This window comes from Pygocentrus nattereri, chromosome 13 (assembly GCF_015220715.1).
Source record: "Pygocentrus nattereri isolate fPygNat1 chromosome 13, fPygNat1.pri, whole genome shotgun sequence".
In the NCBI taxonomy this organism is placed as follows: domain Eukaryota; kingdom Metazoa; phylum Chordata; class Actinopteri; order Characiformes; family Serrasalmidae; genus Pygocentrus; species Pygocentrus nattereri.
This window is the reverse complement of record NC_051223.1, coordinates 34457254-34601432: the sequence shown is the minus strand read 5'-3', so window position 1 is coordinate 34601432 and position 144179 is coordinate 34457254. Positions and strand designations below refer to the sequence as shown.

Here is a 144179-nt window from a genome sequence, read left to right as displayed (position 1 = left end):
CGCTTAAATATGGCATTTTTCCTGTAAATTGAGTGCACAATTTGCATTTATTTTTTGAGAGAGAATCAATGTTTTCCATTAAATTCAGCACACAAACAGTAATTTCCACTCAAAAGATCAACAAACTTGATTAAAGATTGAACTTGCATGCTTAAAACTTTAAAATGCATAATTAATGCTATTTTTAATGATGAATGATCAGTTTATTTAATAGTAATTGCAGTAATACTGTATGCATATAGATTATTGTTTCTTTTTCCATACACAATTTGGCCACAGCATTACACATCTTACCAGCCATAGCTACTACTGTTGAAAAGCACATCCAGTTAAGATTAAGAATTTTAATTCTGAATTCTACAATATCACATTTTTATGAACACTGTGTAATCTGCACTATGCAACTTTCAGATTATTAACCACTTTTTTTCCCTTCCAATTTGACACATTTACATCGTTAAAGTGCTTTTGTTTCAATAAGCAGACACCGCCGAGCTTTGTGAAGCAGTTGGAACTGGGATTTTCTCTCCACAAGCAGAAGACCACAGTTTGATAGCTCAGTGATAAAAGCAGCTGCCACTGGGCTTCCAGCGAGTAACTGAGGCAGCTAACTGGCCCAGGACACGTCCATGCACAGCGCCCAGCTTCAACTGCAATGCAGTCAGGATTTAGAAACACACTCCTCTCGCAATAACTCTTCACAAAGATCGCAGAGGCTCAAGGTTACGGAGGTTTGAGAAGCTTGAAATGTCACTTTAATGAAGTGGTAGACTGCACAAGGTTTAGTAACGGATGTTAAATACATCCACCACATGCCAAACATAGTCTTTCAGAAAGCTAAGGAACATCAGAGACTGACGGAGGCAGCACAGAAGAGAGGAGGAAAATAGGACACGGGGTCACTGGACGCAGCACTCAATGTCTGAGTGGCAAAAAGAAGAACACATCTTTGAAAGGAGGAGCTCTTCTTCCCTGTTCTTTTTCCAGCATCTTCAAAAACTTCCCTCCAAAGAAAGCCTCTTTAAAAAAATCACAAACTCTTTTTTTTTTTGCTGATAAAAAACTAAACCAGAAAAAAAGGAAAGAAAAAAAAAAAAACACATCACATGTTTATTCATGCATATTATGAAATCCTAGATTATTTCTTGCTTGGTTAATCCATATCCTGTGGCCTCGCGCACAAAGCCGGACTAATGTCATCATTAGTTCTGCCTCTGTGGTGGCCAGGAGCCGGCCCAATCCCGTGGAGCCGTGAGTGAATGGTGCTCAGAGATAAAACACATCAAATAAGCAGAGAAAAGAGGCTAGTCTGTCCGCCCAACACGCTAGAGAAGGTCGCTTAATTAGAAATATGAAAATGAAACAAGAATCTGGAGCATCATTTGTGGCCCCTTTTTACGCACCTTTGTAAACTCCTAACGTTTCATTTTCTCTCCTGCACAGGTCTCTGATCAGTCTGATTAATGCTGGGGGATTTAAAGTGAACATGAAAATGTTCAACACAAAAGAAAAACGGAAGTTTGGCTTTAGCAATTAGACTGCACCATTAAAGTAGCAGCTCAAAGTATTCAGCATCAGGCAGTTTGCTCCCAGGTTTATTGTTGCTACTGTAGGAAAACCAACAAGAATGAATTTACCCCTTAAACTCCCAGGTCTATTACATATAAAGGCGTATTATTCAGTAACTACAGGGACTGCAGTGCAAATTGGTGCTATTCTTAGGTCATATAGATAAGTGTGTAATAAAACTTTGGGCCCACCAGCAGGCGTGGGCTATTTAACATCTTAAACTGCCAGAAGCTGCAACTATTTAGAGAAACAAAAAGTTTAGTTGGGCATCTATTGAGAGAAGCCCAGTTTGGACTGTCCAGTAAATGAAATAATTAAGCGGAAAATGACTATTTAGGAAAACTACTACATCAGATAAATGACTATTTACTGGCACATTTTTTATTTACTCAGCTTTCTAAATAAAAAATAAATAAATAATAACAATAATTAGATAAGACACTCAAAGGTTTCAAAAACCTGTTTCTACTAATTGTGAAGGGTCTTTTAGACCAACACCGTAACAGTTTCCAAAGCTTTCATCCTTGAGAGACAGGAGAACATCAAGCTCCACTCTTGCTTCAGATCTGAAAAATACCCACAGGTGTTTCTGTCCATCCTTCCGCTGCGAGAAGACGACTGAACACTATGAGAGCCTCTTAAAGAGGATGTGTAGCCGTCAAGAAGCTGCTGAGAAAAGGAAACAAATGTGCAAATGAAGGATGATGCTGCACGGTGCAGGTACGGTCATCAAGGTACAGTTTTAAACGCATCCTCTTTATGGCTTTAAGGTCCAACTGTGCACCCTAAAAACATTTTACTCCACGGTATAGGAAAGGTATATATTTGTAGCTCTTAATAGCCTAAAGTTTTAAAACAGAACAATAAAATCAAAAGCCTGGAGACGAGGCGGGGTGTGTGATGACATTACAACTTAAAAAAAAACAATTATAATGAAATATGGTGCAGTTATGTTCCCTAACTAAACGCACTGAAGACATACCCAGTGACAAGAAGGGCACCGCCCCAGGGCTTGCTTAGTAGCGCCCCTTCCCCCCCACCCAAGTGCATTTCTCAGAACAATGGGATGTCCACCCCAGAGTCCAGGCGTCAAAACCACTGAAATGGTTTGGGATTATTTCGATCATAAAAATCAGAAAATACAACCGACTTCTGAGACTGAACTTTGACGGTGTGGAAAAATATTTCCTGCCTATTTCTTTAAAAAGCTGAAGGCAAGTGTCCTGAAAAGAATGGAATCTGTAATAAAAGTGAGGAGTGAACGTGCTTAACACTGAAAAATATACTTACATTTGATATTATATTTAGTTATTAAGATTTTCAATGTAATTTTCTGTTTCCTACTTTCTCCTGATGCTGAGAAAAAAAAACATTTTAAATCATACTCTGACCAAAAATTAAAGAAATGAAGCACAATTTCTCACTTTTGCACAGCATTGCAGTTACGAAGCAACAGGCCATAAAATGTAGACATCTGTGCAGTTTAAGAGAGTTTAGGTTTTTCTTATCAAAGTTACAGCAGACAGAGGAAAAGTCCTCAGGACTTCATTCTTAAAGTTATAGTATTTTTTTCTCAGCTGAAATTGACAAAATTCCACTCCAGCAGCAGACTTCAAAAATTCTTCAGTGAACAAAAGGACTTAAATATGCGCAACAACAATCAGCCATGCAAAGTCAAAGCTGCAATAAAAAGAACTAACTTCAATAATCAAGTACGTCCCTTACAACTGCAGGTCAAATCCGATCGCAGTGTTTACTACAGCAATAATTCATGGCAAAATGACTCCAGTCGATTTCATAGAGACTAGACTGGAGGAGGCCGGCACTGTAATAGAGTCATCCGTGAGAGATCAGATTGAATTGCAGCTCTTGTTTTGGGCGTTTATTTACAGACCGAGATGCGACGTTATTTATGGCTGGCCCGAAGTGGAGCTGACGCAGGGCCTCTCTGGTTGAGACTGGACACTAATGTGTTGTGTAGATGAAAAATCGTGGGCAGATTCAAGCTGACAGAAGATAAATAGCATATGAGCTGGACTCAGGAGAGAGTGAGTGGCCCTTCAGCTCTGCGGAGCGCCGCCCCTGGCTGAAGGCCTACCAGCAGATCAGAGTGCTGATGCAGGATGTGATTTCCTCATGTCAGTGCTGATTTTAGCCAGTCATTAAAAGGTATTGCAGTGAAGCGGTAGCTAGAGGCTCAGTACATTGTCAGAAGGATATTGGTTCAGTTCCACAGATGGGGCATCCACAAGTGCTCATGTATGTCGATTCTTGCAATAACACACCACAAGTGTGTCAAAAGGTTCAAATTATGCTTCCTTGACTCTGATCATCTGTATATTACATTTCAATAATTCAAAATCTCAATACACGGATGTTGGCAAACACCCAGAACTGTCATCCGTGCAAAGCACTTTATTAATCATTACAGCCATGCAGTAGTAAAGGCAAAATGCCTGTAGTTTTATTTACTGTAACTTCTAAAATGCAGCTTTACTGTGAATAATGTTTTACGTTAATTTGAAGACATTTGAAAAGGTACGCTCCTCATAAGTCTCATAACAATTTGAACTCATAATTTGAAATAGAACACCATACATTTAAATATAAGTCACATATAGCATGGCATGAATGATATACCTAGTGCTGGTTTGGGCCAATGGCAGTAGAAATTGCTGTGTTAGATATCAGGTCTTGCCTGAAGTATCACAGAATTGCTGGTAGTGCAGCATGAAAAACAAAGTATGTCACATATTTAAAGAGAAGCTTTATGTAGCCAACATTAAAATACTATAATACAGTTCTTTTATTTTAAAACTACACTATGTAAGTTCTAGGAAATTGCAGACATATGTAACAGCACACAACCTCACAGAAGAGTACTCGGGCAAACTGGACCAACCGATACTTAAGATTGAAATCCAATCAAAAGTAAATCAGCCAATTTTTTATTTTTCATTTTGGCAGATTGGTGCAGCAATTTTATGACATAAATAACAAGAGGAGGGCAAGTGCACGTGAGCTGTATTTGAATGTCGCCACTACGCCTGTACCACAAGGCAGTAGCACAACTATGCACCATTCATTGTGCTTAACTGAGAGACAACTGGCCATTTTTTTTATTTATATTTAAATATGTGTGTTTGTTATGTTTAACCAGGCTGTTTAAATGTCCTTTAAAATTTAATAGGCCAGTTTTCCCTATTAAAAAGTTAACAGGATTATTTATACTGCAACTATGGCTGAAAAATGTGCTAGTGTGGCCACAAGCTTGAGGCTCATGTTTAAACAAACAAACAAACAAACAAACAAATAACTAAAACCCACCACCAATAAATTAGGCTGAGAAAGAAATCTGAATCAGCCACAAAAAGGCATGAATTTTGCAGCTTTAGTATCAGAAAATGGAGAGTGGCATCGTGCTATCTCTAAATTACAGCCTCTAAATCATGTAACAGGTTAAAGAAAACAGTAAACACTTCTGTAGGCTGGTATCTATGTACACACAGATATTCCAATGACTCAAATGCCTCTTTAAAATGATCAAAAATTCTATATAAATAAATAACTAGATAGATACTAGTTACTTATGAATATGTGGTGATATACCAGCTTTCCTTTTAGTGGAAATAAGGAGAGTCACAGACAGCTCTCAACACCAAGCTTCCTAAACAAACCCTCTCAGCCAAGAGCCGAGAGCTACAGCAGATGTTTTGTTTCCCCCGGCGGGACTTGCTTTGCTGCTTTTCTCTCCAGCCGTCGCACACATGAGCGACAGCGGAAAGCCCAAAGAAAATTAAACATCCAGATATGAAACCATTAAATATGATGTAGCTTTTACCCATCAGAGGTTTAATTCTGCATTTTTTTCCCAAGGAGAACAGAAATATATATTTCAGAAAAAGAGAAAGACGAAAAAAACTGCACTGTCAGTGACGGCGGCAGAGAAGCAACTTCATAATGGCACAGCGTAAAAGGATCAGCAGGTATTGATCCATAATTTGGGCAAGTGCCACGTTATTGACAGGAAGACAGAATAGGGCAGAGCGAGTGTGTCTAAAGAGATGTAGCTGTGTACTCAATCACTGGAGCAAGAACGGCTGCTGGGGACGGAACAATAAAAGCGTGTTATTCTTACTGTCCATGTAGATCAATGGTAATGCAGAAGGTTCTGGCGATGATGGATGGCTTTGGCTGTGTGCATTTAACCCCAGTGAGCGTCAAACCAATGCAGAGCAGCTTAAATTGCCGTGTGTATCTCCATGGACCATCTTCTGGTCAGAGATGAATAAAACTGGTCTTAGACTAAACTATTAAATCAGTAGTGATTGTCCATTGACAACCTCTAGTCTACTACTACTACTACTTAATCCAAGTCAATATGTAAACAGAGACCAACACTGTAAGACTTTTTATAAACTACTTCTATATATTACAGGACAGACATATAACCCACATTACAGACAGAGACTGCATGCAACATGTGGATATGAGATACTGAGCTTGCTTTAGAGTATCAAAGAAAAAAATGTAAATATCAGGAAGATTTCCTGTTTATCAGTAAACAATAAATGAACTGTAAGCTGAGTAAAAATGAGTACAGTTTCTAATTAGGCTACACGAGAAGGACGCAAACAAACTATAGAAAAATACTTTTAGATTTCGACCAAATGAGGAAAAAAGGGAGAGATTTTTGACCAGAAAAAAATACTACATGACAAAATCAAGCAGGAGTAATTATTTCAGCTACTACAAGGGACAATAGTCAAAAGATGCATAATCTCTGCTCACGCCACGTATTAAGAGGGAATGCAACACCCAAGAAATGATCCACTACAGGTTTGATACCACTCGAAAACGACACCACGCTCGATATGCTGCATAATACAAAACACAAGCAAAACAGGGAAAGCCCCACACGCATGCCAACACCATCCAGATCAAGCAAGCAAAGTTTATTTATATAGCGCCTTTTACAACAGGTCTTGTCACAAAGCAGCTTTACAGAAAAATCAATATTTCAGAAAGAAAATCCGGATCCAAGCCCCCATGAGCGTCGCCAGTGGCGTCAGTGACAAGGAAAAATTTCCAAAGGGCAGGAGGAAGAAATCTCGAAAGGAACCAAGACTCAGAAGGAGAACCCATCCTCCTCTGGCCGACACTGGATAGCAAACCTTCTTAACATGAAGTATTATAGCACAAAGTGGGAAAAACAGGTGGGGCAGCAGTTAATTTGATTAGCTTATGATTATACAGTGGCAGCAGCATCATCTGAGGGTGAGGACTGCACAGCGTTGTACAGCAAGAAGCTCGATGGTGGTCAAGCCGGTTCAGAAGGCTGGCGAGCAGTGGCGCCTGTTTAAGGCAGAAGAGGCAGCAGCATCAGACGCACAGGATGGGCAGCTGTTCAACTCGGCAAAGAAAGAAAAACACACAGAGTCAGTTCTGTACAGAGTGACTGATCACAGATTACAGAGCAGCAGAGACTCCAGCAGGTCTAGATCTGACAGGGAAGACTAATCACCAAAGGCTGGACTATACAAGTAAGTTTTTAGCCTAGACTTAAAGACTGAGGCTGAGTCTGAGTCCCAAACATTAACAGGAAGATTATTCCAGAGCTGGGGGGCTTTGTATGAGAAAGCTCCCCCCTGATGTAGCTTTATTAGGTATGAGTAGTAAGCCAGCACCTTGTGATCTAAGTAGGCGTGATGGTTCACAGTAGGAGAGAAGTTCACTCAGGTACTGAGGGGCGAGTCCGTTTAGAGTTTTATAGGTCAGTAATAGAATTTTATAAGGGTTGTCAAACTCCACTTAAAAGGGCCTTATTAAAAAAATCTCAACAAAGCCAATGGCCAGATAATGTGGATGATTTATTTCATTTTTAACTAACATTTTGCTATAAACCAAACTGAACATTGTTTATTCAAAATATGCAAAGACATCAGTATAAGCGCTTACAGTAGACCCTGAAATATTACATGAATATGTGTACTATTCTCCATTTAAATGTCCCCAGGAATGGGTTTATTAAATGCTGAACTCAACACCTGCCATTTTTTCTTTGCTGTGAGCTCAAATTATTGGGTTCAATTTCTGAGCTGCTGAGCTAATGTTAAGTGTTTATATTGGCTGAAGTGCAGTTAGTAGTTTAGTGATGTGACTAGTGTGGAATTGTGTAGAATTGAGGTGTAACCACTGTCCCATAGATTGCTGTTGCAACTTTTTCCAAATATCTGCATACATAAATCCTTAAGATGTAAAAAAAAACAAAAAACAAAGTCATTCAAACTTTTTTAAACAAAAGTTACTGGTTACTTAAACTAAGTTACTAGTCATTCAAACTTACTAAGTTACTAACTTACTAAGAACTGTTCATACTGGTGGTGATTAAAAAAATAAAAGATAATTTTTTTTAATGCATTCATGTTGAAAAGATGTTTTAACCACTGTGAAGAAATCAGAGTCTGTAAGTTTCTCTGCTATTTGCTGTTTTACATCAAACAATTCTGAATAACCTTTGAATTCTGAATAACCTATTACTGCTTAAGGTTATAATAAGCTTATAAATAAATAAGTACTGGCTTAAAACATGAGTTACATCTAATAGAGAAAGTCCAAAAAGTTCAGTGTACCCTGACTGTCTGATTGCAATTATTAGTAATGTGCTTCTAGGGAGGTAAATAGAGCTAAAGTTGGGAAAACAAAGACTAGATCTGGTCCAGGCCTTACAAACCTAATCAGCACAACAGAAGCGTCACCATCAAATTAGGAGGAACACTCCTATCTCAGGAAAATCTCAGGACTCTTCCTTCCTACTTTCCAGGTCTAAAATTAGGTTACATAGGGGCTAAGGTGCTGTTTCGATATGGACACTTGTAGGCTCTGATCTCCAGTCCGTTTGTACATTTCTGCAAAACCTCTTGAAAAATTTAAATTATTTTTTTTTTTTAAAAAGTAAATTTAGTAGATGGCATCATTTCATCCTTGAGTAAAATTTAACTGCATTTTAAAGTTCGCACCCAAAAGATAATGTCAAAGAATTTGACTGTCACTGAAAAGTGAAAAAAAAAAAAAAAAAAGGTTCAGACTGACCCCAGAGCAGTCCAGTCAGAGAGCATAAAAAAAAAGAATATTCACATTAGTCAGTCCTTCCAGCAGCAGCCAACAAGACATAAATCACATTTCACACTACCCCACGATACATTAGTCATCTCCACGGCTGTGTCAGCAATGGGTACAACTCTGTCTCTTTCTTGACCACTACTACTACTACCAGCACCACTAATCCCAATATTCCCAATAACTGCCAACAGCTTTCTAATGCTCATTGAACTCCAAACCTTTTTCTGAGCTCACAGAGTCAAATACTGTCAGTTATTGTCAATGAGGAGCATAATGCACAATAAACAAGTCAAGTCAAGAGGATTTTATTGTCATTCTGTCTATGTACAAACACACAGTGGAGTGAAATTACGTTCCTCCAGGAACAACGCGGCGCAACAAGGAATAAAAAGTACTAAGTGCAAATGTGCGGACATCGTGTGCAAACAAAAAAATTAAGCTAGAAACGATAAATATGATACATTAAGCAGACATTAGACACAGCAAACAGACAGGACAGTGCAGCCCTGACACGGCACACATTTCTGGACATGAGGTCGTGGAATAAGGTGCAGAGATATTTAACATGCTGTGATCTGTGAGCCGCACAGTCAGATGACGGACATAAACACAGCAGTTACTGGGGTAGTAAAACTCGAGTAAACAGTGTAAACACAGTGTTAGCAGCAATTATCCCGATAGTGCAAGTAGAGCACCAAAAGAGGTGTGTGTGTGTGTGTGTGTGTGTGTGTGTGTGTGTGTGTAGAGCATGGAGGGGGGGTTAGACATATGACATTAGACTATCCTATATTAACACAGCTTAGCCCAAATTTCTGACCATGAGCAAAGCAGCCTGTCTGTGAAAGTACAGGTGGGCAATATGGCGAGATTTTATTGTTATGATGATAAATAATGTCTCAACCCACTTTTCTGAGCATATCAAGGATGTCATCAGCATTTGAACACTGACAAACCAACCGTTTCATTACAAAGTGGAAATGATTAGGTTTGTTTAACTGTGCAGTGTAGTTTGTATAACATTCAATAGAAAAATCACTGTATTTGTAGGTTTATTATTATTATTACTATCATCATCACCTATGTAGAAAGTCAACAAGGTGCATTTTCAGACTCGCTTTCAGTTGTAATGTAATGCATAAGCTGGACTCCACTGTGGCTTCATGCAAACCCATTTCTCGACTTCAGTTAACTTAAAAATGTGAAATGAAACATAGCGTGAAATGTTATAGGTAACAAGAAAATAATGAAAATGTAAGTCCACATTTCCCTGCAACTGCTTTAAAGACGCCGTCACAAATGGAACAAGACCCTGTTCTCACTGCATGGAGGGAGACCATCTAGTGCTGAAAAGTGCTGCACGATTTGGGGAAAATATCCGTTTTTCTAACCACCTTTGTGATTTAATTGTGATTATATTCTTTACATAAAAAAGTAGAATTCCACAGATTTTTCTACATTTCTGCAAAATGAAACCATTTAGACAAAAAGTCTTCTAGTCAGAATGCACTGATGAGAAAAGTTCCAGTCCAGACAAACTTACCAAGTCAGAATTGAATGGTGGTGATAGGAACCAGACGTCCAAAGCGTTTACTGCTTCTAAAAGCTCCCTCACAGAAAGTTATTACATGACATTGTTAAAAACACACTGCCCGATGTCTGATACATTGTCTCATGGGAGGTTTATGAAATTCTTTTGCCCATTTTTAATGCATTCATGGTGGAGAGGTACATGCAGAGAGTCGGAAGGTAAAATAGCTTTACCTCGTTTTTATCATAATTACATGTAAAAACTCAGAAGACGTGTAGGTTCACTGTTGGTTTTGGATATTAAATAAAATGGCTATATTTGTGTTGGAGACATTGTGAGTCCTGGTTCCTATCAGCACCACTGTAAAGAAATCTGAGTTGGTACGTTTTTTTTTTTTACAATGAACAATTTCACATCAAAGGACTCTAAATGACTTCCTTTACAACTAAACATGAGACTTAAGCAGACATTTCTAAAAAGTGGCAGAATTCCCTTTGAAGTTCCAGGTGTTCTTTTCCATTTAAGAAGTCCAGCGCTCCTGTTTACTTCAATCAATCAATCAATCAATCAACCTTTATTTTGACTCGGATGTACATTGAGGGCAACCCTCATTTTCAATGTAGCCGAGCATTTACAAAAACAGGGATTGACATGACAAAGAAAATAATAACTACATTTAATCATTTTAAATTAAAAGAAAATTTAAAATAACAGTGAATAAAAGATAAAAGTAGATAAAAATAGAACTTGAGATTGAAATGGTAAATGGTACTTGGCCTTGGGGCTTAAATGCTAAATGTAGTGTGGCAGTTTATGATAACTGTGTAATTAGGTTAGATTTCTTCCTCTAAAACTCATTAAGACAATGCTGAATAACACACTCTATAAACTCTTACACAAAGTCTTTAAACTCTTGTACTTATTTACTAAAATTAGACAAACGGTCTAATTTTACACTTAAACTTAACAATTTCTCAGTTGCATGAACCTCATCTGTAAAAAAAAAAAATCTTGGTGTCGTGATGGACGCTGATCTGTCCTTCAACACATATATAACTAATACTACTAGAACAGCCTTCCTGCATCTCCACATCTCCACAATATCGCTAAATTAAGAAATGCATGATCTCTACAGGATGCAGAAAAGCTAGTTCATGCATTTATTACTTCAAGGCTGGATCACTGTAATGCCCTGCTGTCTGGATGTCCCAGCAAAAGCCTCAACAAGCTTCAGTTGGTCCAGAACGCTGCAGCCAGACTACTTACTAGAACCAGAAAGTTTGACCATATCAACCCAGTTTTATCAGCCCTGCACTGGTTACCAGTTAAATTTCGCATTGATTATAAAATTCTATTACTGACTTATAAAGCTCTAAACGGACTCGCCCCTCAGTACCTGAGTGAACTTCTCTCCTACTATGAACCATCACGCCTACTTAGATCACAAGGTGCTGCTCACTACTGGTACCTAGAATTAATAAAGTTACATCAGGGGGGAGCTTTCTCATACAAAGCCCCCCAGCTCTGGAATAATCTTCCTGTTAATGTTCGGGACTCAGACTCAGCCTCAGTCTTTAAGTCTAGGTTAAAAACTTACTTGTATAGTCCAGCCTTTGGTGATTAGTCTTCCCTGTCAGATCTAGACCTGCTGGAGTCTCTGCTGCTCTGTAATCTGTGATCAGTCACTCTGTACAGAACTGACTCTGTGTGTTTTTCTTTCTTTGCCAAGTTGAACAGCTGCCCATCCTGTGCGTCTGATGCTGCTGCCTCTTCTGCCTTAAACAGGCGCCACTGCTCGCCAGCCTTCTGAACCGGCTTGACCACCATCGAGCTTCTTGCTGTACAACGCTGTGCAGTCCTCACCCTCAGATGATGCTGCTGCCACTGTATAATCATAAGCTAATCAAATTAACTGCTGCCCCACCTGTTTTTCCCACTTTGTGCTATAATACTTCATGTTAAGAAGGTTTGCTATCCAGTGTCGACCAGAGGAGGATGGGTTCTCCTTCTGAGTCTTGGTTCCTCTCAAGGTTTCTTCCTCTTTAGGGAGTTTTCCTTGCCACTGTCACCACTGGTGACGCTCATGGGGCCTCACGCCTGGATTTTCTTTCTTTAATGCTGATTGTTCTGTAAAGCTGCTTTGTGACCACACCTGCTGTAAAAAGCACTATATAAATAAACGTTGCTTGCTCTTTCAAAGTGTGATTGTGAGATTAAATTCTGAATAATTCCGTCCTTGAAATGTAAACAGAGTCCTTTATATAGGATTTCTTTATAGTGGTGGTGATAGGAACCAGAGGTCAAAATGGCAAATATATATATTTTTTTATTTATTTTATTTATTATCCATAAAGTAAGCCTACATGAGTCCTCTGAGTTTTATCTGTAATGATGGTTCCTATCACCACCACTGTGAACAATGCTGACTCTCTTTGGTCTCGCACCAAACTGCTCTGAGGAACTGTTCCTCATCCTAACCGGTTAATTATGCAGATGTTTTTGAAAACTTTGAGAGTTCAATATTTAATAGTACAGACAAACCCTTGAGATTTTGTCTCTTTTAATCGTACAGTTTCCTAAATTAGGAGCAGGCCATGCAGTTACCCCTAAACTCCCAAAGGTGTCCTTCTGCACTGCCTGGACGCTGAAACTTACCTCAAAGCTTTCCACAGCACATCCGTCCAGAACCATCACTCACATAAACGCAGACCCGCTGCGCCTCAATCATCACATGAAATCACGAGGCCCCCTCGGAGATCAAGGAGACGAACCATGGCGAGGTTCGCCATTCATAAGGTAATAGTGCCACCTAGCGGCCAGCTAACGGCCACACAGTCTACTCCACCCACACCGCACACGGGACATGCTCGCTAAAAACGCCCGCTCACCTGCTTCTCCAGAGCAGCTCATTCCAGCCACCCTCGAAGCCCAGCAGGCAGTCGTTGAAGCTCGGATGTAGTGTTTGCTGGTTTGGTGAAAAAACTCCTCCATTCAACCCGAATCTACTCATAACTTCACTCTCAAACCCGAGCCCCTCAAAACGTGACATCACATCCTCAATATGCTGCGTCAAATTGCAGCGTGATTTTGATTGGTCTGTTAAATTTTTTGCTTTAATTGCTGTTAATGTGTATCTTTTATACCACCGTGTGTATATATATATATATATATATATAAATATATATATAGTTAGTTATTTAGTTAGTTGATTATTTAATTAATTAATTAATTTTTTATGATGTGGCATTTTGGTGGGTTGCGCTGTTGCCTCACAGCAAGTAGGGCCTGGGTTCACTTCCCCGGCCAGGCGACCACAGTACCCTCTGTGTGGAGTATACATGTTCTCCCCATGTCTGTGTGGGTTTCCTCCGGGGGCTCTGGTTTCCCCCCCACAGTCCAAAGACATGCAGTTAGGCCAACTGGAAATGGTAAATTGCCCCTGGGTGTGAGTGATTGTGTCTGTCTGTCTGTCTGCCCTGCAATGGACTGGCGACCTGTGCAGGGTGTATCCTGCCTTCCACCTGATGACCACCTGATAGGCTCCTGCACCCCCTGCAACCTAGAAGGAGTGTGTGTGTGTGTGTGTGTGTGTGTGTGAGACCTATTTTAAGAAGAGACATTTAAAAGGTGCGATAAAAACTAATATTGCAAATACCGTGTAAATATTGATGTGTGAATGGAAATAAATGTCTAGAGGAGATTTATTCATAGCAAACTTAAAAATGGCATTTTTTCTCTACTATTTATTTACGGAGCTTAACATTTTGGAAAACACAAAATATAAATGCCATATGAACTGTGCCATTACTCTGCACACATTTGTTAAATTTAGCCAATCAACAGTGATAGCAGTAATTGGGGGTTTGCAGACGTGCACTCATTTTCACTTAAGTAATACAAAGTATTTGACCAGGGGTGCCCAAACATTTGCAAATGACTGTTTGGACAAGTGTCACAAATCATAGAAAAGCAACATTTTTGCAGAAATTTAATTCCAGGAGAGTTTAAGAAAGTGAATCTCGAGCACACACACATTCATCCTATAGAATAAAAGCAAATACATCTCTGACACACCCAGTAGGTTAAAAAGCACCTTTACTGCGCTCTCCATTCGTCATGTATAAAACACCATCACACTTCCATGGAGGAGCAGTAAGTGTGCATGCTGTGAGAGTTTGGACTCAGTGTCTGGAGCTGGGTGGAGTTGGCATCTCTGAGTGAACACACTGAAGCTCAGAGTTCCTGTCCTGCCCCATCAGACCCCACTCAGCTGCTGGAGGGCCTTTACTGAGGGATCATCACACTGCTCGTACCACCAGTCCATACACACACACAGAGCTGAAGAGAGGTCGAGGAGTTGGGCTATTAAGGTCTGTCCCAAATCATACCCTGTGCCCTTTCCTTCTGGAGGCCAAGTAAACCAATGTAAACTCAACTAAAGTGTAGAATTGTTTTAGCTATTTGTCTATAGCTTGAATTGGCTTAAGGGTGAATTCTACATACTTTCTAAATATCTGCATAAATAATCCATAAAGATTTTACATACAGAAAGTTATTCAAAGAGGTTTGATATGAAATGTTCTGCTCTAGATAAACTCATAATGAGCTTATCAAAAATATGTACTGGCCCAAAACATACAGACTTAAATCTAATACACACTTTAAAATAATCATTCTTCAAGGACACCATGGCTCTATAAAGAAAAATGAACACTCAAAGAACCCTTTGCATGATTAAAGGGTTCTTTGCATCATGGAAAGGTTCTTCAGATTGATGGAGAACGTGCTAGAGAGGGTTATATATAGAACCTTCTTGAAAAGGCTTCTATATGGCACCCAAAACAGTTATTTTATTGTTACAATTTCAGGCTTTTACAATAGAAAAACCCTTTTTGGTGCTGTATGGGACCCTTTTCAAAAATATGCTGTATAGAACCCTCTATAGCACATTGTCCATCAATCTGAAGAATGTAAAGAGCCCTTTAATTAAGCAAAGGGCTCTTTTTGTGTTCATGGATCTATATAGAATTGTTGTCTTTAGTAAAGAACCCTTGAAGAACCATCATCAAGTGTGTAGAGTAAGTCAAAAAAGTTCAGTGATCTCTGACTTTATCGTTGTATTCATTAGGAATGTGCTCCTAGGGAGGTAGATTGAGCTAAAGTTGGAAAAACAGAGCTTAGATCTGGGCCAGGCTGCCATCAAGGCCTTTAAAACTGAATCAGCACTATAGAAGAGTCACTATCAAATCAGCAGGAATACACAGGAAATTGCAGATTACTTATCTCAGACTTTTCCAGTCTAAAATAGAGTCTAACACAAGGGCTAAGGTGCGGTCAGTTCATACATTGTGCTTATGATAATGAATCCTCTAGAGACTTGCTTGTAAAGCTGATGCGCTAAAAGAGACTGAGGATTCCTCTACAGGAGTGCTGCTACATCTCTCTCCACGTCTTCAAACGGACAATGAGGGTCGAACCTGACAAAACAAAATAAAAAGGCAGTCTGAAAAACTGAAAACTGGAGTGAAAATAGCAATACAGCAAGGAATTAGACTTCAACCATAAGCATAACTTCTTGGTAGGATGTTAGTCTTGTTGGCATTAAACTGTTTGGTTGGTATCTCAATACAGTGAAGCTCTCTCTTAGCCTAATTCATTTATTTAATTAATAAATAAAAAGTCAATTTATGTCAAATAAGCACATTTTATGGGAATCTGAATCATAATACCAGAAATTTATGTCACTTTTCTTCACATCTGAGAAGAAGCCATCATGTAAAATATATGTTGGAGTAGGTTTTAGATTAAGCAAAACCATTTAGACCTGCAAATGTTCAGTAGAGCAAATGAGATTAAAGCAAAGCTCCTCTAAATTCTTTCTTTCAGCTAGACATGGATTCTATAATGTTGTGGCCTAATAAACTACTCTGGCTGAAATTAAGTCCCAAGTACCTTAACAGCCCACAGAATGGTGGAACCCATTTCAAGCTGAAAGTGTCTGCAGTTGTTACACACGTTACATACCGTTTGTATGGCACACCATCCGCAGTGATGAGGAACTTCTCAAAGTTCCACCTGATGTCATTTACTTTAATTGGAGACCAGTAAAATTTCTTAATATCTCCAATAATAGGGTTTGTGGAAGGAAGAGACTCCTGCAACAAATCCAGAAGAGAAGAGAGATCCTATTACCAATTGATTTATGGGTTCTTGTGTGGAATTAAAACAATATCACTGCACAGTTTATTGTTTTCTTGGTTCAATTCGTCAACTAATAATCAAGATATTCATGTTGTGTGTTACAGCAGGAAAACTGAAACTGATCATCCTGTTGTGAGCTGACCTCACTTTATGAAGATCATGGCCAAGCCTATTCAGTTTTCTAAGTTAATTGAAATATTTTTAACGAAAAGGAAAGGTAACTGGTCAATCTCACTAAACATTTCTGAATTACTGACCTCAGAAAGTTGATGACCCAAATATCAGTTGTTGACTATTCCTGTTACTTTTCCTTTCTGGAAAGGGTCCCGCCTACAGACTCCATAGTCTTACTGGGGAACTTCAATGCTCATGTTGGCAATGACTGGAAGACCTGGAGAGGCGTGATTGGGAAGAACGGCCTGCCCAATCTAAACCCGAATGGTGAATTGTTACTGGACCTCTGTGCCAGGCATGGATTGCCCATAACAAACACCAAGTTCGAACACAAGGATGTTCATAAGTGTACATGGTACCAGAGCTCCTTGGGTCAGAGGTCAATGATCAACTTTGTTGTCGTTTCATCTGACTTGGGGCCGTATGTTCTGGACACTCGGGTAAAGAGAGGTGCTGAGCTGTCAACTGATCACCATCTGGTGGTGAGTTGGATCAGTTGGCAAGGAAAACTGATGGACAGACCCGGTAGGCCCAAGCAAATAGTGAGGGTGTGCTGGGAATGACTGTCGGAGGCCCCTGTACGGAATGATTTCAACTCCCACCTCCAGGAGAGCGAGGTAGGGGACATGGAGTCTGAATGAATCCTGTTCAAAACCTCCATTGTGGAAGCTGCTAGGCATAGCTGTGGCCGAAAGCTTGTGGGTGCCTGTCAGGGCGGAATATGTAAATCAAGAAGTTTAACCCTGCTAATGTAATCTTTCTGCACAGATTCTAATCAAGTCAACTAACGTTGTGAGCTTGAGTAGGGCCAGGGAAGCTGTAAGGATTCGAAGAAGACTCTACAGGAGAGCAAACCATCCAGAAGAAGGCTTGTATGGAATCTGCCCCCATAGATTCCATACAGTTTCTATTCAAAAACTCACGCACACCTGTTCTTTCCAGAAAATTACTAACTTACCTTCAGATAAGCGTACAAAGGCTCCTCATTCATCCCATTAACCTCGATTTTACTAAACATGGGGAATTTTGGGATGAACCCACCACCGGGTCTCACACATCGCAGTGCATCCAGGGTCTCGTGGTTCTCCTCTGAGAAACGTGAAGAACAATTACTGTAACAAAGTTTTTATTACGTGATATACTGGCATTTATTGTCTTCACATTGGTGCATCAAGCACAGTCAACACAGCTGGACAATTTCTCTGTTGAAATAAGTGGAATCATTCTGATTAGTCATGCACATCATATAGAAGAAGGCAGTTAATCCACACTTGTCACGGTTGGTCAAATAACTGGCCTAAAGCTATTGTTGCCATTGCTATATTCAGTATACTAAACTTATTTTCAGTGTTCAGTGCTCATTTGTTCTAACCCTTACAAACAAGTATACTTAAAGTTCATTTTATTACGTAAACTTAAGTAAAGTTCAAGTATATTTCCCAAGTGTACTTTATGTAGTAAGTATAGGTACACCATTGTACTAGTAGTATACTTCTAAGTGTACTATTTCAGTACTTCTTGGGACTAAATTGTCCCACTTTTTGGTTTATAAAAGTATACTTTGAAGTATACCACAAGTAAAATTATATTTGTGAGGGCTTAATATGTTTCTTAAGTACATCTTAAGTATGGGTTGAATATACTTAAACTTTTCTGAATACTTGTAAGTATAAGCCAAGTATTTTGTTTAGTATATATCTGTTAAATACATGAAAACATGCTGAAAGGCTACTCACTTATTTTTAGTTTAAAAGTAGAAAGTATACTAATAGCACACTTAAATAAACATCTGTTTTTGTAAGGGAAGTGCTTGTACAATAAATATAATGCAGCACTATTATTATATTATGTGGAGGACTATACTAGCCCAAATACCCTGCTACCAAACACTGTAAAACCTCAGCACTGCTAAATGTTTTATCCTGCATCAGTATACATAATGAAAAATATGATACTAATCTGATGATCTGAAGTGGGCTACAGGTAGGAAAATCCAATGACCGCAGTGCTGCAGACCACTATAATTACATTTGTAATAGCTAGAAATGAGTCAGAGCTTAATAAAGAGTGCTGGGACAATGCACTACACCATTAGTGCGTTTTATGTCTATGAGGTATTGTTCCTTACCAGGCGCCTGTAGTCCAAACTGATTGCATGGGAATCCAAGAATGATGAACTTCAGACCACCGTATGTGTCCATGAGTGCATTCAGCCTCTGATACTACAGCCAAATACACACATCACCTACTATGATTTTACCATTATAGAAACAAATACTGCTCTTCAATGAGGTTTACTACAATACATGCCTTCCCACAAATCCCACTGCATACATTTAGGTCTGAATTGATCACGTGTTGGCCATTCATCACACTCAGAGTTATACTTTCTAATAATTATTACTCTTTTCTGGGCTCTTCTTTGGTAGACATGCATACATTATGAGTCAGAAAATCTCTCTTAGTACACATAATCTTCCAGATGTTATCCAATCACATATTACTTTCTGGATTGATAAGGGCCAGGATTCTATGTGTTTCACAAATTTTGTCAAAGTCTGATCTACAAAACTGGGGCTTCACAAACCAGCTGCAATAATCATTCACAGTTTTACCTCCTCAATAGTGGAGCCTCAAAAGGTGGCCACATTGACAATGAGAAGTACTTTCCTCCTGTAGACTCCGAGAGACACCGGCTTCCCGTCCAGGGAGTCCATAGTGAAGTCATAAACTGAATTTCCTGCCATGGCCCTGCCAAAGATTCACGTTTCAACCTGATATTTCAACCTGGTATTTCAACCTTATGCAAGGCTACCAGCCCAGTTTCATTCAGAGTCCTACAACTCCATGGCTCAGCAATTGTGCTGCATGGCTGCCTCCATTGTAACCCTGCCCTGTGGGTGAATTGACAAGCTAGATTTTTTTTGTGCTACATTTGCAAAGGTGTGCAGATTCTCATTCTGAATGAACAGGTAATAGGAAGCAAAGAGTCTACATGGTCAACATGGGCCATTATCCATCCAGCTGCTTGTGTGACGATATGTTTGTGTTTTGATTTAGCATTCAGTATTAAAGTTGCAGCTTTTCTTCATACAATTATACATCATCACTGTCAGATGAAAACCTTGCAACTCTTCATTTCTTTACACTTTATACATGGCACAAAAATGGACCAATAGAGATGGTTCAAATTACTTGCTACTTTAGCTTGTGCTAAACTTTAAGAAACTTTTTGTCCTCCTTTAAAATTTGCCATTTTGCAGATGTTAAGTTTTGTTCTGATGATGATGATGATGATGATGATATACAGGACACGTCTTAACATGACGTGAAGCCACATTTTGTAATAGTTCTCATTTCCAAGTCATGGTTTAAGGCAGATGTTTTAGATCAGGCAAATACGAGAGTGGAAAATTCATGTAGATCTCCAGAACTGGCTTCGTCCACAACAGCTGAGGTTTGATTTGGTGAATGACATTGCAGTACAGACAATTGAAGGCAGGGTTTACCAGTAAAATCAAAGTATATTGCAAAGAAAACCAGTGGTGGACAGTAACTCAGTAAATGTAATTAGTTACTGTACTTAAGTAGTTTTTCGTGTATCTGTACTTTACTTAAGTTTTTCCATTTTGAGCAACTTTTTCCTTTCACTTCACTACATTTCAGAGTCTAATATCCGACTTTTTCCTCCACTACATTTTGAGAAATCTGTCGTTCCTTTTGGTTTCTGTGTGTATAAAAACGTAACATGTCAAAACGAAAGAAGCGCAAAGCAAGAACACCAATCAGGGCACAGCGATCACTTTGTTCTGAGCTTGTTTTGACCTGTTGGTCATACCGACCCAGTGCAGCAGGTTCAACATCAGAGACAGCAGCGTAAAAATCTGGGAGCACATTCGTCACCTAAATGATGAACTAACCTAACTTTGTGTAAATAGACCACAATATAGAAATATGTCCACATATGCAGTCGAGACTTCATACAAACACTTTCATTTTATAGTAAATTAGTTTGGGTTAGTTTATGTTTATGAACAGACGCCTACAGATCAACACAGTAAAGGAAAACTTATTTGTGATCCTGAGTTTAAAGCCAGTTTCTATTCAACTTGTAACTAATTTACAAAGTAATCTTAAACTGAATCTTTGCTTGTGTGTAAAAAGTGATTTCAGAGCCACTCGGTTCTCCCTGATGGAAACTGTTTACCTTCAGTGTTTTGTGCTTCTGATCATTTTAATAGACGTCAGCGTCACTAATTAATGACGTTCTATTAAAAGACTGGTTTACCAAGAGAGACGCTGGAGGACTTTCACCTGAAATGAGTTCATGAAGCCAGTCTGGTTATAAAAATGATAACAGGACATCAGAGCCAGAATTACTCTTTTAGTACTTTTACTTTCATACTTAAGTACATTTGAAGGCAAATACTTTAGTACTTTTACTCAAGTGGAGGTCTAGAGTAAGGACTTCTACTTTTACTGGAGGAATATTTTACCTTGGGTGTCTCTACTTTAACTCAAGTACATGATCTGTGTACTTCGTCCACCTTTGAAGAAAACATAATGAATTTTAAAAAATCATAGAATCGTACATTTATAAGGACCAAACGAGAAATAGTGAGTGATATCCACTGAAAGAGACTAGCACAGAAAAAAAATACTGCATCATTTGGTAGCCTAGTTATCTGTTCAAGTTAGATTTGAAGAACGTGTATGTAAAGAAGATGAAGAAAAAGAAGAAGAACACAATCCTGCATTTAAGGTGCTCTCCTTTGTCACTTATTTGTGGTGAAGGTCTAAAGCCCAATGGCCATTCCTCCTGAATGTCTACCTTGCAGTTCAAATCCCACTCTATTAGTCTATAAATCTAAAATTTCTTCAGAAGATCACCTGTTAGATCTGGGACGGAACTGAACTCTGCAAAGCAAGTTAGCAATAAGAAGAACTGTGTGTTTCTGTGGTGTTTACAGAAGAAAAGCTCAGACTTAAATGTAACTTTGCTTTCTCCTGTGTTACCGCCCAGCCAGCATCAGCAGGAGCTCTGGGTATTATTCTTTAAACCAAGGCAGCTCATCAGTTAATAGACCAAACCAACAAGCTCAGCTGGACTTCATTTCCCCAGGCCGAGAGTTAGGATCCCCCAGTTTAAAGCTGTGATTGCCCCTTATTACTCTGCGATCCAGTGTCCTTAACATGGATTAAGCCTAGTCTGCAATGTCAATGGAGATATGTTTAGCCCAGCAGTCACTAACCCTGGTACTGGACATAGTGTTGACACTCATCCAAGATTTTTCTGAATCATTCTGTGTGTTGGTCCTCTGTCCAGGAAAAAGGTCTATTCCTGGACATAGAATGTCCTGAAATGTGGCAGAACAGAAGATGCTCAACAAGCTGTTAGCTATAATGGACAACACCTCACACTCTCTGCATGCTACACTGGATAAACAATGGCTCTACAACGAGCCTCCTTACTGCAGAGAGGGTACTGATCTCCTGCTGTCTGAACTGTGCTGAACCACATCACTGTATCTCCTCTCTGATTAATACACACTGCAATATATCACAACTATTGCTGTACTGACACTTTCACTGTGCACTTTACACTATAATATTGATGCAACTCTGAGTTTGTTTTGTCTATAATATGTGCTTTTAGTTTACCTCATACCACTCAGTGCCTGCTGTCATGTAAATACAACAAATCTGTCTCATTTGCCATGTAATTATGCAAATAGATATACTTTTATTTGTCCCGTACTTTAACTTATGTCTAGATTTATCTCTCTCTCTCTATCTATCTATCTATCTATCTATCTATCTATCTATCTATCTATCTATCTAAATCCATGCATTTTAACAATAGCACCTAAAAGCATTTCTCCTTTTATCCAATTAAACCATTTGTTCACAAACAGTGAGTTTGATTGGTTCTAATTACCTTTAGCATAGGGATAATTCATAAAGGAAGATCCTGTAGCAGAGCAGACATCTATCTACCTTAGACTGCATTGGGAGCACAGCTACCCATCCATTAAAGTTGGTTTAAAAAAAAGTCAGCCGCTGATTGAGTGTCCGGTAATTTTACAGGGCTGTGGCGATCTTACTTTACCTGGACATCTACCTTCCTACAGAGTTAAGTTGCTGCCACACTTGCTTCAGCTAATTCATTTGGATGCTCACTTGGTTGGATCAGATGTATTTGCGCTGGGTAAGGGAGGCAGCGTGTTAGCTTGGAACTAAACGTTGTAGGGAAAAAAGATGTCCAGGAGGAAGGTGGTGACCGCGGGCCTAGGCTGTAATCTAACCTGAGTCTGGTAAACTCTCCTGAAGTGCTGAACTGTGTTCCTTTTCGCCATTCAGCTTTGGAAACTCACTTATTTTGTACCTGCATTTTCTCAAAGGCATTTTGGAAGTAAATTTCCTTAATAGTATTCACAATCCTATACATGTTTATTTCTACAATAGCCCTTTTCCTAAACTATGATACTAATTCAAGTAAAGTAAATGAGGTTGTGAAACTACTGAGCCTACTGGGTAAGTTTCATGTACACAAATCCAGAGTCACGGCATCGGTTGCTGATTATAGGCTGTTCTGCAATGACTTGTTTTTTTTTATGATTACAACAGAAACAATAAAAAAAATGAATAAACAGACATGACTTCTTTTTTTTTTTTTTTAATCCCAACACCACCCCCCCCCCCCCCCCCCCCCTCTTCAGAGGACGATTTTTTCTTTGTTACTGGTATAGCAAATTTCTTTTTGGTATATGCTGCCATCGTGGAGAGGGAGGACAACAAACTGCAAACATACAAGCAAACAAAAATTACAAGGGGGAATAAAGGAGGGGGAAAAATGGTAGAAATTGGGAGGAAAGAGAAAAAGAAAGAGAAAAAAATAATAATAATAAATAAAAGATACAAAACATTTAAAACAAGAAAGGAAAAAAAAAAAACAGACATAACAGACCTGACTAAACAACATTATTAAAACACATTGAGTAACATAGATCACATCTATTTCTGACTTATTTGTGGTCAAAGTTATTGTCATCATTATTTATTTATATTTTAAAAATCTGATTTTATTTCATTCATCTCATTTTAAATGCACTTTTATTATGAGTGGGTGTACGTATTGTCCTTTCATTTTAACAGGTTCAATATAAACATGTATGTCTGCATGTTTCATCTTCCCAGTAGGTATTTGGAGCTGAACATTGATCCCTGTACATGATTAATTTAAATAAAATGTAAAATAAAAGAAGAGATTTGGGGGCAGTCGTGGGCTGGAGGTTAGGGAACCAGCCTCATGACCGGAAGGTTGCTGGTTCGATCACCAGCAGTCCATGTCCATGACTGAGGTGTCCTTGAGCAAGACACCTAACGCCCAACTGCTCCCCGGGCGCCGTGGATAGGGCTGCCCACCTCTCCGGGCAAGTGTGCTCACTGCCCCCTAGTGTGTGTGTATTCACTAGTGTGTATGTGGTGTTTCACTTCATGGATGGGTTAAATGCTGAGGTGGAATTTGCCCGTTTGTGGGATTAAAAAAGTATCACTTAACTTAACTTTGATTTTTAAAAGTGCTAAATTTAACTCGCCCTCTTGCTGCCACCTAGTGTTGGGGATGGGAAGACGCTTTTCCCCCCGGACACTAGATGGCAACAGAGGGACGCCGAACAGCGGTGGGAAAAACAGCCGGACAGCATAAACATGACAAACAATGACTGTCACTGTGTCGCTTACACGGCAATGGACGCCAAGTCGGAGGAGCGACCTGTGGGGTCCAAGTATGGAGGCGTTTTTACACCGGGCGTTTAGTATCTGCAGCAGAACCGTGAAGCCTTTGCAGGGAACGCATGCGAACCTCGCGTGTTCGTGTTTGCTGTCGGGTTAGCCGCCTGCCTGCGGGCTCTCTGTTTAAAGGGCTGCTCTCCATAACGCAGAACCTGTTTAACCCCGTGTCTAACGCAGAGCGTCGCTGTGTTCGTGTTCTAGCGGTAGCTAGAACTCTAATCCGTGTAGAACGACTGAACTGTTACTGCAGAGATATGGAAGCTCCTCTGCCTCCCTGTGTTCATTCGGCGTGTTTTACACTCTTGCAGCTAAAAGGTTCTCTGGGAAAGAGAGTGGTTCTATTTAGAACCATGAGTTCTGCATAGAAACCACCAAAAAGGGTTCTTCTGTTGTTACAAGCTCGCCACCGGAACAACAGCAGAACCCTTTATGGTGCTATACAGAACCATTCTCAAAAGGTTCTACGTAGAACCATAACCATACACAGCATATTCTCTGTCAGTCTGAAGAACCATTTCATTTAAGCATGAGATGGTTCTTCAGATTGATGGAGAGTGTGCGGTTATGGTTCTGTATAGCATCAAAAAGGGTTCTGCTGTTGTTACAGTGTTGAGCTTGTAGCAATAGAAGAACCCTTTCTGGTGGCATTTAGAACCCTGTACCACCCATTCACTACCAATCTGAAGAACCATTTAATTTAAGCATGAGATGGTTCTTCAGATTGATGGAGAGTGTGCGGTGTGTGGTTATGGTTCTGTATAGCATCAAAAAAGGGTTCTGCTGTTGTTACAGTGTTGAGCTTGTAGCAATAGAAGAACCCTTTTTGGTGGCATTTAGAACCCTGTACCACCCATTTTCTACCAATCTGAAGAACCATTTCATCATGTAAATAACCATTTAAGCATATAGAGCCATGCCCTTTACTAAAGAACCCTGAAGAACCATCTTTTTAAGAGTGTATGGCTGATATGTAGTGGACAATAAGGGCTAACTGTGCAGGTTCTATGGATTATAACTATGCACCCAAGAACCATAGAGGAGGAACCGTTATTTTTAAGAGTGCAGGTCTGAATACATGCTGTCCTGTTGCAGGTATCAGTTGCTGGACCTGCCCTGGGAGGATGTCTTGGTGACCCATGTGCTGTGCTACCTACCTTTGCGGCATCTGGCCAGCCTGCAGCGCGTGAGCAAGAGCTTTCGCTCCCTTGTTCAGGCCTATCTGGCCAATTGCCGCACTTTCGACTCTGCACAGGTGAGCTGAACCTGCTCATAGAGCTAGTTTTGTGGATGTGGCTTAAGCCAAGTCTTGGAATGAATTCCAGTGGCAGTGGTATTTCACCCTTAAAAGTCCAAGTAGGTCTCGGTTTAGCCTTAACCTGGATCTGGGAAACATACAGTCTGTGTAGTGAGTGTGGATACTTTTCATTCACATACATACTGTGTTTGATTATTTCATCTGTTCTGTGCTGTCAAACCCTTCTTTTGCGTGAACATCTGTGTGTTGAATAGAATTTCATTTTTAGGCATTCATTTGATTTGTATTACTTTATGCATAATACCCAAATATTTAACAATAGACAGATAAGCAGCGAGTAACTGGGCGGCATGGTGGCACAGTGGGTAGCGCCCCTGGCAAGAGGAGCCCAGGTCTTTTCTGTACACGTTCTTTGCATGTTCTCCCCATGTTTGTGTGGATTTCCTCCAGGTGCTCTGGTTTCCTCTCATAGACTAAAGACACGTGTTCATGTGAAATAGAGATGCAATTTAGCCCCTAGGTGTGTGTGTGTGTGTGTGTGTGTGTGTGTGTGTGTGTGTGTCTGCCCTGCGATGGACTGGTGATCTGTCCAGGGTGGTTCCTGCTTTCCACCCAGTAAGTGCTGGGATGGGGTTCAATCCCCAGTGCTGACAACACATGACTGAGGTGTCCTTGAGCAAGACACCTAACCCCAAATTTCTCCCCAGGCACTGTGGATAGGGCTGCCCACCGCTCTGGGTAAGTGTGCTCACTGCCCCTTAGTGTGTGTGTATTTACTAGTGTGTATGTGGTGTTTCACTTCACGGATGGGTTAAATGCGGAGGTGGAATTTCCCAGTTTGTGGATTAAAAAAGTATCACTTAATGTGTTTAAACTTAAAAAAAAAAAAAAAAACTATATAAACTGCATTTGTATAAACTGCATATTTTTTGCCACATATTGTATACAGTATAGCTCTGACTGAATATAAATCTGAGTATTTCTGCATTAGCTTTTGGCCCCTTTGCAGTTTCCCAAGGTTGTTGTTAGATAAAGCAGCATTCTTGCGCACGCTATGGTTTCAGGCTTTTTATTTAACATATACAAAAGTTGTGACCAATGAGGAACAGGCGAAAGGCAGGATACACCCTGGACAGGTCACCAGTCCATCGCAGGGCAGACAGACAGACACAGACAGTCATTCACACCTAGGGTCAGTTTAGCATGTCCAAACGACCTGACTGCATGTCTTTGGACTGTGGGAGGAAACCCACACAGACACGGGGAGAACATGGAAACTCCACTCAGAGAGGACCCCGGTCCCCCGGCAGGGGAAATCGAACCTATGCCCTCCTTGCTGTGAGGCGACAGCGCTACCCACCACGCCACCGCTCCACTACCCCTAAGTGTCCTACTCTATAGTGTGAACATTATTTTACAGTTGGGTAAATGAGCTTTTATAACAATCTGATTGACATTTCATGAATTATTTCAGAATGTTTCAAGAGAAATTCGCAGACTAATGAGGCCCTGAAATACAATACAATACAATATAATGCGAGCAATATATATGAGGCACTTAGATACATGAATCTAGATAGATATGTGAAAGATACACTTATCTATAAGGCTAATTTGTTCCTTTTTTAGTCAAACATTATCAGGGCTAAAGGTGCAGGATAAGGTTTTACATTTTTTCACATTCCCGAACACAATAATGTGTTCATTTAACAAATCTTCTTCTGCCATAAGCTTTTTGTGTCCTCATCTCTGTCTCCAGACAGGTCCTCGCATTCCAAAGGAAGCGTTCTGCTCCATGCTTCGTGACAACAAGGTCCTCCACAGCCTCTCTGTCCATGGCTGCTCTGACTGGATCACTGATAAAGAGCTGCTGCCTGTCATTGGTCAGAACCAGCTGCTTCTTCGTGTCGACCTGCGCGGCTGTGTCAGGCTGAGTCGCCATGCTCTGGTGGCCGTGTCCCTGAGCTGCCCCCGCCTGCAGCATCTGTGCCTGGCACACTGCGAGTGGGTGGACAGCCTGGCGCTGAGGAGCCTGGCTGACCACTGTGCAGACCTGCGCTCTCTGGACCTCACTGCCTGCAGGCAGCTGAGGGACGAGGCTGTCTGTTATGTGGTGGCGAAGTGGCCCTCATTGCGGTCACTCTCTGTGGCTGTTAATGCTAACATCACGGACGTGGCTGTGGAGGAGGTGGCCAAGCGCTGCAGGGAGCTGGAGCAGCTTGACCTGACGGGGTGTCTGAGGGTACGCAACGAGGCCATCAGGTGAGGCACAGAGAGGGAGGGGTGAGTGTGTTACTGTTGCACTGTATGTTTAAAATAAATAAATAAATAAATTTACATCTAATGACTGTGGTATATCTGGCATATTTTGACACGAGTAAAGATCAGACGCTATTATTTGCCCCAAATTTTTGCATTTTTTGGAGACTTTCACAAAGTCACAAACTCTGAAAAGTCTGAGATTGGTCAAATCTTTGACAGTGTACAGTAAAAGCTTTGGTAAGTGATTCAAAGACTCATTTGCATTTTACAGCCTTGTGTGATATCAGCATTGCGAAAGTCACTAACCTAATCAGTTATAACTATTCACAGACAGTATGAAGGGTTTTGTTTCTAAAAGAAACTGTATAATATTTTAAAGAATTTTCTTTGGTTTTTTATGACAAACATTGTTGGGAGTGGGTTTTACATGTACAAGAAATGTCAGTGCTTCATTATGATTGATACAGAAATAATGTGCTTTCCATTATACATCAGCTGTTATTATTTTCAAATGTATCAAATCTTAGGAATTAAATTCTTCATATATTGTGCAACCTTAGATTGTGTGTTAATGTGATTATATTGCTAAATGAAATGTACTCGGACTGTTTTATAAACAAACTGGTGACTCAGTGATGTAACATGGTTAAAGACTATGCTACATTACATTTGACCAAAATAATTGAATTACATGAATACCTCGATTCATCAAAACACCCAGAGAAACTATTCTGGAACTGTGAGTGATCAACAACCTTGCAGTACGTAATGATAAAACCATTGTTAATGTATTTCTAAATATATTTAACATTTTATAAATAAGCACATATTGATATGCATATCAACGTCTTCTGCAGTGTCAGTGCTGAAGGACAATCTCATTAACTGTCAGTCTGTTTTGTGGCCCTAGTGTTTGTGCGAACTTCACAAGATTTTAGGAGTCCGATATAAAGTGAAGAACACTGGGTTAGTTCTTGTTAGGGATGCACAGTGATAGCAGAACATATTGTTATTGGCAGACATTTGCTTCAAAAGAGTCAGCAATAGACAGATGTTTAGATTTGACTGATGTTTCAAAGTGATATTTGGTGTTTATTGTTCTCTGAAAGAGCAGGACGTTGAGATGCGAGGCTACCGCACTAAAATCATATTTATCGATCTGCATTTGTAACTCTTTACAGGTAAATATCACTTTTCTTGGTTAGGCCAATCCAAGTAGATCTATTCCCAATTTCTACATTTTATAAGTGTTTGTGTGTCAGTTATGCTTACATGAAAAATATCAGGTATTGGCATCGGCCCACAGTTCTAATATTGATGTTTCCATAATTCTTGCACATTTTGCTGCAGCTTTAAAGTTTGTCTTGTACGCTGTCCAAGATGTCCAAAAGTATCCAGACACCCCTTCTAATTAGTGAATTTAGCTACTTTTAAGGTGCACCCGTTACTGACACAGAAGTGCAAATTGTGTGTATGTACACTTGTATAATCTCCATAGAAAAGTACTGAATATAGAAAGGGACACTGGAGCAGCCAAACATGATCTTAAAGTCACCAGGTTTCGGCAAGACTGGTTAAAAGCTCTTAACATTGGGCTGAGGAGCAGTCGAACTCTGTTATCTGGAGTGATAGAGCTCCATTCATTTAATCCAGAACTAATCATTCGACATCACTAAATGACTTCACTAGTGCTCTTCAGGTTGAATGTTATCAGATCTTAACAGCAGTGTTACAACATCTAGTGTAAAGCCTCCTAGAAGAGTAGAAGCTGTTATGGGGACTTTGGAAGAATTGTTGAATGAGCGAGTGTCCACAAACCTCTGGACATGTGGTGTATGACAGACTCGGTTCCAGAGCAAGTAAACGGGCTTTTTAAATTCAGTTTTAAGATTTGAGTACTCCTGCCTCCTTATGAATGCATATATAAGCATGTGTTTGTGTACTATAATTAAGACGTTTAATTTGTTTCTGATTTTTATGATTTTGTGTGTAGGACCGTGGCTGAATATTGCCCTAAACTGCAGTCCCTAAAGGTGAATCACTGTCACAATGTTAGCGAGTCCAGCCTGGGTGTTCTGCGAAGGAGGAATGTCGAAATTGACGTAGAACCTCCCCTCCAAAGGGCGCTAGTGCTGCTTCAGGATGTCGTGGGCTTCGCCCCCTTCATCAATCTTCAGATATAACACCAACCTGGAACCACATGCATCATACATCTCAGAGGGAGAGTGCTGATCTGCAGGCCTCTTCTCTACCTACAGTCATATTCTTTAGGCTGTCTCTCAGCAGCAGTTAAGTCTTTTTCTGAGAATTATGATACATGTGACCTCTGCGGCAGTCTAGAAACAGGTGAGTGCTTTGTCTAGTGTATTTAAGAACTAGTTTCAGTCTATTACTGCAAAATGTTTTGCTTGCAGATCTATTTTAGTGATGAAGAAATTCTGTTGTTCGTTATCTTTCAGGTTATCTCATCTTTGATGTATTTGGAGCAGCTCTCTGTGCTGGCACACTGCAATATCATTGATGAAATATGGAAATGTATAGTAGTGTTTTAGCGTAGCAGTATCTGTCCAAATCCAATCCTGGAGGCTACAGCTCCCCTGTTGATTATTAATATTAGCATCAGGTGCATTCCAACGGGGGAGATTGCAGTAGCTGTCCAGACTGGACATTGGCACACAACTGTTTTAGAAACTTTTAGCTCTTGAACACTTTTCTGAACACTTATGGAATCTGTCATACTTGACGTTTGCATGTATAAATGCAAAGTTCTTTGTATTCTACTATGACAATATTATGCATTCTGAGCACTCCAATAGCTTTAGAAGTCCTTTGAATTATGATGGGACGCTCGTCTGGTTCATCACCGAATTGCAGGAGTTGTAATGTTTAATTTTATTTATTTGGATTATTTTTGCTTTGATTTTTGGTGAAGACAAAGCTGTTTAATTTTGCACTTATGAGAGACTGAAAAAAAAAATCACTTGCACTTTCCAGAGTATCCATTTGTGTCATACCTTACTGAGCAAGCGGATTGTGATGTGTCCCAGGGTCAGTGGACATACATGCACCTTCCCCATTTCTGCACAGTAGAATTGCTACTGTATATGGTAAAAACTAACGCACAGACATTATAGGTCTACCTATTGAGTTAACTGGAGTTAACTCACCACATGCAGATGCATTTAATACAATCTTAAGGTACTGATCATTTCAGTGATGGCATTGTTTAAAAAAAAAATTATTTAAGGTTTGAAGCTTTATGTGAATTGCATTTGGAAAGGAATGGCACCAGGCTTAGATTGGTCTCATTAGGAAGTTAATCAAATAAAAAAAATGACACTTAATAGTGTTGAGCCATTTATTATTTGACTTCAACAGCCCATCACAATCACCTGTTCCATTTAAAGGAGAATTGATTGAAATGAAAACTGTCATGCAGAGTGGTTTGATGCTGGTAATTATAAAGAATGGTAGAATCCAGGGGTTGTAATGTCTAAAACAGAAATATAGCCAAATTATTTACTTTCCAAATAACCAGTGACATTGTCATAAATCTTAATAAAAGGGGTTTCACTGGGTACTGTTTTGCTCCCACCATTCTGCTTGTACCTCTTCAGCATGAATGTATTTTTACAAATACATAGATCAACATCCTATCTCAAAACTAGCGTAGAGCAGTCTCAGGCATCAGGCAGCAAATACATAACCATTTCCCATCTTAACGATAAATAATCCTGCAGTTATGTTTTCAAAAATCAGTGGTATTCCCTTTTTAAGAGTGAATTTCATTACGAATATCTTTTTTCTGAGTCACTTCATGTGTTGACATGGCCACTGTATAACAAACCAGCACACCTGGTTCAGCTCATGCTGTGTGAGTTGAGCTAGGGGTGTTGGAGCTCCTGTGGGCAGGCTGTTCTACTGTATCACACGTTGTATTATCATGTCTTTTTTTTATGATTCTGTATACCTGTGAAATGTTATTGTAAAAGATGTGTAATTGTCTTATGCAAATTGCTGTATGAGGGGAATATATCATCTTCTGCAATATAGTGGTCTGACTTTGATTTATGTACTATTAGTTTGGCTCAGTTAGTGAATGATCAATAACGTTCAGTGAACTTCACACACATGGAATTGTTTGCAGATTTGCCATAACCCAGTTGTTATTCATAATCCTGGGCTAAATTCCCCATCCTGGGTTTCTCTGCACTCAAGTCATCCTTTACAGTCGGCCTTACGTGTAACATGGCGAGGGTCCGAACACTGCATACTTTTTCTTGTTGAGCTTGCATGTACAACAAAATGACCACTAGAGGTCAGTAGAAGCCAGTGGTTGTTGAAATCCTGGTGCAAATACTATTTTGGTCATTTGGATCAGTGCTATATTTGTGGCTGGCTTTATTCCAAGTAATCTCTCTCGCTCACTCCATGCTGATGTAATCCACATTTGCTAATACATGTTCAAGCTATATTAAGAAACTGTAAACCATGCATAGTTTGGCTCTCACTTATGTGACTGTCAAAATGGTATCTGGGGACAGTTGTGCTGTTAAGTCAGGAAGTTGGTAATGGAAATCCTCAGTACAATTCCAAAGGCACAAAAATACCAAGAAACTACATGCACAAAGTCACCATGAGTTCAGCGGAGCTGGATCGTTCCGAACGGGCGACCAGGGCAGAGAAGAGAGGACAGTCGATCATGCTCACTCTCCCACCTCAGCCTTTAGACAGAGCTGTTCATGGGCACTTAAAGATATAACCTCAACAGATGGATCACTGATGGATGGACGTGATGAATCCTGGCGAGTCAGCATCTGTATACGATGTCCCAGCAGCACTTGTGTGCTAAGCCTTTGTGACATCCAAGATGCAATAAAGCATCTTGTCCATGTTTTGCTAGTGGGTGACTTTCCCAAAGAAGAGTTTGGCCCCCTTGCTATCTGTATGACCACAGTTGCAGATGTCTGTCCACTCTGACACTGTCCTATAATGATTAGTGTTCTTGGTCATCTAGATCCATCTTTTCGCCCACCCTCAACCAATGTACCTAGCAGAAAATCTGGGCCACGACCAAAATGTTTTAAAAAGTCACTAAAAGCAGCTCAGAGAGTGACATTAGGATGCATGAAGATGGTTCTTCAAGGGTTGTTTAGTAAAGAAAATGGTTCTATACAGAAGCACTCAAAGAACCTTTGCATGATTAAAGGATGAAATGGTGCTTCACTGATGGATAATGTGTTCTATATAGAACCTTTTTGGAAACAGTTCTGCTGTTGTTACAAGCTTGACATCACAATAGAAGACCCCTTTTTTGTGCCACATAGAACCCTTTTCAAAAAGGTTCTGTATATGCCGTATACAACACATTCGCCATCAGTCTGAAGAACGCTTTCATGGCGCAAAGAACTTTTTAATAATGCAAAGCCTTCTTTGAGTGTTCATGGCTCTATATATGTAGAACCCTTGAGAGCTTTATGAGAATGACGTCAATTTTGCAGGTAAACTGAAGGTGCTGCTAAGATGTTCCCTGCAGCATTGGCAGGTGGAGTGTAGGGTAGGCCGGCAAGGGTGGTGAAATCACAGTGCTGTTTAGGTCATAACAGATTACTGGATAGTACTTAAGCAGTTCTTGGAAGCAGCTAAATACTTTGGGCAATAATTTGCTTTTTAGCCGATCTATTGAGCCGCTGTCACATTGTCTATGTTATGTCACAATTTGTTGTTATTTATATAATAATGTAAATATACTGTACTACCCCTCACTTGTTTGCCGCTGCATAATGTATCCCCTTTTACTCAGTTTATCCTGCACTTGGGCCAAGCTGAGCCTAATTAGCACCTCTGTATTTCCAATACTAATTGCATAACATCCTGAACTGTTGCTGATGGCAGTTTTCAACAACAAACATTAGGCTGCAGTATTACTATTAAATGCATCAAATTGGTTCAGACTCCTGGTGACCATATGGATAGCGGTCCTCCAGAATGTCCAGTCTTCTGTTTGGGACTTCAAGCATCTTAATGGCCTCACTGACTCGTGTCCATCCATCTTGTTGCTGGCCATCCTCTTCAAATTTAACATTGAACTGTTCCAAGCATCATTGTCTTTTCCAGTGAACTGATTCTTCGTAAATAGATGAGCTTGGAGTAAGAAGGGATGCTTGATTTGATCAATGATCCATCTGTTTAGTTTGCCATCCAAGGTACTCTCAAATGTCTCCGCCAACACCAAAGTTCAAAGGCATTTATATTTTTTCGGTCCTGCTTTCACATCCATAAAGAAAACCAGTGGTGGACAGTAACTCAGTAAATGTAATTTGTTACTGTACTTAAGTAGTTTTTCGTGTATCTGTACTTTACTTAAGTTTTTCCATTTTGGGCAACTTTTTCCTTTCACTCCACTACATTTCAGAGTCTAATATCCGACTTTTTCCTCCGCTACATTTTGAGAAATCTGTCGTTCCTTTTGGTTTTTGTGTGTATAAAAACGTAACATGTCGAAATGAAAGAAGCGCAAAGCCAGAGCACCAATCAGGGCCCAGCGGTCACTTTGTTCTGAGCTTGTTTTGACCTGTTGCTCATACCGACCCAGTGCAGCACACGGATCAACATCAGTGCAGCAGCGTAAAAATACATACATCTACCTAACTTATGGAACTAACCTAACTTTGTGTAAATAGACCACAATATAGAAATATGTCCACATATGCAGTCGTGACTGGCCTGTTTCTTTTTTTCTGAATTCATACAAACACTTTCATTTTATAGTAAATTAGTTTGGGTTAGTTTATGTTTATGAACAGAGGCCTACAGATCAACACAGTAAAGGAAAACTTATTTGTGATCCTGAGTTTAAAGCCAGTTTCTGTTCAGCTTGTAACTAATTTACAAAGTAAACTGAATCTTTGCTTGTGTGTAAAAAGTGATTTCAGAGCCACTCGGTTCTCCCTGATGGAAACTGTTTACCTTCAGTGTTTTGTGCTTATGATCATTTTAATAGACGTCAGCGTCACTAATTAATGACGTTCTATTAAAAGACTGGTTTACCAAGAGAGACGCTGGAGGACTTTCACCTGAAATGAGTTCATGAAGCCAGTCTGGTTATAAAAATGATAACAGGACATCAGAGCCAGAATTACTCTTTTAGTACTTTTACTTTCGATACTTAAGTACATTTGAAGGCAAATACTTTAGTACTTTTACTCAAGTGGAGGTCTAGATTAAGGAACTTCTACTTTACTGGAGGAATATTTTACCTTGGGTGTCTCTACTTTAACTCAAGTACATGATCTGTGTACTTCGTCCACCTTTGAAGAAAACTGACTTCTACAAGTCGACTCTCCCCATGCATGTGTCGCTCTTAAAACTCATAGTATTTTATAGACAAGTTGCATTTCCAAATTAAGTTATATGCAGAGCTGGGATGTGACGGAACAGTATCTGTATTCAGTCCACAGTTACATTGTAAAGACGGTGTTCGGAATATGGCCACCTTTAGGGTGATTTGGGGATCTTGTTTAGTGACTTGTTTATTAAACTTGAAAATCGGTGCACAGTGTGCAGAAAACATGCTGCTTGGACGAACACAAAAGAACTTAATTACGGCTTCTTTACAAGCACTGAAGTTCCTGCTAAAGCATACTAAAGCCCATGTGTCAAACAAAAGGTCAAGGGCCAGATCAGGCCCGTAGCACAATCCTACCTGGCCTGCGAAATTATTTTCATTTTCTATTAACATGAGCCTGTTCCACAGCACTCTACACTACAATCCCCAGCATGCAGTGCAGCATGATATGCCTAATGTAATATAGCATATTGTAATGTACGTAATGTTATGTACTTTAGCCTATTTATATATTTATTCATTTTTTTTACATATTTCAAGTATTCATTATGAAAGATTTCAAGGTTCACTTCAATGCCTTTATTTTAATGTTGGTGTTTTGCCATATTTCGAATAAACACTGGCCGGCTCAGGTTATAGCAAAATGTCACTTAACAATCAAATAGAAACGCAGAGTTTTTTTTTTTTAAATATGATCCTTTTAGTGATTGAGTTTGATGCACCAGTGCTAAAGCCTGAGTGGACTGATAAATCAGTGATACGTTGGTTATTAATCTCTGCGTCACCGCCTGCTTTTGAGGGATGATCAAACTAATGACCTCCTCAGTAGTGGACATGCTTGCAGAAGGTAAGCATCGGTGTTGTTCTGGACTCCTGCTGCCCTCTTAGTGTGTATTCTGAATACATCACTGTATCATGTCATGTACTGGAATATGTTACTCAGTACATTAAGGACAGCGTTCAGTGTTCAGCCACCTTCTTCACCACTGCTCTTCAAAGTGCTCTGGTTACATGTAATCACATCTGATGTTCTGCATCAGCCAGGGACCTTCAGTCATTCATCTTCATGCATTGCCCTGGAGTTAAAGCCTGGCGCCACAGGCTATGGCTTCTGTAATTGCTTCATAAATATGTATGGATTTGTCAGGAAGTGGCGCGCACGTAATGTCTAAATGATTAGCTCAGTTTGAAATGTTACTGCTGTCATATTATCCCCACTGCACAGGGCAAACAACAACACGTGCCTCCCAGAAGCCCTCATGCGCTGACTGCAAGTCGTCACACCTGCAAAATGATAGCGATTGCACGAGAGCGCGCACTGAGCATGCTCCTGCCGGCAGGGAGGGTGAGGGAGAGTGCGTGCGTGCGTGTGTGTGTGTGTGTGTGCGCGCGTGCTGGAGTGTGTGCAGTGCCTCCGGCGCCACGAGCCGGGCACGGAGCTCGAGCTCGAGACTAAAGCAAAGACGTCCGGACGGCTGGTCAGTCTGTCCTGTTGGACAAGCAGCGGAGCTTCAGGAGGAGCTGAGCTCCACTCTGTGCTGTCCTGCGGTGGAGCCGGAGACTGGAGCCGGAGACTGGAGCCCGGCGCTGGGTGCCGCGCTTCATGCGGACTGCAGCAGCAGCAGACGGAGGACGGAAGGACGGACGGACGCAGTCTCCTCACAGCCTTCCCGCCATCCTCAGGTAACTAACTCCATTCCCCCTCCTCCCACCCCAACATTCACCTCCTGTGTCTCTTTGATCTTGCTGATAGCAGAAGGGGACGTTTTCAGGAGACACGCCGCTCAGCTGATGATGAAGACATAAGGCTCATCACAGGAGGACAAAATGCCCACTTCAGGATTAGTTCCCATCCAGTTTGGGTGGCTCATGGCTGCTAATCTGTCTTGAAGACAGAGAAAAGGGACAGTAAACAGGCGCGTGTTGATAGACGGATGGGGATGTTCTCCTGGCAGCAGCTCTGTCGTTCAGCCCTGTGAGAGCCAAATACTTCACGGGCAAGTTTCTGAGAGCCGCCTGTGAGGACCAGTTGAATGAGACGTGGAGGTCATATGCTCGGTTGTCGGATGACAGGTGGGGCTATAGCGATACTCGCTTTCAGACGCGGTACGAGTTTCGATACTGAGGTTAAAATGCGATGTGGTCTTCGGTATTTGGATTTGCTGGAGATCACAGAGAAGGTGATCGAACAGAGCTGTTATTTCATGCCAGACAGTTTTGGTGTGGCTCATTGTTTTAAAGACAAGGATCTTGAAAACATGCCTTAGCGCTGTTTTCTGAGCAAAAATCGAGTATCTCCGTTTTTGGTGGTTTTCAGTTTTGGACATCATTTGAAAATGCGTGTTGTCCATTCCATTGTGGGTAAGTTTCATGATGAGTGGACCAGAGGAAATGGCCCAGAACCACTGAGAAAATCTGGTTCCATTGACTTGCATTAAAAGTAGAGTTTTTTCCTTCTCCTGCAAAGTTATGTTGTGTGTGTGTGTGTGTGTGTGTGTGTGTGTGTGTGTGTGTGTGTGTGTGTGTGTGTGTGTGTGTGTGGCATGTCTGCAAGTCTGTTTTTAACCCCTTAAAGTGAAATCATGACAGTGTTATTCATTTTACAAGTCTGGCATTAAGCATTGACTTTAATTAAGTTAGTCTTAAGTTTGTTTTGTTTGTTTGTTTTGGTTTTTAAGGCGATATGGCAAAAGTACAGTATGATTATAATCTGGGAAATATTCTCATTACACTGTCAAAATATTTATTTATTTATCTATCAATCAATCAGATATGTTAGAAACATACATAACAACCAGTAGTGCCGCATTAAAGAAAAATACCATCAAACTATTAAGTACAGAGACTTATATTCAGTATTTTCACATACTACAATGCACTGAATAACATTTAACACGACAAATGATGAACTGTTTGTAATCAAGCATGGAGTTGTTCCCATAGATTCCCACTCACAGATGAGACGTACTACTTTGTCTGGTTTACGGAGCGTTGGTGAGACTGAGGTGTGGCTAGAATAGATGTCACTGTCGAAATAAAGACAGACGCTGTGTGTCTAAAAATTCTTATTAAGCTGCGCATATCCTGCATTTTTCTTCTTATCTTAGCTATTTTTTTGTCCTTTTAAGTCCTCGTGTCATTTGATGTGACAGTTCTCATCTTCATGTGACTGTTTTCTTCCTTTGTACCATTGCCAGGCTGTTTGTGTTGCTCTGGATTTGAGCCTGATGCATGTAAGTGATCTCTGTTGTAAGTGGCTTCCGTGCCATGTAGCCTCATTCAAAAAGCAGTCTGGACTGAAACGCTCATGTCTTTAGGGGGAATGAGCAGGCCTGTGTTGTTTTCTGTCCTGTAGATGGACATATGTAAATGCATTGGTTTTCATGACATCACAAAAGAGCTTTGTTTCTACATGAGGACTTGAGGACTGTAGAGTGAATGTTTTTGAAACTTCCACGGTGTTTAGTTACTGTGTCAAACTAACTTTATTTAAAAAAAAAGTAGGGAAAATGAGGTTTTTTAGTGATATGGGCCCTTTAATACAGACTGCTCTTCATGCATCTCTGCTACACAAATGTCAAGCGCTAGTGATTCACTCAGGTGTTGCAGGTGTAGTGAAACATCTGTGAGGACCTGGATGTTTTGGATGTTTTCAGCATTACAGTGATGACCGTTTATCCATGTGGCGGTTCCACATTGTTAGACAGTGTGGCAGGTTCAGTATTGTTGCAAGGCGACATTGCAAAGTGGCTTAGCTAAAGTAAACACACTTATTGAACAACCTGTGATCGTTCTTCAGTCACAGAGGGGTGTATAACATGTGCACTGGTAGATGGTGATGCTGGTGAGATGAGCTTGGGTCCCTTGATGTATGTGCTGCATTTTAAAGGAACGGTTCACAGAAAAATCAAATTCACACACATGTAGCTGACCGGCCAGTTGCCCAAAGTGTCCAAAGGAGAGGTCATCAAAGTGTCATGCTGATATAAAAACATGTTAAAAACTGAATTCAGTCGATTTTTTTTATTTTTTTATTGTAGTGTTAGTCAGTGGTGATTGCCTCCAGTGCCTTTGCCTACAGATGAGTAAAAGGCCTTTTGGCACAGTGGGACGTTTCCAGGGCAGTGCTGGGGAAGATATGTGCTGCTGAATACCCCTGAGAGACTGACCCTTAAGGTCAGCTGAAGTTAAAAGCTTTGGTCCTGTTTTTTATCTCATTCACAGGAAGGCCACAGACACTCTTTCTCATAATTGTGCTGTTGTGAGCCTTGTTTCTGTGTGGAGGCTGAGGAGACAGAGACTTTACAGCAAAAAAGACAAAGTTATTTGCTATACGGGTGATGAATTACAGCAGCTGGTAGAATGGACAGAGTACAAGGCCATTTGGACTGCAGGACGCTGTGTGTTTCAGTATGAACTAGAGCAGAGAGAGAGAGATTGAAAGGGGAGAGAGACAAGTAGTGGGTGAATAAGGTGAAAAGAGAGACGGAAGATGAGCGAGGGGAGGAGGAGGGAGAGAAAAGTGTCCATGTCTCATGTCTGCAGGATAGAGAGAGTGTTTTGTCTTCATTACTTCTGCTGTCCTGAGGATTTCAGCCAGGCTGCTCGCTACAGCTACCAGCCAGCTGCTCACTGATGGACCCTGAGGTTAGAGACGTTAACATTCGTCCTTCTGCGCTCTCTCTCTCTCTCTCTCTCTCTCTCTCTCTCTCTCTCTCTCTCTCTCTCTCTCTCTCTCTCTCTCTCTCTCTCTCTCTCTCTCTCTCTCTCTCTCTCTGTGTGTGTGTTTCCCTGACTTTCTGTTTCTCCTCCATGTTTTCTCTCCCTTCCTCTTTCACCCTCTCTCCCTCACTTTCCTTCCCTCTTTCTCTCCTTCTCTCTTTATTTCTCCCCCACCCTCCACTCATTCTGCTTGCCTCTGCACTTTCTGCCTGTGTAAATGGCTCCTACAGCCCCCACTGCAGTTATCTGGGCTCTGGTCATATTTATCCATCACATTAGTCTGTTTTGTGGTCAGATATCACTGTCTGATTAGGACTGATTGCAACCTTACCCATCTGTACCTGTTGGTGCAGCTGTGGGGGCATTAATTCCGGGGCTGTTTTAGGCTCTATTTATAGTAGTAAATCTGCACACGCTGTGGCCGGAGGCTGTTTTGACTGAGCTCCAGCAGTTTGGGTTGTGGTTATTTGTTTGTAGCTTGTCTCTGCAGACAGCACTTGTACTGAAATTAGATTCAGCAGTGTTGATTTCTAGACAGGCTACGGCATCATTGAGCTGTGCTAAGCAGGTCTTCCTCTCCCTCCCTCCCTCCCTCCCTCCCTCCCTCCCTCTGTATTGGCCTTTTATTTCTTTCTTTCTTTCTTTCTTTCTTTCTTTCTTTCTTTCTTTCTTTCTTTCTCTCTCTCTCTCTCTCTCTCTCTCTCTCTCTCTCTCTCTCTCTCTCTCTCTCTCTCTCTCTCTCTCCCTCTCTCCCTCTCTCTCAGCCATTTATTTTACTGTCTCTCTTTTGCTTGCTCTCTCTGTTCTTTCTTTTTCTTTCTTTTTCTTTTTCTTTCTTCTAATCTCTCTTTCCCTCTCCTTCCTTTTTAGAATTGTGTCTTTGTCTCTGTCAGCCTTTTATTTCACACTCCTTTTTTCTCTCTCTCTTGCTCGCTCTTGCTCTCTGTCTTCTTTTCCTGTCCAAGATTCTTTCTTTCTTTCTTATTCTCCTATTCTTTCTTTCTCTCAACGTGTTCTAACATCTTTCTTTTTTTTCTTTCCCTTTTTCTCCCATTCCCCTCTCACTCCTCTTTCTCACTGTCATTTTTCTCCGTCTCTCTCTCTCCCACTCTCACTCACACACTCTCTCTCTCTCTGTCTCTCTCTCTCACTCTCTCACTCCCCCTCTCTGTCTCTCTGTCTGTCTCTCCCCACCCTTCCTCCCTCTTTGTGTGTGTAGTTGGCTGTCCTTCTCTAGCGTGTCCTCTTCTTATCAGTCACAAAAACAAGTGATCAGAGTGATCAAGTCTTTCATCTTTCGCACGTCTCCCACGTTCTTTCCTCTGCTTCCCACAGCGCTCTTTCTCTCCTACCCCCACACTAACCTTTCACACCTTCTTTTTTTACCTTTCTGCTTTCACTTGTTCCAATCTCAATCTTCCTCTCCTTTTTTGCATAAATGCACTGAATTCTGGGAGACACACAAGAATATATCCCTAATAAGAGCCTACATGCATTTGGATACATATGCAAGTTGCTGTCGGTTTGTTGTCTTCCTCTTCCCTGCACTCTAGTTGACATACTAAAGTACTGAGCACAATTATGAGGAGGTTCTGCCCTTCCCTTGTTGACCTACCTTTTTACAGTTTAGTGCAGGCCTCACTTGAGTATTCAGGTGCTCCTGGAGTTGATCATCTGGATCAGGTGAGGTAGAGGAGAGATCATATGTAATTTAAAACCCTGCAGAGTAGATGCAGTGAAGAAAATAAGAGAGGCTGGAGTGTGAGGGGTGTCGGCGGTGATTTTTGAAGCCCTTATATGAATTGGAATTTGTTAAAAGGGGAAAACGGTCATTTTAATGTAGAATACACTGGAAGGCAGAACTCAACACCAGCAGATGTTGATTGTGTTACAGTTAATAAGACTGAGGTTACAGTATGCAAGTCAGGGGAACTACAGCAAAGATAAAATCAGGGTAAAATGTGTCATATTCCTTGTTCCCTGTTTAAGGAAAAGGAAAGATGTTCTTTAATTAAAGAAGAGTAGTGTCCACAAAATAGCCCCAAAGCTGAACTCTTCAATACTGTGTTAAGCTGTCTGTTGCTGACTTTAACCTCTTCAACCCCTTGAGACCACCGGTGGTTCCCAAACGCACTTCGTCATATCCTTCATAACTTTCATATTTCATAAGCTACATTCAAAAAGTGGGTGTCATATGAGGCTGTCACTGTCTCCTTTCCAGTCAAATAGTTGGTGATGTAATTTTACAACTATAAGAAAAGAAACTGAACTCACATTTTTGTTTCTACTGGAAGTCGACCCAGTGATATACCGTCTCTTCAGTGATATACTCTGTAAAAGCATCTAAGATTTTTGGCTTTCAGCCGTAAATTTTAAGCATCTAGCATTATGTGTAGATCATAAACACATTTTCTGTTAATTTCAGGGGAACTTTTACCAAAAAAAAAATAATAATAATCTAAATAAACGTACCTTTATCTCATGCAGTTAGAGTAATTTCCCTTATGATTTGGTCACGTAAAGTCAGATGGACAAACCAGGATACACCCTGGAGAATAAGAGGTTAAGTGAGTCACAAGTGGGAAGCTTGTCTGCGTAATCAGATCACTGTAAATGGTGACATTGATCTAAATTGTTGTTTGTCTGTTAATCAGTAGTGCACTGTCCATGAACAGCATGACTGCGTGATTGAATTGCTACAATGTCATTTGGTTAAAATAGAAGCTGGCGGAATTGCGTCTGGAGGGACTGGATCTCCTGCTGTGTGCAGGTCAGAGGGATGTCATGAGTTGTAGCAATTATCTGTATGTGCTCTGCTGGTTTGAAGATCCTAAAATGACATTTGCTTGTGTAGTACTACATTTAATTCTCAAATGTATTAGAAAATGTTTCATACGTTTATACCACATGGTAATGTGGACATATACCTGTCAGATGATCCTGCTTTGGAGGTGAGTGATGGAATGCTTAATGTGAGGTAGTTGTATTGGCCAGGAACGCTGACCGGTGTAATCCAGGTACACATATGAGTCTGGTTACTGTGATGATGCTGCATGCTGCTGTGTGAGAGGAACTTTATTTTAAGAATGTGAAAACTCTTGAGGTTTACGCTCACAGCCGCGAGACTGCAACAGAGGCAAAAACGTGGATAAACCTTAGGACTTGACAGCAATGGATCAGTGTGCATCAGGCAAGCTCAGTCTGAGATCAGCAGAGAGAGTGAGAGGGAAAGCATGAACAGAGAGAGAGAGAGAGAGCGGAAGAGAAGGGTGCATGAGGGACGAGACAGATTCATGAGTCGTGGGAGAAGTGTGTCGTGTTGCTGGGCAATAGAGGTGTGAGTGTATGTGAAAGAAAGTGAGAACACATGAGGACGTGTCTTGGGTAGAAGTAAAATCTCTTACCTTGCTGTCCATCAGTGTCTGGTGTATCTTAAAAAAGATAAAGGGATTGCATAACAGATATGGTCTTTGGTCAGTGGTCTGCTGGACACAGGTTAGTAGAACATGTCTTTTCTGACCCCAACTACTACTAATCCTATTAATGTTACTACTTCTATTACTATGTCTACAACTATTACGATTATTTCTGCTGCTCCCACTACTATTACTATAACAACTACTGCTTCCACTAATACTTTTACTGCTACTACTACTATTGATACTAGTTTTAATTACTAGAACACTAAAAAGTTTTAATACTATTTCTACTACTTCTCCCACTACTACTACTACTACTGCTTGTAGTATTACTACTACTACAACTACTACTACAAGTACTACTACTACTTCTCCCACTACTACTACTGTCTGTATTACTACTACTACTACTACTACTACTACTACAACAAGTACTACTACTACTACTACTACTTCTTCCACTACTACTACTGCTTGTAGTATTACTACTACTACTACTACTACTACAGGTACTACTACTACTGCTTGTATTATTATTATTATTACTATTACTACTACTACAACAAGTACTACTACTACTACTACTACTACTACTACTACTACTACTACTTCTTCCACTACTACTACTGCTTGTAGTATTACTACTACTACTACTACAGGTACTACTACTACTGCTTGTATTATTATTACTACTACTACTACTACTACTACTACTACTACTACAATCTGTATAAAAACTGCTTAAGTAGGTTTTAAGAATAAATTTCTTCTTAAGAACGGTTGGTGAATGAGGCCCATTGTTCTTGTACAATTACTTATTTTCTCCTATTCCCTGAACCTTACACAGTGTAGGTTTAAGATTTATGACTGGAATTAAAGTGACAATCATAAACCGCCCCAACTGGTAGGCCAGTTTTAAATAATTCTCCTTAATACTGTTACCGCACCCACTGACACATATAGGAATTATGGGTGTGGCAATATAGAGGCAGTAGGCATGTTTAACAGTTACATGAGAGTTAGCATAGTCCTAGTTCTGAGATGGGTCAGGCTAAATGACACTGCATACCTTGTGGCATCTGCAGTGAATATAGTGTAGTATACATTAGTACATTGCTGTTGCTGTGCCACTCTTTTCAGCAGCTTGCATGTAGTAGAGTTCAGAGTTTTAATCCCTGTATGAATGCCATACATTGTTTTCAATGGCTTTGCAGCTGTATTGGGTTTTACTCACACAGTGTATTTCTCACTCCCTGACCTTGGAATGTCTGAGCAATTTTGAACTTGAAAACACAACCACATATATTTTTGAAGAATTACAAGCAAGTCATGGCTTCTGTATTTACAGGCGCATAAGGAAGTCCCACTCTAACCCTCTATTATAATGTATACATGCTGGTGTACTCCTGCCCCGCGTGCTTTACTGCTTTTCCTGCCCCAAAGTTAAGCAGTAAGCCCTATTAATCAGCTGGTAGGGTGGATCAGGTGTGGTAGAGCATTGAAAGCTGTGCAGTTGGCTGGGACTGGCAAACACTGTCTTACTCACACATGCATGCATGCCACACACACTGGGAGATAGAAATACAAACACAACATATACAGTGAATACAGTGTAAAAATATGCACTAAATCTGTAGTGTTTCTGTTATATATGTTTTGCAGTCTAAACGTGCACAACTGGTGCTAATAAGTCAAAGTGAAAATAAGAAAAATATCAGATGGTTCTAGGATAAGTATGTAGGTCGTAATGTATCTCTGCTAAGCTATTGTTTTTGACAGTCTTGCACTATGAAGAAAAAAAACTGTAAAAAGTCGAGCAGCAGGGGGCCCAGTGTCACATATCCATCGGGCTATGAACAACATATGGACTCCATCTCCCAGAATCCTTTGGGTGATCACAACTCCCGATCGCCCGTCACGCTCCTATCAGTGCTCTCACTCGCTGGAGTACTGATTCTATGCACCTGTGTGATATGTCCTATGACCTTATTAGTTAGGGTTATAAGCCTGGGCTTTACCAGTGGCTCGTTGTGAGGTATTGTTTCAACTGTGAACTACTAAGTGTTAATTCTGTTGGTTACATCCTGTTTTTTGAGTGTTGCTTTGTTATTAAACGCCCTTCGGACTGTTTGCTGGACTTTTCTGATTCATGTTTTTAACCCTTTTTGCTTTTGTTAGCATCGTGTTACGCTTACCCTTGTCATTCTGCTGTGCTTTTTGGATCTGACCCACACCTGTTTTTGACACCGATTCTGATCGTAAAACCTTTGTTGTGTTTTCAAACCATGAGCGTTTGACTTTTGTTGGCATGTTCCACCCAAACAAAACCAGTTAATTAACAGTTAAAGTGTGCTTTCTCAAAATTCTGTAAAATTACAGTAATTTAATTTCTTAATGTTGAATTTTACTTTAGAAATAATCTATTTCATTACTCTGACATACATTGTTGTGCCATAATAACACCCATTCAAATATTGCACTTGTCTGTTAAATAAAGGTGATGATTTAATCTAAATGTAAATTCTTTCTCTAAATTGACAACAGTACAGTACTTAGAAAGTGAAAATACTTTTTTTACTTCAGGGTAGATCCTGTGTACTACTTTCCTATATAGGAGATTGTTCAATTATTATCTCACAGTAAGGTCAATGGCGCTGATCTAAGATCAGCCTCATCGGTTCATGCAATTCTATTCCTTGCGCTAAAGAAGTTGTAAGTTGACGACAGATCAGCATTAATGTGGGCCCTGGTTCTGCACAGTTTAATGCTCTTCATTAAACGACAGTCCACACCCCCCATTGATTACAAAGCCAAACCACGCTAGTGAGGATATCAGTGGTTCCATTGATTTACATTAAAAGTGGAGCACGTTTTTTCCTTCTCCTGTGAAGTTGGCATTTTGGAGATAGGAGGTTTTGTTCCGACAACAGTGATGTGTTGTTGTTGTTTCCTTTATTATCATTAGTAAGCAACATCCTATTAACGAGAGTGAGCTTGTACAATGTAAGACTTTTACAAACACATTTTTGGAGGATGCAAAATACCATCAACTTATCATTATCAGCAAAATCTAAATGAACGAGAAATAAAATAAAACGATGTATCATTTTCTGCATTGGTCTGGATGAAGGCAGCTAAACTACAGGTGTAAATACACCCTAAAGTATAAAGCGCAAAGGCACTGTGGGACCAAGATTGAGAAACGCTGAATTAGAAGAAAGTTTATCGTTGTGTACAGTTCCCTATTCTGCAGTATGTCTCTATGGACACCTTGACTAAACCACTGAAGTGACGTCTGCAGAGATGATGTAACTGCACGACTGCTTGTAGAACATGTGAGAAGAGTCACGGTGAAGGACGAGCTTACAGGTCAGGATCTGTGCTCGCCCCCTTCAAGAACAGTTGTTCCTGTCAGGTGATCTGTCCAACTGTCTCTTAAAGAAACAAACACATTCTCACACTTTCAAAACAGCATGTTTGCTGTCAGACAGATGCTTGCCTCAATTACTGTAAGTCTCTTGTGGTTTTGTGGAAGTGTTTGATAAGGGTGGGTGTGTGTGTGTGTGTGTGTGTGTGTGTGTGTGTGTGTGTGTGTGTGTGGTGGGAAGGCCCATTTTTTAGCCCATGCTTGCTGCATTCAGAGCACAGCGCTGTCACATAAGGCCTGTCTCTATGACAACAATTCTTAGCGCTCTGTCATCGTCCTCCAAGGAATGGCAGGCTCATAATACACACGATCAGTATTTTAGAGACGCCGTCCAACTCTTTACCCACTGATCACTCTGCAGAACCTGGCGTCCCTGGATCTCTGTGAGCATGAAACTATCTTGGATGTGATATTCTAGACCAGTCCTTTATACTCTTTTTAAAAATAGTGGTCCCCAAAGGGATTATTCGGAGTGATGCCATAGAAGAACCACTTTTGGTCCCTTAAAGAACTTTTCATTCTTCTAAAACTCAACAGAAATGTACTTTAGGGAGGCAAAAGTGATTTGTGTGTGGCATCATTCCAAGAAAACCTCATGAGCCCCTTTATTTTTAAGTGCATATACATATCAAGAATACACTTGTGCATCATAAATTGCATTCTAACTTGTGACGATCCATTATGCAGCCTAATGTTTGATTTATTATGTATTATTATTATGGACAGGATGAGGTTGTCTAGTTGTAACTGCCTGCACAGGAAATAATGTATGAAAGGTTCTTTGATGTACAGTGTTGTACAAAAGTCACCCTTCATTTAGTTGATTTTCAAAATGGCCATTAATCATAATTGGGGGAAAAAATGCAGAAAACATATATTTTACAGAAAAATTCCACAGAATGTTGTGAATGTATGTCTGTCTATATGCCCTGTGATGGTCTGGCGACCTGTCCAGGGTGTTTCCTGCTTCCGCCCATTGACCTCTGGGACAGGCTCCAGCTCCTTCCATGACCCAGAAGGATAATCGGCTTAGAAAGTGTGTGTGTGTGTGTGTGTGTGTGTGTGTGTGTGTGTGTGTGTGTGTCCACTCATTGACCTATTAACTTTATCACAGCTTCTATTCTGTTGAGCTGCTTTCACTTCATTTTCAAAGAAATCTGCAGGGATGTTTTTTCACTTCTCCAAAGTTCAGTCTTAGAAGTTGGTTGCATTTTCTGCTTCTCGCGATCCAACTAATACCAAAGACTTTCAATGATTTGAAAGAGGTTTGAACTTTGGGGTGGTCAGTCCAGTCCAGAACACCAGCACCCTCTTTGTTTGATTTGCATATATATATATATATATATATATATATATATATATATATATATATATATATATATATATATATATATATATATTTGCTCATAACAGCTTCTTCACAGCTAGACATCCTTTCATTTTTAAATGTGTAGACTCCCAAGAGTGGAGCTTGGATTGTACAAGATCTCAAAGAACTTTTTTGGCACCTTAATTTTTCAGCAAGGATCATGTAACATGAAATCCCTTGTTCCAGGCTTAGAACTATTTAAAGAGCTCCAACTTGCAGCAACTTCTTTGTGGTTGTTAGAAGCATCTATTGTTTCTCAATCTTTTAATGGTTAAATGTTAAATGAAATTTAGCCTTTCCCTTTTCTCATGCAGATAGATTCTTATATTAATAGAAACATCGCCTCAACATCAACATAATTGCCATTTTGACTGAAACTTAAAACAGATTTTTGCAGTTCTCTAAGTTGTCTCATGATGGATATTTCTGTGACTGATCTTTCTGTCTCCAGTGTGGCCATATTGCTTTGCTGCTGGGGGTTGGGGTGGGGGGGGGGGTTGTCGGGAAGAGAGACCGAGAGAAATGGACTAGGGATTCAGGCTGGAGACCAAACTTATTTACATGACTTGAAAGAATATCACTTCCAAGAATCATTTTAACATAGTCAACACACATGACAGCCTCTTGCTATGCTGCTGAAATCAGATCCACTGTAGCCAGCTAGTATACAGTAAAGCAGCAGGCTTAGAGTTCTCTTCAGGCTCCATTCAGCAGCCACAGAGCTAATATTAGCAACGAGCTGTGTGACGTTAGTTTCATTAGACACAGGGAACATAGGCAGCTGGGAGTCACTGATATGAAATGTGACAGAAGCACTGACTGGATGTATCAATCAGCTCGCTCTGTGACCTTTAAACCAGGTGTGTGTGTGTGTGTGTGTGTGTGTGTGTGTGTGTGTGTGTGTGTGTGTGTGTGTGTGTGTGTGTGTGTGTGTGTGTGTGTGTGTGTGTGTGTGTGTGTGTGTGTGTGTGTGGCAGTCCATCCTCCCTGTGACCTGAAAGTGAAGCTTTTTTGAGGGACCACACTTTGTACTTTTAAATAATATGCTGTAAATAGTTTCTATTACTGAAGCCTGGCAGTTTCCACATGCTGACTGAATACTAATACACTGTTTTAAAGCAGAAATACAGTGTCAGTCACCTGCTGCAGTAATCAGTGTTTGATTTGTCTATGATGGCTTCATGCTGCAGTTATTTCAGATTCATGAGAAATCATGCTGAGAAAGTTTACCAGTGTTACAGAACACTTCTCATGTCACCTGTAAGAGACTGTCCACTGCCTCTTAAACTGTTTCGGTCTATGATTCACTTTACACTCTACAACTAGGGCAGCCACTGACAGGTGGCCCTGGAGCTGTGTGTGGGGATGTGCAGGTGTGCATGCATCTCATTTGGCTCCCTCTGATCAGGATATGCAAGAGTAGCCTCAGAGGGGAGGAGGAGGGGGGGGGGGTGTACTGCGTTAGCCTAATTTGGGGAAGAAAGCACAAATAGCGTGTACAGACAGTCTCATCATAAAGCCATTAAGTCATACTAATGAGAACGTTTCCCATAATTATGATGTAGCAAGTCATAGTTATAATGCTCTTTAATAATAATTAGATGCAATATATCCCTAATTATGATGCTATCTCATAATAATGAGATCGTCTGTCAACTTGGTACGTCACATTTATGACTTACTGCATTATCGTGACTTGCTCTAGAAATTATGACTTAATATATAATAATTGTGAATTGGTATCTCATAATTATGATTATCTCATAAGGTTAACTTACACAAAATTATGACAATTTTAGTATTCCCATTTTTATAAGAGAGTAGGTTTTTATAATGAGGTCTTAAGTCATAATGATGAGAAACGTTCTCATTATTATGAGATACCAATCTTCTCATCTTAGATATGAGAAATTTTCTCATTATTATAACATACTGCATAGCTTTCTTTCCAAGTGGCAGAAACAGGCATCCATACACACAGAGGCCTGCTGGGCCTCCGAATGGAGCTGTCATCTACTGGACCTACTGCCTGGGGATGCCACATCCATGGCTGGGAGACCAAGAGAGCCTAATTGGTCTGTGTTGGTAAGATGGTCCTTCCACTCCCCCATCACACAGTGCTGCAGCAACACTGGCAGTCAGTTGCTCTCCAAGCATGTTAAGTTTGAAAAGATGTTCTTCTTTTTACCCCTACCCCTCATTTTTGAGTGTCCCCCTAACCTCTTGGAATGGAGTTACAATGGGTAGTGGTTGAAATCTTGCTCTGGGAAATGGGACAACCCTCAAATAAAATAAATAAATAAATAAATAGAAACCAAACATTGCTTCATTAACAGGCTATTAGCGCTGCTCTGTAGGCAACCCTGCCTGTCTTCAGTGATCGCAGAGGGGGGAAAAGTTCAGTGACCTCGCTGCTGGGCTTTACATTTAGGGCAAATGCTTTCAATGAGGGGGTTTAAGACAATTATTTATTATCGCCCACTCCTAATTTTCTAGTGATACGAAGCTGAAGCTATTCGCCAGCTTCTTGTTTGAATTTTCCCATTCCACCTTAAATGGTGCAGCGGTTACATTCTGGTGCTTCAGGCGTCAGTACAGTCAGACTATTTAAGGTAGAATGGGAAAGTTAGCTAGCTAGCTACTGAGACTTTAGCATGCTATTAGCGATGTTTTTGTGTTTGTTGTGAAGAAAACAACAATAATACATTGAAACGGCGTTAAACTAACATAATACAGTGGTTACTGTAATTTTTTATCTGAGAAAATGCTTACATGTGTGGGTTTCTTGGGTCTTTCCGGTTATATAATACTCCTTTTAATACTCCAGGTCATAACACTCCTTTTGGAGTGTGCCTCTGAAAAACTTCCGTTTGGAGGGCCATGTAGCCTATCCCTCTATCTCAACAATAATTGGGACCCCCTACCCCTAGACATGAACATACAAAACGGAGGGCTAGGTGGTAGGGGCAAGGGGTGAAATGGGATTGGGCATTGGAGGATGCACATGCTAGCCTATACCTTTCCAGCTTGGTAGCGAAGTGTGATGGGGTGGAGACTGAGCCAGCGGGTGGCTGGCTGTAACTAAAACAGGAGAAAAAATCGAAGGGAAAAACAGAGCTGAGGCCTGGTTGTGTGGAGTTGTTTGTTTTATATGTACCTATAAATCGTGAAGACAAAATGAACAAATCAGATTGGGTGGTATAGCTTGTCTAGATGTTGCATGTACAGATTTTAAGAATATATGTGCTACAGGCTTAAAATACATGCTTATATCTGAACCAGAAGGTTTCTCATTTGAGGAAGCATGAGTGCATTAATGATGTGTCTTTGTTTGCAGTGTATAAGTGATGTATTGTTACAGTGGTGTTAGAGGCAAGTTCCAAGTTGGAGTTCTGTATTTTCTGTCGCTCTTATACACATGAGGCTGTGGATCTTTCTGGGTCAAGTGTTTTTTTTTTTTTTTCCTGGTAGAACAATTCCAATACTTAAACCCTTGATTTATGACATATTTCTTGCTCTACTGAATCAGTTGCACTGCTGTTGTTTGGTGGACCAAATAGATTCAGCTTACCAAATCTGACCCATTTGTGCCCCCTGCTTATGAGATGAAGAATAGCCTTGAGGGTTTCCTCTCTGTTGCTGAAATCAGTACAGTCCTGATTGTATGTTTCAAGTGTGCGTTTGCTCCAGATACATAAGGTGTCATGCATGTATACACACATACACAGTCTCCTGTTCTTAATCTCCATAGAAAGCACACACACACACAATTTCTAAGCCGCTTCTCCCTCAGGGTTGCATGGGTGCTAGAGCCTATCCCAGCGGTCATCGGGCAGAAGGGCAGATCCTGGACAGGTCGCCAGTCCATCGCAGGGTTCCATAGAAAGCTCCCTTGGCAAATATGCTGCAGTGTCATTTACACAGTACACTAACATTAAAGTGTGATTCAGGTCCGCTGTATGAGTCACTAAGGTTTAATACAGTGACGTAAATCCACGTGCATGTGTCGGGTGGGGGGGATTTGAAGGATTAGTTTCTTGGTTATCTATGGTAAATAAGCCTCTTGCCTCTGATGTTCAACTTACTCTGCCTCATTAGAGCATGGAATGTTCTCAGTTCACAGTGAAATATTGTATAATGAATCATGATTACTGTCATTTATTCCGTGAGTGAAATCTGAGGCCATTTGCACTGTATGTGATGATTTCCTTCTGTTCATTAGGAATTACTTCATTCCACGGGAATTGCTGAGAAAAAGAATACTTAAAAATGCATCCTCTCCTCTTCCTCTGCAGTTAAATGACTTTTCTGACCTCTGTTACTCCATTTGTATTGATGTCCAATGACTGTACAGAGGCATTGTAGCCCTCAGCCACTTTGCTGGTTTTAACTGAATTAGTGATTTTGATGTACTTTTCAAAAACATTGACATTGTGTGTTCTCTCTCTCTCTCTCTCTCTCTCTCTCTCTCTCTCTCTCTCTCTCTCTCTCTCTCTCTCTCTCTCTCTCTCTCTCTCTCTCTCTCTCTCTCTCTCCCCCTCTCTCTAGGACATGGGCTTGAACTAAAAATAAACGCATGCTGCCAGATAACTCTGCACATGACATGTAAAAGAAGAAAGACAATTTTCTGCCTCTCACTGTCTCTTACAATGGCATGAATGAAATGCCACAATCTTTAGAAGTCTTTCATATGTGGAGTTGTGATGTGCACAGTGGCATGATGGGAAATGTAGTCCTGGAGATATACATACAAATGAGCAGCACTTGTCGAAGCTATAACTGAACTAGCACACCTAGCACCTCAGATCTCCACCCAGTGCCATGGAGAACTGTTCCACCTCCACCCCTCCACCTAAAGCATCTGTCAGCTTCCAGCTGCAGCCTGCACACCACCCTGATTTTTCCACACAAACCTCGGCACCTCCAGAAGACCTGAGCAAGCATGTGTGTGCTGCTCTGAGTCAAAGCATGGCCAGTAAGCATGTGAAACACTTTCATTCTTCTTCTCCTTCAGCTTCAGTGCCAGGGTCCAGCTCAGGGACGCCCTGCAGAGGCTGCCGTCGTCCATATGGTTCCTCTCGGACATCTGAGGTCGGCCACATGTCTGTGGTCACCTTTAGTTACATTGAGAAGGCGAATATCAAGAAAGTGGAGAGTCCACATGACCTACTAATAGAGGAAGACGATCAGCCTCATAAAAGGTTCAGTGACCCGGCCTGGACCCCAAGCACCTGCAGCAATAACAGTCCACTTTACCAGCAGGCTGGTTCACCAGCTCTAAACCGGGCCAACGTCGACTCTGTGGGCCGAGCCGCAACCCAACGTGCCCTGGAGGACTTTGGATCACCCCAGCTGAGGTCAAAGTTTGCCCGTGGGTCTGACTGGAGCCCTGGTGTCCGACACAACCAGCAAGCACGATGTCAGTCATGGTCAGGGACGCCTGTACCAGACTCTAGCACTCATACAAACAATAATGCAGATAGGATGGAGGTTTCACATGGCTTGTCCAGAAGCCCCACCTCAAACCGCCTTTCATCCCACACGGGACACTCCAACATCCCCTTAGACCAAAACTCAAGCCCCAAGCTTCAAAAAGGCCCTAACGAGCACCAGCAAACCCAGCAAGTCCCGTCCAGCCCCTCCCAAAAGAATGGCGGTCCTCTCTCAGGTCAAAAGGGCAGTTTGGTGATCACAAACACCCATGCTGAAGGTCTGAACCAGCTTAGCGGCAGCAATACATCCTCAGTGCTGAACAGTCCAGAAGTAGCACGCAGGCTGGCAGAAGAAGCCACCAAAGTGTCTGTCATTTTTGATGAGGTCAGGAAGTCTCCTTCCCACAATGTTTTTGGGGGACAGCCTCTCTATGGCCCCTTACATCATCAGAGCCCAGTTATGAAAATGAACATCCCTGTGCATGGACCACATTCTGAAAGCCCAATAACAAATGGGGCTCCTCCTTGCGCACAAGAGTCCACAGCCAATCAGAGCACGGAAGCAAGATGCGCACTGGCCAATCACTCCCATAGTCCGATCCCAATAGGAGGACCCCCTGACTCCCCAGCTATCCCATCCCAAATTATGCATCCGTGGATGTCCAAAATGGACGTGGGCTCTCCTTTACGGGACCCTCGCTTGCATAGGAGTGACAGCACAAGCACAGAAAGCCCCACGTTGCACCGCCGGAGGCCACCACAGTACATCGGTTGGTCCCACGAGGAGGCCTGGGACCTGTACCCAGAGAGGTGCAGCGAAGTCAGAGTTGACCATACCCCATCTGACAGTGTGGAGATTTCCAGGAGGCTGCTTATTGGTCAGCGGATTGAGGAGGCACCGATCAGCTGGACCTCCATGCAGACGTGGCGGGAGCAGGAGGAGAAAGAAATTGAGATGTTTAGATCAGGAGAGAAGCAAGAGAATGAGATAGAAGGAAGTGAGCAGCCAGGACCAATGGTGAGTGTAATGGTGAGAGGAGATGAGGGCTATAATGTTCAGAGTGTAGTGAGCAGAGAGGAGAGAGGGCAAAGAGCTGTTTTATCCCAGCAGGAGAGGCAGACAGAGTGGAGACGCAGGCAGGCTCTGCTTCTAGGCCCCGTGGTTCTGGAGGGGGAGCATGAAGAGAGGGGTGAAGTAGAGCAGAACGGAGTGCCAGGGTCATCTCCTAGCTCCAGTGGGGTCACAGGTAGTCTGGGGGACAGAGAATGTCTATCGCCGGAGTCCAGCAGCAACAGCAACCAGACCGAACATGCCAGCTCAGGGATACAGGTGAGACATTACCATAATTACTTTTGAGTGTTGTTAAATAGAAGTGGGAGAAAACATCAATACAGAATAATATTGCAATATTTTGGGTTTAAAGATGGTATCCATTAAAGGCCAAAAGTTTTGATATTTTATTATTTAATTTTGAATGCTTCTAAAGGAGTAGTTTAGGGAAAAATCCAATATCCACAGCTATCTACTTACCACAGATGTTGTCTATCAGCCAAGATGTTTGGTGTCACAATTTTCCATCTTTTGGTTAGTACTGAAGCTGCCGTATAGATGCAGCAGCAAACACTGACGACGTGTTTACTGACAAGCCCATGTGGTTATGTGTATTATAGAAGCATGCCTGTTTTTAATGTAGTCTCTTCTGAAGTCATTGCCCTTTATGTGCAGAGCTTTCTCTGGTTTCTCTGAGTTTTTTAGTAGTATTATTGACTGTAGATGGTGAAATCTAGAGATGGACTGATCAGTGTTTTTGGGGTGGATACTGATTGACCTTTCAGCACAATCAGTTGATAGCCGATGCCATTCAAGGGCGGACTGGGCTGTTAAGGCCTGTTCACACCAAGTATGTCTTTTTGGACGAATAAAACAGATTCCAGTTTAAATTAGTGGGACCTTCATATCAAGTGCAAAGTGCTTTTTTTTCACTCTTTTCCTTTTAAACACTGCAACTAAACAGTAGGGGTGCAACGATTATTCGACTTAGTCAACTAAAATCGACAACCAGATTAGTTGGCAACTAATTTAGTAGTCGATTAGTTGGTGACATCATCAAGCGTCTTTCTTGCGTCACTAGAAACGTTTTACTGGAGTGTCACTGGAGGGTTAACAACAGTGCCATGGCATCCTCAAGAAAAAAAATCCTCAAAAGTGTTAAACTCAGAAAACAAATTGTCATTTGTATGATTTGAAAAGCCGACCTTAGCTGGGTATGGGAGCACGTCCTCCATGCTGGAGCATCTGTAAAGAATACTTGTCGGCTCTCTCTCTCGGTAAGATACACTGCATCCCAAACCGCATACTAGCACACTAAATAGTGTTTAAAATAGCACATATACCACTAGAAGTGCACTCATTAGTGTAGCGTGTGGTTTGGAATGCAGGGATAGTCGTGTTAGAGAGCTGGTTAGCTAATGTTAATGTTAAATTACATCCTACTTCATGTTCTGAGCCGAGCTGTAACACTTTCTGTTTTAAAATGCTGTTCTCTAGAATCGTTAACGGAGTTGGAACAGAGGAGCAAGTGACTGTTATTCACAGCAACTCTGTTCACTTTTCAGATAATGTTGACCGTTTCAACACTGCATTGTCGCCTAAGCATCAAGGCCGCCGGTGTGTTCAAATTCGGCGAACACAGGAGAGCGACTGCCAACAGTTTTCTGTTCTCCACAAACGTTTAGCTCCACTCACAAACAGTTTAAGGAGAGGGTTTTGCTTCAACACACAGGGCAGCTGGACAAAGGGTTACCATTGAAATTAAGCATTTACATAAAATCGAAATTTAATCGCTCATAGAGAAATTTGCCACAAACATTCGCCACTTTCCCCTCTGCTTCATCAGAGCTCATCTTCTCGAGACTCTCACTGGAACACGGAGAGACACCAGCCTTCCTGCGTTTTACTAAAGACCTGTGATTGTACAATTTTTAGTCCTGTAGACAAATGTCAAAAGGTCTGTATTTCCTTCTAGCATTTGAATGAGGAACTGCAGCAATGAACTGTGGCCAAGGGGTCTCACGTAGGGCTGCGGCAATCCTTAACTTGCAAAATATGGCTCATAATTAACGTCACTGGTCAGCTCTCTGGATTGGCTAAATTAGAGAAATATCGGCCGATTAGTGATTTATATATTTAAGCTAAAAATCGTCCGAATCCGACACATTGTCGATCAGCCCTTCCGTCTTTAGTGAAATCCCTAAAATTCTTGAAATTGTGCTTTGAGAAACGTTCTTGAAGTGTTTATGAATTATGATTTCTCCCTGTGTACCATTCCGTGTGTGTGTGTGTGTGTGTGTATATATATATATATATATATATATATATATATATATATATATATATATATATATATATATATATACACACACACACATACACACACATACACACACACACACACACACCCCCACACACACACACACACACACACAGAGCAGGGATAGATAGATAGATAGATAGATAGATAGATAGATAGATAGATAGATAGATAGATAGATAGATAGATAGATAGATAGATAGATAGATAGATAGATAGATAGATAGATAGATAGATAGATAGAACAATGTAGTTTATAAGTTGACTAAAACTAGTTCAATTGCTTGTCACCATATGAGATCATTTTTAAAGTAGATCTGATAAAATAATAATAAAACAATAAAAAAGTACTAATTTTTAAAAACATTCCAATCAGTTCTAACATACCACAATTTTGGTATTGGAGTGGTTGCAGGTTGATGCACCATGACGCTGTTTTAAACCTCTCGTGAATAAGTAAACTGTTCATTTGTGTTTTAGTACCTGTAATGATGTACCATGTGTTTGAGTGAGCGGGAGGGCTAGAAAGCAACCGAGAAGAATGTTAACAAGTCTGTGTGGGAGACAGAGGAAGGAGGTGATAGAGAGCTAAATGTGTTAAAATGGCTGTGAAGAAGAGAGATTACATGATTAGAAGAAAGCAGAATGTGTAAAAATGACTGTGACTTTGTGTTGTAGTCTGATGGTGGTCCTCTGGTAATGGGACCATCTCTGCACTGTCAGAAGATTGCTAGAGCTAAGTGGGAGTTCCTGTTTGGCACCACAACAGAGACCACAACTAAGGGACGAGAGAAGAGTGAGTGATCTGTCTGTTGGTTCTGTCTGTCACACTGTGTATTTCCCTTTGGGTTTGTTTGTGAATCAGTACATGTTAATGTAGAGTTAATTAGATGTAATCGGCTACACAATATAACCTGGATTAGTTATTACCAGTGTTTCTTAGTGATTTTGTTTTTTTTTTCTGGCCCAATCAAGTCGATATGTATTCTCCTACCTCAAGTGGTTGACCCCAGACATTATAACACAGCTTTATTTTATGCAGTAGTGTCGACAGATGGCTATGAATACTTAATCTGATGACATATTTAATTCACTTAAGACAGCTAGGTAGATGCTTTTGGTAAAAATGGCTTTATAAAATGGATCGTTCTGGTCGGGGCAGTCGTGGGCTGGAGGGGGGGCAGTCGTGGGCTGGAAGTTAGGGAACCAGCCCTGTGACTGGAAGGTTGCCGGTTCGATCCCCTTGGCTGACAGTCCATGACTGAAGTGTCCTTGAGCAAGGCACCTAACCCCCAATTGCTCCCCAGGCACTGTGGATAGGGCTGCCCACCGCTCCGGGCAAATGTGCTCACTGCCCCCTAGTGTGTGTTCATTAGTGTGCATGTCTGTGGGTGTTTCACTGCACGGATGGGTTAAATGCAGAGGTCTAATTCCACAGTGTGAAAACACACACAGTGACAGATGGTTGCAAATTCTTATTCTAAATTCTTAAAATCTGATTGGCTGAGCCACGTTTGAAGCAGTTGTAAAGTACTTGATATACGACCACCTATGACTGCCTTACAGCAACTGAGCTCCGTATTTCTGCGTCACCTCATGACAAAAATCATGTTGTTAATGGAATAATCTTTGACTATAATGCTGCTTACATGGATCACAGAGAGTACTGATAAAAACCTGTTTTTTGTTTAAACTGAGAGACTGACAACTTATTTTCTTAACAAGGCTGGTCAGCTAGCTCACAGGCTAAAAGACAGCAAACATACTAAACAGCTCCATCCTTAATATCCCAGGATTGAATAAAAGAACTTGGGATAGAATTCAACATAAAAGTCTAAAAAAAAAAAGTCACTTCAATAGTTTACACTCAAACGTCTGTGTTTCAGTCAGATCTGCCCTAACTGCTAAATGCTGTAAATGTAAGTGGCACAAGCTCAGGCTGGATCTCAAATGGCTCTATACTCCCTAAATAGTGCAATAAAAGTTATGAATTTTTTTTCTTCTACAGCTACAATAGTGCACTATTTGTTGGGTATGGATGTGGTTAAATCCCACATGACTATTTGTTAGCTATATTGTGCACTGTTGGAGTACAGGAGCACCAGACTAACACTAACACTTTCCATGCTGGGGTGAATCTCAAATGACTCCCTGATCCCTACATATTTCAATTCCTAACTAGTACACTGTAGGGAGCAGGCTCATTTTAGATTTACCCCACCCAGCATGGAAAGAGTTAGCATAAGCTTGGTGCTAAATAAGAAATGCAATAATTTGGTGACAAAGTACTAATAAAGCGAAGGATTTTGCATTTAAAGAGTGCCGTTATGATATGTCCATAGTTTTATAACAAAAAGTTCTAACATTCTTGAAATGACCGCAATATACAGTGATGAGTGATCAGGCCTTGGTTCCTTGGCAACAGTATTGTATTCTAAATGAATTACATTGGTTGGCGGAATACTTGTTTAAGTTGACTTGTTTACTTGTAAACAGTTGCATGTGTTACACAAGGAGCATCTTCGTTGAGGTGGCAGTATGTATATCGAGCAGTCATGAGGCCTGGGTGGTATCTAAAAATAAATAGCACAAAATGTTCAAAGTTATCAAATTTTGCTGATTGATACTATCATCAAATGTCAAGCTCTTGATTTATTTGCTTCACCCTTTGACTTAGATGTCCTAGACCCAACTACAGCACCTCCCAGTGGTCATTCCACCCCAACCCCACCAAATTCCCTACCGTTAGAGGAGCTTGCTCTCCGAGCCAATCATGATGTGCACCATGTGGAGGTGGAGCTTGTAACCCCACCCCCTGCTGCTCCAGGTACCTCCCCCAAAACAGGTATAATTCGCCGGACCCTGAAGTACTCTGAAACGGATCTGGATGCCGTTCCGTTGCGGTGTTACCGGGAGACGGACATTGACGAGGTGCTGCTGGCAGACAAGGATGATTCTGACTCGGCATTCGGCAGCAACCGCAGCGTGATGGGCACCTCCGGTACCGGCAGCAGTCCGCTGGGCGGAACACCATACGAGCGGACAGATGGAGAGGAGGAGGAGGAGGATGGGGCCAAGGAGGAAGAGGAGCTGGAGGAGGATGAGGAAGAAGATGTAGCCAGCTGGGCCAGTGTTCGGACACAGGGAGACTTGAGAAGGCAGCTGACCAGTCAGGAGCAAGAAGAGGAGGAGATCCTTAGCATGTTGCTCAAAAGGTACCATTGAAGTAGACGGAATTGAACTTTTCCTTCTAATTTTTAAAATTCCAGCATAGTGTTTTTAAGGAAAACGGTCCATGCTGAAGAAATCTGTCACCATGTCTTTATTGGTAGGAATCAAGTGTTAAAACATTTACATCACAAATATTTTCATCACCCGTTTAGTTTGTTATCCAGTCAGCCAGTTAAGCTACACGTTTTCATATGTAATGCTGATCAAAAAAATGGTGGCAAATCTTAAAAACTATTTTTTTTTACCTAATAATGCAGTGCATGAACCTCTCTACCCAGGATAGATGGGGCTTTGCTGCACCCCAACAAATTGTCAACAAATTGAAAAATGAAACATGAAAATTGATGCTGCTACTGTGTTTTAGAGGAGCTGCAGGGAACTGTTGTTTTTTATTATTATTTACCATCGTTTGTGTTAGGAATGATACATTAACACACATATATGTGTGCAACTATACTTGTTGTTGTTTGCACAAGAAACAAAATGGATATCTTTGTGCCGAATCCTGTCACTAACACGGCAAAAAAAAAAAATCAGGAATGGACCATTTTCTTTAAAACAGTCTTCATGATTTTGTTTGCTTCCCAGTAAGCAAAGTAGAGCTGCATTACGTGAACATAAAATTTTATGTTTGATAAGGTTCTTGGATGTTGCAATGATGATATGAGTGATAGATAAACTATAAATAAATTAGTATGTCACTGACCGGATTTGCAACCATTACACACTCAATTTGTTTGTTTGTTTGATTACAGGTTTTTTTTTTCATCAGAAATCAACTTTAACTTTACTAACTTTACATTTAAGCAAACAGCTAAGAAAAAAAGCACCATTCACTATTGAAATACACACACACACACACACACACACACACACACACACACACACACACACACACACACACACACACACACACACATTTTCCAAGCCGCTTCTCCCTCAGGGTCACAGGGGGGTGCTGGAGCCTACCCCAGCGGTCATCGGGCAGAAGGCAGGATACACCCTGGACAAGTTGCCAGTCCATCGCAGGGACTATTGAAATAAATAATGAAATTCTAATAACTAGTTACATCAGAATTGCAAGCACATTTTTTTTGTACACTTTAAGGCTGTTTTAAAAAAATTCTTTTGTACAATTGTATGAAAAATGTGGGTGCCCTGGTCAAATAAAATTTTTTTTTTATTATTTTTTATCAGAAAACACGTTAACACATTCTCTAAATAGAACAAATGTTAGTAAACAAATGATTAATTATTTTAATCTATTCTATTAAATCTGAAAATATGACATATACCAAGGTCATGGTGCATAGCATATGTTCTGTTTTATTTTTTTAGTATGGTAAACTCAGTAAATAAATAGAAATTGTTCACTACAATTTGGAGAAAATGTCATATCTACGGTTGCATGCTGTTTATTTTCTTGGTCAGGAAAAACAATATATTTTAAGTCACTAAATGTTTGAGGTAGTGCAAGTTTGAGGTAACGAGGTAGTGCAAGTTTGAGGTAACGAGGTAGTGCAAGTTTGTTGTGACAGCAGCATTACTGCTTCACATGTTTCACACATTACACTAGGAAGGAAGAATAGTCATCATGTTTGAAATCTTCTTGTAAGCTAGTGGTTAAAGTTGGATTAGCGCAGAGTTCTGCCTAAGGCAATTGTCCTGTGAGTTTAATAGTGGACGTGGCTCCTAATGCTGCCTCCCTGCCAGTGTGCTTATTTATAAATTGCGCTATGTATGTGTAATGTAATGTGATCCATGCTGTCATTGCAGTCTTTTTGTGATCATCATGGATGCACATATTAATAGAATTAATGATAAAAGTATAAATAATCTTGCAGTCCTAGAGCAAATTATATAGACCTCCTTTTATAGACCTGACTGTTGAACCAGACTGAATTTCTAATTGAAAACAATCTTTCTATGCTTGTTTTTTTTTGTCCCACCTTCCTTGTTTCCCAGACCTGTTGACCATTTCTATAAGTTTCACCCTGCCCTGAAGTCACCCGTCCTGGTGCGAGGTCCCCGCCGTCACTCAGGTGACAACCTGGACACATTCAGCCGTCATTTTGAGAGCATCATGGAGTCTCACCGAGCCAAAGGCACCTCCTACAACAGTCTGGACAGCCTGGACCTTCTGACTTCCAGCACACAGACTGTGCTGACGTTTGACCTCCCGACACTGACCCCACAAGTGAAGGGTCAGATGTACCAGAGCGCACGGCAGATCGTGGAGCTGAGCTTCGCTCCACTGGCACATGTTGAGTTGCCCAGTGTTTCTGAGTCAGCACTGACCATCACAGGGGACTCGGACGCCACGAGGGCGCCATCCAGTGAGCGGCTGAGCAGCGGCTCAGACGATAGGTCGGGTGGACACAGCTGGACCAGCAACCCTGTGTATATACTCCCCAGGTAAGTGAGAGAGACCCATATGCACATATAAAGTTGAATATAAAGGAGAATGGAAATTCTGTAAATGTATTGTTTGAACACAAGATTATAAGCAACCACCAAAAGGCAACAGTTCACTCCAGCATGTTCATTAGTGAGTTGCGCGATAACATGGATACAGTCCTCATTTTTCTTTATTTGATTATTGTTCAAAATATCATGAAAGTACCCAGTGAACCCAGTATTGAGAAACAATCAATCAAATTGTGGGCCGAGTGTATCGCTAAACTCCTAATAGCATAGCTAAAGAACAGGCCAGACACAGGGATGCATGATTGGAATCGGATAAGATTGGAAGAGTTTTGCTCCCAGCATCAACAATCAGACAATTTATTATTTCGATTTTGGCTAATCTGTGTTGCATTTTGTGATGTAAATTATGAGAGCCAGGTAAGTGGATTCAAACTGTACTTGAACGCTTGAAGTAGCAGTAGCAGTAGCAGTAGCAGTAGCAGTAGCAGTAGCAGTAGCAGTAGCAGTAGCAGTAGTAGTCTTGTAGTGCAGAAGAGTTTAGGTGATGCTGGGCTTCTGTGCTTAAATCTCTGCACCAGGTACACATATTTTATGCTTCTCCACAATGCTAATGGAAGTTGATGCAGTCTTAATTTCTGTGTTTTATAAATATTTATTTGTATGCACTGGTATCTGCAGCAATAGATATGCGTCTGAAAAAATATTGCGGTCAGTCCACAGTTCCTGCATCTGTAGTGTTTATCCAGAACTCATTGTGCTTTTTAAAAAAAAATTTTCTTCTTAAAATGCCAGTTTGGCTCACTAAATTTTAGTTAATTTTAGTTAATATTGCTGTTTTTTGTTTAGCTAATAGAAAGTACTAGAAATGTAAAAGTGTGTTTCATGTGTGAGCTTCAGGTTTTTAATAAAAAGCTCATTAAAATTGACCAAAATGATCCGCCGTTCGGAGGTTTGGCTGTAAAGAAATCTAGTGTGTAGACCTGATGTATTTACACCGAGCTATTCCAGCCTCAGAAAAGTCATCTAAAGTCACATTCCAACCCAAATCCATGCTTTTTCTACCTTATTCCACTGCTTGAGTGGTACCATAGAGAATACATTGCAATGTTAATAGTTTTTATTGTTTCTTAATATTTGATCATTCAGTTTTCTAAAGCAAGGCCCTTATCTGTGATGGTTATACTGCAGTTTAATGCATTCTTAAGGGAGAGGAAATTGATAGTTAACCATTTTTTTTCTGAAGCGTTTCCAGCACTTCTGGTCAAGGTCAAGTGCAAGCTAAGTGGTGCTACCTCTCTGGCTGATAGTTGTAATGCATATGCTGCAGCTTTAAACATAAGACTTGGCCTTTGTGAGAATGGAGTCAGGTCACTGAAGCAGCAGGCTGTTCCTCTTCCGACAGGTGTGGGGGGGACGTGTAGTTAGGCAGGTGTGTGTGAATGTGAGATGAAGGTCACTGCGCTTTGCTGATGCAGAGTCAAAATAGCTGCACTACTACTAGCAGTTGTTGATATACTCACACATTTAAGCGTATTTTGTAAAACGGCAGAAGTTTCTGCTGTTGATTGCCAAATATATTAAAATACAGCAATCAGACAATAATGTAGATACAAGCCCTTCCGTTTACATTCACGGTCATTTAGCTAACACTTTTCCTCAGTCCAACTTGTGAAATAGTCCAAAAGGCGATTTCCTATATATAACAATTTGGGAATGTGTTTTTTCCTGGAGTTCAGTGGCAGCAGTTTCATCTGGGATTGAAGCTCTTCACATCCTCTCGACTGCTCACAACCAGCTTGTCATATTTTAGAGGAACCACAAGGTGGCCTCAAAGGGCTACTTATCTTCTCTATTTGGGTCCATTATCAATTCACTCAAAGGCCGTGCATCAAAACTGTGGTCCAGTCTTCAGTTGTTGTTGTTGTTGTTGTTTGCTTTAGGGCTGTCCCACTTACTTTAATAAACGTACTCATTTTAAAGAGGTATTTGATTAAACTTTACCTTCTTGATGAATTGGAACTGTGTGTTTGAGAATAAAGCCTATTTTAAATTCCCCTAATGGTTTCAGTTACAGATAAATGTACCAAAACATGATAATTAACTTTTGCATTGACCTCTCTTTATCCCTTAGAATTAAATAAGCTCTTACTGTGCCCTTGCAACTCATATATACAAATGACCTCCGCTCTGGTTGGCTGCCCTGTACTGTAAAAGAAAATAAATAAATAAATAAGGCCAGGCTGAAACACTCAGAATTTCAGCATGATGTGGGGCTACACAGCTGCAGGCCAAATAGACATATATATATACACACACACACACACACACACACACACACACACACACACACACACACATACATATATATATATATATATATATATATATATATATATATATATATATATATATATATATATATATATATATATATATATATATATATATATATATATAATGTGTGTGGGTGATGGTCCTCATAACACGATAGTTTCAATACATGTACAGGATGGACTCGGTAGTAACTGATACGTTTTGAGACTTTAACCGTGTTTACAAAGTACCTGAAACACTTTAATATAAAAGTCGGGGGAGTTCAGTCTTCCATGAAATGGAAACTTTTAAATAGTTTTAATTAAAGTGTTTGTTTTTAAAGGCTTCCGATAGTGAAAGCTCTAATCTGGTGAGAGAGACTACACTGCGCTTTGTCTGGTTTGCGTGAGAGGAACAGTACCTCTATTGTGTGAGTTACTGGGACAGGCGTTGAAGTCCACCACAGCAGAAAAATACAGTTCAGAGTCCAAACTACTACTGGCCACACTCTCCCTTTCTTTCTTGCGTGATTCCTTCTACTTTTTTATCTCTTGGTACTGTGGGGGTTTTTTTTCTCCTCTATCTCTCCATCTCACTTTCCAGTCCAAGTTCTCTCCTCAAAAAGATCTCAGCCAGCCTGAAATCATAGATAAAGCAAATCCCCAAAGCCAGTGACAGGTGGCACTTAGTTTGCTAGACCATGTTTAATTCAAGGTCTGTCTTCAGCTTTGAGACAAACGGACAGGCCCCTTCAGGTCAACCAAAAAAGAAATTTCTCATCACAGCAGGAAGACCTGTCCACCTTTCTTTATCTCCGTCACTGCCCCTGCCCATCTCTCCTCGCCCCTGTCTTATTTTTTCCTCTCTTTTTGTCCTGGGTTGCACACTCATAAAGAATACTGTTTCCTGCTGTCAGGTGCTTGTTTTATATGAGAATGGCATGAATGTTTAGCTTGTTGAGTTTGGCTTTCAGGTTTTGGAGTCTGGAAATTGAAGGAAGAGGTGAAGTTTGAGGAAGTGGTTTTGTGTGACCATGAATATACTTTTGATAAAGTTGGGATACAGTTGATCATCACTGGGCAAGTGCAATTGAAGTGAACAGCCTTTACAGAGCGTATTATTCTAGCTCCTTGTTGAATACGGCACACCCCCCCTGTCAATCAAGATCTGTTTCTTTTGCAACACTTAGTCCACCACATGGATAATATCCACTGACTGAAGCACAAAGAGAGGTAAATAGAGGCCAGTAACTGAAAAGAAAGTAGGGTTGGACAACTTAAACATGGTATTTTCCACTATTCTGACAACAATATATCACAGTATACTAAGAAGCAAGTTAATCAACTGGAAATTAATGGTTCTACATTACTACCACCACTAGTAATAATAGTACTAATATAGACGTTCTTTTCTGCAGTCAGGTCTTTTTTATTTTAATGAGCATGGTCGTTCACAATGTCACAGTTTTCTGTAGCTAACCCAGGCGGCTCGCTATTCTGTGTATGCAAGGAGGCTATTTGTGATTCACCAGTACCCGTGATAGTAAAATCATAGAGCAATATTATATTGTCATTGACTTTTACCTCCCAGTTAGAGAGATACTTGGAAGTATCCTGTATCGGAGATGTCCGGTAGGTACGACGTCATAATAAACAGAACAAACTCTTTAAATTAATGAAGGTCAATGCATTTAAATGGAGTAGGTCTTAGCAGAGTCAACCACTGAGAGACACTGGGATTAAGGCCATTTTTTCTGCTCCATTCATGCCTGATTGTGTGGAAGGTCATTAGAGAAGTTTACAGAGAGGGAGGGAGCGGCATAACAGCTCAGTGGAAACGAAAGAACAGCCAAGTTCCAGAACAAACAGTGAGTAATGTGGAGAGAGATGGAGGTGGTGAGGGTTACAGAGCAGGCTGGCACTTCAGGAACACGCATGTATTTTCACTTTAAGGAAAACACCAGAGGCAGAAAATGAACAACAGCTGACCGAATGTAACGACCACCGCTACCCTCCATGGGACTGCAGGATCAGGACAAGCATAGAGCAAAACAGAACAGGACTGCTGGGATGAGTAAGAGGCAGAGTCAGAGGGTCACAAGGTCTCGAGGTGGAGGGATCATCAGAGCCAGGACCGTCAGTTGGGTTAGCAGGGAGGGCCATAATAACAAGGCCCATTCAGTTTTCTGTTGGCACTCTGGAGGGCCAGAGGATAGGTACGTCCCAGCACGCCGGCATTCAGGATGCAGGTAAGATTCGTCAATGTAGTTAGTGAGGAAAGTTGTAAAAAATGTCCCAGATCATAGCGGGGTTTTCTTACTGTATACACAATTTGCAAACAATAACATGAAAATTGTTTAAAAAAGAATAAAAAAGGTTTGCGCAAAAAAAAACTTCATATTGACTCACAGCAGTAATTCATTTACTTAGTAACATGCAAAAAGACTTGTTTTGTTTTATTGAGTGTTTTTCAGTTTGTTTGCTGAGATCAAACAGGACTAAATATTTTGTTGATAGTTGTAAAGTTATATATGCTTCCTCACTGCATAAACTATGTTGACATGTGGAAGTTTCCTCATTCTAGTCAATATATCTAATAGGAAAAACACAGACTAATAAGTTAAATGATCTTATAATGTTTACCACAATCTTATAATGAGAAATTATATATATCGATTAAATTTAAGATGTTTCCACTTGCCTAGTTACCGTTTTTTTTTTCAGTGATGACACTGGAATCCTTATGATGGATATGGATAGTGGGAACATAAGGAACATTCTGGCCGAAAACTTGGGTTTTAATATGTAATTTGTCATGTTATGTAATATTTTATAGCACAGCAATCCATCACTCAGCCTCATAGGCTGGAAAGAATTCACGATTTTCTGTTCTTCCTCTACTCTTTTGTGGTTTCAGCCTTTAATATTCTTTCACTAAAGTAACCATCATGCATTTTGCAAATACAACATGAGACAGTTTTATTTCATCAGTAGCTTCAATTCCAGAGACCACGTTTATCAGAACGGAGATGCACTTTCCCAGGAGATGACATCATCCACAAAGGGCTGGCGTGGCTGCAGCTTTTCGTTCTGCTCAGATAGAAGCACAGCTGATTCCACCTTTTTAATAAGTTGATTCGTCTTCAAAAACTCGTATGTCATATGAACTCCTACTAAGTTGGAATGAAACCTTAGAGCCATACTGCCCCTTTGTGGAGAAGATAAGTGACCTCTGTGTTAAATTATTTAAAAACTGGCCCCACTTTTTGCTTGAAAAGTGAAAAAGCCTCCCAGTGCTAACTCGCCCTTCACGTGTCAAGTGTTGCTTTGCTTCCGTCTGTAATATATTTTCCGGGACCTGTTTCTCCGCTACCTTTTAAAGACTTTAGAAAGCGATCTGCTTCCTGTTCTGACTCCCTTCTTTGAGTCAGCTTTTTGTGTTACTGTTTGTTTTTGTCAGTGGATTTAAGGTGTGAGTCACTGATAAAGTGGCTAAATTTAACCAGTGCTGCTACTCACTAATGCCCTGACGTGAGTTTCCCAAAAGCACTGGAGTGTTCAGATCATCGTGGCCATCAGAATGAGGGTTTTAAAGTGATACTCGACTGTCTTAGAACAATCCAGGTCCTACAGTGCTCTAGAGATATGCAACCCTGATATTTTAAGAAAAATAGTATACTATAGTAGGCTGATGTTAGTTTGTGATCATTTATTGTGTTTAATTATATACGATATGTGGCCAGTAATTCTTCTGAAATCAAGAACATTAATAGGGACTTGGTACCCTCTGCTTTAGACTAGATATTGAAACATTGCTGTGAGGATTTGATTGCATTCAGGCACATGAGCAGATGCTGACATTGGACGATTAGTTCTGGATAACAAATGTTGATACTTTTGAAAACACAGCGCATGTTACAGCTGTATGTTTAAACGGAATGTGTTCTGCAGTGCTGAGATCATGGCTTTGACACTATATCCTATATATTCCCATTTCGGTATTAAGTGCATAGACCTTGACCCCTTGATCAAAGTCGGACAAATGTCAAGTATTGTCCAGGGAAGACCTGGTGAGTGATACATGTGGCTACACATGGGCTGTATCTAGAAACCCTGAAAAGTTACTGCTTTTTTCCTGTGTAACTTCCTCTGTGACCGGACAACTGAATTTGTGACATCATCTTAGCGGCTGTCCGAATACTGGAGGAGATGTGAGAAACCATTCTAAACAGCTGCCGAAGTGGCTTCAAGCAGAGGATCCATATGTGTATGCTACCCAGGAAGATATGCAGATTTTAAAGTGACCTCATAGCGAGAAGCTGGACAACACAGTGGAATCCAACTATACGTCTTCAAATCTGTGTTTTGCTAGTGTTTATATATTGTCTGTGATGTGTAATTTGTACTTGGTGTAAAAAAAAAAAAAAAAAAAAAAAAAAGAAGCGGAAAACCATGCAAAGGAAAATCGTCTGGCTCTGTGTAGCAGTTGCGATTGAGTACAGGCTCAGTTCATAAATAGTTGACATCAAATTCAATGATATTGTAAGGAATCAGCTGTCCCATTTCCCCAGTTTCTGCTCATTGTCTCAATTCCTCCTGCTCATTTCCTCTCCTTGATTGTTCTGCATTCTTCCGGGGTGGGAGAGGAGCAGTAGGAAATGTTTCTGGATTCAGTCCTAATGTTTTTGCTATCTCTGGTGGGTTTGTTTAGAATTTTCCTTCATTGTTTGAAGCACGAAACAAAAAATGGCTTACTTCACTCTCTGTGACCGCTATTTTCAGTTTAGGCATGTCCACCTGCCAGCTTGGTCTTCCTATAATGTGAGACTTCTAGGAGGCCTAGCATGTCCCTCTTCCGAGTCATGTGAAGCACCACTGTATTTTCCGAACTGCTGCTAATGCAATATAATTGGACAGCTCAGGAGGGCGCTAACTGCCAATTCTGTTATGTTGGCTAACAGATGCCCATGCTGGCTAGCGATGCATGAGAGAGGAAGAGCCAGTTATGCTCTATTTGACTTGTGGGTATTGGATGGCTGTGGGGTCAACGCTTTGACCCCATTTACATCTGGTCACTTCGTCTTAAGTATCAGAATTATATCTGGATTAGGCCAATCTGTATGAAAATGCAAGATTCATTTAAAACATATACAAATCCGATCAATTAAACCACTTCACGAGGTTGTCTGAGGTGCATTTAAGCCACATGTCATAGCAGTGTAAATGCATCCATCTTTCCAAGACGCATTTGACAGCCAATAATCCTCCCAGTACAACCAAAACTCCTGCCCATGCAGTAAGCCACTGGGCACAGGATTCATGATCCTGAACTAACTAACTAATTGTGAGAATGTTAGCAAACAGTCCAGCCCAAATGTCCTCACAGTAAAATCTGTAAGAAAAACATGTATGGAGTGCTTTTCTAGTCCACAGAACATACACTATATTTCCAAAAGTTTTCACTCACCCATCCAAATCATTGAATTCAGGTGTTCCGATTACTTCCATGGCCACAGGTGTATAAAGCCAAGCACCTACCCCTGCAGACTGCTTCTACAGACATTAGTGAAAGAATGGGTCGCTCTCAGGAGCTCAGAATTCCAGCGTGGTACCGTGATCGGACGCCACCTATGCAACAAGTCCAGTCGTGAAATTTCCTCACTACTAAATATTTCACAGTCAACTGGCAGTGGGATTATAACAAAGTGGAAGCGATTGGGAACGACAGCAACTCGGCCATAAAGTGGTCGGCCATGTAAAATAACAGAGCGGGGTCAGCTGATACTGAGGGGCATAGAGTGCAGAGGTCACCAACTTTCTGCAGAGTCAATCACTACAGACCTTCAAACTTCACGTGGCTTTCAGATCATGGAATGGGTTTCCATGGCGGAGCAGCTGCATCCAAGCCTTACATCACCAAGCGAACCCTATCATCGAATGCAGTGGTGTAAAGCGCCGCCACTGAACTCTAGAGCAGTGGAGACGTGTTCTCTGGAGTGATGAATCACGTTTCTCCATCTGGCAATCCAATGGACGAGTCTGGGTTTGGTGGTTGCCAGGAGAACGGTACTTGTCTGACTGCATTGTGCCAAGTGTAAAGGTTGGTGGAGGGGCGGTTATTGTGTGGGGTTGTTTTTTAGGAGTTGGGCTCGGCCCCTTAGTTCCAGTGAAAGGAACTCTTAATGCTTCAGCACTAAGAGATTTTGGAGAATTTCATGCTCCCAACTTTGTGGGAACAGCTTGGGGATGACATGAATGAGCGAGCTTGGTGTGGAAGAACTTAACTGGCCGGCACAGAATCCTGATCTCAACCCAATAGAACACCTTTGGGATGAATTAGGGCGGAGACCGCGAGCCAGGCCTTCTCGTCCACAAATGCGCTTCTGGAAGAACGGTCAGAAATTCCCATAAACACATTCCTAAACCTTGTGGAAAGCCTTCCCAGAAGAGTTGAAGCTGTTATAGCTGCAAAGGGTGGGCTGACATCATACTTAACCCTATGGATTAAGAATGGGATCTCCCTCAAGTTCATATGCATGTGAAGGCAATATAGTGTAGATTTATGTTAAAGAAATTGTTTTGTCCTTATTGTTCATTAACATTTTTTTTCTTTATCCCTGATTGGTTGAAGGTGGGTTCAGGGCCCTCCCATTAGACTTATTTTGACATGTTTTGAATGTGTGCAGGGAGAAGTCTTCAAGGCTGGCCACAGATGTGGACCTGGATCAAGAGCTGAGTGAGCGTTTGGGATTAGGGAGCAGTGACACACTGACCAACGGTAACCGTGCCGACCTGGAGGCTGCTAAGCGATTAGCCAAGCGGCTCTTCAACCTTGACGGCTTCAAGAAGTGTGACGTTGCACGTCACTTAAGCAAGAAGTGAGTGAAGCATACTTTCTAATCAGCCAGTGCTTTAGCACTTTATTGTCTTTCATCACACCTGTGCCAGTGTCTTAGAGGATTCCAGATGAAATTAAATATTTAGTAATCTGCAGGGGTTTTTGTCATAAAATATGGAGTACAGTAATTAATATTTAATCTAGTTAACAAAAATGAACTTTCAGTGTAGTTTTCCTGTGTTAGATGTGTAGACCTTCTAAATGTGGTTGTGCTTTCCACCATTTCCATCTTTTACAGATTTTATTATGTCTGTGTATCATATCCATTTGGGATTTGAAAGGCCGTATCTGAGCATAGATCCGCACTCTTACTGAGCAGTTTGATCAATTTGACTGCAGGCCTCTGTTTGTCTCAGACTCTTTCTGTCATATCTGGGCCATTCTATGTCTCTGCGTCCCCGCTGGCTGGCATGGATCAGTTATTGAGACAGCCAGTGGCGCTGTGCCTTTGTGTGTTCAGAGTTTAAGAGCTTTCTCCTCCCTGACAGATGCACCATGGGAACGGCAAACCCTCTTCACCCCTATCAACTGTTCTGGAAAAGCTTAAACTGACATATCTGTCATTTGCTGATGCTCTCTCACTCTTTCTTTGTTGCCCTTTCTCTCGTCAGTTCGTATTTCTGTTCACTGTAACTTTTTGATTTCTTTCTTTTTCTTTTTCTTTTTTATTTGTTCTAGCAATGACTTCAGTCGCATGGTAGCTGAAGAGTACCTGGGTTACTTTAATTTTACGGGACAGACTTTGGACCAAGCGCTAAGGTTAGTGTGCTTTTTTTATTGGTTTAAGAAGACAAATGATGAGTCTGTTGATCTGATAATCTGTTTGCCATGTGTTAATTCAGAAATTATCAAAAAACACTGCCCACCATAATTACTAGCACCCTTAGTAAGGATGAAAAATGTTTATCTATCAGTTTACAGTTACATTAAATAATGAGAGAAGTGTAAAATGACCCCCCCCCCCCCCCCCCCCAAGAAAAAATAAGAAAACGGACAGCAAAATAAAACATTTTTCTGAGAATAAGATACATAAGCCACAATTTTTGGCAGTGCTCCAATTGTGGAACCTCTCTTTGTCATGATAACAGCACTCAGCTGGATTAGGATAACCTCCAGAAAATCTCAAGCAAGCCACTTCTGTGTGATTGTTCCTTGGAGAGAGTTCATGGTTTTGATCAGGGAAATGAAATGGCCACTGCAGAAGCTTTATTCTGTTGTCAGTGAACCATTTTCTGTAGGATTCTTAAGGTTTTAGATCATTGACCTGCTGGAAGGTCCAGCAATCAAATGAAAGGTCTAACCAAATAAACAAAACGTTTAGTTTTAGCTTCCTTACAGTAGCAGCCAGATCTAAAATCTGATATTTAAAGGTATTTGATGCCCTATCTCTTATAAAGATCCAGTGGGTTTTAAATCATGCCCAAAGCATTACACTTCCATCACCATATTTAACGGAGAACATTGGGTTCCTTTCTGCATGACCTTGATTGTGTTTACACAAAAACGCACCTCTTTGTTGCCCAGGAGCTCTATTTTTGTGTCATAGACACTGGTTTGAATTTCAGAGCCTTTGTGATGTTTAACGACCTCTGCATGCTTACATTTGTGGTTTGATAACAGCAGAGACTTTATTCTGGCAAGCCGTTTAAATAATGTGTTGGCACAGAACTGATGCCTGACTGTATTTCTGGAGACTTGGTGACTCCTAAAGGCAGCCAACTCCTGCAGTTGTCCATCTGTGATTATTGAAGAACGTTTTTCTTCTTAAACCACCCCACTGTATGTGAGAGCAAAACACAGTTGTAGCTCCTGTTGAATTTTCTTACTTATTGCCATAATAGTGGAGATGGGCATTTTCAGGAACCTTCATAAATCAGGCAAAGGTTGGCAAACACTTGACTTACTGAATTTGTGTAACTTCCAAACTTCTCTATGTTGAGCGGATTATTAAGGCTATTTGGCTTACATGTCACCTAAATTAATAATAATAATAATTTTTATTTATATAGCACTTTTCATGCCGGTGGCAGCTGAAAGTGCTTTACAGACAGGTGATAAAACATAGAAGAAATTTTTAGTATTTATTTATTTACCTCCATATTTATATATTTATACAGAAGTCATGAATGACCATTTAATTCCTATGTACTTAGATGTGCTTTTTAAACGTAGACTAGATTCGAGTATATGTTAACTATATATTTCTTTTCATAAGAGTTTTGAAGGATGCAATTTTTAGGAGTCCCCACCCCCCCAATTTCCTTACCATACAAGTATTTGCAATGCTGGCATACACTCTAATCTAAGTCTAGATTTGTTTAATAGATTTCAGGTTCAGAAGTTGTTGAAACAGTACTGTAGTGTCCAACTCTGAGTTGAAGGCAGGTCAGAGACGTTTTGTTTAGGGCTGTGTAGCTGTGTTTGTCAGTTGTATTCCTGTTTGTTGATTTTAGGACCTTCTTGCTGGAATTTGCCCTGATGGGAGAAACTCAGGAGAGAGAACGAGTGCTAGCTCATTTTTCACGACGATACCTGCAGTGCAACCCATTGCTCATGCTGTCTGAAGGTAAGTGTGACCGAAAGAGAACTAGTGCTAAAACTTGACAAAGAGGTTCTTAAAAAGTCTTCAGGTGGACCCAGGCGATCCACACGTCTGCTCTAAGCTAAATAGCACAACTCCACCAGGGCCCTGTCTCACAAAACAGGACGTCTTGCTTATCCAGTTAACTTTACGCTTAGTTCAACGAGCCCTGGATGTTTTGTCTCACAGCAGTGGTTCACTACATCACTGTGAAGTACTTGGAAACTCATGCCGCACATCCAATCGAGATGGAGCTACCAGGGATAGCCTCTCGACGGAGATAGACCCCTCCGGTCTCAGTGTCCACATACTTTTGGCCATATTGTGTATTTACACAGGTTGTGTTCTTTTTTTCTCCTTTGAAAAAAAAAGCGACACAGTACTGTCTTAAAACAGGTTAACCAAACTTGCATTTGTTAGGTTTTGTGCAACTGATCGCTGTCAAACATGAACATGCTCTGTGAGACAGGCCCCAGGTATTAAGTGCTACTAATGGTTCTGGAGCTAGGCTAGACCAAAAATGAGGAGGGATCTGAGGAATGGGTTGAGAATCACTGCATTACACCTTAATATGTGCACTGCTGCAGTTTTCTTGATTGTAGCAATCAATAACCAAATGAGACAATATGCCCATCATGGCCTCATATGTTTCCTTTTTATGAAATGAATAATCCAATTGCTGATCCAACTATTTAATCACCATATTCATTTTCTGTTGGCCTGCCAAGTGGGATGTATCATATGAAGTCCAGTCAGTGTCGGCATGAGTTTGCTGTATTGCAGTACCAGTAATGTATTTGTGTTATAGAGTGTTCAGACATTTTTATGCTTATGCTTCACTCCCTTCTCACAGACAGCATCCACACGCTGACTTGCGCTCTGATGCTGCTCAACACGGATCTGCATGGCCAGGTGGGGGCACTAAGGGGACCGGAGGGGTTGCTGGGGTTGGGATTAATATTAAAAATTTTCAGAACAGTAGTTTTCACCACATGCATCTTTGTGAAGGAAATGCATTAACATGCTATATCAATTTTGTGTTTAATGGCTTGTGATATCTCAGTGCTGTGTTGGACAAAAGTGGGTCGTATATTAAGATTCGACCTTGGTGTTCATTAGTTCTTTATTCTTGCCCTCTTCCTCTCATCTTTCTCTCCCTCTCTCACCTACACACACACATACATACTCACACAGAGTCATGAGGTACGTTCCCTGCTGAGTTCCTGTGCTGTGAAGTGCTGGAATTAATTTGTTAAAATGGTTTGCCGCTTTCTGTGCAGATCAGAGAGCATCCTCTGCTCAAATCCACCCAATCAAAGTCCGTCTCTATAAATACCAACTTTAAACCTGCATTATAGTTTCCTACTAATGACATGACATTACATATCCAGCATGTCCATTTTGTGCCCTTTTTGCTCGCTCTGTGAATGAAAGACTTCTTCAGGCATTGCTTTATTTCATCTGTTCTGTTTCATTTGGGATTCATGATCTGGATCATTTCTTTTGTGAGGATTGCATGCTCATAGTCAGTTACTTAACAGGCCAATAACGGTAGAAGAGAGGACCAGTTTCAGTGGCATACCACAATATAAAAGCCAGTGATGATCATACCATTTTCATGTTTGAATGACCCCGATGGGCATGCATGATTCTGTATTTAAGTTAAGGCATATGTAAAAATCCTGATGGTACAGTCTCCCTGCAGTGCACACACTAGGAATGCATGTTTATATAATTGATTTTTTCTTTTTTTTGTATTATACAGGTCCTTCTCAAAAAATTAGCATATTGTGATAAAGTTCATTCTTTTCCATAATGTAATGATAAAAACTTAACTTTCATATATTTTAAATTCATTGCACACCAACTGAAATATTTCAGGTCTTTTATTGTTTTAATACTGATGATTTTGACATACAGCTCATGAAAACCCAAAATTCTCACAAAATTAGCATATCATGAAAAGGTTCTCTAAACGAGCTATTAACCTAATCATCTGAATCAACAAATTAACTCTAAACACCTGCAAAAGATTCCTGAGGCTTTTAAAAACTCCCAGCCTGGTTCATTACTCAAAACCGCAATCATGTGTAAGACTGCCGACCTGACTGCTTTCCAGAAGGCCATCGTTGACACCCTCAAGCAAGAGGGTAAGACACAGAAAGAAATTTCTGAACGAATAGGCTGTTCCCAGAGTGCTGTATCAAGGCACCTCAGTGGGAAGTCTGTGGGAAGGGAAAAGTGTGGCAGAAAACGCTGCACAACGAGAAGAGGTGACCGGTCCCTGAGGAAGATGTGGAGAATTGCGGATTCCACACCTTGGGGGACCTGTGGAAGCAATGGACTGAGTCTGGAGTAGAAAGAAATTCCCCAGGTCAAGCCACTTCTGAACCAGAAACAGCGGCAGAAGCGCCTGACCTGGGCTACAGAGAAGCAGCACTGGACTGTTGTTCAGTGGTCCAAAGTACTTTTTTCGGATGAAAGCAAATTTTGCATGTCATTCGGAAATCAAGGTGCCAGAGTCTGGAGGAAGACTGGGGAGAAGGAAATGCCAAAATGCCTGAAGTCCAGTGTCAAGTACCCACAGTCAGTGATGGTCTGGGGTGCCATGTCAGCTGCTGGCGTTGGTCCACTGTGTTTTATCAAGGGCAGGGTCAATGCAGCTAGCTATCAGGAGATTTTGGAGCACTTCATGCTTCCATCTGCTGAAAAGCTTTATGGAGATGAAGATTTCATTTTTCAGCACGACCTGGCACCTGCTCACAGTGCCAAAACCACTGGGAAATGGTTTACTGACCATGGTATTACTGTGCTCAATTGGCCTGCCAACTCTCCTGACCTGAACCCCATAGAGAATCTGTGGGATATTGTGAAGAGAAAGTTGAGAGACGCAAGACCCAACACTCTGGATGAGCTTAAGGCCGCTATCAAAGCATCCTGGGCCTCCATAACACCTCAGCAGTGCCACAGGCTGATTGCCTCAATGCCACGTCGCATCGAAGCAGTCATTTCTGCGAAAGGATTCCCGACCAAGTATTGAGTGCATAACTGAACATAATTATTTGAAGGTTGACTTTTTCTGTATTAAAAACACTTTTCTTTTATTGGTCGGATGAAATATGCTAATTTTTTGAGATAGGGATTTTTGTTTTTTTCTTTACTTTTTTGCCAAAATCATCAATATTAAAAAAAAATAAAAGGCTTGAAGAAGTTGTGTGTAATGAATCTAAAATATATGTAAGTGTAATGTTTATCAGTACATTACAGAAAATAATGAACTTTATCACAATATGCTAATTTTTTGAGAAGGACCTGTACATGTTAATGTATTGATATCCAGTCACATGCGAAGGTTGGGGCACCCTGTTCAAAGTATATTTTGTTGATTTTTCTTAGTGAAAATAAGTTACAGAAAACACTTCTGCACATTTTATTGCATGCTTTTTGTTTATGGCTTGGTTTTAGCAAATTGAAATTAATTAATTAATGAACTATGGCATTTGCAGAGGTTTTAAGTTTTAAGATTTTTTTTCCCACAGTAAGTTGAACTCAGGAAAAACAATAGAAATTGTGCACAGAAATGAGCAAAAAATGTCATATTTTATTCCCTCTAGAGGATGTTTTCACTTATTTTCACCTAGAAAATCAACAAAACGTTGAATTGGACTGGGGTGTTCAAAGGATTGCCTACCACTATAATAAGAACTTTTTTACAGGAAGGTTTTGGCAAAATATCTAATTTGCAGTTTTCCATTTTCTTCAGGTGTATTTGATCTGTGCTGTATGGTTTTACTTCTTTAACACTGGAGCTAACACAAGGCTAACACTAGAAGGCAATAGGCACCCAAATCTTTCCTGTAAATACAAACTCAAAACTTCTCTAAATCTGCTAAAACGGCCTCCAGCTCTTCATTAAGGGGGTGCAGACCTGTCAGTGTGGTTTAGGACCCAGTATGAGATGCTGTGAACTAAAAAAATGCACAAAAGTGAGTTTTTAGCTAAACTTTGTAGCCAGCCACATTAGACAACATGCATGGTCTATTTACTGAGACTATTACAGAACAATAATAAGCAAAACTTCACTATGTAGCTGAATGCTGCAGGTGTTGTGCTGAATTCTTACTCTGACTCCCCTCTGCAGATTATTCTAGCAATTTCTATTGTTGTCATATTTTCTGTTTATAAGTAACTGCTGATCTTGAATTTTCAACTGAAGCTATATGTTTGAAAAAATACTAAAAGAAAAAAGAAACCGTGAATGTTATGTAGTGCACATATGCCTGTGTGGTGTGTGCATGCAAAGGGGAGTCAGATTCTGCAAGAGAGTCAGAATTTGGCACAATATATGTTGTCTAAAGTGGCTGCATGCAGTGTTTAACTACGTTCAACTACATGATGAAGCTTTGTTCATTTTTGTGGTTTGTAGTAGCTGCAGTGAATACTGTCTCTACTGTCTCTCTACTGTCACAAAACCACACCAACAAATCTGCATGAAAAGCTGTACATTTGATTGTTTTTTTTAACTGAACTGTTCCTTTAAGTGTGGTACATTTTCAATATATTTGAACAGTCTCACAAAAGTACCTGAAACCCATGGTCATTTTGGTCAGTGATAATTATAATAGGAAATGTTCGTACTGTCACATCCCCTAGTGTTCCTAACAGCGTCCGTGGCTCTGGTTTCTGTCGACAGAACGTTGGAAAGCGGATGTCCTGCACTCAGTTTACTGGCAATCTGGAGGGACTGAACAGTGGCCATGATTTCCCAAAGGAGCTCCTGAAGGTAGATTACTAGAGACACAAAGGCATGAGCTCAAACACATATATAAATACTGCACTCCCCTGATGAGTCAGAACTGAATGTGATTTTGAAATGTTCACATAGCCATGTAAAGATAAAAATTTAAATAGTACATTGATTTTTAATAAGCACATCAGCATTTGTCATATTCTTTGTCATATTTAAAATCCATGAGCTGTCTGAACCAATGAAGGAATCACAAAAAGATAACTGCGGCTGTCTAAAGGCTACCACACACTAGACCAGAAAGCCTGCTCCATGCAGCACGTAGTGTAAAATATAGCTCATTTAACTCCTCACTCCACATCTAAACAGCCATTGAATTAACCCTTTATAATATGATGAATTTATCACACTTGGTATCTGGTTTTGAACTAAAAGGATATCTGAGGTAACAGACAATCAGCATTTGAAGAGTTTCATTCCAAAATGCTGTATATTGATTTCTATGAAGAGGTTTTATAATAACAGATGACGTATAAGGGAAAACACTTTTTTACTTATTTAATAAAGGTGGTATTAATCGTAACGTAGCACTAATTTTCTTTTGAACATTTCTAAAAGATTTTAATGGTGTGATTTTATCAGGAGATAAAAGAAACATGTCAAAATAGGATGCACACTATATTTCCAAAAGTATTTAGTCGTTTGCTTTCACACAAATATGAACTTGAGTGACATCCCATTCTTAATCCATAGGGTTTAATATAACCTTGGCCCACCCTTTGCAGCTCTAACAGCTTCAACTCTTCAGGGAAGGCTTCCACAAGGGTTAGGAGTGTTTATGGGAATTTTTGACCATTCTTCCAGTAGCGCATTTGTGAGGTCAGACACTGATGATGGACGAGAAGGGCTGGCTCGCAATCTCCACTCTAATTCATCCCGAAGGGGCTCTATCGGGTTGAGGTGAGGATTCTGCGCAAGCCAGTCAAGTTCTTCTACACCAAACTCGCTCATCCATGTCTTTATGGACCTTTGTGCACTGATGCGCAGTCATGTTGGAACAGGAAGGGCCATCCCCAAACTGTTCCCACAAAGTTGGGAGCATGAAATTGTCCAAAACCTCTTGGTCTGCTGAAGACAAGTACTGTTCTCCTGGTAACCGCCAAACCCAGACTTGACCATCAGGTTGCCAGACGAAGAAGTGTGATTCACACCACTGCATTCCACACTTTGCATTGCGCTTGGTGATGTAAAGCTTGGGTACAGCTGCTCGGCCATGGAAACCCATTCCATGAAGCTCTCTACACTGTTCTTGAGCTAATCTGAAGGCCACATGAAGTTTGGAAGTCTGTAGCAAATGACTCTACAGAAAGTTGGCGACCTCTGCGCACTATGCCCCTCAGCATCTGCTGACTCAGCTCTGTCATTTCAAGTGGCCTACCACTTCTTGGCTGAGTTGCTGTCGTTCCCAATCACTTCCACTTTGTTATAATCCCACTGACAGTTGACTGTGGAATATTTAGCAGTGAGGAAATTTCACGACAGAGGTGGCGTCCGATCACGGTACCACGCTGGAATTCACTGAGCTCCTGAGAGCGACCCATTCTTTCACTAATGTCTGTAGAAGCAGTCTGAATGCCTAGGTGCTTGGTTTTATACACCTGTGGCCATGGAAGTGATTGGAACACCTGAATTCAATGATGTGGATGGGTGGATGGGTGACTGAATACTTCTGGCAATATAGTGTGTTTCATTTATATATTTATTTATTGGGTAAATTCATATGGTGCACTCCTGCGAATCACCCTGTAAAACTTGAAATAATAATTTAAAAGTCAGGTGTAGGGTTGGACTTCACTGCTGTTTTTACATATTATGGTGAGACACAGGCTCCAAAAGATCCTGCTCAGTGTTTAGATCTGAAAAAAAAAATAAAGGGAACACTTAAACAACACAATATAACTCCAAGTAAATCAAACTGTGCGCTAAGGAAGCAACACTGATTGACAATCAATTTCACAGCTGTTGTGCAAATGGAAAAGACAACAGGTGGAAATTATAGGCAATTAGCAAGACACTCAATAAAGGAGTGGTTCTGCAGGTGGGGACCTCAGACCACTTCTCAGTACCTTTCTGCTTTCTGGCTGATGTTTTGGTCACTTTTGAATGAGACAGACTCTACAACCCACACAAGTGGCTCAGGTAGTGCAGCTCATCCAGGATGGCACATCAATGTGAGCTGTGGCAAGAAGGTTTGCTGTGTCTGTCAGCATAGTGCCCAGAGGCGCTACCAGGAGATGTGGAGGAGGCCGTAGGAGGGCAACAACCCAGCAGCAGGACCGCTACCTCCACGTTTGTGCAAGGCGGAACAGGAGGAGCACTGCCAGAGCCCTGCAAAATGACCTCCAGCAGGTCACAAATGTGCATTTGTCTGCACAAACGGTTAGAAACCGACTCCATGAGGATGGTATGAGGGCCTGACGTCCACAGATGGGGGTTGTGCTCACAGCCCAACACCGTGCAGAACGCTTGGCATTTGCCACAGAACACCAAGATTAGCAAATTCGCCACTGGCGCCCTGTGCTCTTCACAGATGAAAGCAGGTTCACACTGAGCACATGTGACAGATGTGACAGAGTCTGGAGACGCCGTGGAGAGCGATCTGCTGCCTGCAACATCCTTCAGCATGACCGGTTTGGCAGTGGGTCAGTATTGGTGTGGGGTGGCATTTCTTTGGAGGGCCGCACAGCCCTCCATGTGCTCACCAGAGGTAGCCTGACTGCCATTAGGTACCGAGATGAGATCCTCAGACCCCTTGTGAGACCATATGCTGGTGTGGTTGGCCCTGGGTTCCTCCTAATGCAGGACAATGCTAGAGCTCATGTTGCTGGAGTGTGTCAGCAGTTCCTGCAAGATGAAAGCATTGAAGCTATGGACTGGCCCGCCCGTTCCCTGTGTGTGTGTGTGTGTGTGTGTGTGTGTGTGTGTGTGTGTGTGTGTGTGTGTGTATGTATGTGTGTGTGTATGTATGTATGTATATATATATACACACATACATACATACATTCACTGATGAAGATAAGATCACAGTAGTAGATCATTCACTTACATCTTCAGAAGACGCAACCTTCAACAAGTTTTCACTGCTCTCTTTAAATTCTCCTTCAGCGATCATCAGATTCATCCACTTGGGGAAGGGGTCTGAAGTACAGCTGACATTACAAAATATTCTTCCACATGTTGAAGGCAGTTACACATTTCTACCAGAGAGGTCTCAAAGTCCCCAAATCTTACATACTGCAGCTTTAAATCGACCTCCTTTTTTCTGTGATTTTTGAACCACATATCTCCTACAGTGGCTGTTTGTGGCCTGTTTGTGGATGCTGAGTGGTGGCCAGAGACATTAAGCGTAGCTGGAAATCACTGTCCAGTGTTTGGTAGGCATAGGCTTCAGATGTGATAAAACTCAAGCAGTTAAGCATGCTGCTTAAATTTACCCAGACAGCTTTGCAGAACTGGTATGTTGTGTGGTGTGCATGAATGAATGGTTATTATGTGTGTGTGCTTTCATGGGTCAATTGTCTGTTGTAATTTGTGCTGCTGTTTTCTATGTTCTAGGAGCAGTGGGGTTTTACCTATGGGAATTGTTTTCCCATTAGGCTGTTTTTGATTAGATTTCATTATTAGATTATTGTCTTTGTGTCAGAGATAGGAAGCCAGGCATATTTTGGTTCCTTTCATTAGGCCCACAGGCACATTCTAAAATCAATCAGCGTAGTCTCTGGCCTTATGCTAATGAATGTTAATGAGGTTTGGTTCGTTAAGGCTACTGATGGCTGGGTTTCTCTTTCCAGTAAAGAGGATGTGGTCACTGGGTCCAACAACCATTAATGTGTACACCTTAATGAGGGTCTTTTTGACTGATGCTGTTTTAAAAGCTCATTTTGTTTGTTTATTAATGGCAAATAATGGGAAATCATTCCATGGCCTCACACAATACCTATATAAATGAAGAATATACAAGAAGAAACACATCGGTTGTGCTGGTTGTTTGTTTATTGACTGCCAGGTCAATGCCATAGTAACTGATTATACTGAGGGCATCTCATGAATCCAATTCCAAAAACATTGGTGCAGTATATGAAATGCTAATAAAAACAGAAAGCAGTGATAAGCGAATTCTGTTTGACCTATGTAGCACAGCCTGTGCAAGCATTTAAACTTTATTTTGCTCACAAAACACAAACAATTAAATCATAACTGACCACCTCTCCATGCTTTTCAGTCTCTTTTTCTCAGGTGCAAGCTCTCAGCTCACAAGTCCTTTATGCTGCTGCTCATCCCTCTCTTCCCTCTCTGTTCCCTCTCTGCTCTTTTTAAATGTACACACATTGCCAAAGCCTAACCAGGGTCAGCTAGCTCTCATTAAGATAATGCAAGCACCTGAACCAAGAGGGAAAGAGGGCTCGTTGCTCCGCTTCCCTGTCACCACCCCCCTCTCCACAGCTCGCCCGTTGGGATTGAACGTAAAGCGTAGTAAAGTGCCATCATTGCAGGACCAGAGGCAGTGACCAGGAGACTGGGCTCAGGACTCCGGCACCATCCAACAAGCCCTTGTGGTCATCATCGTTCCCCTTCACTGTCTTTGCAAGCTGTCGTCTGCGCTCAGGGTTTCGGTTCTGTCTTCCTGCCGACTCTCGCAGCCATCTTTGGAGCCGGGGGGATGCACATGGCCCAACTTGCATTAAAATAAAAACATTATTTAAACACAGTATTTTAAGTTCTATGGTGGGAACCTTTTTCTATACATCGGTTCTTAATTTGTCTTAAGCAATCGGACAGGGCTGTTGTTGGTGTATTGTGAGCTAATGCTCAACATATTTTCAAGGGGAGACCGCTCCGGACTGCAAGCAGGAGAATCTAGCACCAGCAGTCTCAGACTGTGCAGATGTACTGTTGTAACACACAGAATGTGGCATGGTGTTGCCATGTTGAAATAAGCATAAACATCCCTGAAAAAGAAGCCGTCTAGAAGGCAGCATATGTTGCTACAAAATGTATATTTAATTTTCAGCATTAATGGTGCTTTTGTAGGTGTACAGGTAACCCACAAATAGCCCCCATACCATGACAGACCCTGGCTTTTGAACTTTATGCTCATAACAATTTGGATGGTCCTTTACTTGTATGGCACGGAGAAGAAAACGTCTGTTATGTCCATAAACATCTGAAAGTTTGACTCGTCAGGCCACAGTGCACATTTCCACTGTACATCAGTCCATTTCAGATGAGCTCGAGCCCAGAGAAATCAGCAGTGTTTCTGGATGCTGTTAGAATATGACTTTGGTTGTGCATAGTGTAGTCTTGACTAGGGCTGGGCGATAAAACGATAATGACAATTATCGCAATATAACTTTCTTCAATAGAAATATAAGAAATGTTCAATATAATGGAGCACTCTTACACTTCCACACTCTAGCATCAGCCCGGGTGGTATTTTCTACTGCAAGAAAAATGACACTACTGTCACCAAGAGAGGGCGCACTTCAAGGAGGGGTCAAGGAGTGAAAAGAGTCAACAAATGTACTTTTGCCATGTCTGAAACATGGAGTTATATATTGCCTGTTTGAATGGAGCGATCAGCGAGCTATTCTCCTTTGAGTGACTAGATCAGTGGCGTAACTGTACTGTTCTAGATGGAGCTCACCTTTTTCCTAGCATCCTAATAAGCTTTAGCAGCATTAAATTACATCTGCTTCAAACAAAACACCGCTGTGTTACAGCGCTTAGTCATATTTTAGTATTAGTGCATTCCCAAGCAACCAAAGTGAAGGAGCACTGCACTGATTTAAACGAAAGTAAACTGAAGGTGCTGTATGTGTGAAATGGGAGAGTGGGAGAATGCTAGCTTCTAGCCAGACTAGCTGTTTTTAGCAGCTGGCTAACTTGAAGCAGCGCTCTGTCTCTCTGTCGCACAGCATAGCGAATTAACGTTACTGTAGATAAAAAAAAAAGACAAAAAAACACCAGTTTTACTTTAAACCTACCTAAAAAAGGGACTTGCTCTTTACACGGCGAGCGTCAGATATCCCTCAAACTACTACAATAGAATAGCGAAACCCAGACATCTGCTAGCTGATGTTTGAATACGGTCATATGCTCTGACATGGATGTGGTAGGAGTGATGGCAGTAAGGCAGCGCGATCCATCACTGACGTACCGAGCCAGCTAAGGTTTGCTGGTCATAGTAAGCTGACACTGTTGAGAAGCTAAACAGCTTAGCACTCGTCATCAGACGGCTAAAATAATCTGTTTTCTTTCTTAAATTATGAATATTACAAAGCTTGTGGCTGTGCTTTTCAAGCAGGTAAACACAGCTGACCAGACATTTTCCCTGATCCCATGACAGATTTGTGAACTGTTCCACGGTTTGGCGAGTGTTTGTCATGTCAGACCATAAAGGGTGGTTTAAAACAAACAAACAAAAGCAAAAATCAGCCTTCAAACTGTATATGTAACGATATCGAATGATATTACATTTTCTATCGTGGTAACATTTTTGGCCATATCGCCCAGCTCTAGTCAGTGGAAAATAGTGTTTATTGATCAACGGTGTGTCAAAGGATTTCGGGGCCCATGTGTTGATGTGTTCCATTACAGAAGCATTTTGGTTTTTAATGTTTTGATGTGATTATGGGTGAAATCATTAGGGTGAAATACCTAAAATCCTAACAATCTCTGGCTGAAGAACATTATTTTTAATCTGTTGCATTTTCTCCTAATGACATTTTTGGCAAAGTGAGGAGTCCATCTTTTATAAGGACCAGGCCTTTCCTGGATGCTCCTTTTTATACCATGGCATAATAACATGACCTGTTCAGTATGGTTTGTTTTTTTTTTTTTTTTTGGTTTTTTGTTTTTTTTAATGACATTTTACAACATTCCTGTCTGAAATTGATGCCTGCCACATATTCCAAAAAAACCCCAACTTTTTTTGGATCACGTAGCGGGCATCAATTTTAGAATGAGTAAATATTTACAAAAATAATGAATGCAGTAAAATATTAAATATCTTTGCACTGATTTATTTAATACACATTTAAATCTATATATCACAGCTTAAATCACTTGCTTTCTGTTTTTATTTGCATTATGTCTACTGTCCCAACATTTTTGGAATTAGGTTTGTAATAGAAAAAAGACACATGCTCTGCAAAAGTGGTGGTAATTCTTATTTAATGTCTGAATTTCTCTTATTTTCTGCTTGTCTGTTTGTAGCATGTCAGTGTAGAGGTTATGAGAAAACTAATACCCAAGGAAGAATTGTAACCAGTATACCACCCATTACTGCTTTTGGGGCATATAGGGAAGACGTACACTCATCAGCCACTTTATTAGGTACACTAGTTCAATTGCTTGTTAACACAAATAGCTAATCAGCCAATCACACGGCCGCAACTCAATGCATTTAGGATGCAGAGGTGGTCAAGACAACTTGCTGAAGTGCAGACCGAGCATCAGAACAGGGGGAGAAAGGGGATTTAAGGGACTTGGTGTGGTTGTTGGTGCCAGACGGGCTGGTCTGAGTATTTCAGAAACTGCTGATCTACTGGGATTTTCACACACAACCATCTCTAGGGTTTACAGAGAATGGCACGAAAAAGAGGAAATATCCAGTGAGCGGTCAGTTGTGTGGACGAAAATGCCTTGTTGATGTGAGAGGTCAGAGGAGAATGGGCAGACTGGTTTGAGATGATAGAAAGGCAACAGTAACCCAAATAACCACTTGGTACAACCAAGGAATGCAGAATACTGTCCCTGAATGCACAACACGTCAAACCTTGAAGAAGATGGGCTACAGCAAGAGCATGGTGTACCTAATAAAGTGGCTGGTGAGTGTATAAATAATGTTTATTGTAGCAAAAGTGCCAAGATCAAAATTCTTTCTTTTGCATAATGTCTACCTCATGTATCATCTACAACATATGGAAAAAAAAAATCTATGGCAATTAAACTGCCCTTAAGTTGGTGATAAAAGTAATGTGGTGAAATAATGACTTGTAATAAGTACAACAAAAACTTCTATTTTTCCATACATACCACATTTTTCTCCTTCATCAGGCAGTGTGACAAATATCCAAATAGTGTTTTTGTAATATTTGGAATGGTTGAGTATACTGCTACCCATGCAGAGCTCTTGTGTCTGTGGACAGTAACAGTGAGGGACCAGTTGAGAAAGTAGCCGTACCTTATGATTTAAGGCTTATCTACTGTACAGTGTTGTCAATATGAGTGTGCTTTCAATTGGATTATCAGAGACAGAAAAACTGACGTTTTGTTGTTGTTCTTTGGATAAAGGACCAATTTTCACATTTCTGCTGAGTGGATATGTGCCAGTATTCAGTAAAAGGTACACTGTATTTCCAAAAGCATTCACTCGTCTACCTTCACACGCATATGAATTTGAGTGATATCCCATTCTTAATCCATAGGGTATAATTTGATGTAAGCCCACCCTTTGAGGCTATAATAGCTTCAACTCTTCTGGGAAGATTTTCCAGAAGGGTTAGGAGTGTGTTAATGGGAATTTCTGACCATTCTTCCAGAAGCACATTTATGAGGTCAGACACTGATGTTGGACGAGAAGGCCTGGCTCACAGTCTCCGCTCTGATTCATCCCAAAGGTGTTCTATGGGGTTGAGGTCAGGACTCTATGCAGGCCAGTCAAGTTCTTCCACACCAAACCCAGTCATCCACATCTTTATGGACCTTGCTTTGTGCACTGATGCGCAGTCATGTTGAAACAGGAAGGGGCCGTCCCCAAACTGTTCCCACAAAGTTGGGAGCATGAAATTGTCCAAAATATCTTGGTCTGCTGAAGCATTAAGAGTTCCAATATTCCTGGAACTAAGGGGCCGAGCACAACTGCTGAAAAACAACCCCACAGCATAATCCCCCCTCCACCAAACTTTACACTTGGCACAATGCAGTCAGACAAGTACCGTTCTCCTGGCAACCGCCAAACCCAGACTTGTTCATCAGCTTGCCAAACAGAGAATTGTGATTAGTCACTCCAGAGAACTCGTCTCCACTGCTCTAGAGTTCAGCGGCAGCGCTTTACACCATTGCATTTAATGCTTTGCATTGAGCTTGGTGATGTAAGGCTTGGATGCAGCTGCTTGGCCATGGTAAACCATTCCATGAAGCTCTCTATGCTGTCTATGCTATGTGGTCATGGAAGTGATTGGAACACCTGAATTCAATGATTTGGATGGATGAGTGAAAACTTTTGGCAATATAGTGTATGTTGTGATATTCAGCGCATGCAGTTTTATTGTGTATACCTTACAATATATTATTGCATTTAGATGTCCCTAAAATGTGTAACTACCAACACATTATTACTATCAAAAATGACATTGAAAACATTACTGGTATGTACATGTATTATCTGTAACATTTACTGAAGGGCAGCATTCATAAGGCTACAAGACATCTTAATAAGCCTTTCAAGAAAACTGACATAAACTTACGTTAACTTTTATAAAACACCTATTCTAACAAGCGCCAGTTGTAATACCTGCTGAGGTGAAATTACCTCAAAAGGAGACTTTATGACAACTGGCACCAAATAAGCCTTTATGAAAGTTCACATGGGTTTATGCTGCCCTTCACTAACAATTACACAAATGTATGTTTATTTATTTATTTTTTTTACTTCTTAATACAATATGGTGATAATTTCTTAAACTATTATAAAAGATTATAATCGTTGTTGTAATTTTATCTTCTTACCTCAGCACATGCTCCCTGCTGCAGACGTTTTACCTGTTGCTTCATTAGATCGCTGTACTGTGGTGCTCTTCATGTTGCTGAAGTCATCACTGCACTGATGCTGATGGACCAGTGGGTGGAGCAGTGGGTGGAAAATTTGGTCCGGTTGGGCACCTCAGCAAAAGATGAATACTAAAGACAGTTTATTTTGGATCAGAAAGGGTTGGAATAACAGAGACAGATGACAGTCAAGAAGAGAGTTTGTCCTCTATTGCTGTAGGATGTATAAAGCAGGAGTTTTTATATAAAGCTTTCACCATTTGTTTCTCTCTCTCTCTCTCTCTCTCTCTCTCTCTCTCTCTCTCTCTCTCTCTCTCTCTCTCTCTCTCTCTCTCTCTCTCTCTCTCTCTCTCTCTCTCTCTCTCTCTCTCTCTCTCTCTCTCTCTCTTCTCTCTCTCTCTCTCTCTCTCTCTCTCTCTCTTCTCTCTCTCTCTCTCTCTCTCTCTCTCTTCTCCCTCTCTCTCTCTCTCTCTCTCTCTCTCTCTCTCTCTCTCTCTCTCTCTCTCTCTCTCTCTCTCTCTTCTCCCCCTCTCTCTCTCTCTCTTCTCCCTCTCTCTCTCTCTCTCTCTCTCTCTCTCTCTTCTCTCTCTCTCTCTCTCTCTTCTCCCTCTCTCTCTCTCTCTCTCTCTCTCTCTCTCTCTCTCTCTCTCTCTCTCTCTCTCTCTCTCTCTTCTCCCTCTCTCTCTCTCTTCTCCCTCCCTCTCTCTCTTCTCCCTCTCTCTCTCTCTCTCTCTCTCTTCTCCCTCTCTCTCTCTCTCTCTCTTTTCTCTCTCTCTCTCTCTCTCTCTCTCTCTCTCTCTCTCTCTCTCTCTCTTCTCCCTCTAGCCATCACTCTCTGCCTCACAACAACAGTTCTTGCTTTCTTCCCTCCTACTCCTCCTATCTCTCACACACACAGCAGTGTTTTTGTTGCTGAAACAAGTCAGCTCTCGGAAAATGAACTCAGAAAACCAGAGCATCACCGCATATAAAACCCTCTTTGCATGAATGATGTAAGAATGGATGCTGCGCTGAAAATGTTCAGTCCGTCTCAGAGAGTGGGTGCTGTTGCCACGACAGCAGCAATTGTGTAAATGGTAATTACATCCTGAAGGACGTGGTCATGTTGGGAAGCACGCATGCTGACCACAGCGGACATGCATCGGTCCACATCAGTCACCACTGTGTGACTGTGTCTGCTGTTCATTAATACCGGCTGAAATGTTCGGTCTCTTTAAACTGCCATTTATCTCTGTCTGTATCAGGGATCAAGTGATGGGGCCCTGACTGGTGACCAATATAAGGGGCCTGTTAATTCCAGTAACTCATAATATATGGGTTAATATGGTAAAAAGTGTTAAACAACACTTATGGTCATATTTGTCAGTTCACAGTTCCCAATTCATGGTCTGAAACTAGAAACCCACAGTGCTGGTGGTGAAGTCTTCCAGAATTAGTAGCTGTTTTGTCGGTTTTTGTTAATTGGTTTAATTTTTTTTTTTTTTTTTATCAGTTTTATGTAAACATTTTTTTAGTATGATGTTAACCTACTTGTAATTGTTAGATTTGAATGCAATTTGTTTTTATTTTAACCATTGCATTAATTTTACAAGTTCATCCTGGATGGTTGTAGAAGTGAGCAGGTGGTAATGGTAATAATTTACTGCAATTCTTGACCATGTTGCACAGCATGTAGATTTTCCCACCCATGACAAAGGTCACACCCTCAACTTAGTCTGTTCTTCCTCCTTGTCTGTTATTAATCCACATCCTCTGCTGTTCCCGCTCTCTGATCACAAGCTGATTCTGTTTACTGCTCCTCTGGCTGTTCCCCGTCAATCCACTCAAAAGAGTATTTCCTTCCATAAAACTCAGTCTGTCGATCCTCTCCGTCTTATCCAGTCCATTTCTTCTGCCTTTCCTGCTGACTCTGCTCCTTCTTCTCCTGAAGCTCATGCTATGTTGTTAAATGAGGCTCTCTCTGAGTCTCTAAATGCACTAGCTCCTCTGAAGACCAAAACTCTTTTTCCACTCCTGCTCCTTGGTATACTGGTGAGCTCTGTACTATGAAGCAGGTTGGTCGCCATCTGGAACGACTTTAGCTCACTGTTCATGGTGAGGCTTATAAACAACACATATCTACTTACAGAGATGCCTTACGTACTATTAAGTCAACTTATCTTTCAAGCCTCATTAACAATCAACATAGCACAAACTCCCGTCATCTCGTCTCTACAGTCACCAAGCTTATTAAACCCCCTGATGGCATTGTAGCTGCTTCTTCTGAACTTTGCAACACATTCTTACATTTCTTTGAATCTAAAATTGCAAACATTAATAGCTCCCTGGCAATCGCTACTGCTGATATCCCTTTTCGATCTTCTCCTTCTACTCTTCCTCCTGGCTATAAACCATTCTCTTCCTCTCTTTCTGCCTTTAACATTGTCGACTCTTCCTTCATTGCTCACATCATAACTACTTCCAAGAACACAACCTGCTCTCTTGATCCACTTCCTACAACCTTAACTAAAGCCAGTCTACCTATCCTGGTCCCTCACCTTACCATCATTATTAATCAATCATTGCTCCTAGGCCAGGTTCCTTCAATCTATAGGATTGCCGCAATAACACCCATCCTTAAAAAACCAGGCTTTGACCCGTCTGACCTAAATAATTACCGTCCTATCTCCAACCTTCCCTTTCTGTCCAAAGTTCTTGAACGAACTGTTGCCAGTCAGCTGCAAGAACACCTAATATCTAATAATCTATTTGAACCTTTCCAGTCTGGTTTCCATCCATTCCACAGTACTGAAACAGCTCTAATTAAGGTCACTAATGATCTCCTTATGTCTGCAGATGCTGGTGCTTTAAACATCTTGTTACTGCTTGACTTAAGTGCAGCCTTTGACACAGTGAGTCATTCCATTCTCCTGTCAAGGCTGCATGAACTGGGCATTGACGGTACCGCCCTGGACTGGTTTACATCCTACCTGACCAATAGGCAGCAGTTTATCACCCTCTCCGGTCATACTTCCTCTACCTCTGCTGTCTCGCAAGGGGTCCCACAAGGATCCGTCCTTGGACCTCTCCTTTTCATTGTATATATCCTTCCCCTTGGTCACATACTACGTCGATACAATCTTGATTTTCACTGTTATGCAGACGACACAGAGATTTACCTCAACACCAAATCATTTCATAATCCACCCTTCTCTCACCTGCTTATCTGAAATGAAGAGTTGGATGAAACATAACTTTATGTTAAATAGTAGCAAAACAGAACTCATTCTCATTGGATCCAAATCCAGCCTCACGAAGACTCCTCCTCTCACACTTTGCATCGATGATGTAGTTATCTCTCCTTCCCCACTGATCTGAAACCTGGGTGTCATCCTTGATTCAGCTCTTTCGTTCACTACTCATATTAACTCCATTGTCAAAATTTCATTTTTCCATCTGCGCAATATTGCCAAAATCAGATCATCCCTCTCTGTCAGCTGCAGAAATCCTTATCCATGCTTTCGTTTCCAGCCGTCTCGACTATTGTAACTCTCTTCTAGCGGGAATCAGCTCTTCCTCCACTCACAAACTTCAAATGGTTCAGAACTCTGCCGCCCGTCTCCTCACCCACACTCGCGCACATCATCACATTATCCCTGTTCTCCAACGTCTCCATTGGCCTCCTGTGAAATATCACATACAGTTCAAAATTCTTCTCCTCACCTATAAAGCTCTTAACGGTCTTACCCCTTCTTACTTGTCTGATCTTCTTCTTCCCTATAAACCCCCCCGCTCTCTCAGGTCATCTTCAGCTGGACTACTTACCGTCCCTCCATCTAACCTCCAAGGCTTTGGTGACCGAGCCTTCTCCAGATCTGCCCCTCGACTCTGGAACTCTCTTCCACTACTGGTCAGACAATCCAATTCACTCTCCATATTCAAGTCTAACCTGAAATCCTATCTTTTCACACTTGCTTATAACCTCCCTCATGCCTTCAATGTCTGACCCTGTCATTATCCAGCATTTCTTATATAACTGGTCTGCCTCACGACACTCATAACCTGCCCTCAATCTGTTATGCTCTTTCATATGACCTCCCATATACTGCCTTGTCTTTTTGTTTGTAGTATTGTGCTCTTGTTGTCTGTGTTAGTGTGTTATCTATGTACTTTGAATTGTAAGCATCTTTGGGTCCTTGATAAAGCGCTATATAAGGTTTTACAGGTCACATTAAATAAAAAGAGAGAATTGACCCAAATGTGGGCTACCAAAACGTACAGGTCTAGTTTATTTCCCCCCCTGCTCAAGACGTAGCGTTATAATAACCACGACCAATAATTTATTATCTTGTCATTTTTCTACATTTGCGCAAAATCATATGTAGAATTAAACAAAGCAGATATTTTTCTCTGTTTAGTGTGTGCTAAAACACTGGAGCCTGGCCTAAGGCTAGCTTAAATGCATTGGCTTCTTAATTAGCTTATATGACCATATTGCAAACTTTCTACAAACAACAGGTTAACAGACGTTACATTCTGGTGTTCTTATTGGTCATGCATGGTGGCTTTGTCTTCACCTGGATGAATACAACTGTTGTTCCTCAGCTGCAACTGTTGTCGAAGACAAAAGATCCTTTACAGGGCTTAAAACTACTTCTAGCAGCTCGATATGCCTTTGAAAGCTGGAAAACTATTTATAGGTACATTCTTATTTGGTCTGTATGAAGGAGGCCTCCTCTGTAGTCATCAACATGGACAAAATGCTCGTTTTGGCATACTAGAAAAATGCATCAGTGTAAAAGATTGTCAGATATGTCTTGACCCATTTTTTAGGCGATTAGCTTCATAGCTTGGCTTGTGTTTCTGCATAAATCCTTGAGCTGTTGTCCTGCGCTCATTTATTTGGTGCCTGCATCACTGTCTCTGCATCTGCCTCTCTGTAGTTACTTTTTTGCCATATCAGCCATGTCTTGTGAAAAATTCATGTCTTGATTTTGTCACTGCAGATAATCGGTGCGCTCCAACGAGCAAAATATTAGTGGATCAAACAAGCAGCGTTAATAAAGCCATGACTTCAGATTGTGAAATGGTACATTATAAATGGTAATTATATAATAACAGCAGCACACAATGGAGTTGAACTGTATTCTTTCTGCATTTTAATTGAAAACATGCGGCATTTCCTACTGTAAAATGTGCCCTGCCTTTCACACATTCCCACATGTGCTGATTGTTCTCTGTGTGTTCATCGCTCTCTCTCTCTCGCGCTCTCTCTCTCGCTCGCTCTCTCTCACACTCTCACTCTCTCTCTCCCCTCTCTCTCTCTCTCTCTCTCTCTCTCTCTCTCTCTCTCTCTCTCTCTCTCTCTCTCTCTCTCGCACGCTCTCTAGCTCTCTCTTTCTCTCTCACCTCAGAGAAAGGACAAGTGCAGAATGTTAATCAGCTTTCAGAGTGTAACGCTGTGCATGAGTGTGTGTGTGGACGAGTTGGACGGCTACGATTGGCTGTTCAGTGGCTGAGCGCAGAGGGAGGGAGATATGCATTCAGAGTGAGGGAGAGAGAGAGGGAGGTAAAGGGAGGGAGGAGAGAAGCTCACAGCCTCAATCTTTCTCAGGTCTCTCTGAGACTCCACCACTTTCCATCAGCTACAGCGAAGGGAAAGGAATAGGGAAGGAACAGTAGAGCTGAGGCCAATAAAAAAATAAAAATAAATGCTGCTTCGCTCCGGACACTTTTCCACATTTCAGACCGAAAATGGCACTGGATTATGAAGAAGCTTTGTTCTGATGCTGGAGTCTTCTGATGTTCCGAAAAGAAAAGAAGGAGAGGAGGCTTTAAAAGCAGTGAAGGTTGGATTAAGAGAAGAATGACGCATGTCTTGTGAAGCTGGAGTCCTGCTCAGTTCTTCTTTCCAGGAGGGGGGAAGAGGAGGAGAGGAACGAGGGAGAGAGGAAGCGGGGAGCAACAGGAGAGATCTACGATATTGCAGTGTGAATTTGCACTTGAATTTGGTTCCTTTTCTTCTTTAAGATTTTGGGGGGTTTTATATGTACTTTTTGTTTTGGGGTTATTCAGTCTTGGGGTGATTTGGAAACCCTCTATGTTGAAAGGAAGACCTCACAGCTCTGTTCAGCGTGTATGTGTTTGCATGTGTGTGTGTGTGGGTGTGTGCTCACTTCTGTTCTGTCATCTCTGTTTCCGCCCGTTTCATCCATCTGTTGGATCCTGGCTGTCCTTTCACACTTCTGCAAGCATCCCTTGCCATCTGCGAGTGTGTGTGCGTGAGCCTGCTGCCTCCTGTTGTATCATAGTCACCTGTTTTGTGGCTTGTTGGTCAATCACTGGTCTAGAGTCTTGGTGTATAAGCTACAGGTGAGATCTTTAGGTATTCCATCAGGTTTCAGCTCTAAAGCCTGTATAAATAGAGCGCAACATTTTAATTTAGGGCTGAACGATTTGAGGAAATTTTCTAATTGCATTTTTTTCTGGCCACAAATTCGATTGCAATAATTTTCTATAAATTAAGGTCCAGGTCTGTTATCTTGGCCATGACAACCAGCATATCTACTTTCTGGCTTGAAGCTTCAATGCTGAATGCACTCTGTTCGACTACCAGTTAGTTGTGGTTGTTTTGTTATGTACACAGCGCATGAATGTTTGGTTGCATTCCATTGATCAAGCCCAGCTACAGGCAGTTTACAAGCTTTGTGTTATTAGGATACATTTCCCCACTTTAAATCGTTTTGAGACAGTGTTAGTAATGTAGACCGTAAAAAATTGCAGCTCTTGCGATTAAAAAATAAAAATCCACTTTCAAATTGTACTTTCAATATAAAAAAACGATTAATCTTTCAGCCCTATTTTTATTTTTGAATGTATTGCAGATGGGTTGTGTTACCATGGATGTTTAGTTTGGGAATTTGCAAGCCATGGCTCCCCTGGAGTTTTGGTCCTCTGTTGACAAACATGATGATAGTTCATTTTATCTCAAAGCAGGTGGCAGACAGTTAAGGTAGCACACATGTAATGGAACTGTAAGTTTCGAAGGTGGAATATAACCCCTAACACCAATTATATATAAAAAGGGAAATAAGCACAGAAACTGGACTTTTTTCAGTACATTTCTTTGTTTTTTTTAGTAAAGACATTACTTCTGTCCATAAACCGGTTCTTAGTTTTTCTTTTCTTTTCCCACTCCATTCAGTCCATATTTTCTTCCTCCCGCTGCTTCAGCTTGAAGTAAAGATTTATTGATTTCCTACACTTTCATCAGCTGAACATCTTTCTGAATAAGCGATTGTTACATTTAACAACCACTGCTGGAAGATTTCCGTGGCCAGTCGGACCGCAACATTGGCCTCACCACTTGATCTAAACACCCAAAGCCTGTTGGACAGTGTAGCGAATCCTCAGGACTTGTCGAGCCTGTTTCGGTTACCATGATTGGCGTGAACAGTCTCCACTCTGCGGGCCGCTTGCGCTCACGCTCACTCTGTTCTGTACGTTATGGGAGAGATTTTCGTATGATGGACCCGTTCCGTTACCCCCGCACGCCCCGTTCACGCTCCCTCAAACCCTTGGTGTTCCCCGACCTGCTGGGAAAGGCTCAGGATGGCCAGAAGCACCCACAGTTCCGGAAGAGGAAGAGGGTACGCTGGCTTCTCTGCCTTACCTTACCTGTTTTTTTTGCCTTACCTTCATAACCTATTCGTTGGTCACATCTCATTACATCGCTCACAAGTTGGCCTCCATCACCTTTTTACTTGTCTTATGTTTTCACCTGTCTCTATTTTTTACAGGGATGCACTGATGTGGAATTTCTGGGCCCATAAAAATAATCTAACATGCTCATTTCAACGCAGGGTGGCTTTGTGGACCAGGGTTGGGAACCATCGCTTTGATCTATATATAAAGTGCCCTGAGCATATACATATATTATTAAGTAATTGCATATAGCCATGATGCAGCTAAATAAGTAGCCTATTGTAAGCTTTTATGTTATTTTGTATCAGTATTTTACATCATTTAGTGGTCATTGTTCTCTATGGTCATTCAAAACAGTAGGTGAATATAACTGATGTTCCAGAAATAGATTAAGCCTTGTCTTACACTACTGAAGTGTCAGTAGTGATTCACTATTGAAATTTCCTTTTAGTTTAGGCTTAAGCTTGATCTGGGTCTGGGAAACTGGCCTTATGAGTTCTGCACTCTTAATTTGTACAACAGTTCCTGCCTGAAAAGGAAATGAAATCTGTGATGGAGCCACTATGCTGTCCATTTTATTGAGTTGCAAAGAGCAGAAATGGTCAGCACAACATATGTCAGTGCATGCAATAAGTAATAGGTTGTAATTGAAAGGTTTTCTTCCCAAATGCATTATAGACCAAGATTTTTTTTAAAATGATGTATGTTGTTGGGAGTGAGGTTTACATTAACAAGAAATATCAGTGCTATTTTAAGATGATCATCTTTAAGAAGATCAGCTTTTATTCTTTTCAAAAATAATTATATCCAAATGGACATGTATCAGTTTAGAATGGAGCTTTGTTATTGTCTGCACTTCCAGTATCTGACAGATACCTATAACTACATTTTCCCATGTATCAGCAAACAATATAATGGCCACCAATGTATCATAACACCCCTGCTTATTTACCTTGTTTGTCTATTGTCTCTCTTGTTTCCCTGGTACTTGTTTACCTGTATCACCTCTGATTTTCCTTCCATTCTCACACCTTTTACCTGTCTCACCCTTTTCTCTGTGTTAACATATATACAGTCTAACCTTCCATTATACTGAAGATCACAATAACACGCTACTGCTAATTTATTGTGAGCAGTGCTGTTTTGGACTGTGCATGGTGTGTGGGAAGGTGATGGAGGGGTGTTAATATCGAAATGACATTCACTAGTAGATCATTTATAGACGTTCTCCCACTGGCTTTGTTTGGCTCTAATTGTTGTAGAAATTAACATGTTTGTGAGTATGATTTGTTTGGCCCAGAGGAAAAATGCCTGCTGGTATCTTTTGGATGATGGCTAATATGTTAAGACTATTTGCCATTGATATTCATACCTCAGGCGTATGCAGCAGCATCAAGCACACCTCAAGCATAAACGCAACTACTTTTCACACCGAATTAACCATCTTTAGGAGTTTCGCAGAAGTTGTGGTTATTTGTATGGTTTTCCACAACAGGATTTTTGGGTGCTACCCTCTTTTATATATATATATTAAATGTAAAACCTTCCATCTAAAAATTGATAAATAATTTTAAACAGTGTTTCTAACTAGGAGAGAGGAGGTGATTAGCATTAGCTTAACTAGCATGATAACAGATCTGCTCACCACAGAACATGTTTGATTCTGGCTTACTAAATCTGTCTAAAATGGTTGGCATGGAGACAACCAAGATGGCAGATGAGCTGTGTCCCAGCAACTGGAATTTTTTTTGCAATTGGTACAAGATTTAGAATCTCCAATAGCAGCTCAAAAGGGGGTTTAAACTGGGCTACAAACATACAAGTTAAGCCCTAAATCTCTCTGTGCTGCTTTATTTTCAAAATGCAAAACGGTGCTTGTAGAAAAAAGGATATGTAATGTTTTTGTGTCAGTGAGAAAACTGACATAGAATGTTGTCTGTGCTGTGTGTGGCTCTTGTCCATTGCTGAACCACTAGCATGCTTGCATTGCATTTTCTCATGTTTTTCTTTTTTCTTGGCTCAGATTTTTTTTCCTTCTTTCTATCAGCACCAGCTATTGGTCAGCTCCCCCGTCACTAATCAGTGAGCTCCTCTAAAAAATATAAATTGCTAGAATGTGTTTATTTGGCAGTTCAAGATGAGGAATAGAAATATGATGCATCATAATTTTGAAGTACCGTCATCTTTTTTTAAAATACCGACATCATGTTTAAATATCGTAGTATACCACATTACCACCATAGCGCCCAACCATACACCAGACAAAATAAAAGAAGATTGGTTTGTCCTCTCTAGGCCAAAAAAAAATATCATGGTCTACTCTATGAAGTTACAGTACCATAATGGGTTTCATTGCACTGTGATAACTGTTAATTTTGTAAGTAAGGATTATATGCTTTCCATACAGCTGTAAAACTGCACCATTTACTCACATGATCAATCTAAATCCACAGCGTCTCAAGCAGCTCACTGATTATAGCAGTTGGCATCTTGTGACCAGCTGTCAGTCAAATTCCAGCTGTCACTCCAAACCCTAACACAGATGCTGAAAAGAAAAGACTAGTCTGTCTGTGATGTTCAGTAGATGTTGCTGTAACACTTCCTCTAGGTTATGGCAACTTGCAGCTTCATGCAGGAGTAGAACTGGGTATCGAAATGCAATACTTTATGTAGTTATATCAAGTGATTCATTAATGCTATGGATCGAAAAACTCCATGCCATTCAACACCAAAAGTCATGTTTGTGTCAAAGTCTAGACCCCTGATTGCTTGTCTAAATAACATACTTTATTCATATTATTAACATCAGATTTCAGTCATTAGTCTGCGGTCTGCTGTGTTGAATGAATAGCAATTTAAGCCACACACTCTCTTAGCTTGTAATTGGAAAGAAGACATCAGAAATAACTGAGGAATTTTGAGTTCCTTTAAGAAGATATTATGACATTTTTAATGAAACTCAAATTAAAAACAAATAATGGTTTAGTTACCCGAACCTCGAACTTTTGACTGCGTGCTTGTGTACCTGTGCACATCTCATCATATTGATGGTACTTTTCCTTGTACTGATAACATGCACTATAGATCAACTCAATGCATATGTTATGTAGTATGTTATGTTCCTTTGTTAGTGTATAAAGCAGGCATAGATGTTCATCTCATTTTCAGCATGCAGTACTGATCTAAAATGACAAATTCTGAGTTGGTGTTCTGAATTTGCGTCGAAAGTTTTTACTGTCAGTTGCCAACCCTGAATAAGGCCCTGTTGCCATGTTGACTCAGTACTGTGATAATTGTTACTGACTGCGTGGTTATTTGTGGTTCAATACTCTGAATGGTGCTTTGTATGGATGGGATCAGTTAGAGGAAACAATCATTCTTTCTGTATCTGTTTCTGTGCCATTATTGTCATACGCTGACAGAGGATATGAGCTATCAGTTGTGATAGAGATATCTCTCACTGTCATCCACAGAGACTAATATTTGTGGCTAATTACCTGTTGTGTCTCTCTGCAGGCTCTCTACAACTCCATCAAGAATGAGAAGCTTCAGTGGACAATGTGAGTCTTTTGTTTTCTCCTACTCTGCATAATGAAAATGGATCCTGTATGTTTTCCTTGGATGAAGACTGCAAGCCGATGTGTGTAGCATATAAAATTTGCCACGACCACGTTGTCACAGTACCAGTCCTTCCAAACATACGATAGTGGGTGCAGCGCATGCTTTATTGTCCATTAAGGCGACGTCATAATGGAAAAAAGTTGAGCTTTATGATGTCATACAGGGACAGTGGAACGCTGGCACATCAAACCAGCAAACAACAGTACATAGACTGCACTGTAGTGGCAGCAGTAATTGCGATGGTGGATGTATGCATTCAATTGATGGTAGGGCCGTGTGTATTGATGACGTCTGTTGCGATGATGCTGTAAGGGCATTACTGTGTCAAAGATTTCTATTCTTGCTTTGCCATCGCAGTCACCAATTAAAGTCCCTGGCTTTCCTAGCGCTGTTACTATGGTTACGCCTCCATGGCTACCACTCCGCAGCAGCAGTAGCAGCTCTTCTCCTTTGGCTGATCTGAATTCACTGTCTCACACGCAACGTACAGCACACTCGCTCGCGCACACACACACACACACACCCACACGCAAACAGGCAAAAAACGCACATCAGTACACTCTTTAAAGGGGCCTTCTTACATCCAGAGTAAAGGTGTGCTTACAGTCCTCCTACTACCTGTCTTAAAATAGCCTTCCCCTCACTCGCTCGCTCACTCTCTCTCTCTTTCTCTCACTCACTCACACACACACACACACACACACACACCTACACACACACACATACATATATACACACACTGCGCTGCAGTAGAAAGACCAGTCCACTTTCTTCCGCCTTGCTGCATAACACATTGCAATAACTTAGCGTTTTTCACAGCTGCACTGTTTAACGCACACAAGCTTGTCGTATTACACTTTACATATCATGCATTATATATGAAGAGTTGTGATGGTGTGAGGGAGATATATGGCATGCTGGAAGTGCCAATATGATACTGGAGGAAAGAGAGAGACTGCAAGAAACCTGCTTTTGGGGTGGGGGAGGGTGTCCTGGGATGATGAGGGAAAGGAGAACAGCAGGGATTAATGGACATGAGACATGTCTGCCTTTCTTCAAGTCGATCCTCTCTCCTCTTTGTGGTTATGTTCTTGACAAACACTGTTGTAACTGTGTTCATATGATGCATTACATGTGCAAACAAATCCAGACGTAATTTTAAATAAGTGATTAATGCACTTTAAAGCTACACTATGCATGTTTATTTTGTTAAAACTGAAAGTAGCATAGCTGAGTCATGAGATAAAAGAACATGCTAAAATACAGTATCTGCACATGGCTGCGAGTACCATAAAATAGATCTTTAAATGTCAGAAGCCTATGTGTGGATGTCACAAGAGCTCTTTGGACTGTGTCATGCATCTTTGTCTTAACATCTGACGCACAGGCTCAAAAAGAAGCTTGAGCATGAGAAGCAAAAAAGAAAAAGAAGCTTGATGTTTATTTATGTCCAAAATGCAAAGTAAATAGGATGCTGATGATGACATGATGACAATAGTAGACCATGCGCTCACGTCCACAGAATACACGTCCTTCAACAAGTTGCGACGGAGTCGCAGCCATCAGCAGACGAAGGGCTTCAAAGCTTACCCAAAATTAGAGAATGTTCTTCTGCGTGAGGCATGTAATTACACATTTCCACCAGAGGGGTCTTCAGATCCCAAAAACTTATGTAGAGTAGCTTTAAGATGAGCTTTAAATGTTGACACAGGTGCACAGTTTTGCATACACATCTTGTATAACCTCCTTGTAAAGCATTGTTAGTATAACGAGACGTTCTGCAGCCACACATGAACCTAAGGTCAAGCATCTGCTAGAGGTGCATAAAACCATTTAGTGTTGCACTTTGGAACAGTGGAACTGCATTCTCAAGAGTGATGAGGCATCAGGAACGTCACTCCAACCCATCCTGATACCTTCAGGATGAGACAGAGTGGCATTTGTTATCTTGAACCAAGATCACTAATCACCTCACTGATGCTCTTGTAACGTGCATGCAGTCAAATGCTCATAGCAATGTTCCAACATCTAGAGTAAAGCCTTCCCAGAAGAGTAGAGGCTGTCACTGCAGTGAAGCGGGGGGGCAAATCTAACTCCCTCTTAGTACCCCGATTTCTGAAGAAGTCTTCGATGACCATGTGTCTATAAACGTTTGGACATACGGTGGTGATTGAACGTTTGTGAACCCTTTTGAATTTTCTGTATTTCTGCGTAAGTTTGGCCTAAAATCTCTTCACAGCACGTTTGTGGAAATGTATCATGGCATGAACAAAGGAGATTTCTGAGGAACAAGAGTTGTTGGTGCTCATCAGGCTGGAGGAGGTTACAAAACCATCTTTAAAGATAACAAAACCATCTCAAAAACCATCTCTCCACCAATCCACAGTCAGAATGTGTACAAATAGAAGAAATTCAAGACCACTGTTACACTCCCCAGTCCCTTTGTGACGTCCGCGAGGTCACAAAGAAACCAAGGGTAACTTCTACTCGACTTAAATGCCTGTCTCACAGTGACTAATGTTAATGTTCATGAGTTCACCATTAGGAGAACACTGATCAACAGTGGTGTGCTTGGCAGAGGAATGAGGAGAAAGCAGCTGCTCTCCAAAAAGAACATTGCTGCCCATCTGAAGTTCGGTACAGATCACATGAATCACAAGCCAGATGACTGTTGGAACAGATGAGACCGAAATAGATCTTATTGGTTTACATGAGAGGCATCATGTTTGGAAAAAGAGAGCCTGCATTCCGGCATAAAAACCTTTTTAAAAATCATATTTCTCTTATTATTGTTTCGGCAGTAAATTCTGAATGGCCGTTTTTGACCTTGCCCTCTGGTTAATGACATGGGACATGCTTTCATATTACCCTTTGCTTCTTTGGCTACCAGGCTTTCAGGCGAGTCCTTCTCTGAAGTCTTGAGGTTGTATTCACATAGACTCCATTTTCAAAGAAATGTTTGTATGGCTTTTTTTTTTTCCTTGTCGTTTGAGGTTTGATGGTTTGTTTTGGTCACTTACCTTGATTGTATTTCTGTTTTGAATTTTGCTTATTAGGTTAATAGTAGTTTGGATAGAGGTTGTGTTCTCTTGATTGCCTTCCAGTGAGACACAGATTGAATGAGGCTGTGTGTAGCGATGCTTGGCTGGAAGAGCTTTGTGTTTTATCGAATTTGGGTCGCCTGCTTGAGATTGTGCCAGAATTTCATTGATCTTTTTTTCTATATGAATGTGTAACAGAGTCTCAGTTCTGCCCTGTGGCTGTCATTGGAGATATTTCTGTCATTCTTTGTGTGTGTGTGTCTATAGTACTGTGCAAAAGTCAGAAATCACCCTTTACTTTATTCCTTTATTTAACATCCAATCAAAATGGCCATTCAGTAAATGCTATTCATTTTAGGAGATCGTTCTAAGAGATTAGATTAAAAAAATACACTTTAAAAATCACAAAACTAGAGGTTACAAAATGTCAAATGTGACTCCTAAAAATCATGCAAGACCTAGTAGAGCCCCAAAGTTTACCCCCTTTTAGATATTAGATGGGAGAGAGGAGAAAACAAGCTCCATTCATGCTTCAGATCTGAAAAACTCTACAGAGGTTTCTGTTCATCTGTCCTCTGTTAGAAGAGCAGCCACTCCAGAGTCCAGACCTCAACATCACTGAATGTGTTTAGGCTGTTTCGGATTGCGGGAAACAGAAAATACAACCAATGTCTAAGACTGAACTTTGGAGGGGGTGGAAAATTATCCCTGCAGATTTCTTTGCAAAACAGAAAGCAACTTCCAAAAAGAATAAAGGCTGCAATAAAGACAAATGGTGGACACACTAAATACTGAAAATGTATGTTATTTTTAGTTGTTACTTTCTGGTAAATATGTGTTTTCTGCTTGGATAACTTGTATTTAATGGCTGTTTTGAGGGGAATTAAAAAAAAGAAAGATTTGCACAGTATTGTATATATTAGATTAAGATTAAGTGACCCTTATTAGTCCCACAACGGGGAAATTTCATCTCCGCATTTAACCCATCTGGGCAGTGAAACACCACATATACTCTAGTGAGCACACACACACTAGGGGGCAGTGAGCAGCCCAATCCGCGGAGCCTGGGGAGCAGTTGGGGTTAGGTGTCTTGCTCAAGGATACCTCAGTCATGTGCTGTCGGCTCAGGGGATCAAACTGGTGACCTTCTGGTCACGAGGCTGGTTCCCTAACCTCCAGCCCACGACTACCCCAGGTGTACCAAGACTGCAAAAATTGGTATCCTGTCAAGTAAAATTATTTTAAATATAGTCAATAAATCTAATATTCTCCTGTTGAGGTTGTTGTAAGCTTAATTTAAGACTATTTAGCTTATTCCTAGACATTTTCTACTTGTTTTCAGTAGTTTTATTGAGTAAAACTCTCTTACTATGTTGGCAAATCATTTTGCTTGTTCTTTGTTTGAGACCAGCAAAATTATTATCCAGTCTAGTGAGATCATTTTACTTAATACAATTACTCTAAGCAAGTATATAATGTCTAGAAATAAGCTACATAATCGTGTAATAAGTGCACAACCATCTTAAAATGGGAAATATTTGACATATTGACTAGATTTGAGACCATTTTACTTGATGAGACACAATTTTGGGCAGTGAAGTAAAGTGGCAAGTGATGTGAACATGTTAAGATTTGGCGCTGTGTTTGTTTATGCATCAAAATGAATGACCTGCTGAAGGCCTCTTTTCTTTTTTGGAGCGTTGAGATTGTGAGGTGAGGTTGTGTGAATGTGTTAAGTGAATGTTTTAAGCAGTCTTCCTGTCCTCATTAGCTGCTGTTCCTCCCTCTGCATGCTGTTCTTTTAGGCCTAATCATTGTGCTCCTCAGTAATTACACACTTCACCCCCTGCCCTCTCTCGGTCAGTCTGTCTCTTTCCTGCTCTCCTTTTCATTGTCATTTATTTTTGTTTCTTTTTTCTTTCTTTACTCCCCTCTCCAGTGATCGACACATTACTGATCAGCACAACAGTTATGCTCCTTTTTCACAGTGGAAGTAAACACATGTGATTGCAGTCTATCTCAGGGAGTGTAATTAAGCATTAGGTGTTTCCCTGAGCTGTTTCTGTGTCTGTATCACCTTTTTTAGATTTCTCTTTTCTTTGTCTTTCGCACTCTCTCTCTCTCTCTCTCTCTCTCTCTCTCTCTCTCTCTCTCTCTCTCTCTCCCTCTCTCTCCCTCCCTCTCTCTCTCTCCCTCCCTCTCTCTCTCTCTCTCTCTCTCTCCCTCTCTCTCTCCCTCTCTCTCCCTCTCTCTCTCTCTCTCCCTCTCTCTCTCTCTCTCTCTCTCTCTCTCTCTCTCTCTCTCTCTCTCTCGTATCAATCCTCCCCCTTCCCTCTCTATTTTTCCCTTTGTGTGAGCTAAGGCTGGCAGTTACCAGGCAACAAGCTTGAAGTTTTCTGCACATGCTCTGTCAGTCTGCCGTGTTTGTGTATGTGTGATTGACCACTTTTTTACTGCCCACTTGTGAACTAGACACTTAAGGGTCAGTCTTTGGTTAAGGTCCATTTTAGCTGTTTCTGGCCCTCACTTTCAGAGCTGTAACATGGCAGAATGTTTTAACAGAACTACTGTGTTGATTTTTACAGAATACACTAAACTACCTCACAGCTATTCTATACAAATATTCATTAAAGTAGAGGTTCCAGACCTCACAGTGGCTTTGATTGTGATTCTTTAGGAAACAGTTCAAAGCGTGGAATCTCTCAGATGACCAAAATAAACAAGCATAGTTTTATTGCATATTCTGAACATTGTTTATAACCTCAGATTGTTTTGATTTATTTTGACTCGTGGTTTTGTTTGTACAGTCTGTGTGCTTTCATCTGTGCACCCATAACTGGATTGTAAGTGCAGTGGTGTTGTAAATTCATGCAGTGTGTTCAGGGGAGGCTGACTGAGGTGAGAGGAAGGACAGCAGCACATTTTTGGGTCTTTCGAGGTTCCGTAGCAGTGTTGGCTCCAGGCTGGTCCTGTGGCAGAGACTCAGGCTGGCAGCTTTTCCCCAGAGAGAGACGTCACGTGGACTGACTGAGTGTAGCTGGACCTCTCTCTTCCTTCCTTTTACTCACGCTTTCTTTTTCTTTCTTTTCTTTTTCTCTTTCTTTCTTTTTCTCTTTCTATTTCTCTTTTTCTTTTTCTTACCATTTCTCTTTTTCTTTGCCTTTCTCTCTTCTTCTCTCTAATGCTTTCTTTTTCTTTCTTTCTCTCTTTTTCTTACCATTTCTCACTTTTTCTTTGCCTTACTCTCTTCCTCTCTTTCTCTCTCGTTGTCTTTTTCTCCTGTCTCTGTTCTTCTCTTGAACGCTTTCTTCTTTCTTTCTTTCTTTCTTTCTTTCTTTCTTTCTTTCTTTCTTTCTTTTTCTTTCTTTCTTTCTTTCTTTCTTTCTTTCTTTCTTTCTTTCTTTCTTTCTCTCTTTCTTACCATTTCTTTTTCTTTGCCTTACTCTCTTCTAACACTTTCTCTCTTTTTCTTAACATTTCTTTACCTTACACTCTTCCTCTCTTTCTCTCTCATTGTCTTCTTCTCCTGTCGCTCTTCTTCTCTCTAATGCTTTCTTTCTTTTTCTTTCTTTCCCTCTCTCTTTCTTACAATTTCTTTTTCTTACCATTTCTCTTTTTCTTTACCTTACTCTCTTTTTCTTCTTCTCTCTTATGCTTTCTTTCTTTCTTTTTCTTTCTTTCCCTCTCTTTTTCTTTGCTTTACTCTTTTTTTTTATTTGCCTTACTCTTTTTCTTGGCCTTACTCTCTTTCTCACTTGTTGTCTTCTTCTCCTGTCTCTTCCTCTCTCTAACGCTGTCTTTCTTTCTCTTTCTATTTTCTTTGTTTCTTTCCCTTACTCTTTTTCCTTTGACCTTTTCTCTTACTCTTTCACTTTTTCCCCTCCTTTTCCTTATTTTCTTTATCTTAATATTTCTCTTAATTTTACTTTATTTCTTTCTCTTTTCTCTTTTTCTAATTCTGTTTCTATAAATCTCACTCTTTCTTCCATTTTATTTTCATTTCTCTTTATTTCTTTTAATATTGCTCCTTTCCTTTCACACATTTCCCTTTCCATCCTTTTTCATTTTCTCTTTTTTTTCCTCTTTTTTCTTTTTTCTTAGTATTTCTCCTTTTCTCTTTCTCTCTGTATTTCAGTGTTTAGTTTAAGATTCTGTCAGAGACAAAGTGTTCAAAGTGATGCTTGACATGCAGAGTGATTTAAGCATATTTTACAAGTTATACTTTACAAGCTTGGGGGGTGGAATTAATGTGAGCTAATGAGCAGCTGAGGTGTGAAAGAACTGGTCTTCATTAGGACTGAATGAAAGTCTTCAGCTGACTGTGGCTTTTAGGTTTCTTGCCCTATTCTCTGCCGCGCAGAATGACGAAAGATCTTTTTATAATGGCAGAGTTCTCTCCTGTAGGGAAAAAAAATCTTAGCTTTAGATCTGCTCAGACTGCAGAGGAGAGAGATTACTGTAAAAGGAGAGAGAGAGAGAGGGAGGGAGAGGGAGAAAGGGTAGTGTTTAACATCTCTACATACACATAAACAAATGCCACGTACACATTCCCTCTTAACACGCACTCTTACATGTCATCGATTGTGAGCGTGTCTCTCGCAGGGGAGGGTGGTTTGATCAGAGAGCGTGAAGTGGAGGAGTCCTCTGGTGAGCACAGCACAGTGAGGGGGAGAGAGAGAGAGGGAGAGGGAAAGAGAGAGGGGGGGGAGCGGGAAAGAGAGAGAGAGAGAGAGAGGGAAAGAGAGAGGGGGGGAGCGGGAAAGAGAGAGAGAGGGAAAGCGCGAGAGGGAAAGAGCGAGAGGGGGGAGCGAGAGAGGGGGAGCGAGAGAGGGGGAGCGAGAGAGGGGGAGCGAGAGAGAGAGGCAAAGGGAAGAGTTTTCTCTCACTTCAGAGAAAACACAAAGCAGCAGAACCCTGTCATATCGCACTAAGCCTCAGTACAGAGAGGACGTGAGTCAACAGTGATCATTAGCACTCCTGTGCCATCACTCATCTGCGTCTGCACGGTAGAACAAGAACGCAGAGCAGAGCAGCAGAGATTTTTATAAATCATTAGTAATTATTCCATCCTGTCCTACTTGATCACCCTGTGTGCTTCGTTTAGTGAGAAATGGGTTTGTGTGCCTAACCTAATGTGATTTATTTATTTTTTTTGTTTATTTATTCAGCATGTCATATTTGCATTCTCCTCTTATTATTCTCTTGATTCTCTCTCTCTCTCTCTCTCTCTCTCTCTCTCTCTCTCTCTCTCTCTCTGTGTTTGTCTTTTTTCTCTATCTATATCTGTCTTTTTTGTGATATTGTAACAATACTAATTCTGATTATGATGGCGTGTGTAATATTAAAAAAAAATCTTTTATTTTTCTTTTGTCTTCACTTCTCTCTGTTTCTGTCTCTCTATCTCTGCCCATCTCTCTATCTTTCTGTATAAGATTATAATAATTGTCATTATAATAATGTGCCTTCTTTCTTATATTTCAATCTCTATTTATCTCTTTTTGTGTGAAATTGTCATTGTAATAATATGAATTTTGGTTTCTGTTGTCTACATATGTATTTTCATCATCAAATTTCTTTATTTTTCTCTTCCGTTCGCTCTCGCTCTCGCTCTCTCGCTCTCTCTCTCTCTCGCTCTCTCTCTCTCTCTCTCTCTCTCTCTCTCTCTCTCTCTCTCTCTCTCTCTCTGTCTGTATCTGTCTTTGTGCTTCTCTTTCTCTCTCTATGATATTGTCATTATAATAATACCCCTTCTTTCTTATTTTGCTCGCTCTCTCTCTCTCTCTCTCTCTCTCTCTCTCTCTCTCTCTCTCTCTCTCTCTCTCTCTCTCTCTCTCTCTCTCTCTAGTGATGAAGAGGAGTTGCGTAAATCGTTTTCTGAGCTGGGGGAGCAGCGTGGGGACTCAAATTCGAGGGGAATGAAGCGTACGGGCAGTGGAATGGTACCACCATCCGGCGCTCTGCTTTACAAGACAGGCTTCCTGGTGCGCAAAGTCCACGCTGACTGTGATGGCAAAAGGAGTGCGTACAACACCTTGTTCACCACCTATATCAGTTCGTTTAACACAGTTTATTGAAAAAACTCAGCGCATTTCCCAGCTGCCCATTGACTTAAGTGAGTTTTGAGTCAAGAGTTTCCTGGTCTCTTCCAAGCACAGAGAAACACATCAAAATCACGGTCATACAAAACGTATATGACAGATATATACACTCACCAAGCACTTTATTAGGAACACTGTGCTAATACTGGGTATGGCCTCCCTTTGCTCTCAAAACAGTCTCAGATCTTTATGTCCAGAATTCCACAGGATGTTGGAAACATTCCTTTGAAATTCTGGTCAATGTTGGCATGAAGGCATTCCTACAGATTTTTCAAGTGCAATTACATGCTGTGAATCTCTCATTCTACCTGACCCCACTGCAGCCTCGGCTTTCTGTTCTTGGCTGACGGTGTTATAAACCTACGTGGTCACCTGCTGCTGTAGCCCATCCACTTCAAGGTTTTACGTGCTGTGTTTTCTGAGATGCTTTTCTGCTCATCACAGTTGTGCAGAGTGGTTATCTGAGTTACCATAGCCTTTCTGTCAGCTCAAACCAGCTTGGCCATTCTTCATTGACCTCTTTCATCAACAAGATTTTTTTCATTACTGCAGGTGTGTAGCCACAGGTTGATCAGGCCTACACAGCCAAATGGGGGAAGAATATTTGTCAAGTCAAATCAATATGCTCTCTGCCAAGCCCTGCCTTATTTTCTTTAGTCCTCAGCCCTGCTTAGCAACCATTGCTATCCACTATGCTTCAAGCTAGTTTGTTATCATGGGCCATGAATTTGAAGCTCCATTTGTGGGTAAAAGATATGAGTTGACTGAGGACGTTTAAAAGCATATCAGTTCTTTAAAGTGGGTCGTCTTCGCCGGTTTTCTGTGGATGTGATCCTCTTTAACTACAAAAGCTGGCATGGGCTTTGTGTCATGGCATGGGCTCATCAAGTCATTAGACATAAATGGACAATAAACATGTTTCATATGCTTTTGTCTGCAATGATTAGGCTTAGGATTTTAAGTTTGCTGCATATTTTTCCTCGTCTTTGCATGTCAACTGTGTGATTTTAACTATGTCATCTTCATTGGGTCCACCCACTGTGGCAGTAACCTATATGTTGGCTTCGGTGATTAGCTTGTGATGTTTTTCCTTGACATTGTACCTTTTAGCTTATTTTACTTTTTGTTTTGTTTTTTTTCTCTTAAAATTTTTTCATATTTTCTGGATAGATGTGCCTGTGGGGAGCAGACACATGCTTTATACTGAAGGGTGCTACAGTGTTGGTTGTGTTTTTGTGAATGTGATTGTTTGCTGTTGTTAGTATCAGGGCAGAACTGCTGGTTTTAGTAAAGTTATGATAACACTGCTGTTAGGAATAGCCCATAGCCTGGTGTAATGACTTGTGGGACAGAAAAGTGTTTGGAAATTGTATGTATGATGTTGGCCTACTCACTTTGTGTGTGTGTGTGTGAGTGAGAGGGAGAGAGAGAAAGCGAGAGAGGAAGGGAGAGAGAGAGAGAGGGAGAGAGAGAAAGCGAGAGAGGAAGGGAGAGAGAGAGAGAGGGAGAGAGAGAGGGTGAGAGAGGGAGAAAGGAAGAGAGAGAGAGGGAGAGACAGAAAGAGAGAGGGAGAGAGAGAAAGAAAGAGGGAGAGTGAGAAAGAAAGAAAGAAAGAAAGAAAGAAAGAAAGAAAGAAAGAAAGAAAGAAAGAAAGAAAGAAAGAAAGAAAGAAAGAAAGAAAGAAAGAAAGAAAGAAAGAAAATGAATGAATGAATGAATGAATATTGTTTTGGATTGGCTGGTCTGCATCCTTTATCTCCTGGTCTCATTTTGGTGTGTGAACATTATCTGAAGCTGCTCGCCTGTGTCTGCATGATTTTCTGCACTGAACTGCTATGACACAATTGGCTAATTAGACAATCGCATGAATGAGTAGGTGTACGAGTGTTCCTAATAAAGTGCTCACTGAGTGCAGATTAGATTGAAAAATGCTGTAGTCTCATTTAGAAATCATTTGAGTTTGTTTCTCACAAAGTTGTTAAGAAGATTGTATTCACCCTTTTTTCCCCTTTAAGATCCGAGTTCCCAAGAGCGTTAAGAAGCTGATGGGTTGAAGTAGTGAGGTGGAACTCCCAGGCTGACTCGATAACCAAAACTGATCGTTTTACGTTTTTGCGTTTAAACCAACTTCACGCTATAATTCATTAATAAAGTTCAACAAGCATATGACATTTTAAACAGGTTAAAGATGGGTCATTGATTCATTTGACATGGTCATTACATAATTCAGACATGGCCGTTGTAGTAAGCGTTTACTTGTGTATTAAACAGTGACATATAGGGCTTAATCAGTCTAATGATGACCTGCAGTTTTATCTAATGCACTGATAATTAGTGACTTTTTTGGTCACACCATTGCCAGGACAAAAAAAAAAAGCATCATGTTTCAGAGCCTCTTCAAATTTCCAGCAATGACACGGCGAAGTGAGCTTTCTAACTAACTACTGATCTAACTGAATGTGTAAATGTTGATGTATACCTGATGGTGTAGCAGGCTAACAGAACATCATGGTATATTTAACAGCAGCAGCGGCTACAACATGAGCAGAATGTGGCAAGATGCAAGTTCAAACCATTACTGAAGGAATCTGTACATATGCAAATTATAAAATATATCGGTAACACTTTATTTGAAGGCTACCTACATAAGGACTTCATGACGCATTCATAAGCACTGAATAATGTGTTTATGAAGCACTACTTGAACATTTATTAAGTGCTTATGTCGGTTCTCGCAACCTGACATAAGATGTTTTATGAAATAAATGACATTGTACTGACATAATACGAATAAACGTTGAACATATTTACAGCACTAAACATATTTAAACACTATACATAATTGCATCAATCATCTTATCAATGCCATGGAGGGAAGAGGGGGTGGTTTCCAGGCATATTTAACCTGATATCAGTACAATTTCATCTTAAGAATGCCGACATAAATAGTCATGTATAGTATTTTAAATATGTTCAGTGCTGTAAATATGTTCGTTTCTTCTTATTATGTCAGTACAATGTCATTTATTTCATAAAACATCTTATGTCAGGTTGCGAGAACCGACATAAGCACTTAATAAATGTTCAAGTAGTGCTTCATAAACACATTATTCAGTGCTTATGAATGCGTCATGAAGTCCTTATGTAGGTAGCCTTCAAATAAAGTGTTACCAATATATCTTACCTCAGTATCTGTTACACACAGCTTTAAATGTAGTGTTATAAGCTTCAAATGTCCATGTACCGCTGCTATAGCATAACACTGATATCCTACTGAAACTTCCATAAGGCACCTTTTGGAAATTAAGTTCATTGTAGCCGTGTAAATCAGATAAATTCAAACATCTTATGAAGCAAATTAAAATGTTTCTCAATTAAATGCTGCCATGGAATGACATACAATTCAACCGCATCCTGCTTTCAGTTTCAGCAGAATTATTTTACAGCGTGTTTCAGCCAGTCAGATTTTAGAACTGACCTATCTGTCCAAACTAGTTCTGAATCTCCATTGTGGCAAAGCAGAGCTTGGCGTTGTTGGCTTTTTCTCAAATCCGCAGGGCTAACAGCATTAGGGGGCTTTCTATGCGGTGTATTACAACAAATTTGGCAAATTACAGACTGGCTATGTGAATCTGCAGCTTGAACTAGATATAAATCAGTCTTACCTTTTCTTACAGCCTTTCAGTGGTGCTATTGTTCATCAGACCACAGAGGTCCAATATAATCAGCTTCTAGTCTTTTATTAAAGGCAAGTAAAAGAGTGTAGATTCCAGAAATAAAACCTTATTTTTATTTTCAATAAAACCCAATTTCATTTTTTTTAAAGAGAGAGAGGGCTTAACCCTACTATCCCATTTATACCAACCACCCCTGTGGAGAACCTAATATGAGAATCCTTAGTTTAAGTATGTGATAGCAGTGCAGGATGAACTGGTGCATTAGTATAACCTAAACTTTAGTATGAGGGTAACATGTTATAACACACAATGGAGAGTAATAAAAAAAAGAAAGGGTAATAAACAGAAACCAAACCACAAAAATTATAGGTACATTCAGTGTGCAATATTTATATTGTTTAAGACGGAGTTTAAAAGGTGGGCCATTTGAGGACTTACAATCTTATCAGTTAATTGAATTCAGTTCAGTTCAATTCAATTTATTTGATGATTAAATATACACACAGTGTAAAAATTACACGTCACACCATCAAGGACTAAAACACAATAAAGCACTAAAGCTTATTTCTGTTGTGGTCCTCTTTACATATGACACACAAACAAGTTGAACACCACAAACCAATTAAGCTGCTCTAGTATAAAATTAAAATATATATCTAAAATTTCACTTGCCAGAATTACTTGGCCCCTACATTCGGTATTGGTATCGGCCAGATTCTCTGATGATCATGATGACATTTTCCTATTTAGAAATGAATAATATATCAGCTAGTGGGATATTATAAACCGCGCAGTGCACAAAGAGTGTGGGGTTCGATTGAGAATCACTTCTATAAACCCACCTCAGAATTAAACTTGTTGAGGAATATACACACATTATACGACGTGACAGTCTTTGGTGTAGTGCCTTTGCCAGACAACTAGGGCACATCTGTATTAGTGCTGAGAGCAGAGAGAAGAACTGAGAGAGGAACTGTTTAAACTGCTCCCTTGAGCTTTTACAGTTGATTCATGTAGCACATTAGACTCTGTTGCCTTCTCTGCCTGGGTAATAAATTAACAAGTTGTCATTATCTTGTGAATTGTAGCTCCTCGAGGGAAGCGAGGCTGGAAGACGTTCTATGCCGTCATGAAGGGCCTTATTCTTTATCTCCAGAAGGTGAGGATGGGTTAACTTGACACGGAAATTGATTTCCCTTAACTTCATCTCTGCCTCTGTCTTTCTCTCTGCCTTTTGGGGCAGATGTTGACTCAATAGAGGGACAAAGGCATGTCTTGATGCTCTTTAATATAAATATTTCTTATTTCTAGCTGCCATTAGAACAACACTGTTTCTGAAATGGAACGTAGTAATGGTGAAGCATGTGTTGTGCACACTGTCACTGTCACTGTCACAAAAGGAAATCTTTTTTTTTTTTCCTTTGTCCCCAAGTGACAGTGTGCACAACAGTGTTGCTCTTATATATATATATATATGTGTGTGTGTGTGTGTGAAATATCATCTTCACCGGTGTACCAGTACACAGTGTCCGTCATTTGCTGGTTGCCTCAGATTTGCTTGACAGAGCAGTTCAAAATGAAAATAAAATATACATAAATAGTATACAAATAATGTTATGCAATGTTATACAAGTTATGGAAACCTGTCGTCTGTTGGACGCTTACAATGCTGTGTAAGGTTCTCCTTGACATGATTTCAAGCTTTAAAGTCATCTGCTTCCATGATACCCTGATATATTTTGGAAGATGTAGAATTTTATCAATAGCGTTTTCCTATTCTTGCAGACTGATATTTTGCACTGCGGCAGCCATCGGACTGTTGTACATGTGCTCCACTGTGACCCCATGCTGCTAGATTTGGTATTGCATAGAGTTAACAGTGACACCACATAATATGATTCTGGATTCCTAAGAGTTAAACTTCTGGGACCACAAACTTAAATGAGTTTGCATTTTAAAACAGAGCAGAACATGCAGAGGCTCTCAGAAACCTCACTCTCTTTTGTCTCACACAGTATCAGACATGCAGATCACTTTAGCCTTATCACTTTAGCTGGCTGACCCAACAAAGCCATGTGCAAGTCGAGTTCTATTTCTGTTCCTGGATCAGTTGGCTAATCCAGAACGCTGAGCTGAGGCCAGAAGGCCCTGTGCTCCAGCTGGAGTGAAGCCCGTGGTCTGCGGGCCTGTGCCAGCTGACTGCTCCGGGTTCTGCTAACTCTGCCCCTTAAGAGGAAGTGGTGGTTCCATCCAGGATGATTCCCTTGGAGACACAGCTGGCTTTCCTATGGCAGCAGTGGACAACATGTTGGCAGAAAAAAAAAAGCCAATAAATGTTCATATTTATCAAGAATCAATGCAGCAATGTGAGACTTCTTAACGTGTTATCTTTGATTTTGTAAACCCATTTTAACCACTGCAGGACTTGTATTGCACCGTTTCTTAATTGCAGCATTTAAGTCGTTCTTTCAGGGATCTCTGCTTGTGCACCATTGGTTTAAAAGTGTAATGTGGTACGTCAGGAACTTGTATGTCAGATGATGCTGCTGATATTTGAAACAATTGCAGATGGCATTTTGCACTGTAGCAATTATCGCCTTGGACTGAACTTTCAGTAAATGTCGCAGAGCACATTTATGAAGTGAATCAGCAAAGAAGGTAAAAGGAGGCACTGAGAAAGTAAAACATTGAGTGAGCACATTTACATTCTGCATAAGTTCTTTCAAAGCTACATACTTTTACTTAAAAGAAGTATTCCACCAATATGAGTTTTTTTTCCTTAGATATGAAACTTACCCATAAAGCAATGAATCAATCACTGAATCAATGCTAAATCAGCGTTAAAGCATTGCTGTTGAATTGATATTCTAATACATGGTTGATTCTTTATGTACTCTGAATTACTATTGAAAAAACACTGAAAGATTAACAGAAATTTAATGTAGCCAGTTGTACCTCAGTCAGTATTCAACCCTTAGATATGCTGCTAATATTTTACCCTTTTGCTCTAAAACAACACCTTTCACTAGTTTCAGATTATTTGCCCTAAAAGGGAGCGAGAACTGGTCAGTTGTGCAAAAACGGCTACACTCAAACTAATAACCGAACGACTGTCTTACTCATGAGATCTCCTTTTTCTTTGGGGTGCTCTGAAAAACAAAAACAAGAAATCAAGCTGTATTTTTAACTATTTGTTGTATGACACACAGCAGTAAGAATATTTATTTTCCTCTATATTTTTTCAAAAGCAACCATATTTCCTAGCTCAATAATGACCAATAGGGGGCAGTTGTGGGCTGGAGGTTAGGGAACCAGCCCTGTGACCAGAAGGTTGCTGGTTCTAGTTAGAATTAGAATTTACAACCATCTGTCTCTGTGTTTGCACACTGTGAAATTAGACCTCTGCATTTAACCCATCCGTGCAGTGAAACGCCCACATACACGCACACTAGTGAACACACACACACACTAGAGGGCAGTGAGCACACTTGCCCAGAGGAGTGGGCAGCCCTATCCACAGCACCCGGGGAGCAATCAGGGGTCAGGTGCCTTGTTCAAGGGCACTTCAGTCATGGACTGTCAGCCAAGGGGATCGAACCAGCGACATTCCGGTCACAGGGCTGGTTCCCTAACTTCCAGGCCACGACTGCCCCAGTCGTGCATGTATGAGGGTGTTTCACTGCACGGATGGGTTAAATGCAGAGGTCTAATTTCACAGTGTGCAAACAAAATGACAAATGGTTCTGGATTCTATTCTATTCTAATAAAGGCTTAATTAAAGAAATACTTCATTTATGTTCATGTTGGCATGGCTAATATGAACAGCTGTGAGCAGACGTTTTGCCACCGTAACATAATGCTAAATAAATGATGCTTTAGAACAGATTTCTTTTTAGCTATATGAAAATATTGTACTGTGAGAAGGACTCGCGCAGCATGGTGCACATGAATACTCAGAATACTCAACATTCATTTCACCATCAAATAAATGCATATTCAACATCACTGTTGCCAATGTTAGAAGCTGGCAACTTTCACTAATAGTTTTAGGTTGATCCAACACAATGTTGACGTTGAAATTTTAACCACGACTAAAATGATCTTTCTGGATGACCATCACTCTGCTATCTGGGTACGATGCATGTTCGGTAATATTTAATTAATTAATTAAAAGAAGAAGGAAATATATCAGGTGTAAATGTCTGATTTGTAGATTTGATTAATGGAGTAATAATTAATTGTTTCATTAATTCCTGTTATAGGGGGAGTATAGGCCCGACAAGCAGCTCTCTAATGAAGATTTGAAGAATGCAGTGTCCATCCATCACTCCCTGGCCATAAGAGCCACCGACTACCATAAACGGCCCAACGTCTTCTATCTGCGCACAGCCGACTGGAGAGTCTACCTGTTCCAGGCTCCGTGAGTCCATTGCTGAATAAGACCTAAGCCATGCAGAAGAGTACATGATCCTTTTATATATCATGCTTCACTGTGCGCCCATAAACTGATTAAGGATTGTGCCTGTTTCTTCACAAACATTGTGAGTCCCATATTAGCCACAAAAATGGGGTTATTTACATCACAGCTTGGGATGCCACATTGGAAATCATAAAATAAAATAAATAAGCAAGAACTGAGTAGAAGCAGTCTTTGCCTGAAGCATCAATCATAGATATAAGGAGGTCAAGGAGAGCAGTTTGCAAGATTACAGAGAGGACTGATGTATGTAGAGTGTAACAGAAAGAGGGTGAAACCCCCCTCAATTTTGTGCTCCGTTGATTACCAGATGAAGTGGACATTTTGATGCTCTGCTAGGAAACTGCAAAGGGTCAAGGGGAAGTGTAAAAATCAGGTAACACTTTGTCTAGATAGCACATTGCAGAAGCTTTGTAGAGACTTATTTTGTATTTTACATAAATTCATCTAAATACCTACTAAATTCACCTTATTTTTTTCCTTATCATTAACCCAACTCTAGTCCTAAACCTAACCTTGATGCTTATCCTAGTCCTAACCCTAATGCTGTTGAGTGTATCATCGGATACTTTGTTAATAATTTGGACATCTGTAGATAATCTGTGAGGGGCTGTCCAAATAACAAGGGACAAAAGTTATTATCAGAACAGCAACATAACGTAATGTGTCTTCACATGTGGCTTTCAGTTTGACAGTATCCATATTATGGGGCAGTCGTGGGCTGGAGGTTAGGGAACTGGCCCTGTGACCAGAAGGTTGCTGGTCCCCAGGGCCGACAGCACATGACTGAGCATTAGTCCTTGAGCAAGACACCTAACCCCCAATTGCTCCCCAGGCGCCGTGGATAGGGCTGCCCACCGCTTTGGGCAAGTGTGCTCACTGCACCCTAGCGTGCGTCTCTGTTCACTAGTGTGTATGTGGTGTTTCACTTCACGGATGGGTTAAATGTGGAGGTGGAATTTCCCCGTTTGTGGGATTAAAAAAGTATCACTTAAACGTAATTTAGTTTAGGCACTCAAAACATATGACACACATTTTAGCAAATAAACCTAAACCTATGTCTTGCACAGTATCTGGCTGTTAAAAGCTGCACTGTCAAAATCAACATTATACTAGATAATACTAGATAGATGTGAAGACGATAATAGAAAATTCACTCACATCCCTAGAAAACAGGACGTTAACGAAGTTTTGACCAAGTTCTCTTTGAACACCCTTTCAGCGCTCTTGCAGTCATCAGATTGATCTGCTCGAGGAAGGGGTCCCACCAGGGAGGTCTCCAAAGCCCCCAAACTTACATAATGTTTACACTAGCACAGGTTTACATAAAGAGCAATAATGTCCTACCTATTAACACACACCGAATATTTTTACATACTCTTTCTTCAGTCACATCATTCAGCCACCCACCATGTGTGTGAGTGGGTGAGTGGGTGTATGTATATCCGTGTGTGTCCCCACATGTTCCAGTCCCTCAGGAGACTTTGTTCTGCTCCAGTTGCAGTTCTAACCCAGTTACAGCTCTTATGGAAAGACCAGAGGTGTGTGTGTGTGTGTGTGTGTGTGTGTGTGTGTGTATCTTGTACCTAAATAATATGCATTCTTAGTGGTCTAAAACCTGTAACTACACCTTTCTTTGTCCTGCTTTATTAACCAATTAATACCACATTTTACCAATGTTTTTACTAAAGCACAGAATGTCCGCTTTTACTTCTGAATAACTGGGCATCCCAAAAACAGCAATATTGAATATTTTCAGCTTCAGCAAACCTTTCATCAGCACCAAGAAAAAAAAAGAATTTACAAAGGAATACAAAGATGAGTTAGTAGCAAAGGTTTATAGGCATGTGAGGTAAAGATTAATCTTTAAGAAAGTGATTAGAACAGAAAAGTATGTAGAAATAGTGAGACGGGTCACAGACTTGAGGTAGTTATTATAGTATAAAGAGTTTGGGACCAATACTTCAGATACCTTAATTTTGCTTTAATTTGCCATATTACTTGCACAGAATTAAAATAATTAAAAGCTGGCTATGCTCATCTTTTGATCCAAAATCAAAAACATGACTATACAATGAAAACAACCTATTCCACCTAATTGTTCCAGTATTTTTGCTTCTCGTATTGTTTTTTGAATGTTTTTGGTATAGTTTTGATATGGTCTTGGTGTGTGTGTGTGTGTGTGTGTGTGTGTTTGTGTGTGTGTGTGTGTGTGTGTGTGCGCAGGAATGCAGAGCAAATGCAGTCTTGGATCACTCGCATCAACACAGTCGCTGCCATGTTTTCTGCTCCACCCCTGCCAGCTGCCATTGGCTCACAGAAGAAGTTCAGCCGCCCGCTGCTGCCAGGCTCTACCTCCAAACTCTCACAGGTCACATTATTAAAGTAGAAGAGCTGCATGTTTTTTGTCATTATCTGGCTCCTGTGTCTCTGCTGTGTGTTCTGCAGCCACGAACTCTGTTCTCAAACTGTGAGTCCTCACTAAACCTTGTGTTTGTGTAGGAGGAGCAGGTACAAGCTCACGAGGCTCGCTTTCACGCCACCTCCACTGAGCTGGCTGAGCTCCGCTCGTACCCACCTGACCGAAAGGTCAAAGGTCGTGAGCTGGAAGAGTACAGACTACGGGAAGAATATCTAGAGTTTGAGGTAAGAAACTTGACATCTTGACACTATTGGAAGGTAAAACGAAGACCAAAGGGGACGTTGAACATCATTTGTCATTTGATGTTTGCAGAATAATCTTTGCAAAGCAACAACATTCAACATTATTGCATCTGATTCAAAAGTGCAGATGATTAGTGTGCATTACTGAGAATATCAGGTGTAAAGTCAGCTGTGCCGAGCTGTGCAACTCGCATGAAAACTCAACTCCAGCAGTTAAAAATTGTAGCTAGCTAGCAATGCTACTGATCGCTATAGCCCACACATGTTAATATGACCAAGTGAGTGAAACTAAAATGAACATCTTTGTGTTTTTATGGTGAAAATTGAACTAAACTCAGAAACAAATGCATTTTCTCATAATTTTCACATTCTCATATTGTAGAACTTTAGAAGTGCACAGATTACTGTAGAGCAGAGGGCAATAGTCAGACCGTGGTCCTAGACATTGTCCTATGTGTACCTGGACCTATAACCGATAAATTATGGAGAATTATTTAATTTCGATGGGTTGGTTCTGTTTTAATCGGCTGAACTTTTCTAGCATTTACTGTAACTTTAGTGGCCCGGGACACTCACTGACCAATTGCATGCATTATAATTATCACGTGGGGGGATCATGAGTTTGATCCCTGCTGATGCCACAGCCATTTGTAGCCAGGATTCCAAGAGCACACAACTGGCCTCAAACTCTCTTGGAGGTTAGGAGGGTCTTCCCTCTCCCCCGTCACACAGCATGATGCTAGCCATCACGGTCATCTTTTACTTGACTTAACAGAATTGCCTATGTTTTTTTGTCCAATGACATTGTGTTAGCCGCAGTTTGAAAAGACACCGTAATCATTGACATATCTCAGAGGATGAAGGTGCTAGAGTCCAGCTTGCTATCATTGTATGACAAGGGAGCTTTACCTAGCGGCTGGAATTGGCTACAACAAATATTAGGGGGATAGGACTGGTTTAAAATCTACACTCTCCAAAGAAACTAGATTTCCAAATATTTATGTTTTCTCTGTCTGTCTTAGAAAACGCGGTATGAGACGTACAGCATGCTGCTGAGAGCAAAGCAGCGCTGTGGAGACGACAATCTGTCCGTGTTTGAGGCCATGCTGCTGGAGGAGGGTTCACTGCAGAGGGCTCAGTCCAGCCCAACTCTCCAGGAGAGCAGCCTGACCTGCAGCACCAGAGATGGTCCCAGCACCGCAAGGGACCCTTCAGCCACAGGAAATGGCACAGGAACAGGCTGCGTCCGCGGACAAGGCCAGAGACACAGCTACCGGCAGGCTGTCAAAAAGTGACCTGTTGCAACTCATACTGGAAGCTCTTTGTGCTGGAAGGGAAGTGAGGTCGTTCTCTTACTTGTGTGCGCCCTCCTGCTCTCTGTGTGCCCGCAGGAAGTGGCACAGATTCTGACTGAGTCTGACTCTGTGATTGGCCAGCTGGTGAATGATGACAGAGTCCTGGGTTGTGATTGTGGGGGGAGGAGGGGCAGAGGAAAGTATTTAAAGGATGTTGATCTGAGAAACGAGGGTAGAACTGAGCTAGAGAGAGAGAGAGAAAGAGAGAGAGAGGGGGTAGAGGGGACACGTCCGCTCATCCGTCTTTCTGCCATCTGCTCTATGGATCCACACACTCTCCAATCACCTCCGTCCTGGGACCAAAACAGCTCAATACCTTTAAAGTGACTGTTAGCATCAAAATATCATGCAGGGGCAATTGCACCTTTCAGCTTCCCTGCATGTAAAAACAATTCAGTGTTGTGGGGAATTTTTTTTTTTTTTTTTTTGGCAAGTCATTCCTTGCACTTTTTTCGTTTTACAAGAAGTCATACTGAAACTACCTGTTTATATCTGTTAAATTCATAGCAACAGGGGGCGTCACATTCCACATGAGCAGTGCACTGAACAGCATCCATAGGTTGTTTCGTGTAAGATGGGGAAATTTCTCATAACGGCAGACGGCTGTGCATCTTCTGTATATATCTGGGCTAAATCCTAATGGCCCCTTATTTGATAGCTAGTGCACTGCTTCAAGTGCCAAAGATCACATAAGGGGCCATTTTTGAATGGATCGTGTCCACCTACTTCAGCAACCACTTGACAATAGTCGCCAATCACGGAGTCAGAATGAGTGATTACTTTGCAGTGGTCTGCTGCGAATCGCGCGAACACTTCAAAAGGCTCCTGGGCCGAGCTGATTATCATGAACCGTAGGTAGATCATACCAGAAACCTTTCGTTTTAAATACGACGGTCATTTTTGCCCCAGAATGTCTCTTGCACTCAATCTTAACTATTATTCCTATCTGAGATACATTTAATATACGTCTCTGGAGTTTATTTACCTTTGAATATTATTACTGTCCTTGTCCTTTTATTGGTTCTCTTGGCTGAGTGTTCTTGTCCACTGTGGCCAGCATGGCTGAATAGTGATGGCTTCTTGTAATCTCCTCTCTTTTGCAGAAAAGCAGCGAATCTAGTGGTGATATGAAATATACCGTGTGTAGCTTGGCTGTCTTTCAGGCCCGTTATGTTCCCCACCCAGCTCTCTGAATGTGTCTCTGTGATTTTTTCACAACACTTGGGCTTTGTTTAACATTGAAATTTGTCCTTTGTTGTGTGTATGAGTGACGAATGGGTGTATGCTTGACAAAATATATCAAATGTATGTGGAATGTATTTGATGCACATCTTAATCATGGATCAGCATCCGTCTGTCCGACACGGGCCTGTATTTGTATGCTCAGAGCATTTCCATTTGGCTCGCTTTATCCTGTATGATAAGGGCACTATAAGAACGGACAGGTGAAACTGTAATGCTGTGTCATGTATATGTACATTAGTTACTGAGGCGCTGTCTATTAGAATGTTACAGACTCAGAGAATCATGACGATGGGGATTCTAGACATTTTCTAGAAGGTTTCACATCACATCGTTGGCTTATTTATTTATTTATCTGTTTGGTTAAGCAGTTCCAGCAAGTAAATGAAGCGTGAGCAAGCTTGTCTGCTTTTCCACATCTGTTCCTGATCTGATTTGAAGAGAAGCAAGGGAAAGGGCAGTGGTACCAAGTCCTGGGGAAAATAATACGCAAGAAATCAAACCGAACTATCAGTTGTACACGACCAACTTGCACCTTTGTAACACGTCACAGATTTTGTCAAATGCAAACTGTTAACTCCATGTATGATCTCTGTAATCTCTGCTGTTGAGCATTGGACGAGCAATCAAAGAAGAGATGCAAAAAAAAAATGTGAATGTAATGTACTTGATCTTTTTTGAGTTCAGGCAAAAATTACAGTTGCAAAGCCATTTTTATTTCCTCAGGCTGATTTAAGGTCAACATTGGCTGTTGCAACACCACCAGTTAACCAGCAGAGAGCGCCATGAGAGAACTCAGCCATAACCATAGAGAGTGATGTCATTTCTATGGCTATTACTACAGCACTGCACACAGACTGTGAGTGTGCGTGAGTGTGTGCATGCATGTGCTTCTCTCTCACACACACACGCACGCACAACTGCTGTCGGATGTGTGCAGTTTTTTGATCAGTGGCAGGATTTGATGGAGCACAGCTTATGCAGTCCTGTAAGGCTATAGTGATGACATGGCCTGCTGTCTGACTAAAAAACTGCATATGAATCTTTAACTGTAATTATAACCAGCACCTGAATATTTATAAACGGCATGAAATTGTGGTCTGCTTTCATTTATATTCTGTGTATTGTTCCCCGTGAATATTAGTGCTCCTTTTTTCTCAATTCACTGCCAGGATTGTGAAGGGTAAAGGAACTGGGTAAAACTCTACTACATGTAAAAGAAGGAAAAATCCCGTTTTTTGTAAGGTTGAAGGTTACGTGTATACATCTTTAGGCTGTCTTAATACCCCCTTTTAATTTTCTGGTGTTTCATTTCTGATCATCAGTTGCATTGTAAAAAAATCTGTAAGGCAATGGTGTCTGCATAGCCTCTCTTTATGGCCTGTAGGAGCAAAAATAAAGACACACATCTATTTAAAGAGGCCAGTAATCTTTAGTGTCCAAAATGCCAAAGTATGCATAAATGCCGCTGTACAGGAAAACCAAGAAAACCAAGCACAGTTCTACAAATGTTAAGTATTTTATTGCATTGAGTTATTTTGGTGAATAGATTTAGAGGGAAAAGTCTTTAATCGTCTTTAAGGAATGTTTGCAAGCATTGAACAGCTCTACATCTGTCTCTCTAATCTTATAGTGGTTCACAAACCACTGCCAGGATGGATCGTTAAACTATCTGTTTAAAAAAGACCAACAAAGTTTTACCTTTTCCTTGATGTTCCTGTCCATGAGCAGAGGGCAGTTCAAGCTCTTTGATCTCCTGATTATGCTCTTTTACTTTTCAGTACATCATTGTTTCTAACTATCTGGCCACCAGGCAAATGTGGACAGCACTGAGTGACCCTTCATTTTGTGATATAGAGGGGTCTGAAAAGATGCATGAAATCTGATATTGTGTATAAAGTTTGTAAAATACAAACAAGCACATGCTAACTTCTTTCATCGATTAGCTTTCATTCACGTTGTATTGAAGTAGCCCTTGGCACTAAATGCTGAACAGGAACAAGTGAACAATCCTGACTTTTGTGAACTTCATAATTCAGGAATGAACTACATATGTGGACTTCGCAGTGGGCTATTCAACATAGTGAGCTACAGCATTACTTAACACTATTCTAAACTTAGAAGAAGGTACTTACTAGCTAGTAGATCTGTAATTGGATATTGTAACAATGCTTAAAAGGTGAGAATGGCCAAGTTGGAAAACTGACAAAGGACTAGAAAGATCTAATAATACAGCTTTAAATATGCTGAGAAATTGTGGTTCACATTGCATTAAGAAGTGTGGGGGTGCATGCCCCAATAGTCTGAGAGAGATAAAGCTGGTTAAGAAGCCCTGTGAGTGCATGGAACCAAAAATCAAAGCTGACGTGTTTTGGAGCTCTGCCTCAGTGTGACTAGGGGCTGCAGTAGTGTGTATATTTTGCTTGAGGGCAGGTGGATGTGGGTAGGGAGCCTATATAATCAATAAGCATGATTTTTAACTAGAAATGTTCGACCTAGTTATCTTTGCAGATCGTCCAGGCCTATTGGCCCATAGAGCAGAGTGGGGCAGTATGGCACAGCATTCATTTCACAGGCATGTGAGGGGACACTCCCAGAAATGTAACATTAGAATATTTTCTCTGCTGACCAACACTTATGTAGGCTCATCAAGACATCAGAAGACCACTGTCTGTTAAGGTCAGGACAACTTTACCATTGGTGTCAAAGCAAAAATGACTCCCTATAGAGATTTGAGAGATCTTGTCATTTGAGTATGTATATTAGCATTTTTAATTACTGTGGCCATACAACAGAAAAACTGTGGCCACCAACCCTCATTCTGCTAAATCAAGATAAAATTAATTGACTTTCAGTCCAGACAAGAACAGACGAGGGGTCTTTAGTTTTATACATTTTGACTTCCCCTCTTCAGTGGCTTTGGGATCAGTATCAAATGTCAGCAAACATTCATACGTCATACATTCAACGTGAAAGTTTCAGCAAGGGCAAAGGAAGATGCCTGGATCACCTCACATCACTCAGTGTTGACCAACAGCGACGTAAGTATAAACACTCTTTAAGCACCGAGGACACGAACAGGCTATTAGTCAGTAACAGTATTATTAGCAAAATCTGTGCAATGAGTGACCATTTATTGCCACTTTAATTTCAAAATAATTGCATGCATCATTTCTTTTATATTAGTAATGTGTCCCCTTGCTTTAATAACAGCATCAATTATGTCGGTTAATGTTAACAATGGTCTCTCAAGTTTCTGTCCATTCTAGCCCCCTCTTAAATTTACTGAGTGCAAAATCAAAAATAAAACAACTTTATAAGTCAACTATGTATTTACTTTTCACTTTCACTTATTGCACTGCAATCTAATGAAATGTTTACATGCAGCTCCAGAATTACAGAGGGATTTGCTGAGGTTTATGTGCAATGCCCCTTTTCATACGACACCATCTGAATTAGGAGGGGACAGAGTTCTATGCTGTGTACAGCTTAAAATGGCTGAACAGGATGTTTCAGGACGTTTTTGGCTCTTCATGGCCTTTTGCTGTAATGACGGCATCAGAGAAATCAGTTTCTGGGTCATGAAGAAGAGGAACTGGATCAGGAAGAAGAAGCAACACCTTCTGGGGTATTTGGATGTATCCTTAAAGTGGATCCACATGGGCTTCATGCAGACTCTCCACTGGTGTCCCACAAGGCTCAGTGCTTGGTCCGATACTCTTTCCCCCTATATTCACTCTCTCGGATCACTATAGTTAGCACATAATACTAGCTAGCCAGTGAAACTATCATGAATAACTATGTCTTCAAAATAGTTTTAGGCCATTATGCTTATGGGGACCTTTTGCTCTTTGTTTGAGGGAGCTGTCTAATGCCTAACTTTAAATAATAATGAAAAAAATATCCTTCATAAATAAACATATATACCTACCTCTGTAATCGCCATAATCTTATATTTAAACAATATGTATACAATATAATTATGCATTGATATAAATCTTTATTCATGTACTTGCATATATATATTTTTTATTTTTTTTAATATCAACTGACATTTTTATGGGGCTGTATAATTATTTACAAGAACTTTTATCTTGTGGGGCATTGGGACTAAAGAACTTATTTAGCTACTGTGTTTACTGATTGAGTACTTGAGATTTCAGTACTGAAAAAAACTTAAACACTAGAAATGTGGGGAAAAGTGTGAAAAGACGAGTCATCCTTCACCAAATTCTCACAAATGGTTGAGTCAATGTGCAGCATATACCAAGAGAATGTTAGTTATCCATGCAAACTAGCTATCCACTTGTTTTGTTAAGCAGTTCTAGCTAGTAAATAAAGTGTAAGCATTTCTATATGTGTTCCTGGCTTGTAATGAGCAGATTCAAGGACAAAAGGTAGTGGTACTGAGTCCTGGGGAAAATAATGTACAACAAATAATCTAACTGGACTATTAATTGTATCAGACCAACTTGCACCTTTGTAACACATCAGAGATTTTGTCAAATGCAAGCTGTTAACTCCATGTAATCTCAGCTGTTGTACACTGAGCAAACAATCAGAGGAGAGATGCAAAAGGATGTGAATGTAATGTGCTTTGTGCTTTTAGGTGTTCAGGCAAAAGTTACAGATGTAATTTTTTTGTGTTTGCCTGTTTACTCAGGATGATTTAAGAACAATGCTGGCTGTTCCAACACCACCAGTTAGCCAGCAGAGAGCATCATGAGAGAACTCAGCCGTCACCATAAAGAAGTGATGTGACTTCTTTACCGTTTCAAAGCGCTGTTTCAAAATACCACAACTGGGAACCAACCGATCAAACATGGCCGTGAGGTGTACAGAAACTTGGGTGCTTAACTGCAAACTCAATCAAATAATTGAAATAATTTTGGTAATCCTAATTGACCTAAAACGGGAAACGTTTATTCTGATTTCATGCCAGACAGTGAGAAAAAAATGCATATATGTCTTTTTATATAGTGTATGTAAACTTCTGGTTTCAACTGTATATACACTCTTCAAGTTACGTTTTGTAAAGACAGTATTCAGAATACACTAACTTTTTACATTTTTAGGAAAACAAGTTTTCAATACTTTTCAACTAAATTAAAAAAAATTAATCTTCAGAAGATTGAAATCTTTGGTTATTAATCTCAGTGTTACTGAGCTCTGCTAAAGCCTGAGTAGACTGATAAATCAATGTAATGATCAGTTATTAATCTCAGTGTTACTGAGCTCTGCTAAAGTCTGAGTAGACTGATAAATCAATGTGATGATCAATTATTAATCTTAGTGTTACTGAGCTCTGCTAAAGCCTGAGTACTGATAAATCAATGTAATGATCAGTTATTAATCTCAGTGTTACTGAGCTCTGTTAAAGCCTGAGTACACTGATAAATCAATGTGATGATCAGTTATTAATCTCAGTGTTACTGAGCTCTGCTAAAGCCTGAGTAGACTGATAAATCAATGTAATGATCAGTTATTAATCTCAGTGTTACTGAGCTCTGCTAAAGCCTGAGTAGACTGATAAATCAATGTGATGATCAGTTATTAATCTCAGTGTTACTGAGCTCTGCTAAAGCCTGAGTAGACTGATAAATCAATGTAATGATCAGTTATTAATCTCAGTGTTACTGAGCTCTGCTAAAGCCTGAGTAGACTGATAAATCAATGTAATGATCAGTTATTAATCTCAGTGTTACTGAGCTCTGCTAAAGCCTGAGTAGACTGATAAATCAATGTGATGATCAGTTATTAATCTCAGTGTTACTGAGCTCTGCTAAAGCCTGAGTAGACTGATAAATCAATGTGCACACTGTTAAATTTATCTCAGTCTGACTCTTTTCACAGAGAGAGTCAGTTCTACAGCAGGTACAGGTACCTTTAATATTCTATTGAGTTTATTTACATAAGAAAAAAACCTTACATATTTACAGTGAAAGTGTTTCTTTAGGACTATTTAAACAATACTTAGCATCACAAGTGTAACGGTTCCTGGAATTTCTTCTTTACAGAAAATGACATTATTGTCAACAACAGTTGTTATAATCATCATGTGGCTGTAATTTTGTGGCCATGCTGACCATCTTAGGCCTCACTGGTTTGGAGGTTTTCTACATTACGTATATAACAGTGGTTTCTCTGAGACTGTTTTGAAAACAGGCTAAATGAGGACGTCTCCATGAAACAGAACATATCTCAGGGAATAGTGTGGCAGCTGTCTCACTAGTGCTGATCAGTCAGTCACAGCTGATGAAGGAGGGAAATAAGAAAGTGACACACTGAAAAGATGGAGTCAGTTTTATGAAACACACTGTAATGTGTTTACAAGGTAAATTTTAGAGATGGGGCAGCACGGTGGTGTGGTGGGTAGCGCTGTCGCCTCACAGCGAGGAGGGCCTGGGCTCGTTTCCCTGGCCTGGCGACCAGGGTGCTCTCTGTGTGGAGTTTGCATGTTCTCCCCGTGTCTGCGTGGGTTTCCTCTGGGTTCTCCGGTTTCCTCCCACAATCCAAAGACATGCAGTCGAGCCAATTGGACATGCTAAATTGCCCCTGGGTGGGAGTGACTGTCTGTGTCTGTCTGTCTGCCCTGCGATGGACTGGCGACCTGTCCAGGGTGCTTCCTGCCTTCCGCCCGAAGACTGCTGGGATAGGCTCCAGCACCCCCCGCGACCCTGACGGAGAAGCGGCTTGATGGATGGATGGATGGATGGATGGATGGATGGATGGCTTTTAGAGATGTTTTGGGATGTTTGGAGAAAGACCCTTATTGTGAAAGTGGGCAGGCCTGTGTGTGTTCCTTTAGATTGGGAAGTGGCTAATTAGAGCGAATTGTTAGACAATTCAGCGCGGCTGTGGTGACACTACACGCTTTAATAAAGCACACCAGCACCACCTCTTCGGTGTAGCTACAATATAAACACTGGTCAGGTTTCCAGTGGTGCAGATGTTCATTTCATAAAATGTTTTGCATAAAAGTAGCAAATGTGGATTTGTATTATTTTGCACTTTTTGTATCTGATTTCTATGAAATAGCACTATATTACTGACACAGTGTGGTCACTGACTGAATTAGTTCAGAGCCCATTTTGATCAAGCTACTCCACTTTGTTTATGGTAACAAGGCTATATCTCTGTGCTAAACACGTTTTATTTTTCCCATAAACTGTTCATAATTGTAATTCATTAATCTACTGTGCATTGGAACATTGGATACAAACACTATAGAGTTGCACTAGGTGTTGGATTAAGCTTATTTATTTATTATTAGTGACTGATGGAGTTCATTGATACATGGTTGTAAGCTTCAAATGTACATTTATGGCATTTGGCAGATGTTCTTATCCAGGGTGACTTACAATTGGATCATTTTACACAGGTAGGTGAAGGTAGTGTTAGGAGTCTTGCCCAAGGACTCTTATTGGTACAGTGTAGAGCACTTAGCCAGACAGGGGATTGAACCCTGGTCTACAATGTAGAAGGCAGAGGTGTTACCCACTACACTATACCAAACACTAGATGAGCTATGCTTGTGGTTTGGGCTGGAATTGAACACCTTAACATTACATGCTTATTACATACCAAGGCTTGTTATTCATTGACTACAGTGACTTCAGTGCAAACAGATGGAGCTTTTCTTGGGTTATAGATGTAATGAAACTTTGGGCCCACCAGCGAGCCCATGGCTTGGTAAGGGTTTAAAAGACAGTAAAGCAAAGCGCCACTTTTATAGTGTTTCTGTTCTAAAACTAAGAGACATTTCTAATGTCGTTTTTTCTAAGTTTCCTCTACTTGAAGTCAAAGCTGATGTCCTTTTCAGTGCGATACAGTCTAGACAGAGCCAGGTGGGTAGGCGGGGTCTCCCCCCTGTTTCTGGAGATCAGTATCAGATGTGAACAGGAAAAAGCTCCATTTTAAAAGCGTAAAGTTTGAGGCTCGGAGTAGCAGCACGGATCTCCTGACCTCGGTCATGTGTGGACAGGCAGCGTTTAGCTGGTCTTCACTGTAAGTTCTCTTTATGTTTCCCTCAGAACGGAGGCGTCGCTTGGTCTCGCCTTCCGGGACTGTAGGTCGAGATATTTTTAACCAGCCCAGAACTTTCTAACAGAACTATGACGAGCCGGTTAGGGCAAAAGACACGCGAGGAAACGCGAGACGGAATGAACCTTGAGGACGCGAAAGGAAGAAACTGCGCGAGTTTGTTTACCTCAAGTTTGAAGTGTAACTCAGATCTCATGCCAGAGGTGGACGAAGTACACAGATCATGTACTTGAGTTAAAGTAGAGACACCCAAGGTAAAATATTCCTCCAGTAAAGTAGAAGTTCCTTAATCTAGACCTCCACTTGAGTAAAAGTACTAAAGTATTTGCCTTCAAATGTACTTAAGTATCGAAAGTAAAAGTACTAAAAGATTAATTATGACTCTAATATCCTGTTATCATTTTTATAACAAGACTCGGTTCATTAACTCATTTCAGGTGAAAGTCCTCTCCCAGTCTTTTAATAGAACGTCATTAATTAGTGACGCTGACGTCTATTAAAATGATCATAAGCACAAAACACTGAAGGTAAACAGTTTCCATCAGGGAGAACCGAGTGGCTCTGAAATCACTTTTTACACACAAGCAAAGTTTCAGTTTAAGATTACTTTGTAAATCAGTTACAAGCTGAACAGAAACTGGCTTTAAACTCAGGATCACAAATAAGTTTTCCTTTACTATGTTGATCTGTAGGCCTCTGTTCATAAACATAAACTAACCCAAACTAATTTACTATAAAATGAAAGTGTTTGTATGAATTCAGAAAAAAGCCGCGCCAGTCACGACTGCATATGTGGTCTATATTGTGCTCTGTTTACACAAAGTTAGGTTAGTTCATCATTTAGGTGACGAATGTGCTCCCAGATTTTATGCTGCTGCCTCTGATGTTCAACCTGCTGCACTGGGTTGGTATGACCAACAGGTCAAAACAAGCTCAGAACAAAGTGACCGCTGTGCCCTGATTGGTGCTTTGGCTTTGCGCTTCTTTCGTTTTGACATGTTACGTTTTTATACACACAAAAACAAAAGGAACGACAGATTTCTCAAAATGTAGTGGAGGAAAAAGTCAGATATTAGACTCTGAAATGTAGTGAAGTGAAAGTAAAAAGTCGCCCAGAATGGAAAAACTTACACAGCTCTTTTTCCAGCTGGGAGTCTCAGTGTTTGGTCTGTCACTAAGAGTTAGGAGGAACAGGGCCAGAGTAAATGGTAAGAAAAGGAGGAATAGAAAACAGGTTTTAATGGGGGAGGAGCTTCCATAACCAAGGAATGAACGACTGTGGGCAGATGTTAGCAGGGTTGTGTCAGACCTACACTATATTTCCAAAAGTCTTCACTCACCCATCCAAATAATTGAATTCAGGTGTTCCAATCACTTCCATGGCCACAGGTGTATAAAGCTGAGCCCCTAGGCCTGCAGACTGCTTCTACAGACATTAGTGAAAGAATGGGTCGCTCTCAGGAGCTCAGTGAATTCCAGCGTGGTACCGTGATCAGACGCCACCTGTGCAACAAGTCCAGTCATGAAATTTCCTCACTGCTAAATATTTCACAGTCAACTGTCAGTGGTATTATAACAAAGTGGAAGAGATTGGGAATGACATCAACTCAGCCATGAAGTGGTCGGCCACGTAAAATGACAGAGACTGGATGCTGAGGCGTATAGTGCACAGAGGTCACCAATGTCATCACAGGTGACAGAGTCAATTGCAGCAGACCTCCAAACTTCATGTGGCCTGCAGATTAGCTCAAGAACAGCGTAGAGAGCTTCATGGAATGGGTTTCCATGGCTGAGCAGCTGTATCCAAGTCTTACATCACCAAGCGCAATGTAAAGCATGGAATGCAGTGGTGTAAAGCACCGCCACTGGACTCTAGAGCAGTGGAGACGTGTTCTTTGGAGTGATGAATCACGCTTCTCTGTCTGGCAGTCTAATGGATGACTTTGCATTTGGCGGTTGCCAGGAGAACGGTACTTGTCTGACTCCATTGTGCCAAGTGTAAACTTTGGTGGAGGGGGGATTATGGTGTGGTGTCGTTTTCCAGGAGTTTGGCTCGGCCCCTTAAAGGCAATATAGTGTATATAGGCAGCTCTGTGGAACATACCTATATTGTATCCTCAGATGATCAGACGCATTTGTGGACCCTACATTACATGTTCCTTACAAGTTTGTCAGTCAGTGGAATTATCACCATCTCAGAACAGAATGCCAGGAGTCCAATGGCCTTGTGGACCGATGACTGGGTCAAACCTTATGTATCTGAAACAGAGATACATGGCATTGACTATGAAGGCAAAAGTGTTTATCATGAGACTGACAGGCCAGGTACATTACATGTGAGCATCATAGATACCCTACTGAATATCTTCAAACCTTGCTGGACCCCCTATCAGATGACTGGACATGGAAAACAGCATTACTTATTTGTTTTAGATCTCATCTGTAGGACATGTGATTGTATCTGTAATGAGAAACAGGAATCAGAACTTCAAAGTGAAAAAAATCAATGATGTATAAAACCTGACATCTACAAAATGGCAACTTCACAGGAGAAGTGAAATGTTCTTAATTGTAGTGGAAGTTAAAGGAGCAAGATTGGAGCGTTTCTATCAGTATGTTCATCATGATATCTTGATACAATTTAAAGTGTAACTCAAGTTTTTAAATTATGCAAAATGTGAAGTTCTTTTCTTTAAAAGTGCAGTGAAACCGTTAGACTGTTAGTCTGTCAGTCTTCATAAATGAAGCAATGTGATGGGGGCTTTAGTTTAGGGATACAGCTGACAGGCCTCTCATGCTTCTTCAGTTATAGTTAAAGTGTAACTGACGTGTTTATGAGACGTTCGGTTTAGTATATGAAATTGTCATTTATCATTTTTTTAAAAAAACAAAACAAAAATATTTTAAAAGCTCTGATTGTAACATTCTGTGAATGAAGGAATCAGTAGATACAAACCTCACTTTAGCCGAGCAATCTAGAAATAACTTTGTATGCAGTGTAGAAGTAGATTTCATTTAAAAATATAGATTATACATCTTATAAACAAATAAATAACTAGTAATCAGCTTGATGTGATGTAATCCACTGAGACTATTTTCTAAAGCTCTGTTCTCGTACATCTGGTTATTTGCATTTCACATTTGGACTTTAATCTAATTACATGTTTACATGCAGCTCCAGAATGACTGAGGCTGTGGACCGACTGCGTCTGCTTCAGTTTGTGCTGATCCAAGCCCTGCTTCTCACAGGCTGCTCCAGTGAAAGTGACAGAAGTCAGTTCACATATCACATATATGTTAAAGTGTGTGTGTGTGTGTGTGTGTGTGTGGGTGTGTGTGTGTGTGTGTGTGTGTCTGTTTATTGAACTATTACAATGCATTTAATGACAATGTATTCATTCTTTGTTTATGTTTTGTTTTGTTTTTTTCTAGATTATGTTGAATGTCAGAACATAACTGGAACAGTTGGGAAACCATTAACTCTGACCTGCAATATTACACGTGATCCAAGCTGCAGCTGTACTCAATACAAATGGATAAAGAATGGAATTGAGCTGAAAAGTGACACTGATTGTGACGGGAATCCCACAGTTAATTACACAATTCAGAATCCATCCATGAAAGACAGCGGGACATTTAGACTTTGGGTACAACTGACATGTACATCTATTAAAGGGGATCTCAGTGTGATGTTATCAGGTATGTTTCTTTTGTCAGTAGAGAAGTTACACAATGTTAAATTCATCAATTATTTATTCGTTGAATTTTAAATGCTTTCTGTTAAATTGATCTCAATCTGACTCTTTTCACAGAGGAGGTCACTCCTGCACCACCAGGTACAGTAACTCTTCCTCTTCTATTCCATTCACATGAGAAAAAAAATCAATTCATCAATTATTTATTCATTAAATTTTAAATGCTTTCGATTAAATTGATCTCAGTCTGACTTTCTTTCACAGAGGAGGTCACTACTATACCACCAGGTACAGTAATTCTCCCTCTTCTGTTCTATTCACATGAGAAAAAAAAAATCTATTATTTATTCATTAAATTTTAAATGCTTTCGATTAAATTGATCTCAATCTGACTCTTTTCACAGATTTCTTCGCTACTGCACCAGAAAGTACACTGTCCTCTTCTTTTAATATTCTACTGAGTTTATTTACATTAGAATACTCATTTTACATATTTACAGCAAATGGGCCAGTGAAACTACTTTATCAGAACTATTTCAACAATACTTACAGCATCACACACGTAACAATTATAAAATAATTCACATTAAGACCATTTTGAATGGAAAATAATGAACATATTTGTGAACTTGCAGTAAATATCCTGCTGACCATCCAGACTTTCATTCTTCACCATTATAGCTAAGGAATAAGAGCTCATTTGCTTTGCTTTCCATGTAGTTTCTGAAAAATAAGCCTTTGGATGTAACAAGCCTGGGATATAAAGGGTTTAATCTTTGCTTTTGCCACTGTTAATGTAACTGGTACTTTATTTTCACAAGTATAAATGATCTGCTCATTATATTCTGTTATATTTGTAGATCCTGCTCTGATTTCTGCCTTACTTTAATAATGTAACACTGTTTTCTTTTCTTTTCCACAGTAATTGCATGTTTTGGCATCAGCACCAGCACCAGCACCAGTCCTCATTATCGTATAGATATCCTTTTTTTGGCCCTCCTGAGTATCTTAGCCCTCATTGGTTTGGTAGTTATCTTCAGAAAGTATATTACAAAGGTTTTTCAGAGACTGTTCCAAGAGAGGCTGAACCTTGAACTCTTCAAGAAACAAATCATATCGCAGGGAATAGTGTGACAAGCTGTCTCACTAGTGCTAATCAGTCAGTCAGAGACGATAAACTGGGGTCAGTTTAATGTGCACATTAACACTGAACAAGTTTCCAGTAGTGCACCACTGTAAACCTGCTCAGTGTTAAGTGTTAATTAATTAAATATAATTATATTTAATTACTTAACACTGATTATATAACAATGTATATGTATATATCTCGCTGAAAACCTTGTATCTCCAACTTTGTGGTTTTTCAGTTTTTGACATAATCGTTGCCGTTTATGTTGTGTGTAAATTTCATGAAGACTGGTCCAAAAGAAACGGCCCAAAATGGCCACAACTTAATAAGCCGTGGGAACAAGATAATTAAGTCGTGGCCACAACTTAGTAAGGCGTGGGACCGAGATCCTAATGTGTGGATGCATTAAGATCTCATTCCCATGCTTTAATAAGGCATTGCCACACATTATTTTTACTTATATTAATATAAACATAAATATATACGTCAAAAACAGAGAAGCTTCCCCAATAATGCGGTTCTTAAAGTCCTCTGCCATCTCTTCTACACGTCTCCTCGTTAGTGTCCTGCTAGCACAAAAACATTTGACCAGTAGTTTTTTTTAAATATATTTTTATATATTTTAAAAGCTGCTAAGCATGTATAGAGTTCTCCAGGGTGACCTTAACCTGATGGGGATGTCAAAATGTCATGTAAACATTTATGCCCAACATCTGGCTTGGGTTTAGCTGGTTTCCAAAATGAGGTGTTTTTTTTTTACACTGTAAAAACTGATTTGGAGTTTCACCTTAAATTTAAGGCTACCTTAAATTATAATTGTATTACAGATAGTAGACGGATAGTGGATACTGTTAGCCCATTGATGGCAAAGCTGGTGGCCCACCGTGTTTTTACTCTGTGTTCTCCAGACAGCCGACTCTTCTCAAGAAGAATTTTACGCATAATGGAACTTTTGATCTTTTATTTTCCACTCATGGTCCAATTTACTTATTTTTCTCTTCATTTTTCTTTCATTATCCTTTGTAAATCAGTTTATTGACTAATGCTAACAGCGATATCAATGCACATCAGCAGCACATTCACAAAATCATTTAATATTATCTCATCTTTTCTTTCCCCAGTTGTTTTGTAATATTTGCTTTGATTTATTTTCCAAAATGCACATTTAAAACCTGTTTCAGTTAGACCTTATATACAGCATAATAATCTGGGTGGTCCGAGGGTGGACCAGGAGTGGAATACAGTCAACGGGGTGTCGACCTAATCAAGCTAGCAGATGGATATGTGCTTCCTATCTGGGATCCTTTCAATAAAGAGTTAACAGGATGTAACTCAGGATAATTGCTCTGTTAACTTGCTGTTTGGTGTTAGATGAACTATAAGGCCAAACTTTTATCAAACATCTTATCTTACCTTTTGTTCATGTGACAGGGACAATACAGATAAACATTGTTACATAGAACACAACACATGTAATGCATATAGAGCATCTAGCTTAGGCTAATTTGCAGCTGCAGTCCCTGGTTAGGCCTAATAAATAAATAAATAAATAAAAACAAATAATAGCACGACAAATTTAATAATTACATAAAATACAGAAAACGCACCTACTTGTATGACTAAATCTGTGATGAATGCATCTGTATGTCTGTGTATCATCTAAAACCTGCAAAATGTTCTGTTTGTTTCTCTTTACACCGATGTTTCACTTTTACAATAAAAAAAAGCTTGAGTTAACTTTTTGTTTTGATTTCTAACGGTAAAACATTCCATAGTCGTAGGCCTTTAGCTGTATCAGATGACTGACCAAAAGCTGTTCTGAGCACTGGCATTGTACTGTAGCCACTTACTGCTCTCTTTTTGTTGTCACTCCACTGTTTTCCTGCTTTCTAATAAACTTGCAAGCTTATTTATGCCCTTAAAAATAAGCTTTAATAAAGAACAATTGATAAAACTTTGACCACTCTGTTTCTGGTTATAAGGTCGTATCAGTGCAAAACCATTTGAACTTTTTTCCACATAAACTGTTCACTATTGTGCATCATTATCTACTGTGCATGGGAACATACGATTGGAAATAAACAAAGAAAATATTACAAATAAATACGTTATTTAGTACACAGCAATGAACATGTTTCTTTTTTTTTTATGAATGAACATGTTTCATAACAAAACTGTGGGCCACATTCACCGTCCGTACTAAAGAAGAAATTTAGTTTAAAAACCCTCTTATGCAGTTTTATGACCATTCTGACATTCACCTATGTGGACTTATTTGGAGTTTGTTCTTAGGTAAGAACAGAAGCTACACACACTTAAGAGCACAAAGGTGTGAACAGTTCTGTGGTTTAAAAACACGTCAGGAATGAGAAATAGACTTTTTCTTAGGATCTTTCTCAACAGCAAATTTAAGAAAAACCTAGGAAGATGTTGGTGAATGAGGCCCAATGTTATTAAAGTGTCCAGTCTCAGCGCAGATGAGGTAAAAACCCTGATGCTTTTCTACAAAGCCACAAAATTTGTATCAGCAGCTTTGTGTAACACCATGATTTTCTTCTGGGTGAGGACTGATACAGAGAGGTCTAGATAAAAGTCAAGAATTTTTCTTTTATATCTCCTATGTTCTGCAGTCTGCTCCATGGATCCATGCAGACTCAGACTGCCTCAGTGCTGGGATCAAAACAGCTTTATGAAAGGCTTCAGAATATTAATGTAATGCAGGGGGGCATTCTGGCAGTGCACCTCTCAGCTTCCCTGCATGTAAATGTGAGACTCAACTTCACACAAACTCTTAACTGCAGGGAGCTGTCTGAAACCTTTGTCTGTCTTTGTAACTGGTGTGTTCATTTGTACACTTTAAGTGTAAAGCACTCGTAGAGAAAGAAGGCGAATAGGTTTTTTATCTGGCCAGAGGGGACTTATTCACATTTTCGGCTAAAGAAGCCAAAGAAGAGATAGTTAAATTAGTATCTCCAGCCTCAGAAGCCTGACTGCAATCCAAACCTCACCAGTTGAGTTAGAGCTCTTCTGACACCACAGAGACCCGGCATTGCCGAGCCATGCACTAATCTGTGAGCAGATTGACCATCGAAAGACCAAGCTCCACCCTTGAGCAGCCTCGAGAAATCTCCGCCCAGTTGTTAACTGACAGGGCGTTCGCCTGTACGGCTATCCCGATAGAGAAGACGACCCCAATGCGTGAGCTCCTGCCTTCGATCGAGCTGGTCCCGGGCGACCCCTCCTTCCTTACATATCATTGCACTCGGGGCTCTGGTGCTAATTTATTTATTAAGAACACTCTTAATACATATATACACCCATATAGCTATCAACAACCATACTTAGGGTCATTCTCTAGAGGCTCTTTCACATCTGCTTCCCCAAGAAACCACACTTCCTCATACTGTCATATATACACCCATATAGCTATCAACAACCATACTTAGGTGCATTCTCTAGAAGCTCTTTCACATCTGCTTCCCCAATAAACCACACTTCCTCATACTGTCTAGCTGTGAATCATGTTACTTGAGCTATTTGTTTCTTTTGACTTTTATTTTTATTTTATTTTCTTTAGTATTGAATCTAATTGGAATTCTGGTTTGATATTTAGCCAATAAATTCCCTTTTTGTGGGCGGCACGGTGGCATGGTGGGTAGCGCTGTCGCCTCACAGCGAGGAGGGCCTGGTTTCGATTCCCCGGCTGGGTGACCGGGGTCCTCTCTGTGTGGAGTTTGCATGTTCTCTGCGTGGGTTTCCCCCGGGTTCTCCGGTTTCCTCCCACAGTCCATAGACATGCAGTCAGGCCAACTGGACATGTTACATTGCCCCTAGGTGTGAGTGACTGTCTGTGTCTGTCTGCCCTGCGATGGACTGGTGACCTGTCCAGGGTGTATCCTGCCTTCCGCCCGAAGACTGCTGGGATAGGCTGAAGCGCAACCCTGACGGAGAAGCGGCTTGGATGGATGGATGGATGGATGGAAGGAAATTCCCTTTTTATTGAACCGACAGAGAACTAGAGAGGACTTATTAAACATCTTTGAATATGTTTTCCATTCCACATATATGTTCACATTCCATTTAGAAGCGTGTTGGTCTGTACCCCAATAGTCAGTTCATTTATTTTTTAGTTGTGTTTGTTTTTTTTAGAACGAGAGAGAGAGAAGCTGCCTGTTAGTCCTCTATGCTATGATTCTAGCTTTACCCAACAGCTTTTGCCTTCTACTCACTTCACGTTAAATGTAGCTTGAGTGCATGGAAGCAAAAATTAAACCTGACATGTTATGGAACTTCAGTTTGCTTCACTGTGACATAGACTACATATATTGGTTGAGGGCATTTGGATGTGAGAAGGGAGGCTATATAACCAGGAATCATGATTTTTAACTAGAAATCATTGTACTGGTTATTTTTGCACATCGTCCAGGCCTTTTACCTAGCAGAGCAGAGTGGGGCAGGATGGCACAGTTTTCATTTCACAGCCATGTGAGGGGACACTCCCAGAAATGTGAACTTAGAATGTTTTCCCTGCTGACCAACACTTGTGTAGACCCATCAAGACATCAGATGACTGCTGACTGTTGGGAAGTATGTGCCTGTGAAATTTTTCTTATTGCACTGCAATCTAATGAAAATTTTTACATGCATTTGTGAATTTCTCTGCTGTGGGACTAATAAAGGATTATCTTATCATATTTCCACAGATCATGTTCCAGATCATTTTCTCTGGCGATTCTTGGCCTTTTGCTGTATCATTTCTCCCTCTGATCATTATAGTTAGCACATAACACTAATTGAGCAGAGAAACAAAAAATACACACACACTTTTTCTAAGTCACTTATCCTTCTGGGTCGCACGGGAAACAAAAATAAATATGTCTTAAAATATTTTTGGGCCATTATACTTTTGGGGTCCTTTTGCCCTTTGTCTGGGTGGGATAAGTTGTCTAATGCCTGAAATTCTAACTTAAATCCTCTCAAAAACAAATGGATATTCATTTCTCTATAAACCCCATAAATAATTCTATATTTAAAAATATTTGTCCAGTATAAATATGTATTAATACATGATGTGGATTAATATACATGCACAGATCACTATTATCATTTTTTTACTATCAACTGACCTCAAAAATGTTCTGGGGAATAAATCCTGATATTGTAGTCGCCCAGATAAAATTCAAAATAAGTAAAATCATGCCTTCAGTGACTGTTTTGACATTAGCCATGGCCCCATCAAGTAAATGTTACCATTTTTTACCTTAATTATCAACATTCAGTTCAATTTATTTGTATTGGCATTTTCATTGGGCTATGAAAGGCAAAAAAGCATCCATGATTATATCCATGTACTTTTATCCTGTGGGGCACTGGGTTTTAAAAACTTACTAATTCTTTAGACTAATATGTCTACAGATTGAGCTTCCTCAGAACATGCACTGGACAGTTTGCACCAGTATTCACTGACATCTTCAACATGTCACTGGCCCAGGCTGCTGTTCACTCTTCTGCCCTGTTTGGTTCTCAGTCTTCTGAAACCAGTGCTCCCACCATCACTGGATCCCTTCCAGTTTGCACTCAAACAGGTAAACAGAGGATGCCATTTCCACACTCTTCATTTGTCCCAAGTCCTCCCTAGAAATCGGAAAACATACATTCACTGACTTCAGCTCTGCTTTCAGTATAGTCATCCCCACCAGGCTGGTCAGCAAGCTCAGTGTTCTGGGAATCAACACCCTCCTGTGTAATTGGGTCTTGGACTTCCTGACAAAAAGACCTGTCTGTGAAATTGGGCAGTCATATGTCCTCCACCCCCACCCTGAACACCAGTGTCCCGCAAGGCTGTGTACTGAGTCCTCTGCTCTTCTCCTTGTTTACCCAAGACTGCGTTCCTCTGCACATATAAAACATCATAATTAAATTTGCAGGCAATACCTCAGTGGTTGGCCACATCAGCGACAATGATGGATCGGCCTACCCGGCTGCCTGGTGTATCTCCAACATCTCCCTCAACACAGACAAAACCAAGATCATTGTGTAGATATATTTGTAAGTGTGTATATATTTATCTATTTGAGATGCACATTTGAGATTTCAGTGCTTAAAAACTTCAACAGAAGCTCTGTAGAGATGTGGGTAAAAACGTGAAGAGATGAACTGTCCTTCCCCGTTTTCTCTACGCATGCATAGGACGCACCAAGGGACTGTTACAGGACTGAATGCTTGCCCCTGCTGACAGTGAAGTATATAATTTGTCTTCTTGTCCACCGTGGTCAGCGTAGGAGAGTGATGAAGAGTAATGTCTTCTAGTGATTTCTTCTCTTTTGCAGAAAAACAACAGTGATTATATGAAATGAAGTGTGTAGTTTGTGTCTCTCAGGCCTGTAATTTTCCCTCCTAGCTCTCTGAATGTGTCTTTTTTTGTAACACTTGAGAGGCGCTGTCTATAAGAATGTTAGATATGATAGAATGCCAGAAATTTCTAGAAAGTTCCACATTAACTTTACTTATTTATGTCTTTTGTAAGGCAGTTGTAAGACATTATTAGCCCTTGTGTGGTGTTGATGTTTTTGTAACTCAGTGGTCTGGTGGACCCACCATATAATTGTTTGTAAATCATAATCATAAAAATTTATGTAAAAATACCAGATATTTAAAATGTCACATGGTCAGGGTAGGGTTTTCCTGTCCACCCTCACACACACACACACACACACACACACACTGCATTGTGTCGAAATACCGTGATGAACATGAGATAAACAAGTGTACACTTGCTAATGGCATCAATGGTACCAGTGGTACGCAGCCACACACACACACATACACACACACATGCATACATACACTACATTCCCAAAAGTATTCACTCATCTGGCTTCACACACATATCGAGTGACATTCCACTCTTAATCCATAGGGTTTAATATGATGTCGGCCCACCCTTTACTGCTATAACAGCTGCCACTCTTCTGGGAAGGCTTTCCACAAGGTTTAGGAGTGTGTTTATTTTTGACCGTTCTTCCAGAAGTGCATTCTATTGGGTTGAGGTCAGGACTCTATGCAGGCCAGTCAAGCTCTTCCACACCAAACTCGCTCATCCATGTCTTTATGGACCTGCTTTGTGCACTGGTGCGCAGTCATGTTGGAACAGGAAGGGGCCGTCCCCAAACTGTTCCCACAAAGTTGCGAGCATGAAATTGTCCAAAATCTCTTGGTGCTGAAGCATTAAGAGTTCCTTTCACCACTGCATTTGATGGTTTGCATTGTGCTTGATGATGTAAGGCTTGGATGCAGCTGCTCTGCCTTGGAAACCCATTCCATGAAGCTCTCTATGCTGTTCTTGAGCTAATCTGAAGGCCACATGAAGTTTGGAGGTCTGTAGCGATTGACTCTGCAGAAAGTTGGCGACCTCTGCGCACTATGCACCTCAGCATCCGCTGACCCCGCTCTGTCATTTGACGTGGCCGACCACTTTGTGGCTGAGTTACTGTCGTTCCCAATCGCTTCCACATTATATTTATATATCCATCCATCCATCCATCCATCCATCCATTATCTTCTGCTTCTCCGGGGTTCGGGTCGCGGGGGCAGCATCCTAAGCAATGAAGCCCAGACCTCCCTTTCCCCAGCCACTTCCACCAGCTCTCCAAGGGGGATTCCGAGGCGCTCCCAGGCCAGCTGGGCGATATAGTCACGCCAGCATGTCCTGTGTCTTCCCCGGGGTCTCCTCCCAGGTGGACTTGCCTGTGACACCTCCCGAGGGAGGCGTCCAGGAGGCATCCTAACCAGATGCCCGAACCACCTCAGCTGGCTCCTCTCGACGTGAAGAAGCAGCGGCTCTACTCCGAGTCCCTCCCGGATGACTGAACTTCTCACCCTATCTCTAAGGGAGAGTCCAGACACCCTGCGGAGGAAACTCATTTCAGCCGCTTGTATTCGCGATCTTATTCTTTCGGTCATTACCCAAAGCTCATGACCATAGGTGAGGGTGGGAACGTAGATCGACCGGTAAATCGAGAGCCTTGCCTTATGGCTCAGCTCTTTCTTTACCACAACAGACCGGTAAAGAGCCCGCATCACTGCTGACCCAGCACCAATCCGCCTGTCAATCTCCCGCTCCGTTGTACCATCACTCGTGAACAAGACCCCGAGATACTTGAACTCCTCCACTTGAGGCAAGAGCCTATCCCCGACCCAGAGGGGCTCTCCACCCTTTTCTGCCTGACAACCATGGTCTCGGATTTAGAGGTACTGATTCTCATCCCAGCCGCTTCACACTCGGCTGCAAACCGATCCAGCGAAAGCTGAAGTTCGCAGCCTGATGTCCCCAGTAGGACCACATCATCTGCAAACAGCAGCGATGTGACCCTGAGGTCACCAAACCGGACACCCTCCATCCCTTGACTGCGCCTAGAAATTCTATCCATAAAAA

At 40.7% G+C, this 144179-nt stretch overlaps 4 protein-coding genes across 10 annotated transcripts; 3 read left to right on the top strand and 1 right to left on the bottom strand.

The window, feature by feature from the left end:
* Positions 1-15638: 15638 nt before the first annotated feature.
* gpx9 (glutathione peroxidase 9) lies at positions 15639-18801 on the bottom strand. Its single transcript, XM_017717897.1, has 4 exons — positions 18723-18801; positions 17553-17683; positions 16244-16374; positions 15639-15696 (listed from the first exon to the last, which is right to left on the bottom strand). Exons 1-4 carry the CDS (start codon positions 18793-18795, stop codon positions 15639-15641), a joined length of 393 nt encoding a protein of 130 aa, XP_017573386.1. The 5' UTR covers positions 18796-18801.
* Positions 18802-24251: 5450 nt separating this feature from the next.
* fbxl15 (F-box and leucine-rich repeat protein 15) lies at positions 24252-31953 on the top strand. The gene is made up of 5 exons (XM_017717874.2): positions 24252-24381; positions 25481-25640; positions 27403-27905; positions 29899-30251; positions 30365-31953. The coding sequence occupies exons 1-4, from the start codon at positions 24305-24307 to the stop codon at positions 30086-30088; spliced, it is 930 nt and encodes a 309-aa protein (XP_017573363.1). The 5' UTR covers positions 24252-24304; the 3' UTR covers positions 30089-30251; positions 30365-31953.
* A 4645-nt stretch (positions 31954-36598) lies between these two features.
* On the top strand, positions 36599-124296 carry LOC108439444 (PH and SEC7 domain-containing protein 1). Of its 5 annotated transcripts, none has more exons than XM_037544099.1 (19): positions 36618-36936; positions 52739-54640; positions 54734-54952; positions 57672-57789; positions 59671-60208; positions 62190-62639; positions 71650-71841; positions 72540-72620; positions 74315-74427; positions 75296-75354; positions 75637-75645; positions 79136-79225; positions 100220-100263; positions 109211-109383; positions 114229-114299; positions 117403-117560; positions 119844-119988; positions 120120-120263; positions 121304-124296. In XM_037544099.1, exons 2-19 carry the CDS (start codon positions 53012-53014, stop codon positions 121574-121576), a joined length of 4506 nt encoding a protein of 1501 aa, XP_037399996.1. In that variant the 5' UTR covers positions 36618-36936; positions 52739-53011; the 3' UTR covers positions 121577-124296. The 5 variants fall into 5 exon arrangements, with proteins under 5 accessions (XP_037399997.1, XP_037399996.1, XP_037399995.1 ...); XM_037544098.1 differs by having other exon boundaries at positions 54731-54952; XM_037544096.1 differs by having other exon boundaries at positions 52739-54952.
* A 6465-nt stretch (positions 124297-130761) lies between these two features.
* On the top strand, positions 130762-135960 carry LOC108416060. Of its 3 annotated transcripts, none has more exons than XM_037544438.1 (7): positions 130762-130885; positions 134097-134194; positions 134354-134620; positions 134734-134757; positions 134881-134904; positions 135021-135040; positions 135539-135960. In XM_037544438.1, exons 1-7 carry the CDS (start codon positions 130851-130853, stop codon positions 135539-135541), a joined length of 471 nt encoding a protein of 156 aa, XP_037400335.1. In that variant the 5' UTR covers positions 130762-130850; the 3' UTR covers positions 135542-135960. The 3 variants fall into 3 exon arrangements, with proteins under 3 accessions (XP_037400335.1, XP_037400333.1, XP_037400334.1); XM_037544436.1 differs by having other exon boundaries at positions 135021-135044; positions 135539-135959; XM_037544437.1 differs by lacking the exon at positions 130762-130885 and adding an exon at positions 130918-131175 and having other exon boundaries at positions 135021-135044.
* Positions 135961-144179: the final 8219 nt, after the last annotated feature.

What these genes read in the sequence shown, in the direction of transcription:
- LOC108439444 (XM_037544096.1), top strand. Translation starts at nt 53,012, where the DNA reads ATGGAGAACTGTTCCACCTCCACCCCTCCACCTAAAGCATCTGTCAGC. An exon ending in CTTAGCATGTTGCTCAAAAG is followed by an intron (nt 60,209 to 62,189) that starts GTACCATTGAAG and finishes CTTGTTTCCCAG; the next exon opens with ACCTGTTGACCATTTCTATA. An exon ending in AAGAATATCTAGAGTTTGAG is followed by an intron (nt 120,264 to 121,303) that starts GTAAGAAACTTG and finishes TGTCTGTCTTAG; the next exon opens with AAAACGCGGTATGAGACGTA.
- LOC108416060 (XM_037544436.1), top strand. Translation starts at nt 130,851, where the DNA reads ATGTGTGGACAGGCAGCGTTTAGCTGGTCTTCACT. An exon ending in GGTCACTCCTGCACCACCAG is followed by an intron (nt 134,758 to 134,880) that starts GTACAGTAACTC and finishes TTTCTTTCACAG; the next exon opens with AGGAGGTCACTACTATACCA. An exon ending in GGTCACTACTATACCACCAG is followed by an intron (nt 134,905 to 135,020) that starts GTACAGTAATTC and finishes CTCTTTTCACAG; the next exon opens with ATTTCTTCGCTACTGCACCA.
- fbxl15 (XM_017717874.2), top strand. Translation starts at nt 24,305, where the DNA reads ATGACAAACAATGACTGTCACTGTGTCGCTTACACGGCAATGGACGCC. An exon ending in GAGCGACCTGTGGGGTCCAA is followed by an intron (nt 24,382 to 25,480) that starts GTATGGAGGCGT and finishes GTCCTGTTGCAG; the next exon opens with GTATCAGTTGCTGGACCTGC. An exon ending in GTACGCAACGAGGCCATCAG is followed by an intron (nt 27,906 to 29,898) that starts GTGAGGCACAGA and finishes TTTTGTGTGTAG; the next exon opens with GACCGTGGCTGAATATTGCC.
- gpx9 (XM_017717897.1), bottom strand. Translation starts at nt 18,795, where the DNA reads ATGGACACATACGGTGGTCTGAAGTTCATCATTCTTGGATTCCCATGC. An exon ending in GTTTGGACTACAGGCGCCTG is followed by an intron (nt 17,684 to 18,722) that starts GTAAGGAACAAT and finishes CACGTTTCTCAG; the next exon opens with AGGAGAACCACGAGACCCTG. An exon ending in GATGGTGTGCCATACAAACG is followed by an intron (nt 15,697 to 16,243) that starts GTATGTAACGTG and finishes TTGTTTTGTCAG; the next exon opens with GTTCGACCCTCATTGTCCGT.